This window comes from Thalassophryne amazonica, chromosome 8, assembly GCF_902500255.1.
Source record: "Thalassophryne amazonica chromosome 8, fThaAma1.1, whole genome shotgun sequence".
Taxonomy (NCBI): domain Eukaryota; kingdom Metazoa; phylum Chordata; class Actinopteri; order Batrachoidiformes; family Batrachoididae; genus Thalassophryne; species Thalassophryne amazonica.
The window spans coordinates 59110982-59255160 of record NC_047110.1 but is presented as its reverse complement, the minus strand read 5'-3'; the positions used below and the strand labels follow the sequence as shown (position 1 = coordinate 59255160).

General features: G+C 42.0%; 3 protein-coding genes across 4 annotated transcripts in view; all 3 read left to right on the top strand.

Annotated features, from left to right (window-relative positions):
- Window positions 1–41467: 41467 nt before the first annotated feature.
- Window positions 41468–48933, top strand: skor1b (SKI family transcriptional corepressor 1b). The gene is made up of 7 exons (XM_034176404.1): window positions 41468–43150; window positions 43362–43455; window positions 43582–43680; window positions 43860–43919; window positions 44585–44659; window positions 47875–47949; window positions 48315–48933. Exons 1-7 carry the CDS (start codon window positions 41468–41470, stop codon window positions 48410–48412), a joined length of 2184 nt encoding a protein of 727 aa, XP_034032295.1. The 3' UTR covers window positions 48413–48933.
- Window positions 48934–59658: 10725 nt separating this feature from the next.
- pias1b (protein inhibitor of activated STAT, 1b) lies at window positions 59659–126327 on the top strand. Of its 2 annotated transcripts, XR_004562213.1 has the most exons (15): window positions 59659–59695; window positions 73600–74032; window positions 81346–81430; window positions 90622–90669; window positions 91040–91130; window positions 91217–91351; window positions 91440–91545; window positions 97946–98019; window positions 98741–98901; window positions 122812–122945; window positions 123024–123201; window positions 123309–123448; window positions 124030–124067; window positions 124149–124652; window positions 125129–126327. XR_004562213.1 is itself a non-coding variant. In XM_034176403.1 (14 exons), the coding sequence occupies exons 1-14, from the start codon at window positions 59672–59674 to the stop codon at window positions 124485–124487; spliced, it is 1986 nt and encodes a 661-aa protein (XP_034032294.1). In that variant the 5' UTR covers window positions 59659–59671; the 3' UTR covers window positions 124488–126327. The 2 variants fall into 2 exon arrangements, 1 of the variants encoding a protein (XP_034032294.1); XM_034176403.1 differs by having other exon boundaries at window positions 124149–126327.
- Window positions 126328–139060: 12733 nt separating this feature from the next.
- Window positions 139061–144179, top strand: part of morf4l1 (mortality factor 4 like 1) — a 12935-nt gene continuing 7816 nt past the window's right edge. Inside the window, exons 1-9 of the mRNA XM_034176402.1 lie at window positions 139061–139198; window positions 140695–140741; window positions 140826–140893; window positions 140970–141056; window positions 141803–141880; window positions 142032–142057; window positions 142189–142280; window positions 142914–143015; window positions 143797–143885. Coding sequence (XP_034032293.1) covers window positions 139159–139198; window positions 140695–140741; window positions 140826–140893; window positions 140970–141056; window positions 141803–141880; window positions 142032–142057; window positions 142189–142280; window positions 142914–143015; window positions 143797–143885 — 629 coding nt within the window. The 5' untranslated portion in view covers window positions 139061–139158. The remainder of the gene's footprint in view (window positions 139199–140694; window positions 140742–140825; window positions 140894–140969; window positions 141057–141802; window positions 141881–142031; window positions 142058–142188; window positions 142281–142913; window positions 143016–143796; window positions 143886–144179) is intronic.

Below are 144179 nucleotides of genomic sequence, written 5' to 3'. Positions count from 1 at the left end.
TTTTGTATGGCTAGCATACCGGGATAGTGTGTCACTATGCTTTCTACCCTTTTGAATTAATTTTATTAGGAAACGGAGTGGGCTGCGGCCTCAACTTTATCTAAAGTCTGGGTCTTTTCGTGAAGCTTAGGGCTCGTGGCCGGCGATCACCTTAGTATTTCTTCTGTTTTTCTTGTTGCTTAATGCTGACAAATTATACTGTATTTGTTGTCTTTCTGAAGCCTGATTCTGTGTTTTTTTTTTTCTCGCTCTTTGAGGTACAGCTCCATCCAGAGATGGGAGGGGTGTCTACTTCTGCAACCCTCCCGTCCTGTGCACCTGCAACATTTCCTGTATATTCATTTTGTGAATTGTTTTGTAATTTGTGTCGGTAGCATGGCCCAAGCAGAGGGTCACCCTTTTGAGTCTGGTCTGCTTGAGGTTTTTTCCTCAAATCATCAGAAGGAGTTTTTCCTTACCACTGTCGCCTGTGTGCTTGCTCTGGGGGTTGGTAAAGTTAGACCTTACTTATGTGAAGTGCCTTGAGGCTACTTTGCTGTGATTTTGTGCTATATAATATACAAATAATGAATGTTTATGAGTTCAATGGTATGAATATTTCATGAGGTGAAAGCTGGAACATACCATTCAACTTGGCTTTGCCTCATTTAATGGTTTGTTCCAGCTTTCACTGAATTAAATATTCATTCCATTGAAAGAATGTATAAACATTCATTATTTGTTTTATATAACGGCTAAAATGGATCCTTGTCATTTGATATTTTATTAATTTATAAGCAACAGAAAAGGGACTTACATTTTGGTGTTCCACTGCTGCTAAAGTCGAAATTGTGACGTGTAGTCTGGTGATACAGTGCACTGACTTCAGACTTCCATAAAAAAAAAAAAAAATGTTGTGTAGTTCCTCAGTCCAGCCAAAAATCACATCAGCTTTTCATCTGAACAGCTCCTCATGCATCCAGACAGCTTACGGCGGAGTGGATTTATGTGTGTGTGTGTGTGTGCGTGTGTGTGTGTGTGTGTGTGTGTGTGTGTGTGTGTGTGTGTGTGTGTGTGTGTGTGTGTGTGTGTGTGTGTGTGTGTGTGTGTGTGTGTGCAGAGTGCAATGGTACCAAACGTATGGAACCAAATTTGCACTCCAAATGCAATGCAACACAAACAGGACGAATAATCCATGTCATGTGACATACAAAGCACCAATCAAATGACAAGGATCCACTCAGCCATTATATTAGCACTGTCACTTAGCTCAATCAAATCGTCGTCTCACTTGTCGTGTCCCGATGTGTCGTTGTCCCGCATGTGTGTGTGCGTGCATGCAGAGTGCAATGGTACCAAACGTATGGAACCAAATTTGTACTCTAAATGCAATGCAACACAAACGGGACGAATAATCCATGTCATGTGACATACAAAGCACCAATCAAATGACAAGGATCCACTCAGCCATTATATAAATGAAAATAAATTAAATTAATATTACTTCAAATGGGCAGAGGTTCTGTTCTCAGTCCCTGTCTGTCTGCTTTTTTTACAAGTTAACTCAAAGGTATTAATGAATTTCACATTGTTGTGTGGGGAAACAGTCTCTGGGTCAAGGAAAAGTTTTGGTTGTGATCTGGATCAGCTCATAAAATTTCTTCCTTTTTGGCCTTATGACATCATAAAGCTCTAATCTTCATAAAAGGCCCCACATGATTACAAACAGACGAGAGCAGAGGGCATGCTTTTCTGTGTTCCTGTTATGACTATACATCATCACACTGTTCTATTTGCAGATTGCTGGTTTGTCTCAGTCTTTTTTTTTTTGGTAAATTGAAGTTGATAATTGCTAGAATAGCGCACTCACCCATGTGCCATATCATTACCTTCCAGGGTTGAGACATTTTGGCTGAGGCTTGTGCCACTGCTGTTTTGCCATTCTGGTAGTCTTTGTGGTGAAGACGGGGCCTCGTGTTGCTGGATGGAGTTTAATGGATCTGTTGGCCTTTGCATTTGCTTTGCTCCTGAAACATGCGCTCAGCTGAGACTTGGGTAGAACACCATCCATTTACACCTAATGGCCATTGCCTTTGAACGTGATGAGTTGTGAACAACAGAGTGCATGTGTACGTGTGTGCACACTCATGTGCGTGTGTGTGTGAAAAGCTACAAGGACAAATGCATTCTGCTTTTAATGAGTGTGGGCCAAAGGGAACCTGGGTAGTTAAAACTGAGAGTTGGCAAGACTATTTTGTCCCTTGTTACCTGACTCTTTTGTTGCACCTTTAAACTGCAACATGCCACTAAACTACTCTGATGGTCTCAGAGGACACGTGCACAGGCTGCGTGAATGGGATTGATGGACCACATTAAATTCTGAGCTTCATCCTTCTTAAACGCTTTCGCACTTTAAGTCTTGTCCACTATATCACTGTGTGAAGACCTCAGTCTTTAGAAGGGTTATCCACATCATTGCTGTCAGCTGAACTGTATGTTCATTTGATATGTAGGCAAACAATCTTTTCCAACTTTGCTTCTGTTTTATGGAAAGTGCAGATAGAAACAAAGATTTCTTTGTTTACTTTGGCGTAAGTCCCAGACGTCTGGTTAAACGTCTGCCGATCTCCTTTAAACCGCCTTAATGCTGACTAAGATGTCATTGTTTTAATGCACAAAAATGTGGATGTTGTAATTAACATTTGCACAAACAAGACAGCAGCTTCATTGATATGCTGCTGCTGATAAGGCGAGAGCTTGGCAGAGAGACAATGGCTAAGACCACCAGGGGGTTTTGCCAGCACCGGGGACACGGGGCCGTCGTGCCTCCTCTGTCAATACAGAGGTTCAACAAAAGCGGCACGTCATTCAGCGCACACTAGCGTTTTTAATTAATTTTCACTCAGCTCTCCTCAGAGTGCCTGTGTGGCGATGCTGACCCCCAGATCTACTCACGGATGTAGCTTTCTCCTCAGCCGTGGCTGTCAGAAGGTCAGCGGTGCAGGGCTCCCTGGGTAGGAGCCCCTATTTCTGTTGTACTGGACTCAGGAGGCCGTGACTATTGTTCTCACCAACAGAGTGTGAGAGAATATATATATGTGTCACAGGCCAGTGAGGAGAAAAAATGTCTTGTAATAAAAGATGCTAAATGGTACTGATTCTGAATATTTTATTTTATATCATATCAAAGCATCTAATACTTTATGGCTCTTACTTTGGCGCAAAATTGAAACTAGTTCAGGACATTCTTTTCTTTTGAAAAAGGGAGTGGATGTTGAATTCCAAATATAGCTGTTGAAAAAGGAACAGCGAGGACAGAACTTCAGTTATGATAAAAATCCTTTGAGGAATGTTCACTAGGATTGGTGTGCTGTCCTTGTTATTCATTTCTTACACTGGCACACAAATAACTGACCAAATCAAACTTTAAACGGGCGTCATTGCATTGCTAACAAGAGAGATTTCTGACATCCACCAATCTGGACCCGGATCACCTCTAAAATTCAGCGGAGTCTTCCATGCCCTAATATCTGTCTGTGGTGCAAATGTGGTGAGAATCCGTGAATAAGTTTTGATGTAATCCTTCAAAGCCTATATAAAGTGAACTCTTGATCCAGAATCCGGATTCAGATCACCTCAAAAATTTAATGGAGTCTTCCATGGCCTAATATGTATCTGTGGTGCATATTTGGTGAGAATCTGTGAAGCAGTTTTCATGTAATCCTTCAAAGGCTATATAATGTGAAGCTTGATCCAGAATCTGCATCCAGATCACCTCCAAAGTTTAATGGAGTCTTCCATGGACTAATACGTACCTGTGGTGAAACTTTAGTGACAATCCATGCATTAGTTTTGACGTAATCCTGCTAACAGCAATTCTTCAAAGCCTATATAAAATGAAACTTGATCCAGAATCCAGATCCGGATCACCTCCAAAATTTAATGGTGTCTTCCTTGGCCAAATATCTATCTGTGGTGAAAATTTTGGTAAAATCCATACCGTAGTTTTGACATAATCTTGCAAACAGACAGACAATAAGTAAATAAACTCAGATGATTTTATTACGTACTTGGTGGACGTAATTATGGTTGCACCGAGATTGCGCTGTGAAGAGTTCTGAGTGCCTGTTTATTTGCTACAAGGCTGAAAGAACAAATGTGGGGAGGGGAGGGCCTGTACATAAGCCAGATCAGCATTGATCAAATTGGTATTGTCTTAAACCCATTATGATTGGGATTAATCCATGGGAGTGGTTACACCCTCTTGCTCTGTAAATCCGTATGTCCTTATGTTTCCACTTTGTTCCCCCTGCTGGGCTTTGTGATCCACTGGGGCTTTAGAGGATGAAAGCAAGTGGGACTTGTTATTTTTGTTGAAATTTCCAACTGTGTTCAAGAGGTTTTTTTAAATAAGTACCCTTGACCTATGCTTACGTTTACGTTGGTGCCCCTCTGTCTCCATAGGGGTCTAGTCTGATTAACTAATGGCTATAGTGCTGTTAGGAATAAGGGTTTTTGGGTGACTGCAGCACTCTGTTCAAAGTGCTGGATTTCTTGTAAGAGATTAGATCAACAGTGCACCTGATCAACTCACGTACATCCTACCAATGGCTATGAAACACATGTATTGTGTCATCTTCACTTTTATTTTTGTTGAAAACAACGCTGGCCCTTGACAAGTATAGTATATAAGTATAGGGGTTTAAGATGCCAAAAAGATATTTTTCTCTGGTATCAATCAATCAATCAATCAATTTTTTTATATAGCGCCAAATCACAACAAACAGTTGCCCCAAGGCGCTTTATATTGTAAGGCAAGGCCATATCAATAAAGACTACATTTCTAAACAAAATAAAAATGAAACAAAAAAATCCAGTGTGAGTGAATCTGTCTAACCACTTAAGCCTATCTGGTGCTATGCTGTATCATCATGGTGGGGGTATAAAGCAGCAATTCCAGTCTAAATGTGTTTTTGTGCCCCCCACTGCCACCAACTCAACCCCCAAATTCTCAAACTTCAGAATTCAAAATTAAACTGCCTTAATGCTGACTAAGATGTCATTGTTTTAATGCACAAAAATGTGGATGTTGTAATTAACATTTGCACAAACAAGACAGCAGCTTCATTGACATGCTGCTGCTGATAAGGCGAGAGCTTGGCACGGTTGCCTCACAGCAAGAATGTCATGAGATCTATTCCCACCTGTGGCCTTTCTGTGTGGAGTTTTGTATGTTCCCTCATGTTTGTTTGGGTTCCCTTTGTGTGCTCCGGCTTCCTCCCACATCCAAAAACATGCATGTTAGGTGAAGTGGAACATTAAATTGACTGTAGGTGTTGAATGTGTTTGTTTGTCTATTTATGGCCCTGTGATAGACTGGCATCCTGTCAAGGGTATATCCCACTTCAAGCCCTGTGACTGCTAGGATGGGCTCCATTTATGATCAGGCAGCATCATGGTCACCTTGAGTGACAGTTGTGTGGCCATGAGTTGGTTGTAGTGGCTAGTATTTGTTGTGGGTTGACGGTGTCTGACATGTCTGAGCATGTTATTAGAGCATGTTATTATAAATATCTGTAATAATATGGCTTGTTGTGTGATTAATTGTCCTAATAGACCATTTATGAAGTCTGTGCTCCAGTATTGCCGTTGGGGAGGCAAGTCCTTGGGTCCACTGGTCCTAACCCATTTATATTATTTGATGGTGTATATTACAACTCAAAACTGATTTTAAAGTTCACAGATAAATGTAATACTTTCAAATAGTTAACAAACCAGATCCAGTTTTGTTCAATTTACAAAAAACAGCAAATGAATCTATTGACATAAACCATTAATCACTTTTAATTCTTATCTATAAATCTGTGTGATTGCAAATCAACAAATAATGGTAATTCACCATAATTTAATTTTTTTTTCTTAACTGTCACACTTTTGTAACGTTACTTAACCTACTTTATAGCAATGTAAAAACAACTTCAACATCAGAATCAGAATCAAATTTATTACCCAGTAATAAGGAATCAAGGAATTTGATCTGGTGTCACTGATGCATAAACAACAATAAAAAGAAAAGGGAAAAAAAAAATACACTTCTGTAAGATGTAATTGGTGCATAAACAACAATAAAAATAAACAGGAAAAATACTTCTGTAAGAAGTGAAGGAGTCAAATAGACAAATAGGTAAAGCTAAGTTTAATGTCAAATAAATATAACATAGTGGAATGGGGCTGTGCAAAGGCATACAGATGTACAGTACATTTCGGTGCAGGGATGATCAGTCTGTACTTTGAGGGAGTAGGGGAAGGGCAGTGTAAATGGGGGTCTCTGGCATTATTTATAAATCTAGCTGTGGATGGAAAGAAGCTGTTTTTGAGTCTTCAGGTTTTAGTCCTGACGGACCGCAACATGCTCTCCTTAATACTAGGATTAGGACTAGTGGAAAGTTCCCATTGCCGTTGAGTGAATTTTTTTGTTGTTTCATTTGTATATTAGCGCTGTTAGCAGCTATTGGTAGCTTGGTGACGTTAGCTCACTGTTACTTCATGGTAAATGAGGCACCACTTGTTATTAGCACCGGTACCACAGTCTCTTATACAAAGAGACTGGTAGTGTGTTTTTGAAAACATGGCTGTGATTGGTCCATCTGATACGTCGGCCGCTATTGGCTGTCACACCACACTCTGTGATTGGCTGTGGCGTAACCGCCGAAAATGTAAGTTGGTTCTACTCCTCCAGAGACTGTGGTACCAGTGCTACGTTGTAAACAAAGGCTGCAGCCAATCAGAGAGCGGCGTGTCTCAGCCAATCAGCAAAATGTGAGAATCCTGACTAAAAGTCACGTGACCAAATAACCCGATACCGACTCCTTTGCATTGGCTGGAGGAGTGGAACCAACCTACATGTGTTATGAAAACCACCACCCATTCAAGCCTAACTCAAAAATGCCCAAACCAAGGTTCGCTTGTTAGCTTTTAGCTTGTTCCGGCTTCATTCGTCCCACCCATTTTACAAAATCTAAACTAGGTGAATCAGTTGTGGCATGACACTGTACCAGGATTAAAAATTAACTGAGGACTAAGATATTTGACTAATATGCCTGAAGTGAAGTGAAAAATACACTTGACTTCTGCTGAAGCAGAGTGGCAAAACTGCATTACATTTGATAACACCACTTTATGGTTAATTTGTTCTTATAAAGTTTGTTATATCTGGTACCTTTTTTGTGTGTGTGGGGGGGGGGGGCGGTTAATATTAAACAGGGCATAAACATTTCTCTTATTTGTGGGCAGAGCATGTGAGCTCACACAGCCAGTATAGACTGTCTGGTCGCTCCCCATTCTGGTCAGCATTCCCTCTGCTCCAAAAAAGAAAGTAATCCACATTGTGTTTAGCTTAAAAGCACCGGTATGTGAAAGGAGGGCGAGATGGGAACGAGCGATGTCGCTTCAGTTTTATTTTTCCTCAGACCCGTGCAGTGCCCGTAGGAAGTTTGTATTCCTATAGAAAATTGGGAACTTAAGTAGATTTGCAATGAATGGTCATATGAGGCTGTGTTTGAAGGTGGGATGTACAAGGAGGTTATAATATATTACTATTTGAAAATAGCATTTCATAGTGTTTTGAAAAGTCAGTTTTATTAACAATTATATGAAAATAAAAGAATTCCCATTAAACAGGTTATTGGAAGAGACTCAGACAAGATCAAACAGAACATTTAGAATATTTGAAACAGCAAATCCTCAGTACCCCACCTCCTGAACCCATTTTATTTAAATTTGAACTCACAGCAAATATAAGATTTTATTCAGCTTATGTACTTACTGAAACATTATACAAATTGTGGGAAACTATAAGATTTTATTCAGCTTATGTACTGACTGAAACGTTGTACAAATAGTGGGAAATTTGTTGGTGTTAGCAAAAAACGGATTTTAGCTAACGTGTCCTCAGTGTTATCAAGTTAAACTCAGTCACAAGGAATACTGACAGCATGCCTTTCACAGTAAACGTATTTGCTGGGAAGCTGACATTAAACATTTTATTGTGAAATGGTGCAAGCAACATGAACTATCTGATGTTGTTGAACTTTGCTACCAGTAACAGCGAGCCACGCCATCTTGGAAGTACGAATGTTACAATGTGAATCAGAATAAAGGTTTCAAAATAAAGGTTTTGAAAATAAATTCCCAAAATTTTCATAATAAAGGATGCACATCATCGTGCCATGTGCAAGCCATATCCGAAAGCTGAGTCCAATCTGACAAACAGAGAGATATGCGAGCCACATACTTGCACTCACACAGACGCTTCTTGCTTATAGATATTCAGCTCCACCCTCCAGCCCATACCATATCAGGCAGAAGTGTCCACCTGTGGACACTGATAGTTGCCTTGTGCCGGTGTTCTGTTCTGAGCTTATCCCTTCAGGTGTTGTTGTGGTGATGATGCCTGCCCTAACAAACAATGGGCAGAGGAATGACACATGCTGGACAGGTCACCAGTCCATCACACAGCTAACACACAGACACACAATCTTAACATCATTTACACTCACCAGTGAGTCTAATCTCCACATATTTTGACAGCAAGAAGAACTCAAGTACCTGGAGAAAACCCAGTCACACACACAGAGATCATGCAAACTACAGACATTACTATATCTCAAATAAATGACCCCTCGCCCATCAAAAACCAGCTTGATTCACCAATGGACGCCCGATAGCGCGCAACAACGCACAACAGCGCGGAACATTATTCTTGACCGTGCGTAATGGTTCCTGATAATTCTCCAGCAACACGTGCCATTAATCGTAACACGTGGTAACAGGTTGCAGCAGTTCCTGAGGACACCCGATGCCTCTGCCCCGAATCATCACATTCATGATGAGCGGCCAAGAATGTATACTCTGTGGCATTCATGACGTGCCATCATTATGTGTAAATGCAGCTTAAGAATATTACAGACATGATCAAAGAAACAGCCAGCACACAATGAAAAAGAGATAAAAGGAAAATGTAAACAGAGAGTAGACCTTTGAGGTGGTATGCTCTTTCTGACTACCTTACATGGTTTAATGTTTGCTTCGGGGGTCTTGTGTACCTGGCCATTTCTAACTCCTTTACTATTTCCACAGAAAACTTCAAATCTCTCTTGAAACTCAAAGTCCACAGACAGCATCTATTTGTCCAGTAAACAACTGAACACTGAAACAACTGAAACAAACAACTGAAGACTTCTCAAGTGTTTTTTGTGTTGATTCCAATGGGCTGTATCCTGTGAGAGTGCTGTTATTTATGCAGTAGTACAAAAATAAATGCCAGTTGCTGTATATTTCTGTGAATTTGGTTCCTGCTTTTTTTGGTTCCACCCCAGTGGAGAGGTCATAGTCTTATATTAATGCCATGGATTTGAGACCAAAGGATCTTCAGTTCAGTTCCCTATCAGACAAGAAAATAACTAGGTAAGGTCCTTCATCCCTAAATTACTCCGAGTATGCAGTGCTATTGAGCACTTTGCATGAGCAAGGTGTAAATGTCACCCTTTTACCATTTTATTTTGGTCAAACTGCACACAACAGGTTAAAATGAAGTTCAGTCTCATGCCGCCTTGGTGGAAATGCCTTAGGCCCAGTTGGAATTGCACCCAGTACTCCAATGTAAATATTTCCTGTAAAAATTTCTTAGTTTAAAGCCCTCATATGTAAAAATAATAAAAATTATATTGCAGGTACAACTTTGGCTAATCTGGGTTTGATTTGAGATGGCTTTATGTCTGACCATCACGCCTCGGTAGAACATCCTTTGGTATCTAAAAGCATTTGGTCTAATGTTGGACCATTTTGCTCACAATTAATAGAACTCCCCGAGAGAACAGGAGCTATAGACTTGTGGAAACAGTGTGGCAGCCTTCGGGCAGCTGGGTAGAAGCGGCTTTCTTCCCCGTCACTCACATGTGCCGTAATGGCACGAGAGCCTCACTGGCTATTCCCAAACACTGCGTATGCATGAGTGTGTGTGTGTGTGTGTGTGTGTGTGTGTGTGTGTGTGTGTGTGTGTGTGTGTGTGTGTGTGTGTGTGTGTGTGTGTGTGTGTGTGTGTGTGTGTGTGTGTGTGTGTGTGTGTGTGTGTATGTGCGCACTCAATGCCCCGAGCATGTCTCGTTTGAAAGCGCTGTCACTCCCTGCTTCCTGGCATCTATTAACACCCACTATTATCATGCTAATCTACAATGTATGATTACATAAAGTAATTTATGCACTCTTCTACTCCGCGGTCGCACATGGACGCGCGCTTCTGCTGCCTGAACACTTTTACGAGACCGTTTTAACAATCACCAAATTCTTTTAATTTCCTCTCGAACATTTGGATCTGGAATCAGTTTTGCTTCTTGCTGCACTGCTCTTTTCACGCTCCTCTTCTTCTTTTATCAACAAATTCCTTAACAGCTCTCACAAGCATTCGAAGGCCTCTACCTACTGAGAAAATAATTGGGGAAATAGCTAGGCAAGCCGCACCACTTTGTTCACGAGGAGGCGATGATTCGGGATCACATTGCGCAGTTGCCTCGGAATCCTCTTTAGCTCCATATCGAAAATGTTTTGTGTCAAAAGCGGAGGGCAAAGAGATGAGCTTGCTTCCTCATTTATTCACAGCTAGTGGAGTAATTAGGAATGCAGAGGGCTGTTAAATTAAAACTGAATTGCACTTATTAACATTTTAACTACCAACCCCACCCTCTTTAGACACTAAACAAGGACAGTTTCAGCTCTAATATGCCTGAAGAATCCAGCTGAGGAAACTCTTTATGTATCTCACAACAAAGACGTTCTTTAAAATAAGATCTCCCTTTTGTTTAAACAACCACGCATTTAACATTCACTTTAATATGCCGAGGTTCCTTCCATGCTGTCAGGAGACACACCACCAGAGCTTCTCAAACTCTTTCCTTAATGGAACACTATTTGTGGTCAGATTGGATAGCTAATGTTGGTCCCTTTGAGGGTAACTCTCCAAATTAAATAGCATGGATTCACATCTGTCAGACAAAACCAGGAGGCTCTTTGTAATCAATGACCCAAACCAAGAGAGGCTCCACGGGGGGGCGTCTCTGCTATGATGGCGGGAAGCGTAAAGGAGCCACCAGAGATGGAGGCAGCTCACCTACACTAACAGCCGTGGCAGAGCAGCAGTTTTTTGGACCAACCTCCAACCTGGGAGGAGAGCGCCATCAGGGTTAATATACATTTATAGAACAGGTCAAACTACTTAAGCCAGGCACCGATTTTTAATGCAGGAGTGCAATGTGACTAAACTGTAAAGGGAATTCTAGTTTTTTTTTTTTTTTCCTTTGCAAACATTGCCGTCAGTGTTGTGTTAAAATGTTGAACCCCATTAATTTTATCACTCCCCCTCTCTCGTTTCTCTACGTCTTTAAATTTTGTTTGGAGGAGAGACTAGCAAGACCTCCCGCTGTTGTGGAGAATTTCCTCTCGTTGTTAATTTTCCCCGCTCCATATGGCGCCACAGACACTTCACCTGCAGGCTGTAGCGGGCCGCACGGCAGCCAGCAGACATCCTCGGGCTCAGGCTGTCATTTACACAGGCCCGTGCATCTGTCTGAGCAGAACACAACAGAACGCAGACAGCTCTTCTCTTCACCTCACAGCCTGAGTCCAGCACCAGCCACCTGACAAAATCAGTCGCTGTTCCCAAAATGCAGGGAAATACGAAGGCAGTGAAGTTTAGACGAGACGCCCTTCACGCAATATGTTCGTTTTTATTTCTGCCTTCACTCCCAGTGTGGAAAAACACATCAGGATGGAAAACAACCGAAGAATCTGTGCCAAATGTGTGCAGATGCCTGCATCTGTCGGTGTGTCTTTGTTCGTGCTGCTGAACGTGTGTTCGTATGTACGTACGTGGTTTCAGGGGGGCTTGACGGTTGCCTATGGCAGAGCCACGGAAGAGAGGGTTTCATCCTCACTTGTCATTGATTAGAGAAGGGTCTTTAATTTCGTCCCACCCCATGTTGTGAGTCATTTGCATTTTGTGTCAGGAGGTAATGGAGTTTTGCTCTACGGTTTGCTCTGAAAATCTTGAAGATGTGGTCTAATGTGTATGCAGCCGCTAGCAAAGAACTTTCTGATTTATTATATTGCTTTTTCTTTCTGTTCTTAGGACAGAGATTGCAACTGAAAGCAATGTGTGTGCTATAATTATGATTATCTTACATATGAAACTGGGGATAAGTTATGATCTGATTTTGTTTTCGCAAAATTGTGTTATTAATATTGTTCTTAATTCATTTAGAAGGTTCACATATATGAGCATTAAATGTGATATGAATGGCAGTTTAAATTTAATATAGCAGTCAACAACTATTTTGTATGGAACTTTTTAATGGCTTCATGTCATACTGAACAGATTAGAGAATAAAACAGCACTCCCTCTGTGCACTTAGCTTTTCTGTCCCACATTTATCTTCTCTGTATGGCCTTCTGTGCACATTTAGTGTATGAAATTTTGACATGTGTGCACCATGAGTCTATGTGAATCACAGCCCATGAAACTCCTGAGCCTTCCCATATATATACGTATATATATATATTAAAAAAGACATCAGAACTCATTGCTTATCTGTTTTTTTTTTTTTCTTCAAGATAGTGGAGAGCAGAGACTTTCCACGATGTCCAGAAATCACACTCAGAAGCTAAAATGCCTCTGACTAAAACCACAGTTGGACTTGAAACCACATAAGTCTGGATTCTTCTATATAAAAAACATCTACTTCCGTTTAAAAGATCCAACTGCAGGGAGGGTAGAGGAGGAGTGGCTGAGGATGGAAGCTTTGTTTACATGCTGACATATGGTGCATGTATGACATCTAGAAGCAGAAAACATATGAAGTTGGTCAAACTTTGTGCAAGGAAGTGAGGAAAACATAAAACAAAATCATATAGTGACATTAAGGCATACCGACAAAAACCACACAAACCTCCTCATAATTAAACTAGCTAATCATCTTGTGGAAATGGTTAATTTAGTGACAGCGATGATGCTTGAACCTTCTCTGAGCAGGCTCTGAATGTTGGCATTATGACTTATACCTTAAGTGTATTGGTCTGTTTAGAAATACTAGCATATGACCAAGCGACACATGCAACAATGTAATCCTGCAGTCTTTCTTCTGCTTCTTCTTTTGGCTGCTCCCTTCTGGGGTCAACACAGCAGATCATCCACCTCCATCTTTGTCCGTTGCATCTTTTTCTATCACACCAACTGCCTGCATGTCCTCCTTCACCACATCCATAAACATACTCTTTGGCCTCCTTCGTTGCCTCCTTCTTGGTGGCTCCAGCCTCAACATCTTTCTTCCTGCATACCCCCACATCCTTCCACTGTATATGTCCAGACTATCTCACCTCCGTCACTTTGTCTTCAAACCATATGACCTGTGCACTTCCTCTGATAGGCTGATTCCTAATCCTACCCATCGTCATCACTCTCAAACAAAATCACAGCACACATCACAATCACTTCTGCCATCTTTCTCCACCCTGCCTGTAGTTTCTTTTGCGCCTCCCTATCACCCCGTCTATTATTTTGGATAGTTGACCCCAAGCATTTAAACTCGTCTACCTTTACCACCTCTACTCCTTGCAACCACAAAATTTTACAATACTCCTTCTTATTCACATACGTATGTACCTGCTTTTGTTCCATCTGACCTTCATTCTCCTTCTCTCCAGAGCATATCTCCACCTCTCCAGGCTAGTCTCAACCTGCTCTTTAATCTGAATACATATCGCAATGTCATCTGCAAACATCATAGACCATGGAGATTTGTCTGATCTTGTCCATCACTTGTAGAAACAAGAAAGGGCTAAGAGGGCATCCTTGATTAATCCTACTTCCACATTGAATGTATCTATTATTCTTACCACACATCTCACTGCAGTCAACACTGTACTTGCACATATCCTGCACCACCCTCATGTACTTCTCTGCCACTTCTGACCTCCTCATTGGCACCCTATCATAAGCATTCTCTGAATCTGGCCTTCTGGCCTTCTCGATACTTCTCCATCAGCACTCTCAGCGCAAACATCACATCTGTTGTCCTCTTTCTCAGCATGAAACCATATTGCTGCTCACAGATCTTCACCTCTAAGCCTAGCTTCCACTCCTCTTTCCCATAACTTCAGTCTGTGGTTCATCAACTTTATATCTCTGTAGTTTCTACAGCTCTGCATATCAACCTTATTCTTAAAAATCAGTACCAGTGCACTTCTCCTCCACTCCTCAGGCATCCTTTCACAGGCATTTTTTTCACTCCAAACAAAATAAAGGAACTTTAGGTCTTTAAACACTCTACTCATCCGATATCACCAGATGTGAGAGTTGAATGAGATCCAGGTGTACTTATGTTAAGAGTGCCAGTCTGAAAGGAAAAATATCAGATTTGATGTTTGCACCATGTTGAAAGATCAGGAGCTTCATTTATAACCATTGTGCCTTCACAAAATGGAAACTAATATGACGGGCGTAACAATTTTAACACATACATTGTAATTTATAAAAACAAGCTAGATGTAAAAATGTTTGCATATCTACACAAACTGTGACCCATGTGTAGGAACATTTTGGAGAAGGATTGGATGTTTCAAATAAAGAACTCAGACATTTGTGAAGGGTCACTGTAAGTTCTGGTGGACTTTAACTGATGAATATAGACAATCACATACACACATAAAAATATGTTGAGGATGAAAAAGTCATCATTTAAAAAGTGTGTGTTACGGAGAGGGCAGTGGGTCTCCTCCTCCATCACCCCACTTCCTTCGCCCATGGATACAATAAACTATCGAGAGGGTTTTTGAAAAGGGTTAGTTTTCTGAATTAAGTTATTAAAATGGGGCGATAAAATCTGTCACCCACTCTGGGAGACCGTGTTCATGGTGCCGACTATATCTGTACGCCGTGGGCTTAAAGCTAACCCATAATTCCTGCACAGACGAGCAGAGAACTGACCTCTGTCAACCTGCAGAACTGTCAGGGGTTAACAATGAAGAAGACGTAGGACACAGTGGCTCTCTCTGTCTCTCTCTCCTCTCTCCTTTCTTCTTGGTATTTCTGTGGAGGCATGTGAACGTCCTTGTGCGGTGACCATCTTTCTTATGTTTCTTTATTTCTCTTCAAAAGAAAGTAGCTGTTCACATAACTGTGTTTGGTGCTTTTTTTCTGCTGCAGGAAATTGAATTTTCAAGGCAAATACTCAGGCTATCAAAGAAGAAAATGAATTGCAATCTCAGTGCCACTCTCCATTTTCAGTCACATATTGATTTCCTATTATATTAAAAGTGTTGCATCAACATGCAATCATCTTAACACATCTTACCTATTGTGTGTCATGGCTCATTCAGCTGATAAATATGTAAATTAAAATGCTTTATAGTTGATAGCCAAAATTAATCTCATTTGGAAGTCTTAACGCAAATTAAATGAGAAAATGCAGTTTGGAAACTGTGCTTCGGAATCATGTAAAGAAATGAGCAGGGGACAGAACTTGCTTTTTTTTTATTACAAATGTTAATGAAAAATGTTATTGACTTGAACAAATGGAAAATACACCTGGAAATGTATATTAAATCCCCTTTCTAATTTCTCTCTGTGTAGTTTGCAATTATAGTTATTTCAGCAATAGTGAGGGAATTAATTTTGCGTGCAGACTGATAATGTTAGCGGTGTAAGAAGAATGGGTATTATGCTGGATAGGGGGTCTCTAGGTGTTTACAAAGAGGGGAGAGAGCAAAGCTTTATTTAATTGAAAGAGCAAATCAATAACAGCTGTATGATTTGTCAGAGAAGGCCGTCCAAAATGAGCAATCACTTTACCGCAGACGATACAAGGTCCAGTGCCTAGCTGAATGACAGAGTGCATTCTGGGAGCAACTCTGTCAAATATATCCAAATGCAGGTGGATATCTTAAAAGCTTAACAAAGCTTTTGCTGTTTTTCCATTTTCAATGAAAACTCATGAGTGCAAACACATTTTATATATCGGTTTGTACTATTTACATCTTGCAATGCACTTTTTTCATCCGTTACAAGACTTCCTGCTTAAATGTTCTCTCACATCGAATGCATGCATCATTGCTCCCACACCATCTTTGACATTCTTTGACAGTATCAATCTTTAAGGTAAATTAGTCTCCTGCACACTGGCAGGCATCCTGGTATGTAAATTCATGTGCTAATTCACAACATGATTTCATTTCAGCTTCCCAGCAAATGAGATTTTAATTGAAAATGAGATTTTCCGTGGAGTCCCTTGCTGGAGATGTGCGACAGGGGAATGATACTTTTCACAGATTGTTTCAAGAGAGAAGAAGACTTTTGGTTTTTCAGTGCTCTTTTTTTATTATTTTTTTTCCAGGCCAGCATTTCTGCACAACCTGCAGGTTAGTGAGAATGCTCTGTGAAATTAACATTGCGCTTCATGTTTTTTGTCCGCATGAAGAGGCGGGCTATTAACGTTTGTGTGTTTTCATTATGTTAATGGTGTCAACAAATGCCCACAGATATTGCCACCAGTGGTGCAGTAATTTTGCCTTGCTGATCATAAAGTGTCCGAGTGGGTCATTTTGATTATGATACGCTAATTACATATTGCCTCTCATCTCTGTGTTCTGCCGCTCAAACTTGGAGCAACCTACAGTCTTTAATGATAAGCTTTTATGAGTTGAAGGAAAGGAAATGGCAGGAAAAAAATCTCTGCCTATGTTCCTGACGGCTATGTCGCACCCATGCTTCACTGCTTCCCTTTAAACTTCCTAAATTGTGTTTCACAATAAATAGATGCTCAAGCTTTTAACTGCCAGCATTAGATTAGATACCATTAGATGTAATAGAAAATTCCCTCCCTGTAATATTTTCATAAGAGTTTGAGGCATTTGATTAATCTGACCACATTTTATTGCATTAATGATTTTTCCCCCTTTTCTGCTCTGCTGTAAAGACATTGTATGCAGGCTAATGCTGTTTTCCCTCTCCCCACTCTCCTCACTCTCATTCATCCTCAGCCGTTATTGCAATGCATTGTTGATGAGGTGAGTCGGCGTCTTATGTGCTTTCACTCCTAAAGTCATTCCTAATGGAGTGGAAACCTTATATTTTGTTTCCTAATGAAGCACAGGAGTGGCAGACAGCTCCGCTTGGGCTGTCCTATGGCTGCCTGCAGGTTGGAGCCACCGGCCCGAGCCAAGCTGCTCTGAGGGAGCCAGCAGGGGATGCTGGGCTGGGCCAGCAGACAGCTTTCACATGAACTTATAATACACCAGCCTGGGTAAATTTGTTGACAATAGTCTAAAAAAAGAAAAGAAAAAACAGCCAGCAGTGATTTTTTTTTTCTTTGAGTTAAAGGAATTACTTCCAGGCATTCATGTTCAGCACCTTCAGAAGAATTTTAACGTGCATTGTAGGTCATTGTGATATCATGTATTAGGGCCCCATCACACTTAGTATGAATGAGCACGAATGAAACCAAATCAGGCTGAATGGGGAAAAAAAGCCAAACTTCGAGGTGCACTCAGGAGGGACAGTCAATCGGACAGCCATATACGAATGCTGTATGACCACTTAGAATGTGGGTGGATCCTGCCTTGATTGATTCGTGCATAACCGCATGTATGCATATGACTACAGTCCAAATGTGGTTGGAACACAGTAGGAATATCTAGAATGCTGTCAGATTGCAGTAAGAATAAGAAGGATGCACGTCGAATGCTATACGGGTGCAGTTCGATTGCCACCCGAAGTCTGGATAGTTGTAAGGCAAGCAAGGGGAGGGGGACCGAGCGCTGTCTTCGACTGTGTTTATCAAGACGTGTCATTCCTGTCATGTAAACCAGATACTTTGGATCCTGGCAGTACTGTTGTGCATGTAAGGTGGCAATCAGATGATACAGCCTCACGCACGCGCAGCGGTGTGATCAAATGATACAGTCTCACACATGGACCGCTGACTGATCAGATGCTAGAGCCTTACGAATGCACAGCCGGGCGATCAGATGATACAGCCTCATGCACGTGCAGTGGCCCGATCAGATGATACAGCCTCATGCACGTGCAGTGGCCCAATCAGATGATACAGCCTCAAACACATCCAGCGTGGCGATCAGATGATACAGCCTCATGCACGGGCAGTGGATGGGTCAGATGATATATTCTCATGCATGCACAGTGGGGAGATCAGATGATATATTCTCACGCATGGGCAGTGGACTGATCAAATGATATATCTTCACGCACGTTGAGTGGAGTGATCAGAGGCTACAGCCTCATGCATGGGCAGTGGACTGATCAGATGATACATCCACACACAAGCGTGGTGGGGCAATAACATGATACAGACTCATGTATGGGCAGGGGACCGATAAGATGATACAGCCTCCTGCTCGTGCAGCAGGTCACCCCGCTGTCCAGCTGGATGGCACGCGTTGTGCCACTGGACAGTGCGTAATATGAGATATATATCGTGGTGGATGAGGCATGTGCCACTGGCACTTGGCTGATGTAACCTTCTCATGGTGCTCCCAGGATGGCAGGGATCTTATCACAGGCTACAGCCTGGCTGTTGTTCACCCTGCACTGTGGGACACATCTGGAGAGCCTTTGACTCCCCATGGGGCAGCAGAGAAGCATGGCCTATCTGCTGGTGGTGTTACAGCTATGATGATCACAATATTTCACATACATTATCTAACCCATGGGAGGGAATAACAATGTATCTGTAATATAAGGTTTATTATGGATGTAATACCCTGTTCACATGTGCCCGCTGCTCTGCGGCTCTAAGATGCATTGACTTGCAGTGACACATGGTGCTTTCAGTTTTATTGCACAATGATCATCACTTCTAGTTCACAAGATGAATGCGTGCCACAGACATTGTACATAACAATATTTCCTTTGCGCACCCCTAACGGGATGCACTGGGGGTGCAGTCCGGGACATGCCGGCAGGAGTTGACTTGCCTGACCATGGCGAGTGTGTCTTGAGTACAATCAGACTGTTCTGAATGCTGTTTTAATGCCATGATAATATTTAGAATGCAGTCAGAATGCAGATAGAGTTCACACTGACTGCCATTCGATTTCCACTTTGACTGCGGCTCGAATGTTTTGAATGTGGGTAAAACATTCGGGGTGGACAGCACGACTGTGCCCGACTGTTTAGACTGCACTCAAAATGCTGTCCAATGGTTGCGAATGAATCTTGACACTTCCCAAATGTGGGCTGAATTTTCATTCGGACAGGATTTTGGCTCATTCGGCCTCTAGTGAGTGTGATTGGAGCGATGGTTCATCTTTCAGCAGGACAATGACCCTAATCAGCCAAGATATCAAAGGAGTGGCTTCATAACAACTCTGTGAATGTCCTTGAGTGGCCCAGCCAGAGCCCAAACCTTAATCTGACTGAACATCTCTGGGAGATCTGAAAATGGCTGTGCACAACACTCCCCAATCCAACCTGAGAGGTGATGCCAAGAGGAATCTGCAAAACTGTCCATAGATAGGTGCATCAGGCATATGGCATCATATTCAAGAAGACTTGAGTCTGTAATTGCTGCCAAAGGTGCATCAACAAAGTATTGAGCAAAGGGTGTGACTATGTATGTACATGTGATTTCTTAGTTTTTTTATTTTTAAGAAATTTGCAAAATTTAAAAAAAAACTTTTTTATGTTGTCATTATGGGGTGTTGTGAGTATAATGTGGAGGGGTAAAATGAATTTGCTACATTTTAGAATAAGGCTGTAACAAAAAAAAAATGTGGAAAAAGTGTCAGCACTTTGAATACTTTCTGGATGCACTGTGTATATATATATATATATATGTGTGTGTGTGTGTGTGTGTGTGTGTGTGTGTGTCTCTCAATCATTTGCATTCTGACAAAGCAACATTTTTGAAGAATGAGTGAAGTTTTGACTCTCTGGGTGCAATGTTTTCCATCCATTTGTTGGAGATTGTTATCAATGTATTTGTATGTATGTTAGCAACATTTCTCAAAATCTCCTTCTCCCATTTTGATCAAACTTTGCAGGTACCTTGGACTAATGGATGGGAAGAACTAATTTGATTTTGTTAGGATTGGTTAACAATCAAGGTCAAATCAAATCAAATCAATTTTATTTATATAACGCCAAATCACAACAACAGTTGCCCCAAGGCGCTTTATATTGCAAGGTAAAAGCCATACAATAATTACAGAAAAACCCCAATGGTCAAAACGACCCCCTATGAGCAAGCACTTGGCCAAAGTTGGCACTTGGCAAAAGGTCAAAGGCCAATGTCAAATTTCCAGCCTCATGCTAATATGTAGGAAAACTGATAGGTTTATATAAATTAGTGCAAATACTTCATTAATAGTGAGCATGACTGTGACATTTTCTCAACATGCATTACCCTTTTGAGCTACATTTTCATGTGTATAATTGTACATTTTCAAAGCATACCGCTTCAGGTTTCTCGACTGTAATCGTGTCCATCGATTCAACTGACAACTCTCTTATTGGGGCCATGTTTCCTTTCAATTAACCAAGTCCAACAGCTCGTTAAGGTCTGTAAGCACTCTCTGTTAACTGCAGACTAATTGCATTTTTAGACTTGTGCTGGTATTTGTTTTAGAAATGCAAATTACAAGGCAATTCAACTAATGTTTCCTCGATATTAAGTGATTCCACAAATTTGTTGTTCTACTTGATGTGGAAAAAATTGCCACTACTTCACTAAATTAAGTTAAATTTGAGGTTTGTTTTGTGGTGTTAGATTGTTCAGCTGTTGAATAAAAATTATGTGTTACATTTGTGTTTTGTTTACAACAAAATAAAAAAAAAAAAACCCTGAGTGAACGTGGTCTTTCTGTACTTATTACATGGGGCGGGTTTGTATTTACTCTGTAATTATGAGTATGTTATCTGCAAACAGTGAGAGTATTATTTTTGATGGCCCTGTTCACTGCTAGAAGCTGCTGAACTGATAGGTCTGAGCACTGAGAGCCAGCGGAAAACTATCTGTGCTATTCTGAGCTGAGGTTTCACAGCAAGGTCACTTTTAAAACAAAATGTCTCTTCCTCTATCTAGGTCACAGCACATTCTCTTACTTTCTCCGAAACTTCCTTCCCACCACAGCTTATAATTAAACACACAATTATCCCAAATTAAATGGGATTTCAGAACCAGGCTTTTATTTAAGAGGTAATGAATAATATTTGAATTGCATATGTAACTGTGAGCTCAAAACGTGCTTCTCGCATCACGTGTAATTATTATACCACATTTTTATACACCATGTGGCTTTTTAGCTGCAGATTGTCATTTACTTCTGTTGTTTTGAACAATTTCTCATTATGAAACAATCCATGAGGGGGAAACCTGGCATGACCACATCCAGCACAGCCGACAACTGGACTGATTAGTCCAGATGACAGGATCTCTTGAATGAAGTACTGATTTCATGTGATGTCACACTGCCGCATTTGCTACTTCTTAAACATTAACAAATTGCTAGAGCTTCCCTCAGAATGTTAGACACACACACATACCCTTTATCCCCTGCATTGCCGTACCCTCCCCAGAGGTACAGCACCATCATACTCTAAATTTGTGGGGAGAGCCCTTGGATAAACACTGGCCCATAGAAATTAAGTCATAACATGGCATAGAATCGTGACATTTTTACAGACTTCTAGAAGCTCAAAGGGTATATATCCATGACAATGTTCCAGCTTGTCCATATCATTTCAAAAATGACCACTTTATGTTTTAAAGACCAATCTAAGCCCAATGCATATACTTTTTTCCATCCTTGTGTGCATATAACATTAAACACAATACATGTATTATTCATACTGATTCAATATATAAATTCAATGTATAAATCATCGGTTTGGCAATAGGATTTCAACTTAGTTTGTTGAGAGTTAGATTCTAGTGTATTTGCAGATCTTCCTACACCACGTTTATGCTGGTTTTTGTCTTAGTTATGGCGCTACACAGGCACTCACCTCAGAGCTGTGTAACTTATACAATACTGTACCAACAAAATGTCCCAAGGATCAAGCTCATCAACAGTCCGAGTTACTGGGGATAACACAGTATCACTTATTCATGTCCAATACATCACCGGAGACTTCCTCACTATATAGCTGCCGATGCCAATGTTACCAATGTTAGCATTTTCACTGTCTCAAAATCACTTATCTCTTAACAGTCTTTCCCAAAATTTAGAATGTCAGCGACTGCCTTGTGTGTGTGTGTGTGTGTGTGTGTATATATATCTATATATAGATATATCTATATATCTAAAACACCTAATGGGGTGTTAAATGCCGTCTTCCACTCGTCTCCCTCCCGGATCTGAACCAGGTGATAAGCATTCCTAAGATCCAATTTTGTAAAAATTTGGGCTCCATGCAAGGGCATAAACACTGAATCCAACAGAGGTAACGGGTATCGGTTGCGAACCGTGATCTCGTTCAGCCCTCTGTAATCAATGCATGGACGGAGTCCGCCGTCCTTCTTGCCCACAAAAAAGAAACCAGCACCCATCGGGGAGGAGGAGTTCCGGATCAACCCGGCAGCTAACGAGTCCCGGATGTAGGTCTCCATTGATTCGCGTTCCGGACGTGAGAGGTTGTACAGCCTGCTGGACGGGTACTCAGCACCCGGTATCAAATCAATGGCACAATCATACGGACGGTGTGGGGGCAGCGTGAGTGCCAGATCCTTGCTGAAGACGTCAGCAAGGTCATGGTACTCGGCTGGCACCGCCGCCAGATTGGGGGGGACTAAAACCTCCTCCTTAGCTGTCACACCGGGTGGAACCGAGGATCCTAAACACTCCCGGTGGCAGGTTTCGCTCCACTGAACCACAACCCCAGACGGCCAATCAATCCGGGGATTGTGTTTCAACACCCATGGAAAACCCAAAATCACTCGGGAGGTAGAAGGTGTTACATAAAACACAGTCTCCTCCCTGTGATTCCCAGAAACAACCAAAGTCACGGGCTGTGTCTGGTGTGTGATTAATGGAAGAAGGGTGTCATCTAGTGCCCGCACCGACAATGGTGATGGTAAGGCCACTAGAGGGAGCCCAACCTCCTTTGCCCATCTGCTGTCCAGCAAATTCCCCTCCGACCCCGTGTCCACCAGTGCTGGGGCGTGAAGGGTTAGATCCCCACTCAGGATCGTGACTGGGATACGTGCAGATTTTCGGGGTTTCCCCGCGTGGGTATTGTGACCCACCCTTAGCCCAGTCTCTAAGGACGAGTGCTGCTGTTTTGACCGTTTGGGGCACTCTCTCTGTATGTGCTCGGTTGAGCTGCAGAGAAAAGACTCTCCATGGATCAGCCTCCTTTGTCTCTGATCTGATCGTTTTTTGGCCCTGCTCGTTTCCATAGCAACGTCAGCAGGGGTAGCTGTCGTCACGTGGAGAGCCCTGGCTGTGGAGCGTGGGGAAGTCGGCTCCCTTTCAGACCCGGGAGGAAGAGGGACGGCTTGTGCCTGACCACACCCTTCGTCTCGCTCCCGTCAGTGTTCTGTTAATCGGTTGTCTAACCGTATAACCAGGTCGATAAGCCCGTCTAAATCCCGTGGCTCGTCTTTCGCCACCAGGTGCTCCTTAAGGACCAGAGACAGTCCGTTTACAAAGGCGGCGCGGAGCGCAACAGCATTCCAGCTGGCTCGCGCTGCCACAATGCGGAAGTCGACTGCATACTTCGCTGCGCTCCGACACCCCTGTCGTATCGACAGCAGCACGCTTGAAGCGGTCTCGCCTCTATGAGGGTGGTCGAACACCTGTCGGAACTCCCTCACAAACTCAGTGTAAATCGTTAGGAGCCGTGAATTCTGCTCCCAGAGCGCCATAGCCCAGGCGCGTGCCTCTCCTCGAAGCAGATTTATAACGTAAGCCACCCAGCTAGCGTCTGACTCGTACATGACGGGACGCTGTGAAAAGACGAGCGAGCACTGCATCAAGAAGTCCGCGCATGTCTCCACACAGCCTCCATACGGCTCCGGAGGGCTTATGTATGCTTCAGGGGAAGGTGGGGGGTTCGTTGAACGACCAGTGGAATGTCTGTCTCTGGCATTCGGTCAGCAGGAGGAGGTGCTGCAGCAGCGCCCTGAGCATGCGCTTCCACCTGGACGGTGAGAGCCTCCATCCTTCGATTGAGAATAATGCTCTGCTCGGTAACTAAGTCCAACTAAGCAGTAAAGGCGGTTAAGATGTGCTGCAGCTCACCTAACACGCCTCCTGCTGGCGCCTGTGCACCTCGCTCTTCCATTGGCTGTTCAAGTGCTGGTTGACGCCCCTCGGGATCCATGACGCTGGCCGAGAAATCCTGTTGGGAAGGTGTCGTGACACAGACCCACAACAGGGTGCGTTAATGAATGGACAATGGATAAGCCAAAAAGTAACAATTTAATGTTGTGCAGTGCACAACAAAGTACAGACAATAACAATAGTGCGGAATGTCAATCATACACAAGGTGGCGTGTGGCAGGCTCGAAGATAGAAGACGTCTGGTGATAGAAGAGCCGGAACCCACACAGCTTCCACCACCAACGGATCTGAAGAACACCGGAGCCGCCAAGCCCTGCGCCCCAGGTGGCCACTGTCTTCAGCAGTCAGACCCGGTACTGCTGGCAGAGAACAGAAACAGTTTGATGAGTGTGAGTACACACACTCAGTAAACCCACAGTCTGTGTTCAGTTAGGAGGGAGCACCTCCACCTCCAATCACACACTCATGCAGCTCCTGTTTAACCACTTATCTGGTTTGGGGTGTGAGGCGAAGCCGTCGCAGTCCACACCAAATGCCAATACCGCAGAATAAGGACACCGTCACAGGAAAACGGCTGCAAATGAGATCAGACTATTACACAAGGTTTTTAGATTCAGCAGAGAAGTTACCTGTATGGTAGATGATTTCTCGGCGGGGAGGTGGAATTGCAGTTCGGCTTTTATGGTGGTTGACGTAGATGAGTGACAGCTGGTGGTGATGATGTGACAGCTGTCACTCCAATGGTTCAGGCGCCCTCTCGTGCTTGAAGCCCGCACTCCAAGCAGGGCGCCATCTGGTGGTGGTGGGCCAGCAGTACCTCCTCTTCAGCGGCCCACACAACAATGACCATTGGGTATTGCAAAGGCTTTGCGTCCATCCATCCGTCTCTGTGTTCAGCATAAGCCCAGTCCCATTACTCCCAGAGTCTTCAAATTTACAGGAAACATTCTTGGGACACAGACCTTGGACAATTTCAAACATGGCTAACCTTGAAATATTTTAAGAGGTATTTTAAGAGGTTACAATGTCACATTCTGTTTCAATCTGTTCAGTTTTGTTTTTGAGTGGCAGGCGTGACAACCAATCACAGTAGAGCTGCACTGTGACATCAGTGGCATGGCTCTCCAAAATCGCTTCATTTTGTCTTTTTATATACATGTTTCTCATATATCATGTAAAAGCTAGCGACAAATAAACACTTCTAAAACTGAAAATGCTGTTTTTGGAACCTAATCCCTCTGAACTTATTTACAAGCCATATATCTTCTTTGTCATGTATTTTGTAAAAGCTAGCCAGAAATAAACACTGAAATTGCTGTTTATGTAACCTGATAACACATCTGAAGTCATTCACAAGACATTTTGCAGATGTTAGCATATACACTAACTTCTGCTAACTCAAAGCTAATTTCCTATGGAGTTCAATTTGTCTCATTAATACCTGCAAATGCAGAGGGTGATCTACAAATATTCCTTGATTTGCACAACTTCTGCTCTTAACATGTAAATATTGTTTCTTATTGATTGATTGATTGATGTGTTCTGTTGATCGTGTACTAATTGTACGTAAGACAGTAGAATCTTAATAATTAAAATTATAAAGATCACAATGCTCATATGGCCGAGGGTATTTTAGCATTGTGTTATATTTTAATTTTATTGTTGTTATGTTTTGCTGTATTAGCAGTCATTTTAAATTTAATTACAACATTGAAAATCAAAGACTTTTTTACTGCCAATCTCACAACCAGATAAATGAGTAAGATTGCATCAGGAAGGGTATCCAGCATAAACCAAACATTCAGATAATAATGACCACTGCTGATGTCCAACGGGGTGCCAGCAGAAAATGGGCTACTGTTGGCCAAAGAAGAGGCAGAGACATTATCCAGTGGCAGTGGGAGAAGAGGAAAGTTACATGTGTGGAAATGAACGTCAGGATTTTGAATACTGGCAATATGACTGGTAAAGGGCTCATTCGAAAGGAAGAGTATATAAAGAGTGTGTTGGAAGTTAATCGTGTGACTGACTATGATGTTGGAAATTGAAGGAGTGATGATGTTTGTTTATTTATTTGTGAAGGCAAAGTGCTAGTTCATGTACATCACCACACAGTGAAGTAGACAAGCCATATTATAGCCATCGGTTAATTATTACATCCACCAAGGATGTAATAAAATCATCTGCATTTATATATTTGTCTATCTGTCTGTCTGTTAGCAGGATTACGTAAAAACTACTGCACAGATTTTGATTAAATTTTCACCAAACATACATATTAGGCCATGAAAGATTCCATTAAATTTTGGAGGTGATCCGGATCCGGTGTGGCGGACCGAACAGTCCCCACTAAAAATTGGTCTGCCCTGCCTTCACTGCGCATGTGTCATTTGGGACCCCAGCAGCACATCTGAGTCTGACTCTCAACACCGAAAGCAATCAAAGGGAATGATGTGATTATTAACCATCAGATGACAAAGTAAAATCTCTGAAATCATTCTAAAGTCAGTTTTAAGCAGAAATGAGGCCATTTTAAGGAGAAACAAGACGATTTTTGTGAGTCGCTACTAGCACTCTGAAATGACGTAGGCACAGCAGCACATCAGATTCAGATATACTGCTGCGCTCTGATTGCTTCTCCCGTCTTTTATTATGAAATAATGCTGAATTTATGTGGAAATGATTGTTGTACAAAAGCTTCAGATATGTGTTGCTGAGACAGATGATGACTGGAGTGCAGTTTAAAGCAGAATCGAGGTGATAATCAGTGAATCAATGCTGACGCTCAAAATGGCGCCGTTGACGCTCCGAAATGATGTATGCGCAGTGAAGGCAAGGTAGACCGATTTTTAGGGGGGATTGTTCGTTCGGTGACACCGGATTCTGGATAAAGATTTCACTTTAAATAGGCTTTGAAGGATTACGTCAAAACTACTTCACAGATTCTCACCAAATTTGCACATAGATAGATATTATGGCATGGAAGACTCCGCTGAATTTTGGAGGTGATCCAGATCTGGATTCTGGCTCAGGATTTCACTTTGTACAGGCTTTGTGTCATGCTCGGCCCCGGCTCGGAGTGTAGGCCTTAGCTCCTGGGGTATTTTCTCTGATTTTCTGGTTTTGCTTTTCTTAAGTTTTTATTTGTCATGTAAATCCCAGTTTGGTTCTGTTTATTGCTTTTCTTTGTTTTGCACATTTGTCACGGTTCACTCATTGGTTATCATTTATTCTGTAGTTGGCTACTGTTTCTTTCACTCATGGTCCTTTAAGTTACTTTAGTCTTCGTTTAGTTCCATTCGTATTATGCTTTAGTCACAGGTTTTTGTTATTATTTATCTTCATTGTTGTTTATCTGATTATGTTCCATTTTTTATTCATTGAATTTTCTGTTTATCAGTTATCTTGATTTATTTATTTCATTATTCTGTATTCACTGGGTTTTGTTTATTTGCGGTTCAACCAATAGTTTGTTTTGCCTTCATCATTTATTGTATTCTCTTTTGTCTCAGCCAGTATCTGTTTCGTCCTAGTTTGGTTTAATATTAGGTTCCTTGTTTTTTTTTACCTCTTTAGACTAGTCACAGTATTTCTTAGTTCTGCCACTTTTTGTTTTGCTCACGCATTATTGTTTGTCAAGAACACATTGTTGTGAAAGTGTAGGAACACGGACCCACAACAGGGGGCGCAAATGAACGGACAATGGAGTAAGTCAAATAACAAAGCTTTACTGTTGTGAAACTCGCACAACAAACACAACAGATAACAATTTCGTGAATAAGCCGAATTCCAATGGTGTCGTGTGGGCAGGCTCGAAGGTAGGAGACGTCTGTCCAAGTCGAACCGGAACCACTCGATTTCCACCGCCACCGAACCCCGGGAATACTGGAGCCGCCAAGTCCCGAACTCCCAGGTGACCACTGCCTCCGCTTGTCGGATCTGGTACTGCTGGCGAGGAACAAAAACAGTCAGAGGTGGGTGCGCTGCACCCAGCAACACGGACGGTGGTAACACCACCTCCCCCTCTCGTCAAGTAAACACTGAAGTGCAGGAGTGTGAGTACTTATCCAATACTGTCTCCTGCTGCTCTTCTCTCTCTCTGTATAAAGGCAAAAAGTATTCAAAGGTGATATAGTCGGCTGGATACGTTACCTCCTCGGTAGAAACGATATCTCGGCAATGAGGTGGAGATGCCGTCCTGCTGATATACCCCTCTGATGATTGCTGTCAGCTGTCTCAGGTGATGGGTGACAGCTGTCACCCTGGCTGCTCCTGTGAGGCGGCAGCGCCCTCTGGTGCCTGGAGCCCGCACTCCAGGCAGGGCGCCCTCTGGTGGTGGTGGGCCAGCAGTACCTCCTCTTCAGCGGCCCACACAACACACATCATGTTATTCAATTAGTTTTTCCTGTCACTTACTTATCTTGCTTTGCACTGCTTTGTTTTGCCCTCCCGCACTCTTTTACCTTTCTTTCCTCATCTTTGATTCACAAAACCACACCCCTTTCCAGAACCTTCCACACTCCTGCTTCACATCATCCTGATTAGTCTGCCCCTTATTTAAGCCCTCACAGTTACACGGCTCACTGCCCAATTCTTAACTTTGTTCACTTTCTCGCCTTTCGTTCACATCCTGTTTGGTCTGTAGTTACTGACCTTGCTTGTGTGCTCCGACCGCCGCCTTGCCGTATCCTGAACTCTGCCTGTTTTTTGACTCTGCCTTTGTTTTGCCTGCTTTATTCCTTGATGCTGTGTGAACGAACCCTGCCTGGTTTATGGACCACGTCCCAGCCTGTACCATGTCTGATACCTCTGCCTCCATATCTGACTACCTGTGTACCAAATCCAATGCCTGGTTTCTAGATTAAGCCTTTTATTCATCTAAGCCATCTATGCCTGTGAGTCTGCATGTGTCTCCTACTGCTTCTGGTTTCAGCGCACCATGCCTCCTGACACTTTGAAGGATTACATCAAAGCTACTTCACTGATTCTTACCAAATTTGCACCACAGATATATATTAGGGCATGGAAGACTCCACTGAATTTGGAGGTAAGCCAGATCTGGATTGGCGGACGTCAGAAATCTCTGATTGCTCTTGTTTCCATCTGTTGTCCCTGGTACATGTTCCACAGCATGTTTTTAGATTATGGGAGGAAAATGGAGTGCCCAGAGGAAACCCACGCAGGGAACATGCAACCTTCACACAAAAAGGGTAGGAAGCAATCCCACAACATTCTTATTGTGAGGTGTCACTTGCCACTAAGCCACTGTGCCGCAACAGATTATGAAAGTCATCAGTACATATGCTTTACAGGTAGGTTGTCAAACAAAAGAGAAAAAAAGATTTCTGTAGTGAGTCAGATGAGGTCATAGAGAGTGTAACCAAGGATGAATGAGTAATGATTTGAGTGGACTTCAGTGGGCATGTTGGTGAAGAGAACAGAGGCGCAGAGGGTGCAACTTCTGTTCCCTTCATGCAGAAGGCCAGATAGTGGTAGATTTTGCAAAAAGGATGGAAATGGCTGTTGTGAATACTTATTTTAAGAAGAAAGAAGAGCAAAGGGTGATGTATAAGTGGAGGAAGGTGCAGACAGGTGGACTGCATTCTGTGTAGAAGATGCAACCTAAAAGCAATTGGAAAACATAGCTAGACAGCATGAGATGGTCATTTGTAGGAATACTTTAGAGGTTAAAAAAAAAGAGGAAAAACATGAGAGCTGAACCAAGGATCAGATGGTGGAAGCTGAAGGAGGAGGACTGTCATGTGAAATTAAGGGTGGAGGTGAGACATGAAGTCATTTTAGACAACTTAAAAAGTACTGTAGATGTGATAAGGGTGACAATTGTGAAGGTACTGGGTGTGTAATCTGGACAGAGGAAGGATCACAGGGAGACTTACAGAAAGGAGATGTACAGGTAAGTAGGAGAAAGAGGATAGTGGAAAAAAAACTGGGAAAATCTGAACTATGATGAAAGTAGACAGGTGTACAGGGAGATAAGATGTGACATAAGGTAAAAAGAGATGTGGCAAAAGCTAAGGAAAGGATACAGCGCATCCAGAATGTATTCACAGTGCTTCACTTTTTCCAGATTTTATGTTACAGCTTTATTCCAAAATGGACTAAATTCATTTTTTTTCCCCTCAAGATTCTACTCACAACACCCCATAATGACAACATGAAAAAAGTTTTTTGAAATTTTTGCAAATTTATTAAAAACAAAAAACTAAGAATTCACGTGTACATAAGTATTCACACCCTTTGCTCGGTACTTTGTTGATGCATTTTTGGCAGCAATTACAGCCTCAAGACTTCTTGAATATGATGCACCAAGCCTGGTGCACCTATCTTTGGGTGGTTTTGTCCATTCCTGTTTGCAGCACCTCTCAAGCTCCATTAGCTTGGATGGGGAGCGTCGGTGCACAGCCATTTTCAGATCTCTCCAGACTTGTTCAATCAGATTCAGGTGTGGGCTCTGGCTGGGCCAGTCAAGGACATTTACATTGTCCAGAAGCCAGTCCTTTGACATCTTGGCTGTGTGCTTCGGGTCACTGTCCTGCTGAAAGATGAGCCATTGCCCCAGTCTGAGGTCAAGAGCACTCTGGAGCAGGTTTTCATCCAGGATGTCTCTGTACATTGTTGTATTCATCTTTCCCTCAATCTTGACTAGTCTCCCACTTCCTGCTGCTGAAAAACATCCCCACAGCATGATGCTGCCACCACCATGCTTCACTGTAGAGATGGTGCCTGGTTTACTCCAAACATGACGCCTGGCATTCACGCCAAAAAATTCAATCGTTGTTTCATCAGACTAGAGAATTTTTCTTCTCCTGGTCTGCGAGTCCTTCAGGTGCCTTTTGGCAAACTCCAGGTGGGCTGCCATGAGCCTTTTACTCAGGAGTGGCTTTCATCTGGCCATTCTACCATACAGGCCTGATTTGTGAATTGCTGCAGAGATGGTTGTCCTGGAAGATTCTCCTGTCTCGACAGAGGAATGCTGAAGCTCTAACAGAGTGACCATTGGTTCTTGGTCACCTCTGTGACTAAGGTTCTTCTCCCCTGATCGCTGTGTTTAGACCAGCTGTAGGTAGAGTCTTGGTGGATCCGAACTTCTTCCATTTACACATGATGGAGGCCACTATGCTCATTGGGACCTTCAAAGTAGCAGAAATGTTTCTGTACCTTTCCCCAGATTTGTGCCTCGAGGCAATCCTGTCTTGGAGGTCCACAGACAATTCCTTTGACTTCATGTTTCCTTTGTGTTCTGACATGCACCGTCAACTGTGGGACCTTATATGTAGACGGGTATGTACCTTTCCAAATCATGTCCAATCAACTGAATTGACCCCAGGTGAACTCCAATTAAACTGTAGAAACATCTTGATTAAGCTCAATTTTGAGTTTCATGGCAAAGGCTGTGAATACTTATGTACAAGTGATTTCTTAGTTTTTTTGTTTTTTGTTTTTTTAAGAAATTTGGAAAAATCTAAAAAAAACAACTTTTTCATATGGCCATTATGGTGTATTGTGTGTAGACTTTTGAGTAAAAATGTATTTAATCCATTTAGAAATAAGATTGTAACATAACAAAATGTGGAAAAAGTGAATCACTGTGAATACCTTCTGGATGCACTGTATATTATAGAGACTTGTACAAGTTGGACAATCAGGCTGGGCAGGCAGGGGGACTGAACAGAAATGAATGTGCAGCAGGTTAGAGTAATAAAGAATCCAGATTGAAATGCACTGACAAGCAAGGTGAGTGTATTGAGAAGGTGGAGAGAGTATTTTGAGGAGCTAAGGAATGAAGATATTCGAGAAAGCAAGAAGGCTGAATGTTTGTTTATTCGTTTGCCAAAATCAGACCAATAGTGATACACAATACCACAGTAAACAGAAAAATTGGGGATTGTAGTTGAAAAATGGAGGGAGAAGATGAAAGAAGACATGAGCCATCACTAGATGGATAAATGGATTGATGGATGGATAGATAGGTAGATGAAGGGATGCACGGACAGCATCCATATTGTTTATCGATGTCTGTAATTAATGACATAACCCCTCCCACTAAAGTAGGCTGTCCTCTGGACCATGTTGTGTGGGCCGCCGAAGAGGAGGTACTGCTGGCCCACCACCACAAGATGGCGCCCTGCTTGAAGTGCGGGCTTCAAGCACGAGAGGGCGTCGGAGCGACCAGGAGTGACAGCTGTCACACATCATCCGTACCAGCTGTCACTCATCCACTACTCATCACCACCACCATAAAGGCCGGACTGCAACTCCACCTCCCCGCCGAGAAATCAGCTACCATTCAGGTCATTTTCTCTGCTGACTCAAAACATTGAGTAATAATCTGAACTTCTTTGCAGCCGTTTTGCTGTGGTGTGTCCTTATCTGTGGGATTGGCGTTTGGTGTGATCAGCGACGGCTTCTCCTCACACCCCAAACCAGATAAGTGGTTAAACAGGAGCTGCACGAGTGTGTGATTGGAGGTGGAGGTGCTCCCTCCTAACTAAACACTGACTGTGGGATTACTGAGTGTGCGAACTCACACTCATCAGGACTGTCTCTGTTCTCTGCCAGCAGTACCGGGTCTGACTGCTGAAGACAGTGGCCACCTGGGGCGCAGGGCTTGGCGGCTCCGGTGTTCTTCAGCTCCGTTGGTGGTGGAAGCTGTGTGTGGATCCGGCTCTTCTCTCGCCAGGCGTCTTCTATCGTCGAGCCTGCCCACACGTCACCTGGTGTATGATTGACAGTCACCATATTGTTATTGTCTGTACGTCGTTGTGCGATTCACAACATTAAATTGTTACTTTTGGCTTATCCATTGTCCGTTCATTAACGCCCCCTGTTGTGGGTCCGTGTCACGACACTTTCACAACAGACCAATCATTATTCAGCAAGCATCAATCAAACTATGCTTTTCTCAGATGTGTTTCTAACCTTCAGTGACAGACAACACTATGCCCTTGGCTGTATTCAGTTGACCAGGCCTCAGTTTGAATGATTTAGATGGGAAAGCGTTATATAAGATTTACACTTCAGCGCCTAACATACCACCATAAACTCATCCTCCAAACTCATCTTCTTTATCTGGCTTTGGTGTATTTACTTTTTTTTTTTTTTTGGCATTTCATTGAGACAAAACATATTTACCCATTACGGGATGCGTTGTGTGTTACAGTGTCCATACATAGATAAACTCGGTAGTGTCATTCACCCTCTTTTCCTGCCATAATCGCTCATAATGACCACACCATCGTCTGCTATTGGAGGAGCTCTGGCCAGATTGTTTGGGCTATCTAGCAGGATGACACGCAACACTACCCAGCCTGAGGTTTAGTGGCAGCGCGCATGTATGCGATTCTGTGATGTTCCACTCCTGCAAGCATTTCAGGTAGTCCTCCTCAGGAGCAGCATATTAGAATAAGTCATTCCATTGTTAATTTAAATGGCTTAATACATCACTCTAAGGTAACAGAGTGATGTGAGCAGAGAGAGAGAGAGAGAGAGGGAGAGATGCCAAGGGGTGTTTCTTTAATATCAAATGAAATTGAATCCTGTGTTACCTCACTTCTGCCGTTTCTCAAGCAGCTCCAAGGCTATTAATGGAAAGCTGTAACAGGATTGGTTCAGTCTTTCAGTTCTTTAATTTCACTGCAGCTCCCAGATGTTAGGTCTTTGTCTCATTGCTGATCGGGGGCTGATCTATGGTGTTGTCTTTATCCTCCCTCCAGTCCATTGCGGCCGTGTGTTGTGGTATTGGGTCAGGCGAATCTATCAAGGACGGAGAGTTGGGCAGTTCACACACCAGGGGGATAATTACAGGGTGATTGGTGTCCTCACGCTCTGTGCTCTCACTATCTTTGTCTCCTCTCTGTTAGTCTTGCCCTTACATAAAAGCACACAGCATGCCTGTCGTTGGAATCTGACCAAATTTTTTAACGGAAAGCTCTTTAGGATCCTCTTACCTGTGCAGTCTCCGGGGGGCACGTTTTAAACACCTATGTTTGTTTGCTAACAAACATCTGCAGCATTGTTTACAGATGTTTACGGACATATTTACATCAGCAGTGCGAGTCAAAGAGGAGATAAGAGATTTCTGCTATTATTAACTTGACCCTCTCTTAGACAATCCATCAGTTAGTGTCTAATCTCACTTTGGATCTTGTCCTTTTTTGTGGGTCATGATGACACACTCTCGCTGAGAAGGAGCGCCACTTGAATGAATTACTTTGTAAGCAGGGCATCTTAGCTTTGTGTTGTTGATTTACAATGTGACATCTAGGCTTTTGAAAGTGCTTAACCTTGAAAAGTACATGTGGGTGATTGTGTGTGTGTGTGGGGGGGGGGGGGGGGGTATTTGTTTGTTAGGCAAGCCTCCCTGGTGTTGACAAGTATGTTGCACACTCGTTCATGTGCATGTGGCCTTGATGGAAATCTCTGGTTCTCTGTTAACATACACTCTATTTGCACTTTCTGACTTTGTAAGCCGTCAGCAGAGCAACAGCCAGCAGTTTCAGCACTCTGGACAGTTCCTCCATGGGGACCTGGTTCAAACTGGAGATACTCTTGCCAGAGACAGCGGGACCGAGAGCAATGCTGTGATTTGCCCCTTGTGCACCACAGTTGTGTACGTGCGTGCACATAGACTAGTCCACCAAGGCACCCGGCCCTTCCCCCACATACGCATATCATCCACCCAGAGCCATTCTATCTGTATGGAAATTTGGGCTCCACAGCTGGAATCCCACAAAGCACTGTCATCTACTAATAGTTATTATCTCTTTGGCCTGCTCGGTCGCAAAGCCCCGCAATACAAGCATGTCGCATCTTTATGGTAATGCCCTACATTACAGCCCCAAGCTATGGTGCATAGACCTTTGTTATCATTACGATAATTCCTATTCTCACTTGACTCCTCATTACACCATTGAAAATGCTTGAGGTTGGATGCAGACAAATTCTTCTCACTTTCTTTATTACACTGTAGCGTACAGTGTTAAAATACAAAATTTAACCTCTCTAAATACTCCCAAAACATAGTGAGAGCATCACTATAAGGACAATTAAAAATGAGTTTTCATTATGCATTCGCACTTATTGAGCAACATTTTATAGTTTGCCTATGACGCAGTCTAATAGACCAGCACATATCAGCAAGTTGAGTAGTTTTAGCTATAAAAAAAAGCACCTTTTTTTAATGGAAGTTTTTCTAATCGCAAACACTCATGTGGTACTCCGCGGGGTAGCTGTTTGGGTCCACTCTTATTTTCAGTTTTAGTAAATGATCTGACTAATAATGTTATGACTGCAGATGTAGTATTATATGCGGATGATGTAATTTTGTTTGGTGCATCTCATTCAATCACTAATCTTGGCCAAAACTTACAAACTCAACTCAATGTTATTATTAATTGGGTTAAGGAGAATAAATTGGTTCTGAATATTTATAAAACCAAATGTATTGTTTTTGGTACTAAACATATTTTAAATAGACCTTGTGATTTAAACTTGACTATTGATGCAATTAGAATAGAGCATATGTCTAAGACTACACTTTTGGGAGTTAAATTAGACAATCAACTCTTATGGTCTGATCAGATCAATCATATAGTGTCCAGGAGTACTGCTTGGTCATTTGGTCTAGTGCTAGACAGGGGCACCTGAGAAAATTGCAACTCGTGCAAAATAGAGCTGCCAGGGTAGCCCTTGGTTGTTCCTACAGAACGTGTGTGAATGAGATGCACACCACCTTAGGGTGGTTAAAGGTACTGGATAAGTTAAATATAAACATACTATGTCATATGCACACTGCTATATTTAAAAGGTATCCAACTTTCTTTGTAGATGAATTAGTGTATAGTGGCTACTGTCATCAGCATGTCACTCGGCAGGTTAGCCTTGGTCATTTGATCGTACCTTTTCCAAAGTCCAACTGTATGAGGAGAACAGCGTTATTTAGATCCTCAGAAGCACGGAACCATTTTCTGGGGGTACGAGGCAAATAAACTGTAGATATTATTTTAAAAGATTTTAATACAAAATTCTATGAATGAATTGAAAAAAAGCATAGACTTTGGATTGAGTTTAATGTGAAGGATCATGAATTTAATTTGTTAATTGTATGGACTATTTATTGAAATGTAGTTGTGACTTTAATTGTATGTATTATTTATCATTGGAATGTAATTGTATTGTGATTTTAAGTTGTTGGACCCCAGGAAGACTAGCAACCACCTTGTGGAAGCTAATGGGGTTCCAAATAAATAAACACCTCAAGTGTAAAACTGTAGTAAGACTTTGATCCCACTTACATTGGTGTGTTTAGCCATCTCAAACTCAAAATAGCTTTAGGGGCCACTAACCAGGTTGTGCTCTGTAATGTTTTTGTAATACAAATTGAGCCTTTATTACTTGTTATAAGCAACATTCCTCCTAGTTTGTCAAGCAGAGCAAACGTGAGCCCTGATCAGGACTTCTGTGCCCATTTTCGTGCCCCCATCACAAACCAATAGATTAATGTACTTTTCGTAATGCCATCACGAACCCGCCATGAGACTGGGTTGGACAAGTCATTTCAGGACAAAAGAGAAACAACGGGATAATTTCTGTAGATACAATCATAAACCTGTGCAACTTGGAGGATGTTCACCATGAAGTTGGAAAAGGTTTATTTTTTTCACCCTTTAAAACCAAATAATAATAATAATAATTATATATATATATATATATATATATATATATATATATATATATATATATATGAAAGAGAGAGCAAGAGAGCATGTTTTCCCATCTTTCTATTAAATGTCAGTCTCACTATAAAATAAAACAAATGTGTAAACTGAACATGGGAAAACACAAAAACCCAAAGTGGGTTCAATTGAATAACTTTGAAATCATAATGAAATTCATAATGTGAATTTTTCTTGTATTTTACTTGTAAGAATTGTATGTTTTCGCTTTCATTATTATTATTTTATTTTTTTAGTAATTAAATTATTTATTTATTTTTTGGTATCCCACAACAAAATTCTACAAATGTACTTTTCAAATTGCTGTACAGACCAGATTCTCCGGCCACTCTGATGATAACACAGAACACCTGATACCCAGATGGAAAAAAGGAGGTGATGGACTTGCTGACAGGTTTCTAGTAACACTTCTAAGGTAAGTTTTTCAGACGTAGAAGAGCAGGTGACTCACTGCACCCTGATGACAAGGTGACTTTCGGGTCAGCTGTACGCAATAAGCAAGTGCAGAAAAATACAGATTTCACCACAACTGCTTGTGTCCTTGTGTCTAGCCATGAATGCCTGCACAAGGCCCTTGGATTGCACAAAAAAAAGTAATTGCAGAGTGATTGGCACAGCTTGTCCCGTGCAGCCTGTGTCCCACACTTGAAGGCTCTCCTCAGAGCACCCTCATTGTCGTGCAGCCTTTTAGCACCTTTGTTCCTCTCTTCCCCTAGGACCTCACAGCTCACCATTGGCAGATGAGTCCCTGTCTGTGACAAAAGGGTCCCTATGCTCAGCCTCATTTGATGCAGTGATGAACCCCCCACCACCACCACCCTCTCACACACACACACACACACACACACACCACCTCCTGTGAGAAGAAATGTTCCGTTTAGCAGTGGAGGATGTGCAGGTCAGGACCCAGGGGTGGGCTTTTAGGAGACAAATAAACATCAGAGCAGGAGAGGAGTCATGTCTTGTTTACACATTAGCATCCATTTAGCAACTCTCAGTGTTTTCACCACGTCTCTCCGGTGGCCTCTCAAACAGCTCATCTTTGCCTTTTGTTGTCCTCACAGATCTGAATCCATTCCGGATCAGCTCTGTGGTCAGCAGTGAATGATCTCAGCAAGCCTTGCTTTGGTCTTGATTATAGGATCTGTGCTGCCGCAACTGACAACACAGTCACAACAAATTACCTCTCTTTTTCAGGTGTCTCACAGATGACTCTAACCTTGACAGCAGAAGAGAACAAAATTCAGAATAATTATCCAGCATCACTTCTCAAACATTTGGATGTGTCTCACTGCTTCACACTCTCTCATTTTTTGTGATTCCCAAATCAGGCAAACACACACACAGACTCACATTTAGAAACTGCATCTTTCTAATACCCTCTAATGAGGTGATGACCAACCACTTGTTATAATTGCTTTCCTTTTAATTTTCAAGCTTATTAATCATATGTAGAGTTATTTAAGAATGCATAAATTAATCTTAGATTAAAAAGCCTATCAAAGCCTCAAAACAATTAAAGAGTAAGGTAAGATTTCCCCTGGGCTGGCACTTTTATTTTAATAGAGTGTTCAGGTGATTATCATACTTTGATGCAGCACTGTGATTAATGCAGACACACTTTTAAATGAGCTGCTTCTTTCTTGCATAAAAAGGTAGAAGCAAAGCATGTCCAGATAGCAACCTCCCTGACTTTTCTGCCGCTTTTCTAATTAGTTGGCTTAAGGTTATGGATTTCAAACAAATCCAAACATTGGATCTTGTTAAGAAATTTCAGTCAATTTATGCTAGATTGGATTTGTTTAGTAATGGCAGCTCTATGAATTTATCTGATGCCAGTGGTGACTTTTAATTAAATGGTTTGGGCTAATGAGGACACTGAGATTGTGTGTGTGTGTGTGTGTGTGTGTGTGTGTGTGTGTGTGTGTGTGTGTGTGTGTGTGTGTGTGTGTGTGTGTGTGTGTGTGTGTGTGTGTGTGTGTGTGTGTGTGTGTGTGTGTGTGTGTTTAATAAATTTGCAAAAATTAAAAAATTAATGTCGTCATTATGGGGTGTTGTGAGTAGAATTTTGAGGAGGGCAAATGAATTTACTCCATTTTGGAATAAAGCTCTAACATAAAATGTGTGTGTGTATATATATATATATATATATATATATATATATATATATATATATATATATATATATATATATATATATATATATATATATATATATATATATATATATATAAACAAGTATTTTCATTATCAGTTAATTTATTGATAATGTTTTTGATTGATTGATTAGCTGTTTCGGATATAACATATTTAGAGATGGTGAAACACATCCTCAAAGACATCCTCAAATGCCTTGTTTTTCCCACATCCCAAAGATATTCTGTTTATTACCAGAGACAAGAAAATGAAACAAAGAAACCAGAAGGTATTCACATTTAAAAAGCTCAAAGTAGAAGATTTGGTCTTTTTTAAATACTCAAGACAGCTAATTGATTATCAAAAATATTTGGCAATGAATTTATATATATATATATATATATATATAGTCATGCAGGTAAAAAACTAAATTTGAATGAAAAAAGTGCTGATTTTCATTTTAAAATTACATATAGTATTGTTGCAGAGAATTTTGCCTATTTTACCAAATAAAATATTATGTTAAAGAAACCAAGTGACCTTTTCAGACTGCAAAAAAAAAAAACCTGAGTATTGTGTTGGTTCACAGCCCAATGCAGGATTCCGCAAAGAAAACAAACGGGTGTAATAATCAGTGATTAATGAATTAATGTAAAAAAAAAAGTGGCCAACTTCCCCCCCCACCCCCCCAAAAATAAAACGCTTTAAAGGCAAATATATTATTTTATAATATTTTATCAAAGCTTTTTGCTGTTATTGCAGGATATTTGTGCTGCTTTATTTTATCATGTCTAAAAGAGTTGTACAAATGCCTCCCCCGCGATAGATCTTATTATTATTATTATTATTAATAATAATAATAATAATAATAATAATAATAATAATAATAATAATAATAATAATAATAATTCTTGCGTCTTGTTGTTGACCAATTCTCATTATTGCTGTAAAGCAGTGAATTCAATCGGTCCAGTGGGAGCGTGTTCGGTTACCTTCATCAATGTTGCATAGGTGGCGCGGGCGCCGCGTGCGCGCCTGGTGAAACCGATTAAGCCGCCGCTTTATTGTGAGTACAGAGTTAAATGCCTGCCGCTTATATCGCGCGGCTGTTCGCTTTGTTTCTCACAGAGAATGACTTTTGGAGCAGCTGCTGATTGTCAGAACGCATGTCGGCGAGTTGTAGCTTGTAAACTGTGAATCGTGGGAACGCAGCACATGACGGAGGCCTGCACGGTTTATTCAGCAATTGACCCCGAATCCACGCTCACAACAATGTGGAGTGGATCCCTGCTGGGTGATTTTTTTTTTTTTTTTTTTTTTTTTTTTTTTAAGAAAGCGGATTGTCAAACCTCAACGCAGCCTTGGTGCGTCAGGACTGCAAATTAAAACAAATGGAAGGTGCAAATAAATTAAAGAATTATGGTCGATATGATGAAAGTCCTGTTTTTAATTTAAACATTTAATAAAGATTCATGAAGCATTTATTCATTCTTTTTATTTTTATAGTGTTTTTGTTTTTTGTCTTTTGTTTTTTTAATTCTGTAATATCACTAAGCTTTTTTTGGAAAATGCGCATCGACTCCTTGCGGGCTTCTCCAAAAATCAAATACACCCTTTCATTGGGCATGGAGTCATACTTAATGCAGAGTGCCTGTGTGAGTGGGCGTGTCTCAGTGCCACAAGTTTAGCCGTCAGTGTCGCGCGCGGTGGGTGGGTGAGCGAGTGTACTACGGCGCGTGTGCGCCATGTGGACGCAAACTGCTGCAGGCGCAACGCAACCCAGGTGCAGAGAGAGAGAGAGAGACAGAGAGAGAGAGAGAGAGAGAGAGAGAGAGAGAGAGAGAGAGAGAGAGAGAGAGCGAGAGAGAAAAGGAGCAGGAGGGAGGCGGTGCCGTGAGGACAAACCGCGTCCGACACCTTCACATCCTCTTCATCCACGCGCTTCATCATCACTCCATCACAGCACGATCGTTCGCCGCGGAGGGGAGCTTCACCAAAAACGGTGAGCTTTACTGACAGCAGGAAATCTGAAGTCGTTTTATGAAATGTCTGACTGGTTGAAGTTTTTAAAGCAGTTAGTGCGCGCACAGTGAAGGTCGGCGTGTATCATTTATTTGTTGTAACTTTATTACGCTGCTGGCTGCGCTCTTGTTCTCCACTTTGGAACGTTGACCTGATTATTTAAAACTCCGCTCAGCATCACATTTAATGTCACACACTCTCTCCGCAGAACCCCTGGGCCACCCACGATGGACTCCATACCTGCGGGCAGAGACTCCAGCTCCTCACCAAGCTCCAAACAAGAACTTTCCTTTCCAGGCACCAACGCGCTGAAGCCCAATCAGGTCGGAGAGACGGTGCTGTACGGAATACCCATCGTGTCTTTGGTAATCGACGGCCAGGAGAGACTTTGCCTGGCGCAGATCTCTAACACTTTGCTGAAGAATTACAGCTATAACGAAATACACAATCGACGCGTGGCGCTTGGGATCACGTGCGTCCAGTGCACCCCGGTCCAGCTGGAGATCCTGCGCAGAGCAGGAGCCATGCCGATTTCCTCCCGGCGCTGTGGGATGATAACTAAACGCGAGGCCGAGAGACTCTGCAAATCGTTCCTCGGAGCTCATTCTCCTCCCAAACTCCCAGAAAATTTTGCTTTTGACGTGTCGCACGAGTGCGCATGGGGGAGTCGAGGAAGCTTCATCCCGGCCAGATATAACAGCTCCAGGGCCAAGTGCATCAAGTGCTCCTACTGCAACATGTATTTTTCCCCCAATAAATTCATATTTCACTCGCATCGCACGCCGGAGTCCAAATACACACAGCCGGATGCGGCTAATTTCAATTCGTGGAGGCGCCACCTGAAATTAACAGATAAAAGCAGCGCCACTGAAATATTACACGCGTGGGAAGATGTGAAGGCCATGTTCAACGGGGGCAGCCGCAAGAGGACGCTGCCAGGGAGCGGGTCCCCTCCAGTAAAATCGCACGGGTCAAACGTGCGTCGAGACTCCCCCGAGATACCCCCAAAAATTCTGAACTGCGAGGACAGCCGGGGTGGCATGGCGAGTACGCGCAGCTACCCGGTCATCCCGGTGCCAAGTAAAAGCTTTGGGATGCTGCAAAAGATCCCGCCGCCGCTCTTCCCGCATCCCTACGGTTTCCCAGCCTTCGGTTTGTGCCAGAAAAAAGAAGACGGGCTGATGGGAGAGCAAAGCAAAGGGCTGCCGGGCGTCCTGTGGCCGGCCGCCAAGGACACCACCTACCACTCCTTCCCCATGTTCTGGCCCGCCGCCGGCGCGCTGCCCATGCCTCCCTACCCGCCGGCCCAGCATAAACCCCCGCCGGACTTGCTGTGTCCCCCAAGACAGACGGACAAGGACATTTCCGAGAACAGTGACCGGAGCACGAACACGTCCAAAGACAGCCTGGTCGATAACGACCGCTGCTCCAGCACGCAGTCCACGCGCAACGAAGACGACAAGTCCGGAGACGAGGCGAGGCCGCAGGACGCGGTGACCCTCACGACCCGCAAGGTCAGCTACGTGTCTGCGTTCAGACCCGTCATCAAAGACGCGGACTGCATCGCCAAACTGTACGGCAACAGGAGCGCGTACACCGGCTACTTATCGCCAGATTTTTTAAGCGAGAGCTCCAGTTACCGATCCGTGTCCCCCTGCGTGGACAGCGAAGGCGAACCAGACGTGGACGTGGAGACGAACAAAACGGCAGAGGACGAGGACAGCCGGCCTCTGTCCTCTGTGTGTCCTCGGACTCCTCCGGGTTTGGCCCACAGTGTTTCACAAAACGAGTCGGACTCAAAGTGCGCGCTTGGGAGCGGCGTGCAGGTCGAATCCCTGAAAGCGAGTTCACACGTGGCCCAGTCCTCTGAGAGACTCACCGACACACAAATACCAGCCACTTTCACCGAAGTGAGTGACGTGTGGGAAAAAAAAAAAGTTCTCTGCAAGAGCTTTATGTGCGTTTTTTAAATTTTGTTTCACTGCCACACAAAACATGCAACATTTTAAATAAAATATGCAAAAATGTAGATTTTATGTTGAATTTAATATTTCAAAGTTTTAAAACCTTCATAATTCCATGAATTTAACTATTTAAAATAAGTATGTATTTCTTTTGCAGGTGTACACATCGGAGAGAGCGGAGCTGCAACAAAGGAACAGTCCGTATCAGTTCAGACCTGCCAACTATCACACGGGATTACTTCCAACACACGGTTAGACTTTTTCATTCTTATTAAACAATTTCAGTATTAAATATAATAATAATAATAATAATAATAATAATAATAATAATAATAATAATAATCGAGAAATATTTAGGTGTTTTATCTTCTCTACAGATGAAGGTGCAAGTAAAGAAGAGCCGTCTTCCACAGTGGAAGAGATCGAAACGAAATGTTTTACAGAACAAAGCAGCGAGGACAACCAACGAGAACCTGGTGAGTGGGAATACACACACACACACACATATTTTATATATATATATATATATATATATATATATATATATATATATATATATATATATATATATATATAAACTGGGTTTTTGTTGTTTTCTTTTTACATTTCCCAAAATTTATTCTAGGGAATATAAATTATTTTGATGTGCATGCAGGCAAGGACAAGGCAGCCAGCGCTCTGCCATCACAAAGAGACCTAGAAAATCTGGCGAAAGGTAAGCCATCACCTAAAACCAAATTATTATTATTAGTAGTAGTAGTAGTAGTAGTAGCAGTATTAATAGTAGTAGTAGTAATATTACCATTATTATTATTAGTGGTGGTGGTGATACAATTTTTTTAAATTATATATATATTGCAGTTTGCCTACAAAATAATATTTCAAATAAATTTGTTGATTTTATTAAAATTTTGAAGGCTACAGTAACTGTATATATTTGAAATAATTTAAAATTACACTTGTGATAACAATGCTGTAGGATAACTTCATGAAATGTTCCACTTGTAAATTATTATTATTATTATTATTATTGAATCCACGTGCACTCGCTCTTCTCCATCGATTTCTAAGGCCTCTGGGTTTATAACAGCAGAGTTTTTCCTGAAATTGGCCAGTATTTGATTTTTCCATTTATTATATTTGCTTGATACTTTGCGTGTCACTTGCCAGTTTTATTAACTTTGCACTGACAATAAATAACATGGCAGTTTGAAGCCAATTCACTGGGATTTGGCTGAAAAAATAAAATGAAATAAAATTATCTGTTATATATTAGATTTTTGGAAGAGGAGATGAAGATGGTGGTGAAGGTGCACTCATTTCAATGCTTAGGAAAGGCTAATATCAAATATTTTGTATATTTATTTCTCTTTTTTGCAGAAGAACTGCAGAAGCAGCTCTTAGAGCAAGTTGAACTGAGGAAAAAACTGGAACGTGAATTTCAACATTTGAAAGGTAATACACTTGTATTATTATTTGACTCTATCATAAGCAGTGATGTCACTGAATTCAATTTTTTAAACGCTGAAGACTTAAGTGCTTTTTTTTTTTCATGAGGTGTTTCAGGCCCAGAGATGAACTTTGCTCTGCCATGACCCTGTCCCGCCTCAGCACACTGACACACATGGACTGTCTGCCAGAGCCACAGACATGTCTAAAAAAAAAAAAAAAGAGCACCATTCTTCCAAAAATGCTAAGTGGTTCAGGGACATGCTCCCCTCAAAAGAGATGTTTTCAAAAAGCCTTTTAACACTTGTTTGAGTGGACTGGTTTAACCTTCCGTCTAATAACATTCATGCAGTCACAGAGTATAGGTTTTATGAGAGATTTAAAAAAAAACTTGGAATTTCTGATTTAACACCCCCAACCCCCAATCTGCATTTTTTTCACACCAAGACTGTTGTGGAAAAAGTAATTTATATATATATATATATATATATATATATATATATATATATATATATATATATATATATATATAAAGTGAAGATATTGAATTATTACATTTTTGCATGGTAATGATTTGTCATTCATATAAATCCTGTTCATAAATCTGAGAATCATCTGCAGACATTCAGCAAGAGACACAGCTGGAATATTCCAGGTTGAATAATGGAATTTGTCCCTGTGAATAGTGAACAAAAATAGACCACTGACAGTCATTTTGCAGTACTATTCTTATTCAGTAACCTGGTAACTGTCTACTTAAAGCACAAATTTCTTACTGAGATTTCAGTAACAGTCTTTTTCACATTCTGCTGTGCTGGAAATGTATTTACAATGTAGACAAAAGAGGAAAGCTGTTTAGCTTTATAGCAATCCAGAAACACACTTGTGTAAGTTTGTTGTTTTATTATTATTATTATTATTATTATTATTATTATTATTATTATTATTATTATTATTATTATTATTATTATTTTAAATATTGTCAGATTTAGAGCTTTCAGCCCCTTTGCAGCTGGTAGAACAGGTTTTGCTTTTTGTTTTTTATTTAAGCTAAAATGATGACAAAACCAGGTGTTGTGCAAAAATAGACATTATTGTGATTTAATCATCACAGTTGTCTTCATAAAGATCCACATGTTTTAAAATTTATTTTACACCTTTGATTATAATTTTGCTGAGAAACAAATTTAGATCTTCTGTTTTTTTGTGATGTATTTCAATATTATTTCCCAACTAATCACAGTGAACCAGATACCACCCAAATTCATTCCAAACTAAATAAATAAAAACATAGTACATATGTGGTGTTTTGAAATGGTCACTTTTTAAAATTGATCAATTTTTACAGTAATTTTTTTGTACAGTTATGTAACTTTGAATTTGCTATCACTTTTTTTCATGGAATTATTGATATACACCTTTTAGAAAAGAGATTTATTGTAAGTAAATGCGCATGCTCACGTTTATTCCTTTTTAACCAAGGCCAAAATATGGCCATCAGGTATTGCAAAGACTTTGCGTCCATCCGTCCATCCATCCGCCTGTCTGTCCATCCGTCTGTCTGTCTGCTCAGCATAAGTCCATTCCTATTACTGCCAGGGTCTTTAAATTCACAAGGGAGCATCTTTGGGGACAGACCTTGGACAAGATCACAGATGGCTAACCTTGACCTATTTTAAAAGGTCAAAAGGTCACATTCTGTTTCCTATTTTTATGCTCATATGACTGAGGGTATTTTAGCATTGCATTATAATTTAAAAATTATAAATGCACGAATGCTTTGTTCAGTCAAATGTGTCAAAATCATATCTTCTCTTAACGCATGTTAAAATATCACAGGCCCTACCAAGACACTTTCTTATATTTCTGCAAAAATATTTTAGTTTGAAGATATAAGGGAACTGAACACCTTTACAAACTATTTAGGGTTTTTGTTTGGGGGAGCATTTTGTATTCCAAATAATGTGATATGGTTCGTGATTCAAGTTTTCATTAAATTAAAATAGTACATATATTAATTAAGGTTGAAATATTTAGTATATTTTCATTGACACCCCCCCCCCCCCCCACCCAACACACACACACTCAAAAGACCCACCAGTTTCTTCTTCAAATAACAAATAATGAAACAAAGCCCAAAAATGAATATTAATATGTTTAGTTAAAATTTTCTAATTCCATATCAGATGCTTTGGAATTAGAGCGTGAAGCTTTGTCCTGATTTGTCTCTTAAGCTTGAAAACAGCGCCCTCTACAGGGATAAATGGGGTGAAGAGCTATGATGTTTGGGGTGTCTTCAGTGTTACCTATTTACTAAGAACTGGAGTGCCTTGATTACTAAGAACGAATGACAGACAGACAGACAGATAGATAGATAGATAGATAGATAGATAGATAGATAGATAGATAGATAGATAGATAGATAGATAGATAGATAGATAGATAGATAGATAGATAGATAGATAGATAGATAGATAGATAGATAGATAGATAGATAGATAGATAGATAGATAGATAGATAGATAGATAGATAGATAGATAGATAGATAGATAGATAGATAGATAGATAGATAGATAGATAGATAGATAAAGATGGGTGGGTAAATTCAACTACATTTTTAACACAGCATCTTTCAAGTGCAGACATCATAAAGTGCTTCACATTAAAATAATAAAAATCTGAACAATAGATAAGACCCCAGCCCCCCCACCCCATCTCTCCCCACCTGAACAAATGAAACAAAAGAAATTTTATATAATATATACATTTTTCTTTCTTACCTTGTGCTATATTTTTCTTTTCTTTTTTTTTTTTTTTTTGCACAAAATATTTTGCTCTAGCGTAGCCTCAATAAGAATAAGAATAAGAATGGGGGCAGTATGGTGGCTTAGTGGTTAGCACTTTTACTTCCCAGCAAAAGGTCATGGGATCGGTTCTCAGCTTTGGCCTTTCTGTTTGGAGTTTGCATGTTCTTTCCGTGTATGTGGCCCTGCAACAGACTCGACTCCTGTCCAGGGTGCACCCTGTCTCATGACCTTTAACCGCTGGGATAGGCTCCAGCCCAGATATAGAAAATGGATGGATGGATAATAATTATAATTGCATCATTATTTAAAATTTCATTGTATTTTTGTAAAGAAAAAATAGGATAAATTTGTGGTTTTATTTTTTTCATAGTGTATTTTACTCATCACATACATGTCTCCTGTTTGCTCCACAGACAATTTTCAAGATCAAATGAAACGGGAACTTTCCTACAGGGAGGAGATGGTTCAGCAGCTTCATATTGTCAGAGGTGAGACAAATAACACAGAGGGCCGGGCGGATTTATAGTGACATATATTCACACACATGATTGATGACAGCCTACACGTTCAAAAATGATCTGTGAAGTCATACGTAAGGGATGTGTCAGGTTTATATGGAGGTTTTCATTTACTGTTTAGCTATGCAAAGAATAATTCGCTCAAATCATTTGAAAGAACCACTTCAAATGGAACACAGTTTATGCACATTTATTCATACAGTATCGTATGAGTGTGAAATGAAAAATAAAGCTCAAAGGAAATTGGAGCCCTTTTTTCTGAGGCTGAATGGCACTTTATGTGTGTAGTTTATCAGCCTGTTGTACATTATTAACTATTATCTCCTTCTTCATAGAAGCTCACGACGCATTACACCATTTTTCATGTAAGATGTTGACTCCTCGCCACTGCACTGGATCCTGCTCTTTCAAATCGCCTCTACTGCCCCCCTGAAGCACACCACTGCACATTTCCACAACCCACAGACTCACCTGCAGCTTCTCATCAGCAGCCTCTGGGAAAAAGATGAAAGGAGATCAACTGTAATATACTGAAACATGTATCTTCACTCTGTCATTTGTAACCACTTATATTTGTTTTGCTGAAATGATATTTATTTGTGGCAAAGTGCAATGATAATGTATGCTTCTTGTAGTCAGTCTGTCAGTATTCTGTTGTCAGCCAACTCATTTCTCCTGTCATTATTGTGAATTAGCCTACTACTTTGGCTGTGTTTTACACTTATAACTTTTGATATATGCACTTTAAACCATAAAGCCTTCACATACAGGCTTACAATATTATAAAGCTCACACTATGGCTGTTAGTTTTTACAATTTTACACAAACACACAAGTCAGTGGGCTAAATTACATTTGAAATCTTGTAAATATAGCAACATGTTCTATAAGAGTAGCCTATTTCATGTAATATTTGTTTTAATCACTAATGAATAAATCATTTTATTGATGCAAATGTGGATTCTTACCCTCATAACTTTTATCTGCAGCTTTTTTTAAATTATATATTGTGAGTCTGTCTTTTAAACAGTTTCAGTGCAAGTTAATTGTTATAATCAAATGCAAAGTTGCATTCAAATGAAACGTAATTTTCACCTGTTTAGCTCACCTATAGTGCAAATCTATAGTGCGTAATGTGATTCTCACTTTTACGTTTTGCAGATCCAGATCAAAATGTTTAGAATTGTTACCTCAGACTGCACCATGTGACGTTGGCATTCATAAAATCCAAATACTAACAACGGTTCCACTCACTTCTGCCAACATCCAACAAGCAGAAAATATCTGACCCACTGAGGTGACTAAAAAAGTTGTGCAACACGTTTCATCTGAAAAAGCTGTACATTATAGTTTTTTGGAGTTGTATGACCCCAAAATCAAAATACAGTTCATCCAAAAAGTATTCACAGCGCTGGACATTTCCATATTTTTAAATGTTACAGCCTTATTCCAAAATGGATGAAATTAATGTATTTCCTGAAAATTCTACATGCAATACCCCATAATGACAATGTGAAAAAAGTTAATTTTGCAAAATTATTATTATAAAAACCCCTAAGAAATCACATGTACGTAAGTATTCACAGCCTTTGTCATGAAGCTCAAAATTGACCTCAGGTGCATCCTGTTTCCACTGATCATCCTTGAGATGTTTCTACAGCTTAATTGGAGTCCACCTGAGGTAAATTCAGTTGATTGGACATGATTTGGAAAGTCACACACACCTGTCTACATATAAGGTCCCACATTTGACAGTGCATGTCAGAGCACAAACTAAGCATGAAATCAAAGGAATTGTCTGTAGGCCTCCGAGACAGGATTGTCTCAAGGTGCAAATCTGAGGAAGGGTACAGAAACATTTCTTCTGCTTTGAAGGTCCCAATGAGCACAGTGGCCTCCATCATCTGTAAAGGGAAGAAGTTTGGAAACACCAGGACTCTTCCTCGAGCTGGCTGCCCATCTAAACAGAGTGATCAAGGGAGAAAGGCTTTAGTCACAGGGGTGACCAAGAACCCGATGGTCACTCTGTCAGAGCTCTAGCATTCCTATGTGGAGAGAGGAGACCCTTCCAGAAGGACAACCACCTCTGCAGCAATCCATCAATCAGGCCTGTATGGTAGAGTGACCAGACAGAAGCCACTCCTTAGTAAAAGGCACATCACAGCCCACCTGGAGTTTGCCAAAAGGCACCTGGCAGCACCTTGATATCAGGGTGAATGTGAGGCATTATTGTAAAGTGCTTTGACCATCTGATGCAGATGGGAAAATCACTATATAAATGCAGTCCAAATGCAGGCCATTCACCTGAAGTACTCTCAGACCACAAGAAACAAAATTCTGTGGTCTGATGAGACAAAGATTGAACTCTTTGGTGTGAATGCCAGGGGTCATATTTGGAGGAAACCAGGCACCATCCCTACAGTGAAGCATGGTGGTGGCAGCATCAGGTTGTGGGGATATTTTTCAGTGGTGGGAACTGAGAGACTAGTCAGAATTGAGGGAAAGATGAATGCAGCAATGTACAGAGACATCCTGGATGAAAATCTGCTCCAGAGTGCTCTTGACGTCAGACTGAGGCGATGGTTCATCTTTCAGCAGTACCGTGACCTGAAGCACACAGCCAGGATACCAAGGGAGTAGCTAAGGGGACTGTATGGAAAGGGTCAGCTCCATCAGGTTCCTGGGAGTGCAGCTCTCTGACAGCCTCTCCTGGACTGCCAACACCACAGTGGTGGTGAAGAAAGTCCAGCAGCGACTCCACTTCCTGAGGGTGCTCAGGAGAAACAATCTGGAGGAGAAGCTGCTGGTGTTGTTCTATAGAGCCACCATCGAAAGCATCCTGACATACTCCATCACAGCGTGGTATGGGGGGTGCTCAGCAGCATACAGGAGAGCGCTGCAGAGAGTGATCAAAACGGCCCAGGGAATCACTGGTTGCTCTCTGCCCAGCCTGGAAGACATTGCCAGCTCTCGCTACCTCAGCAGAGGTGCCAGCATCAGCAAAGACACATCCCACAGGCATTGCAGCGCTTTACTGGCCTCTACTGGTGGTTGGCTCTCACTGCGGTATTGTATCACTTCCTGTTCCGGAGCACAGCTGTGTTTTGCTGTACCTGTTAGCTGTTTAATCTGCATAGTTAGATTGATCTAGATAACTAGATAACGATTTGTTTCAGTGTGTAATCGTCCTGTGCCTTAACTAAAGCACTCCCTCTGCTGAATCACCTCTAAATTATTTACACATCATTCACTTTGTGTGTTTTTAGGAATCCGCTAGCTTAGCGCAGCTACTAGCTCTTAGCCGGTTTAGCATGGCAGCTTCTCCTGTCTCTCCCGCACTTCTCTGCTCTGGGTGTGAAATGTTTAGTTATTCCTCGGCCTCCTTTAGCAGTAATGGTACTTGTAATAAGTGTAGCTTATTCGTAGCTTTGGAGGCCAGGCTGGGCGAATTGGAGACTCGGCTCCGCACCTTGGAAAATCCTACAGCTAGCCAGGCCCCTGTAGTCGGTGCGGACCAAGGTAGCTTAGCCGCCGTTAGCTGTCCCCCAGCAGATCCTGAGCAGCCGGGAAAGCAGGCCGGCTGGGTGACTGTGAGGAGGAAGCGTAGTCCTAAACACAAGCCCCCTGTACACCACCAAGCCGTTCACATCTCTAACCGTTTTTCCCCACTCGGCGACACACCCGCCGAGGAACAAACTCTGGTTATTGGCAACTCTGTTTTGAGAAATGTGAAGTTAGCGACACCAGCAACCATAGTCAATTGTCTTCCGGGGGCCAAAGCAGGCAACATTGAAGGAAATTTGAAACTGCTGGCTAAGGCTAAGTGTAAATTCGGTAAGATTGTAATTCACGTCGGCAGTAATGACACCCGGTTACGCCAATCGGAGGTCACTAAAATTAACATTGAATCGGTGTGTAACTTTGCAAAAACAATGTCGGACTCTGTAGTTTTCTCTGGGCCCCTCCCCAATCGGACTGGGAGTGACATGTTTAGCCGCATGTTCTCCTTGAATTGCTGACTACCTGAGTGGTGTCCAAAAAATGAGGTGGGCTTCATAGATAATTGGCAAAGCTTCTGGGGAAAACCTGGTCTTGTTAGGAGAGACGGCATCCATCCCACTTTGGATGGAGCAGCTCTCATTTCTAGAAATCTGGCCAATTTTATTAAACCCTCCAAACCGTGTCTACTCAGGGTTGGGACCAGGAAGCAGAGTTGTAGTCTTACACACCTCTCTGCAGCTTCTCTCCCCCTGCCATCCCCCCAATACCCCATCCCCGTAGAGATGGTGCCTGCTCCCAGACCACCAACAACCAGTAAAAATCTATTTAAGCATAAAAATTCAAAAGAAAAAAATAATATAGCACCTTCAATTGCACCACAGACTAAAACAGTTAAATGTGGTCTATTAAACATTAGGTCTCTCTCTTCTAAGTCCCTGTTAGTAAATTATATAATAATTGATCAACATATTGATTTATTCTGCCTTACAGAAACCTGGTTACAGCAGGATGAATATGTTAGTTTAAATGAGTCAACACCCCCGAGTCACACTAACTGTCAGAATGCTCGTAGCATGGGCCGAGGGGGAGGAATAGCAGCAATCTTCCACTCCAGCTTATTAATTAATCAAAAACCCAGACAGAGCTTTAATTCATTTGAAAGCTTGACTCTTAGTCTTGTCCATCCAAGTTGGAAGTCCCAAAAACCAGTTTGATTTGTTGTTATCTATCGTCCACCTGGTCGTTACTGTGAGTTTGTCTGTGAATTTTCAGACCTTTTGTCTGACTTAGTGCTTAGCTCAGATAAGATAATTACAGTGGGTGATTTTAACATCCACATAGATGCTGAGAATGACAGCCTCAGCACTCCATTTAATCTATTATTAGACTCAATTGGCTTTGCTCAAAATGTAAATGAGTCCACCCACCACTTTAATCATACTTTAGATCTTGTTTTGACTTATGGTATGGAAATTGAAGACTTAACAGTATTCCCTGAAAACCCCCTTCTGTCTGATCATTTCTTAATAACATTTACATTTACTTTAATGGACTACCCAGCAGTGGGGAATAAGTTTCATTACACTAGAAGTCTTTCAGAAAGCGCTGTAACTAGGTTTAAGGATATGATTCCTTCTTTGTTATGTTCTCCAATGCCATATACCAACACAGTGCAGAGTAGCTACCTAAACTCTGTGAGTGAGATAGATTATCTCGTCAATAGTTTTACATCCTCATTGAGCACAACTTTGGATGCTGTAGCTCCTCTGAAAAAGAGAGCCTTAAATCAGAAGTGCCTGACTCTGTGGTATAACTCACAAACTCGCAGCTTAAAGCAGAAGATCTTTAATTTAGAAGATCTTCACTTAGCCTGGAAAAAGAGTCTGTTGCTCTATAAAAAGCCCTCTGTAAAGCTAGGACATCTTACTATTCATCACTAATTGAAGAAAATAAGAACAACCCCAGGTTTCTTTTCAGCACTGTAGCCAGGCTGACAAAGAGTCAGAGCTCTATTGAGCCGAGTATTCCTTTAACTTTAACTAGTAATGACTTCATGACTTTCTTTGCTAATAAAATTTTAACTATTAGAGAAACAATTACTCATAACCATCCCAAAGACATATCATTATCTTTGGCTGCTTTCAGTAATGCTGGTATTTGGTTAGACTCTTTCTCTCCGATTGTTCTGTGTGAGTTATTTTCATTAGTCACTTCCTCCAAACCATCAACATGTCTATTAGACCCCATTCCTACCAGGCTGCTCAAGGAAGCCCTACCATTAATTAATGCTTCGATCTTAAATATGATCAATCTATCTTTATTAGTTGGCTATGTACCACAGGCTTTTAAGGTGGCAGTAATTAAACCATTACTTAAAAAGCCATCACTTGACCCAGCTATCTTAGCTAATTATAGGCCAATCTCCAACCTTCCTTTCTCTCAAAAATTCTTGAAAGGGTAGTTGTAAAACAGCTAACTGATCATCTGCAGAGGAATGGTCTATTTGAAGAGTTTCAGTCAGGTTTCAGAATTCATCATAGTACAGAAACAGCATTAGTGAAGGTTACAAATTATCTTCTTATGGCCTCAGACAGTGGACTCATCTCTGTGCTTGTCCTGTTAGACCTCAGTGTTGCTTTTGATACTGTTGACCATAAAATTTTATTACAGAGATTAGAGCATGCCATAGGTATTAAAGGCACTGCGCTGCGGTGGTTTGAATCATATTTATCTAATAGATTACAATTTGTTCATGTAAATGGGGAGTTTTCTTCACAGACTAAGGTTAATTATGGAGTTCCACAAGGTTCTGTGCTAGGAGCAATTTTATTCACTTTATACACGCTTCCCTTAGGCAGTATTATTAGAAAGCATTGCTTAAATTTTCATTGTTACGCAGATGATACCCAGCTTTATCTATCCATGAAGCCAGAGGACACACACCAATTAGTTAAACTGCAGGAATGTCTTACAGACATAAAGACATGGATGACCTCTAATTTCCTGCTTTTAAATTCAGATAAAACTGAAGTTATTGTACTTGGCCCCACAAATCTTAGAAACATGGTGTCTAACCAGATCCTTACTCTGGATGGCATTACCCTGACCTCTAGTAATACTGTGAGAAATCTTGGAGTCATTTTTGATCAGGATATGTCCTTCAATGCGCATATTAAGCAAATATGTAGGACTGCTTTTTTACATTTGCGCAATATCTCTAAAATTAGAAAGGTCTTGTCTCAGAGTGATGCTGAAAAGCTAATTCATGCATTTATTTCCTCTAGGCTGGACTATTGTAATTCATTATTATCAGGTTGTCCTAAAAGTTCCCTGAAAAGCCTTCAGTTAATTCAAAATGCTGCAGCTAGAGTACTGACGGGGACTAGAAGGAGAGAGCATATTTCACCCATATTGGCCTCTCTTCATTGGCTCCCTGTTAATTCTAGAATAGAATTTAAAATTCTTCTTCTTACTTATAAGGTTTTGAATAATCAGGTCCCATCTTATCTTGGGACCTCATAGTACCATATCACCCCAATAGAGCGCTTCGCTCTCAGACTGCAGGCTTACTTGTAGTTCCTAGGGTTTTTAAGAGTAGAATGGGAGGCAGAGCCTTCAGCTTTCAGGCTCCTCTCCTGTGGAACCAGCTCCCAATTCGGATCAGGGAGACAGACACCCTCTCTACTTTTAAGATTAGGCTTAAAACTTTCCTTTTTGCTAAAGCTTATAGTTAGGGTAACAGCCTGAAATTTTCCAAGGACTTGCAGCTGGCTTTACAGCTTGGGATGGTGGTTGCCAAAAAGCTTATATTGTTATCGTGAAATCCACCACTCCTCCGAGTTTTGAGCATTGGCTCAGGGAGATGGTATCTGTGATACAACTGGAATGCATCTGCTTGGACTGGCCAGACAAACGTCACAGACATGAGAAGATGTGGGGACCCTTCTTGGCTCACTGTCAAATTACCACACTATCTCAGACATTGTGGAAGCATACAATTGTGTTACTCTGTATTATAAATGTAAGTCAGTTGCACATATGGTATTTTATTTCCTTTCTGGCAGTTGTTTTGATTTGTTCTGTCTTGTTTTGTTTGTTCATGTTCTTGTAATATTACTAAAATCTTGACAAATATAATAATAATAATAAAAAAAGCTTATAGTTAGGGCTGGATCAGGTGACCCTGAACCATCCCTTAGTTATGCTGCTATAGACTTAGACTGCTGGGGGGTTCCCATGATGCACTGAGTGTTTCTTTCTCTTTTTGCTCTGTATGCACCACTCTGCATTTAATCATTAGTGATTGATCTCTGCTCCCCTCCACAGCATGTCTTTTTCCTGATTCTCTCCCCTCAGCCCCAACCAGTCCCAGCAGAAGACTGCCCCTCCCTGAGCCTGGTTCTGCTGGAGGTTTCTTCCTGTTAAATTGTAGTTTTTCTTTCCCACTGTCGCCAAGTGCTTGCTCATAGGGGGTCGTTTTGACCGTTGGGGTTTTTCTGTAATTATTGTATGGCTTTTGCCTTGCAATATAAAGAGCCTTGGGGCAATTGTTGTTGTGATTTGCCGCTATTATAAATAAAACTGCTTTGATTTGGTTTGATTTGATCCCACCCCAGCAACCACTTGTTTGACCAACTACCCTCCGGCCGACGGTATAGGTCAATCAAAACTAGGACAAACAGACTCAGGGACAGCTTTCTCCCCAGAGCGATCACTGCACTGAACAATAACAAATCACTCTAACCCACACCTTTCAAGTTTCTTGTGCAATATCTGTAAACCATGTGCAATTTTCCCGTGCAATATGATTCCACAGTTGTATATAATTCTCGTTTTACATTTTACTTGGTCCACATTTTATTTTATTTTATTTTACCTCATGTTTATATTAGGTGTACATATACTCTGAATAATTTACTGTTAAATTTCACTATCTTTTATATTGGCTAAAAATTACTTGTACCACGGAATGCACCTTTTTGGAGTTGCACTCAAATCTCGTTGTAATGCAAATTACAATGACAATAAAGGTATTGTCATTGTAATTTGCATTACAACGAGATTCTGATTCCGATTCTGATTCTGATTCTGGACAATGTAAATGTCCTTGTGTGGCCCAACCAGAGCCCAGACCTGAATCCGATTGAACATGGAGAGAACTGAAAATGGTTGTGCACCGACGCTCCCCATCCAGCCTGATGGAGCTTGAGAGGTGCTGCAAAGAGGAATGGGCAAAACTGCCCAGTGTAGCTTGTGGCATCATATTCAAGAAGACTTGAGGGTGTGATTGCTGCCAAAGGTGCATCAACAAAGTATTGATCAAAGGCTGTGAATACTTATGTATATGTGATTTTCTAGTTTTGTATTTGTAATAAATTTGCAAAAATTAAAAACAAACTTCTTTCATGTTGTCAGTATGGGGTGTTGTGAGTAGATTTTTGAGGGCGAAAAAAATGAACTTACTCCATTTTGGAATAAGGCTGCAACATAAAACGTGGAAAAAGTGAAGCACTATGAATACCTTCTGGATGCACTGTAAACAAAATAAATGATCACAATTCATACTAGCCATAAAAAGTGTCCATACATTCTAAAGTTAGGGCAGGTCATCTATTAGCAGCCAACACAAACTCCACCTGTCAATGCCAGAAGAAAAGGCCGGTGTAATGCATTCAGTACCTGGAAGAGTCTGGAAGCATAGCCAGTATATGATACATCTAGGTGTGGCCCCCATAACAGCGTCATTGTACATGAGCAGTTTGACCAAATTTAGTCTTGACCATAAACTAAACTAGAAAACATTATTTCCCTAAGTTAAAGGTGAAAGGCATGCTATATATGGATGTATTTTCTATGTTTAGTCTTCGAAGCCTGTAGGAAGATTTAGTGCTTTTATATAGGTCCCTTCGGCTTTGAAATGGTCATGCAAAGACTAGTGGTGACTGAAGTGATATTTGACCCAATGCTTGTCCAGACTTCTTGATTTGAAGGCATTCAGACTTGGTGCAGATACGACCTTCTCCTGGACTGCATTCCAGGTAGCACTGTGTCTGAAAATTCTGCCTCACAAATTTTTGTGCATTGCTTGACTAGCTTCTTCTTGTGCCCTCTGGTGTTGCTGTTGTCCAATTTAATGTAAGCTGCGTCAACTTGAAAGACACCCTTGGTGTGTTTGTATAGCTTGATCATGTTGCCACAAACCCTTCTGTAACAGAGGCTGGATAACTTCAGCTTCATGACACGCATCCACCGGAGTCATCTTTTGGGACCAGCTTGGTAGCCCTCCTTTGTGTGTATTCCATCAAGTTGGCATCTTCCTTGTAGAGTGGGTTCCAGGCACAGTTCACATGTGTGGTATAAATAATGAATTAAAGAATTTTACTACCACCTCTCCATCCAGATACATGTTTATATTTAACCTTCTTTTAACTAGGTTAGTCCCATTGAGATCAAGGTCTCTTTTACAAGGGAGACCTGGACAATTATAAAGTTTCCAATTCACCTAACCTGCACGTCATCAGATGTAGGAGGAAGACAGAGCACCTGGAGGCAACCCACTCAAACACGGGGAGAACATGCAAACTCTACACGGAAAGGCCACAGGTAGGAATCGATCCCATGACCTTCTTGTTGTGAGGCAACAGTGCTAACCACTAAGCCACCATGCTGTCGTTGCCACTGTGCTAACACTAATCCACATTTCACCAGTCTAAGCAGTTTGTTCACCTAGTGTTTGCAGTTAAAACAAAATGTTATGCCTGGGTCTACATAAACATCTAGGTCTTTTGCCAAGATTGTTTTTTTTTTCCAAACTTGATATCTTGGTTGGTTTTCTTCATGGTACTTAAAGGGTTCTTGTTGTTGTCTGCACCACTCCGCATTTAATCATTAGTGATCGATCTCTGCTCCCCTCCACAGCATGTCTTTTTCCTGGTTCTCTCCCTCAGCCCCAACCAGTCCCAGCAGAAGACTGCCCCTCCCTGAGCCTGGTTCTGCTGGAGGTTTCTTCCTGTTAAAAGGGAGTTTTTCCTTCCCACTGTAGCCAAGTGCTTGCTCACAGGGGGTCGTTTTGACCGTTGGGGTTTTACATAATTATTGTATGGCCTTGCCTTACAATATAAAGTGCCTTGGGGCAACTGTTTGTTGTGATTTGGCGCTATATAAAAAAATTGATTGCTTGATTGATTGATTGATTGTTCCTGATCGGCATGTAAATCTTCGTATCATCTGCAAACTTCTGTATCATAGCATCAACAGTTTATGCCATGTCATTCATGAAAATTATGAAGCGGACATTGCCAAACACACGACTTTGTGGTATGCCACTAATCAACCTCAGCTTGGAAGCTAGTGAAGCAGCAGGACCTTCGTGGCCGGGACGACGGTGGGGGATCAAACCCACGCGGCTCGCACCAAAAGACCGTTCCTCTACCAGGTCAGCCAAAGGGGAACTCCCCGTTAGCCAAGCTAGCGGGAACGTCTTTTCAACTGGGACCCGGGACTTTCATCCCGCTACACATCTCCCCACCATTTTTGACTTCGTCCCGAAGTCACAGGTGCATGTTAGCATACTCTGTGACCCACATCCTGTTTGTGATGCCAGATTGAAGCAGCAGAACCTTCGTGGCCGGGACAGCGGTGGGGGATCGAACCCACGCGGCTCGCACCAAAAGACCGTTCCTCTACTAGGTCAGCCAAAGGGGAACTCCCCGTTAGCCAAGCTAGCGGGAACGTCTTTTCAATTGGGACCCGGGACTTTCATCCCGCTACACTAGGATGTTGTTAACTGGAGCCCGCTGTACTCTGCCATTCAAGAAATTCTCTCTAGCCATCTTATCACTTTACCATGGATGTCATACGCCTTCAGATTGTGGACCAATCTTCTATGAGGAAGTGTATCAAATATGTGTGTGCCTGTGTACGTGTATATATAATTATATATTTGAATAATAATAATTATAATAATTGAAACACTTTCGCCAGTCTGTTTTATTTTTGTGCATTTAACTAAGAAAAGTTTTTATTATTATTATTATTATTATTATTATTATTAACAACACTGACATGACAAAACAGGTCCACATCTTTTCCATGTTGAGGCAGCGCCACCTGCTGTCCAACTCTAAAAAGCGGCGGGAGAATTTTCGGTCCCTGGAGAATGGCTATTGCGCACGCGCACCCAATGTAACAAGATGGCGGAGAGTGCGGAACTGAAGGTAGAGCGAGTTTCTGCATTAGTTTGACAAATAGCGGCTTCTCACAGCGTAGCGTGCGTCTCATTTCACGGCAGCGTTTTTATTTGGGGCATAAGTGGGGCAGAAAGAAGGCACTATCACGGCGTACAGTGACAAAACAGCAGCACAGCGGAGAGCACACAAACTGTTAGCTGGCTGGCTAGTACATTAGCATTAGCTATGTTATTGTTGCCGACGTTACGTCGTGTTTTTGGTTGTGTAGCTCTTCTATACGAAAGTCCAAGCGCCCTTTTCATAAAAGACGGAAAACATCTTTTTTATTACCACCAGTATAAATGTTGAGCGATTGACGTGAATTTGACCTGGCGGGCAGCAGTGTATTTTTTTAACGGGCTCTGTCTATTCCCTGGAAATGAACCAACGTTTGTTTATAATTTACGGTATTTCTGGGTAATTCAAATAAGTTAATAATAATGTTATTTTATACAGTCTATTATGGTGAGCAGTATTAACGTAGATGAGATAATGTATATGCGTAGGGTTAAATTGTGTTGGTTATTGTATTAGGGCTTAATAAGGTAATTGATATTCGGTAGAATAAATCCAAAATTAGTATTTTATGTTCGTATATTGGTAGTTTACTGAATGACCGAACATCGCACCGCATTAGTTGCTTTTATCTTTTTTCACCCCCTCCCCTTTTTTTTAAAGCAAATCCAGAATACTCCAATTCCACACTGTTGACTCGCTTTTACTCCCGTCGACCGTCCATTATTTGCCCATGTCACACAGTGTCAAAGAGAATAAACATTAAATATTATAGTTTATCTTTTAGCGTCATCTTATTTGTCTTTTGTATCTGTCACCATCCCCAGTCAGTGTGGGACAGGTTTTAGTAATTCCCTTCGGGATGTTTGTAATAACTGAGATTTACCTGTTGCACTTCCAAAGACAGGATTATAGTTTAGTTTATATGTGGCATATTTGTGATGTTACAATGGTTCTGACATTGACACTCAATTCCAGAGAAATATTTGGTTTTCCATCTATAATAAGAGTAATGCATTTTTAAAAGTTTGTTTTCTGAGAACAAATTCAATATTCAGAAGGACTGAGTTTATTAATACCATTCTTAAAAACAGTACATTGACAGTGTGTTGGAATTATGTGGTTGTGATTACTGCAGCAAGTGATTATTTTTTTTGTTATTTTTTTTATTATTATATATTTTTTTTTTAATCGATTAATGTGACATGCTTGATTTTATTCTTATTTATTTTGTCCATAAAATGTCGGAAAATTGTGAAAAAAAGTTCATTGTTTCTCAAAGCAAAAGACGATGTCCTCAGTAGAGATGTAACTGTATAAAAAGATTTAATCACGATTAGAGTGACCAAAATGATCATGGTTATCTTCAAAAACTGTCTGAAGCTTTTATAACACTGTTGACTCTGGGGAAAGATCTGGTCACTGTAGAGAAATTACTGCTGACAGCTGGAAAAGACTGTAAGCCGCAGTCCTTATTTGGGGTAAATGTTCTTAAACCAAAACCAATTTTCCCATAAGAAACAATGTAAAATGGATTAATCTCTTCCTGGCCCCAAAAAGAACACCATGTTTTTACTTTTTTAACAGCATTTCATGCATAAAAGGCAGACAAAATACAAAGAATATGCATAGGATCTTATACAAAATACTGTACTGTAATTCTAATAAAATAGACGATTTAATTTCATTTTACCTGTACAGAAGAGACTTGATGGCATACATGGATGGCGAAAGGGATGGGTGTTACTATCCTTTAGGACATTTCACCGCATCACAAGCCAGATTATTCCAGGTGTTTGGCATAAAATACTGCAAACTAGAGCACCATGCTCATAGAGCACAAACATTGTAACCAGTCAGGCGTCTCTGTTGCAGTGAAACTCTGGTCGTATTTTAATGTTGTATACTAACAGCATTAGCACTTTTAGCAGCTGTCAGTAGCTTCACCCGTTAGCTCCACTTAATGTATGATTACTGGAAAAAATAACGTTGCTCATAACTTTTAATGTCCACAACAAAGTAAACCGTTAGGAGAATTACCACACAGTCCCCAAAAATATGATTTCATAAACACCCAAACACAAAACAAAAATAACCCTTCTTTTTTTTCGAGGTTATTGGCAGATTGCAACCCAATAAAGTGCATTACCGCCACCTACTGCGGCAGATGTGTTCGTGCACCAATACTATGTTCGAAAAGTGATGCATTTTTTGTTCAAAAAATATGTTTGTAAACCGATTTGTTTGTAAAGAGAGCTGTTGCAAGGGGTTCCACTGTATATATACGGGATGGGGCCGATACCAATGTAATTCACGGATTGGAAATTTCTGATACAACCTGCAGAATTCCAATCCAGGAGCCGTCTCTGTGTGTGTGTTTCTGCTGAAACATCTTGCTGGCTGCTCCGTTCATGAAATCCATTCCACAGTTTGCAGCCAGCTAGCAGGCGAGCATTAAGTAGCACTGAGTATAGCTGACCAAAATTCATTATGTCTGCTGTATTTTACAGTCGAAACACCACAAGCAAGTACACAACAAAAATATAAACGCAACACTTTTGGTTTTGCTCCCATTTTGTATGAGATGAACTCAAAGATCTAAAACTTTTTCCACATATACAATATTACCATTTCTCTCAAATATTGTTCACAAACCAGTCTGAATCTGTGATAGTGAGCACTTCTCCTTTGTTGAGATAATCCATCCCACCTCACAGGTGTGCCATATCAAGATGCTGATTAGACACCATGATTAGTGCACAGGTGTGCCTTAGACTGCCCACAATAAAAGGCCACTCTGAAAGGTGCAGTTTTATCACACAGCACAATGCCACAGATGTCGCAAGATTCGAGGGAGCGTGCAATTGTCATGCTGACAGCAGGAATGTCAACCAGAACTGTTGCTCGTGTATTGAATGTTCATTTCTCTACCATAAGCCGTCTCCAAAGGCGTTTCAGAGAATTTGGCAGTACATCCAACCAGCCTCACAACCGCAGACCACGTGTAACTACACCAGCCCAGGACCTCCACATCCAGCATGTTCACCTCCAAGATCATCTGAGACCATCCACTCGGACAGCTACTGGAACAATCGGTTTGCATAACCAAAGAATTTCTGCACAAACTGTCAGAAACTGTCTCAGGGAAGCTCATCTGCATGCTCGTCGTCCTCATCGGGGTCTCGACCTGACTCCAGTTCGTCGTCGTAACCGATTTGAGTGGGCAAATGCTCACATTTGCTGCCGTTTGGCACGTTGGAGAGGTGTTCTCTTCACAGATGATGCGAAGGAGATGTGTTGCACTGCATGAGGCAAATGTTGGTCACACCAGATACTGACTGGTATCCCCCCCAATAAAACAAAACTGCACCTTTCAGAGTGGCCTTTTATTGTGGGCAGTCTAAGGCACACTTGTGCACTAATCATGGTGTCTAATCAGCATCTTGATATGGCACACCTGTGAGGTGGGATGGATTATCTCAGCAAAGGAGAAGTGCTCAATATCACAGATTTAGACTGGTTTGTGAACAATATTTGAGGGAAATGGTGATATTGTGTATGTGGAAAAAGTTTTAGATCGTTGAGTTAATCTCATACAAAATGGGAGCAAAACCAAAAGTGTTGCGTTTATATTTTTGTTGAGTATATAACTTGCAATGTTTGCAAAGCTGTTGTACTGGAAAGCGGAAGCTCCATCGCAAACTACAATACAGCAAATTTAACCATTTGAAAAAGCACCACATTAAAGAGCATCAAGATTTTTTAGCCAGGACCAGAAAGACAAAAGCAGCTGAGGGGAAGGGTGCAACAGTCTACCCAGACTGACTACAAATATGAGCAAATTAAGTACTTTTATTGATTTTTTTTTTTTTTTTTTTTTTTTTTGGTGGTGGTTTCTTGTAGCATTTTGAAAATGCGGAAATGTGCTCTTACCTCAAAACAGTACATGTACTCCGCGGGTGTGCCATCTGGTGTTCAAGAGATGAAACTTCAGCCATTGGCCCAACAGTGGCCCCGTTTATATAATTGTATACCATTAGTCAGATTTATTTCATTCTTTTACATTTGCACGTATTTCAGCATTCTGAAGAGCTAATTTCCTGGAGAAAGATAGAGGGAGAGACAGACAGAGAGAGAGTCTGTGCTTTTTTTTTTCAAGATCTGCCATTTCTCTTTTCTACAAAAGAAATCCAATTTATGAACTGAAATTATGTGAACCAGGTTTTTCTGATTATCGGATTACTGAAGTGCATGTAAACGCGAGAGATCAGGTCATGTAAACGTGCTCCACTACGTGCAGCTCATCTCCCATGATCTGGCTATGGGGAAAAATAATTTTGACAGCCAGATCATGGATTTATTTTCACAGGGGCACCCCAACAATTGCATACAAGTTAATGTACCATTTTGAGGATGAAGCACATTTCCAAAATACCACAAGAAGCCACCAAATAAAAAAATACAAGTACTTAATTGCTTTACCAAGACATGAAATCTAGGCTTGCATCATAGATGTACCTTCTGGTAAATTGTAGCTGAACTTTCAGAACTTCTTTGTAAGAAAATCGTCCTCTATACCACTTCCTGATGAAGCTGTATAACTGGGGATAGAAAATATCCTCATATAAAATCAACAATAATGATAATAATAATATTAAAGTCAGGGCTCTCCCCAGAAATTTGTAGTATCGCGGTGCTGTTGGGAAGTATCGCCGCACGCAATGCTTCCACTCGCGGTCCTATCCGACCTTGTGTTCTGAAGACAAAAATGAAAAGACAAAAATGAAAATCTTTTAGTGCTGTTTCTGGTCTGATTCTGTGCTGAATTGTTGATTAGTTAAATTAATCTAAAATGTGTGTGTTTCATTAACACACACATATTCCGAATGTGCAGTAAACTTATTTGAAAGAAAAAATGTATAGAAAGACAGTTTAAAATGTGGGAGATTCTAGACTTTTTTTTTTATCTACCCTTTGAGTCTGGTCTGCTTGAAGTTTCTTCCTCAGAGGGAGTTTTTCCTTACCACTGTTGCTCTGGGGGTTAGTAAGGTTAGACCTTACTTGTGTGAAGCGCCTTGAGGCAACTCTGTTGTGATTTGGCGCTATATAAATGAAAATAAATTGAAATTGAATTTTTTTTTTACACATTTCCCCTGCATAATTTTCAATTTGAAAAGTTTGAATTCCCAAGTCACAATATCACCAGGCTGGGAGCATTCAATTCAAAGTGTGAAAATCTCACTTTGTCCTTGTGATTTAGATTGTGACACCCCTCTATATTGTCAAAAAATAAAATAAAAATAGAAAAGCAAAAGGTCCAGTTTTCCTCCCCGAGTCAGCAGGTGGAAAACGTCTTACTACTCTGCATTTGTCGGCATTTCTCAGCGTGTGATGTACATTTTAGGAAAAGCAGAATCCTCCCTATCTCTGACAGACAGTGAAACGAACACTGCTTCATCTGATAACAAATCTTCTGAGCTTTCATTCGAAAGTGAAGGTTCGGCTTTACAGAGGCTGTACAGAGAGACAGGAGATGACACACTTCACCCCACAACTCAGATTTTGGATTCTAACGTGTGGTAAAACCGCTGTTTGTGTCACTGGACATTATGTTAGCCCCGGAGTGAGCGTGCAGGCAGAATGGCTCCATGATGCTGTGGGGTTTTTTTTTTTTTTTTGGTGGAGTGGACTTTGGAAATCACAAATGGATGACTGTTCAGGCTTTTTATTCTTCTTCTTCTTCTCAGTGAAGCTGGTAGGGTTTATTTTTATTTTACTTTGAGTGCCTGTCTTGACGTGAGACTGTTCTGTAATGCAGCACCACACACCGCATTCGCGCAGTGTGTACACACACTGTTTTTGCACAGTGGAAAACGGATCCTTTTACCATGACTGCGTCAAAATTAACAGTTATCACTTAAAAACAAGTTATCATAACACAACATCACACTTATGGAAACTTTGTAATTAATCTGTGGTTCCGTTTTTAACGTTAGTAGCATTCATGTGCGCAATGAGATGTTTACCTATAAGAAACTCTTTCGGGAACACTCAGAAATATTATGATTTCAGTGTGACATGTCCTTTAAAACAAAGAAGAATGGAATTAATACACGCCGCTATCCAGCCCCAAAATCTCAAAGTGTGTCTCTGTACCTGAATAATTTCAAATTCCGTTCTGCTGTTTTCTTCATAAAAGCCTCCCTGTTCACTGTCACAGAGGCTGCTGCATCGTTTTTAGCCTCTGATCTGATCGATCCCACAGCAGACAGCGTTGATTGAGTTGGCTGTGCATCTGCCTTCTTACACTCTGAACCGGCGTGCCTCCTCCCCAGATTGCGCGGCGATTGCTGCGCCCTGCACAGGCTGTGGTTCCACCAAGACAAAACAAAAAATGCAAAGATCGTCCTCTGATCATCTGGCTTCGTGTAATGCTTACATTTTGTCAAGGTTTGTGTCATCTGGCTGTAAACAGGATAAAAATAAAGAGCTGAAGTTGTTTATGTGAAATTTCCTGCAAAAGCGGGTTTGCGCAAAATTAGATTCCCACCAAGTCTCCCACTAAAACATCATGAGATGACACTACACTATAGCGGTGCTAGATGGCAGTATAACAGCGTGGCGCCATTGTTCCATTGTTTAGGGAGAAAGTAAACAAAGCTCTGGTATCGGAATAGTATCTATCGGCATATATCCAAATTCAGGTGTCAGGATCGGAAGTGAAAAATTGTGGATCGGTGCATCCCTAATATATTGCATATATATATATATATATGCAGGGTTCTCCCCAGACAGTGGAATAATGGTGCCATTATACTCTGGCGTCATCTCTTTTTTTTTTTTTTTGACAGTGCTCAGCATTGCCATTTGCCTGCTGGCCCAGCGGCGATTTGGCCCACTGTCAGGCCCCTACAGCCCAGTACAGTTTAGAAACTGATTGTCTAGAAACTGATCTCCGTGTAATCGAACTTCAGCAGTTTATGCACAGGGGAGAGATAGCTCCACCCACTCGCCATGACGAAAACACGTTTGTCTTTGTCTCGCGCATGCGCCACTGAGGAAATAAGATTAGTTGCACAATCAGTGGGTGGGAATCTGGCAATTTACCCAGACTCACAACAAACATGAGTAAATTGGGTACTTTTATTTATTGGTGGTTTCTTGAGGCATTTTGTAAATGTGGAAATGCACTCTGACATCAAAACATGCCCTTGTGAAATAAATCAAGCGCACCGTCTCTTCTTCTACAGCGTGTAGCGGCAACCAGCATCCTTATTATTATATTGCTGCTACCTTATGCATCAGTCCATTATAGCTAGGGTTGTGTATTGAATACCAGTTCCTTTTAAGAATCATTAAGAAGTGATTCGATCAACTGACAACAATAGCCTTTTTGCTTAATGATTCCCTTATCGGTCCTTCAATTAACATTACGCTGGAGTGACTTGTTTTTGAGGGTGTTTATCTGGAAAATTATAATTTTTCTATGTTGACTGAGTTAAGTTAATTGTCAACTATTTTGAGAAACAGTCTTTTTTAATGTCTAAATGAAAAGATTTCAGCTTCACAAATGTGAAGAAGAATTGAACTGAATTGAAGTGATGGCTCAGTCGCTAATGAAAGTGATTACTATTTATAGCTCTATGTTTGTATAGGTCCAAAATAATATCAGACTAACAAGAGGTATTACTTTTGGGAAATTTAGAATATTAAAATGTTATTACAGGATTCTCAGCAGTGCAGTTGAGCATTGGAGGACCCTGTGGTGTGATTTGGGTCCCCCATGCTGTGATTTGGGCTCCTACACTGTGATTTAATCAGCATAGGTGAGCTTTTCTGTTTTTTTTTTGTTTTTTTTTAAAGGACATGTCACACGTTATTTAACGTCCCAGTTAGTAACACAAAGTAGCACTCAAAATGCGGGAATTATGTGTTTCAAAGGGTTAAATTTCAAAATTTTCTGGGGGGAGGTGCCCCCGGACCCTCCTATAATACTTGCGCATACAACATTCGTCACTCGGCTAAGCCCCGCTAAGTTCCCCCCTATCCTGTGAAAAAATCCTGCTGAGAACTCTGTTGCCTCTGCTAGTCATTAGAGTAGTAGACATGATGTGATCAGTCCTTCTTGTCTCTTTGCAGACATCTAGACACTACAAATCAAATGGTTTACATATTACAGTGTAATTTTGTATCGAGATGGTCTTTGGGTCACAGAAGACCTGTATACATTTTTGGTAACATTTGAAATTTAACTCCAAATATGTCATTTTATTGCTTTCTTTCTTCCTTTCTCACACACAAAGCTTTGATAAAATTCAGAAAACTGATTGTCCTACATAGGCCCTGAGGCCTATTTGTGCCGGTGCTTGTCTCTAGATTCTGCCGTGTAACACGGATGAGAGTTTATGACTTCTGCTGGAATAGGACACCAGAACAACACAAGTTACTTCCCCAGGCCTTTATAGCCAGGTGAACTGAGAAAATGTAGATTGTGTCGTTTCCAAGGACATAGACAGGTAGCATGAACAGGATTTGAACCCAGGTCCACATATTGGCAGATGGCGTAACGGATTGATTGATTTGTGATCCACAGGGGCCGCTCTCCGCAATTTGGTATCTATGATCCATGGATTCCAATAAGAAAAAAATAATAAAGGCACTCTGTTCAGGAATATATATATACACTCAACAAAAATATAAATGCAACACTTTTGGTTTTGCTCCCATTTTGTATGAGATGAACTCAAAGATCTAAAACTTTTTCCACATACACAATATCACCATTTCCCTCAAATATTGTTCACAAACCAGTCTAAATCTGTGATAGTGAGCACTTCTCCTTTGCTGAGATAATCCATCCCACCTCACAGGTGTGCCATATCAAGATGCTGATTAGACACCATGATTAGTGCACAGGTGTGCCTTAGACTGCCCACAATAAAAGGCCACTCTGAAAGGTGCAGTTTTGTTTATTGGGGGGGGATACCAGTCAGTATCTGGTGTGACCACCATTTGCCTCATGCAGTGCAGCACATCTCCTTCGCATAGAGTTGATCAGGTTGTCAATTGTGGCCTGTGGAATGTTGGTCCACTCCTCTTCAATGGCTGTGCGAAGTTGCTGGATATTGGCAGGAACTGGTACACGCTGTCGTATACGCCGGTCCAGAGCATCCCAAACATGCTCAATGGGTGACATGTCCGGTGAGTATGCCGACCATGCAAGAACTGGGACATTTTCAGCTTCCAAGAATTGTGTACAGATCCTTGCAACATGGGGCCGTGCATTATCCTGCTGCAACATGAGGTGATGTTCTTGGATGGCACAACAATGGGCCTCAGGATCTTGTCACGGTATCTCTGTGCATTCAAAATGCAATCAATAAAATGCACCTGTGTTCTTCATCCATAACAGACGCCTGCCCATACCATAACCCCACCGCCACCATGGGCCACTCGATCCACAACATTGACATCAGAAAACCGCTCACCCACATGACGCCACACACGCTGTCTGCCATCGGCCCTGGACAGTGAACCAGGATGTTGTGATTTGGCGCTATATAAGAAAAAAGTTGATTGATTGATTGATTGATTGATCCGTGAAGAGAACACCTCTCCAATGTGCCAAACACCAGCGAATGTGAGCATTTGCCCACTCAAGTCGGTTACGACGACGAACTGGAGTCAGGTCGAGACACCGATGAGGACGACGAGCATGCAGATGAGCTTCCCTGAGACGGTTTCTGACAGTTTGTGCAGAAATTCTTTGGTTATGCAAACCGATTGTTTGAGCAGCTGTCCGAGTGGCTGGTCTCAGATGATCTTGGAGGTGAACATGCTGGATTTGGAGGTCCTGGGCTGGTGTGGTTACACGTGGTCTGCGGTTGTGAGGCTGGTTGGATGTACTGCCAAATTCTCTGAAATGCCTTTGGAGACGGGTTATGGTAGAGAAATTAACATTCAATACACGAGCAACAGCTCTGGTTGACATTCCTGCTGTCAGCATGCCAATTGCACGCTCCCTCAAATCTTGCGACATCTGTGGCATTGTGCTGTGTATTAAAACTGCACCTTTCAAATCAATTCAAATCAATTTTATTTATATAGCGCCAAATCACAACAAACAGTTGCCCCAAGGCACTTTATATTGCAAGGCAAAGCCATACAATAATTACGGAAAAACCCCAACGGTCAAAACGACCCCCTGTGAGCAAGCACTTGGCAGCAGTGGGAAGGAAAAACTCCCTTTTAACAGGAAGAAACCTCCAGCAGAACCAGGCTCAGGGAGGGGCAGTCTTCTGCTGGGACTGGTTGGGGCTGAGGGAGAGAACCGGGAAAAAGACATGCTGTGGAGGGGAGCAGAGATCAATCACTAATGATTAAATGCAGAGTGGTGCATACAGAGCAAAAAGAGAAAGAAACACTCAATGCATTATGGGAACCCCCCAGCAGTCAAAGTCTATAGCAGCATAACTAAGGGATGGTTCAGGGTCACCCGATCCAGCCCTAACTATAAGCTTTAGCAAAAAGGAAAGTTTTAAGCCTAATCTTAAAAGTAGAGAGGGTGTCTGTCTCCCTGATCCGAATTGGGAGCTTGTTCCACAGGAGAGGAGCCTGAAAGCTGAAGGCTCTGCCTCCCATTGTACTCTTACAAACCCTAGGAACTACAAGTAAGCCTGCAGTCTGAGAGCGAAGCGCTCTATTGGGGTGATATGGTACTATGAGGTCCCTAAGATAAGAAGGGACCTGACTATTCAAAACCTTATAAGTAAGAAGAAGAATTTTAAATTCTATTCTAGAATTAACAGGAAGCCAATGAAGAGAGGCCAATATGGGTGAGATATGCTCTCTCCTTCTAGTCCCCGTCAGTACTCTAGCTGCAGCATTTTGAATTAACTGAAGGCTTTTCAGGGAACTTTTAGGACAACCTGATAATAATGAATTACAATAGTCCAGCCTAGAGGAAATAAATGCATGAATTAGTTTTCAGCATCACTCTGAGGACAAGACCTTTCTAATTTTAGAGATATTGCGTAAATGCAAAAAGCAGTCTTACATATTTGTTTAATATGCGCTTTGAATGACATATCCTGATCAAAAATGACTCCATGATTTCTCACAGTATTACTAGAGGTCAGGGTAATGCCATCCAGAGTAAGGATCTGGTTAGACACCATGTTTCTAAGATTTGTGGGGCCAAGTACAATAACTTCAGTTTTATCTGAGTTTAAAAGCAGGAAATTAGAGGTCATCCATGTCCTTATGTCTGTAAGACAATCCTGCAGTTTAGCTAATTGGTGCGTGTCCTCTGGCTTCATGGATAGATAAAGCTGGGTATCATCTGCGTAACAATGAAAATTTAAGCAGTGCCGTCTAATAATACTGCCTAAGGGAAGCATGTATAAAGTGAATAAAATTGGTCCTAGCACAGAACCTTGTGGAACTCCATAATTAAGCTTAGTCTGTGAAGAAGATTCCCCATTTACATGAACAAATTGTAATCTATTAGATAAATATGATTCAAACCACCGCAGCGCAGTGCCTTTAATACCTATGACATTAAAGGCATAGGTATTAAAGTATTAAAGGCATTTCAGAGTGGCCTTTTATTGTGGGCAGTCTAAGGTACACACTAATCATGGTGTCTAATCAGCATCTTGATATGGCACACCTGTGAGGTGGGATGGATTATCTCAGCAAAGGAGAAGTGCTCACTATCACAGATTTAGACTGGTTTGTGAACAATATTTGAGGGAAATGGTGATATTGTGTATGTGGAAAAAGTTTTAGATCTTTGAGTTCATCCCATACAAAATGGGAGCAAAACCAAAAGTGTTTGCGTTTATATTTTGTTGAGTGTATATATACATATATATATATATGCCTTTAGATTTTTTTGTTGTCTTATTTACACCCACAACAAAGAGTACCTGTTGGAAGGCAACTAGGACTAATGTCACCTAATAGCGCTTTTAGCCCCTTTTTTGTTGTTGTATCATGATCTGTGGATTATTTGCAAAGATTACATTTGGTGAAGTACAGATTTATTGTCATGGTACCTTGTTTTCAAAATAATAATGTTGGACACATTGTTTTCATTGTTCTTTAAGTTCTTTTTAAAAATGGGATGCAGTTATATTTACACTGCCCTTCAAAAGTATTGGAATATTGGTATTTTACAAATTTTAATTTATTTATGCTGTTTCAAATAGAAAAGATAATTTCTAAAATTATCCACCTTAAATCCAAACTGAAAGCAAGTCTCTTCAACTTGATATAAATTAATAAAAAATATAAAAGTCAAGATGATGGGATGAAAAGTAATGGAACACTTTGGTATAATACATGTACATAATCAGTTTCAATGCCAATTTCTTCAGACAAGTCGGGATGGATTCATGAACATTTCCAAGTCCATGAATATGTTTTTAGATTTTATTTACATCAATTGTGAAGAACTGCAAAAAATATGGCACTCTATGGTAAATCAATGTGGAGTAGACAGTTCTCAAAATCTGAGTGACTGTGCAAGAAGGAGAAGAGTGAAGAAAGCCACCAAGACACCCAGACAACTCAGAAGAAGTTACAGGTTTCTCTGGCTGATTGGAGAAATTGTGCATTGTGTATGTTTTGCATTTTGTGTCCCCAGTTGTATAGCTTCATGAGGAAGTGGTATAGAGGAAGATTTTCTGAAAGGAAGACCTAAAAGTTCAGCTACAATTTGCCAGAAGGTACATCTGAGATGCAAGCCTAGAGTTGATGTTTTGGTGAAAGAATTTGCTTTCATTTTGAGTTTGAGGAAGATAATTTTAGATTTTTTTGTATTTGAAATGGCATAAACAAATTAAAATGTGTGAAATACCAAGTGTTCCCATAGTTTTGGAGGGCACTGTATCTCCACCACCCCTCTTTTTTTTTTACTTTGATCCATACCTTAAAAGTTGATCTGATAACACTATGTAACACAATTTTTGTTCCTGGCTTCTAAGTGTTAATTTCAACTGCTTATGTCTAAAGACTATGGAAAAATGACTACATTCAGTACAAACTTTGATTTTATTTTTTTAACGTTCTAGAAAGTTCTAAAAGTTTCTTGAAATTTCTAGATAATTCTGGAAACTTCTAGAAAATTCTGGACAGTTCTAGAAGTTATAGAATATTCTAGAATACTCAATAGTAGTGAAGGCGAATCGAGAATATTCTTGAAAACAGACAAATTTCAAAATATTGTCCTGATCACAGAAGCAAAGTTTCTATGGAATAACAGCTATTTTCTACTTATTTAAGGCATAACAGGTTAGGAAAACACTGTGTACCCAGGAACAAAACAAAAATAAAAATTTGTTACATAGTGTAATTATTGGGTCTTATTTTTGAGAATATTGGATGGCAAGGGTAGTGGCCCAGCAGCTAAGTGCACTTGTTTCCGGTGCAGAACATTCCTGGTTCAAGGCCATCCCTATTCTGCATGTAATGTAGTGGTGCATCAGCAAGGGAATCTGACATAAAACTTGTGCCAAATCAACATGCAGATCCACCTCAGATCTGCTGTGGCAACCCAGAGTGAAACAAGGGAGAACCTGACTGGACTTACTATTTTTGAGAATATGGGATATATCTGTATGTAGTAGGCTGTTGAACCTGGGGGCTGGGGGGAACCCTGTAAGTTAGTAACCCCTGCTCCAGAACAAAACTGTTCTATTAAGTTTCATGAGGGTGGACAGTTTCAATACCATTGAAGATTTTCTGCATAAAATCATGATATTTATATTTAAAACTAGTATAACACCTCAAGTCAGAATACTTGGAAAGCTATATCTCAGGATGCTGTGTAGCTATGTAATAGGCCATTTTTCCCGCTCTTCATTTTTCACCAGCAAATGGTAATGAGCCTTCGAGTTTCGGAGCTCCAAGTGTTGTTGGGCTATGCAGGCCGGAATAAGCACGGGCGCAAACATGAACTTTTGACCAAAGCTCTCCACCTACTCAAGGCTGGTTGCAGTCCTGCTGTGCAGATGAAGATAAAAGAGCTCTACCGACGACGCTTCCCCACCAAAATGGTATCGCCAGTGGACCTAGCTCTGCCTGGGGTCCATTCTGCCTCCAACCTTCCTGCTGGCCTTGCACAGCTGGGATTTGACAGCCACGGTTCTCCGTCACCACTGCTGCCTGTTTCTTTACTGGGGCCTAAACACGAATTGAGTCTGCCTCACCTCCCCTCTGTCCTGCACCCTGTACACCCTGACGTCAAGCTCCAGAGACTCCCATTCTATGATGTGTTGGATGAACTGATCAAGCCAACCAGCTTAGGTGAGTTCGCCTCTTCTTACTCAGTTCACTGTATGTCTGTCTCATGTAGCCCAAGATGACCAGGGTTTTAACCAGCATAAATGCGAGGCAGTGGTCTCAGTCAAATTTCATGCTGCCTTGGTCTCGGCTGGCCTCAACACTGGGCTTTGCCAGAATTAAAGCCTCAGGCAAAAATATTGTAATGTGTGCCTGGTTGGGCATGAATAATTAATAGTTTTCTTTGTTGTTCAGTGATATTTTTGTTGTTTCGTGGCTTTAATATTATTGCAGGCGCTCACACTCATCTATCAGATCCTGTTGCCAGCTGATGGGGGTAGGAATTTATCAGAGCAGCACAAAAATTCAGAACACCAGGAACAAAAATTTTGCAGAAATACATTTGTCAGTTCACCCAGTGAGTTTTTCTCTATATGACATAGTACATGTTCTTGTGTATCTGACCGCGCATCACAGTATTCAATTTAACATCGTATCTCCATAGGAAAAAACAAAAATATTAAAAGGACACAGATTTTACATACCCATATCATCCTGCGGATGGGCATCTCTTACATCTATTGAGACCAACTGTGTCATGAAGTAGCACTTAATATCACCTTGCTAGTACACGTAGTGGAGTGAGGGACAGCTAGCCGCAAATGCAACATTTTCTTCTATGAAAAAAAAAGTTGGCCAAAGAAATATGTCACAGAGTGGTGTTAGATACAAAAACGGTATTGTTTTGGTGTCAAAGTGAAGCTGTTCATTGAAAGCTTCAGTACTTCTCATATAAAGGGTATGCAGGGCAGTCACAATTATTACAATATTCGCCATTCATGGTTATTTTTCATAATCGCGATTACCGTGAATTATTTATTTTATCAACAAAGTTGCATAAATGACTAGGGATGGGTATCGCGCACCGGTTCCTTTCGTTAAGAAATGATTCGATCCACCGACATCAATAACTTTTTTACTTAACGATTCCCTTATCGGTCCTTCAGAGTGGCCGTTGTTTTCGGGGGTGTTTGTCAGGAAAATTATAATTTCTCTACATTGATTACAGACCCTGAAGTGGGTCTGTAATCAACTTTTCTGCAGCGTGGCTTTGCTTTGAACCTTGAACCAATTGAAGCAGTGCTTCGATCATTGCTTAGTTGATTAATTTCTTTCTTTCGCTTTCCCCCGCTAAAACCCTAAAGAGCATATGGCTGTGAGTATTATTTACCTTTTTATGTTAAACCGACCTGTTATGGTCTTCTGAAACAGTTGATAGATGTATTTTATAACAAAAATGGGACCGAAGCTAACATGTTAGCGTGTCTATGGCATTTTCATTGTAAAAATTAGCATTAAGCAGTTGCAGCTGTCAAGTGTTGTGTTGTCGTAAAAGAGTCAAATGTATTACAAATTGTAATATTTTTTAAATGTATTTTTGTTTATAATAATAATAATAATAATAAAGGATCAGTGAACATAAAAGTTCTATTAGACGTGCTGATCTGAATTACCCTGTCACTTTGTAGAGTGTACTCACCCTGTTTCTTCCCTACGGTTTCAGGGAATTGAGCAAGTTAAATTGTCAAGAGGTGGGAACATTGATAAAGTGCTATGCCAAAGGGAATTGTTTTGGATCCATACCTTGGATGCCCTACACCCTAAAGGCTTAAATGTAGACTTTGACATGAGTGTCATGTTATGATTGGAGGTTTCCCTTTTCGTTTAGTCTTGAAACTGCAGTTTATGAAGTTTTTGCTGATGTCTATGCAGTTTTCTTAAACTTATACTGCTTTTATGTATGTGTGCTGACATGTAAATATATAGTTTTTTTTTGTGGAAGGTAATTCTTTATTGGTGTAGATTTAATGCCTAGCTACCTTGGGTAGAGGAATTATGAAAACAGGAAGAATGGGAAGAACTACAAATCCCACTACACTTGAACTACAACTCATCGGTGCAGGTGTTACTGAACACCTAATGAGTCTTAATTGATATGTGTGTTGTATGTTCCATTTGTGACTGAGCCCTGAGGAAGGTCTGTTGACCGAAAGCTTGGCTATTAAATGTACAAAAGGATTTAAGTGTGCAGACATTTTTTTTCACAGTTTTCCTTTATGTTTGGCACCTTTTAATCGTGAGTGCGGTGTATCCGTTTATATGCCCAAAACCCCATTGAAAATACCATCCTTTGTACCCCGGAAGTAGAGAAATTACATTATATGCACCATATTTTACCCCTTTAGCGTCCGCCCCCAGACAAGACTATGCTGCCTTATTCTACTACTGAATATTAATTCAAATAAGTTTAATTGAATATTGTTCAGTCAGTTTACATGCATTGCTGTGCAGTTTCCAATTTTGCATAATTGTGTTCCTGTTGTGGCTTGATTTATATATGTTATGAATGGAAAGTTGTTGTAGTTGAAATAAGTACAATTTCTTTCCTGTTACCATGACTTTCACTCTATCTAAATATGTAAAATACAAACATTTTTGTGAGCAAATGTGGACTTTTTGTTCTATTCATAATATTTAAGATTTTTCTCAAAATGCACCCTTTGGTACCTCATTTTCAGAAAACTAGAGGAGGCCCCCCTGACTCCCACCTGTGGGAGGGTGTAGAGTCCCTTTATACAGAGAGCAAGGACAACTGAGAACACTGCGCCATTTTGGTGCCAATCGTGCAGAACTACTGAAGCCACACTTGCACAGTGCACTGTAACTATCTATGTATAATGTCACTGAACGAACACGGGACAGTTAAGGGAGTACTTTGAATGTTTGCTTGTCTGTTTGTTTTTTCCTTGTTGGGGGGATTGTTTGTTTGTTTTTTGTTTTTGTTTGTTTATTGAAATTGTATGGAGAGGTAGGTCTGTGAGTATATGCTCCAATATCAGATTACTTGCAAAAAATTTTAAAATATTAGACCTCCAAAATAATCTTGATAGTCTGCACAAAATGTTAGAAACTTTAGTGGAGGAAGAGGCCCATAATAAGATCACAAAGTTCATAGTTAAAATTCAAATGGCTGAGCATTTAAAAAGTAAGGAGCGGCAAATCAGGAAGTTTCACAACCTTTTAGTGCAGAAAAGGCATACTTTCAGTGGGAGTATTTTTAAAGATACACCCAGACAAATTAGTGACAACAGGGAAAACTGGGTAAAGAATCTCTCCAACAGGGTTCTTACACAGACAGAAAAGGATGTGCTCGCTAAAGGACTAAATTTCTCAGTGACCCCTAAACATATACCGACAGTAGATTACATCACTGCAGTAGAGTCAGCCATTAAACATAACAGTTTGTCAGAGTCAGAAGCTGGGGACCTCCGACTAAGAGTCACAGCAGTGCTGAACAATGCTATGCCTCCTCCGTCCAACATCACAGGAGAAGAACGGAAAGCTTTGTCAGCACTGCAAAAGGACCAAAGCATCCTTATCCTGCCAGCGGATAAAGGCAGATGCACGGTGGTCCTGAACACATCTGACTACGAGGCCAAGATCAACAACTTGCTCAGTGACTCCAATACATACGAACGTCTGAAGAGAGACCCCACGAGCGGCTATAAGAAGAAAATCATTAGCTACCTCCAAAACCTGGAGAAAGAGGGACTCATCGACAGGCAGACATACTACAGACTGTACCCTGGGGGCGCCACTCCGTGCATCTATGGACTGCCCAAAATCCACAAACAGGACGTGCCACTCAGGCCTATTGTATGTAGCACAGATTCCATCACGTACAATGTGGCCAATCACCTCAAGTGGATTTTGGCTCCTCTAGTGGGTAACTCAGAACACCATGTGGAGAACACACAAGATTTTGTGAACAAGATCAAGGACCTGCAGCTGGAGGCAGATGAAACAATTGTGTCTTTTGATGTGACTTCGTTGTTCACCTGCATCCCCACCGCTGAGGCTGTCTCAGCTGTGAGGCAGAGACTGCTGGAGGATGTGTCTCTACTTGAAAGGACCAAACTCACACCAGACCACATCTGCCAGCTCTTGGAGATCTGTCTTAACACCACGTATTTCCTGTTTAGGGGGAATTACTACAGGCAGATTCATGGCTGTGCAATGGGGTCTCCGGTATCCCCCATTGTGGCCAATCTGTACATGGAGCGAGTGGAGAAGACAGCCTTGACGTCTTTCACGGGCATCTCTCCCAGTCACTGGTTCAGATATGTTGATGACACATGGGTTAAAATCAAGCAACAGGAAGTTGAGGACTTTACAGAACACATCAACTCAGTGGACGCCAATATCAAGTTCACACGTGAGGATGCCAGAAACAACCAGCCTTCTTGGACTGTGATGTTACGATTGGAGAGAACAGGCAGCTCCAGACAGGGGTTTACAGAAAATCAACTCACACTGACCAATATCTGCTCTTTGGCTCAAACCACCCCCTTGAACACAAGCTCGGGGTGATCAGGACGCTTCAACACAGAGCCCTACAGGTGCCCACAACTGCAGAGGGAAGGGCTAAAGAACAACAACTTGTCCGGAAAGTCCTCACAGTATGTGGGTACCCACGATGGTCCCTGGACAAATTGCAGGAGTCCCAGAGAACAAAGAGACCAGATAGACAGGAGACGGAGACAAGAAGAAGAGGAGTGTCTCTCCCTTATTTAGCAGGAGTAGGGGAAAAACTACAGAGGATCTTCAGACAGCACAAAATCCCAGTTTACTTTAAACCTGTTAACACCTTGAGACAGAAATTAGTTCACCCTAAGGACAGGATCCCTAGTTACAAACAGAGCAATGTAGTGTATTCTATCAGATGTCAGGAAAACTGTAACGAACACTACATAGGTGAGACTAAGCAACCTTTACACAAAAGGCTATACCAGCACCGCAGAGAGGGCGCCAGTGGACCTCAGTCTGCAGTTCATCTCCACCTTAAAGACACTAACCACACGTTTGAAGACAAGGAAGTTAAAATATTAGCCAGAGAGAAGAAATGGTTTGAGAGAGGGGTCAAGGAGGCATTCTTTGTGAAACGTTTGAAACCTAGCCTTAACCTGGGAGGGGGTCTGAGACACGCTTTATCCCCTGTTTACAATGGGGTACTCAGGTCAAAGCAGTTTCAGTCTTTTGTTCATGGTAATGAGTCATTCACGTCATCAGCAGAGTCGTCAAGGGAGCCATCAGGAGAGGGACAGCTGCCCTGTCATTACGAGGGTGCTAACTAGAGCACAATAGGTGCTAATTAGAGCTATTGTTTAGTCACCAGCCTATAGCAGTCTGCCTCTCGGTAGGAGGGGTCTGGTTAGGTTTAAAACTCCAGCTTTTGTGACTTCTTGATTATTCTTCTCTACAAGAGTCAAGACAGAAGTCAGACCACCAGAGCAAGAATTTTAGCTGAGGAAGCTTCTGCGATTTGAAGTGAAACGTCCTCGCGTCAAGCAACCCAGTCCAGTCGAAGATTCAAGCTTCTCTACTATTGCTTGCATAGAGATATTGGTTTGTTTGGAAAACTAAGCACCAAATAAAAAGTGAGACCATTGATGATTGTGAATACATGTAATTAGCATGTAGTAGCAATAATAATATCTTATGATACCTGGAGAGAATTTGAACATACTATATGTAACTTAAAATGATTTAACTGCTTTAATTAACATGGATTCCAGTCAATATCAGAAGATTCTTGAGAACAAGGTATATATATATATATATATGTGTGTGTGTGTGTGTGTGTGTGTGTGTGTGTATAGAGAGAGAGAGAGAGAGAGGTGATGGTCTAGTGGTTAAGGCGTTGGGCTTGAGACCAGAAGATCCTCGGTTCAAAACCCAGCCTGACTGGAAAATCACTAAGGGCCCTTGGGCATGGTCGTTAATCCCCTATTGCTCCCAGTGTGTAGTGAGTGCCTTGTATGGCAGCACCCTCACATTGGAGTGAATGTGAGGCATTATCTGTAAAGTGCTTTGAGCGTCTGATGCAGATGGAAAAGTGCTATATATATGCAGTCCATTTACCATTTAAGAATCAGTGACAAAGTTGAAGTTGGATCTTTAAACAAGACAATGACCCTAAACACTGCTCAGAATCGATTGAGGCGTTCGTGCAATGATCTGGAATGGCCATCTCAGTCCCCAGACCTGAATATTATTGAAAATCTGTGGTGCGATTTTAAGCGGGCTGTCCATGTCTTTAAACAAGACAGTGACCCTAAACACTGCTCAGAATCGACTGAGGCGTTCGTGCAGTGTTCTGGAATGGCCAGCTCAGTCCCCAGACCTGAATATTATTGAAAATCTGTGGTGTGATTTTAAGCGGGCTGTCCATGCTTGGAAACCAACAAACCTGAGATGTTTTGTAAAGAAGAATTGTCCAAAATACCTTCAACCAGAATCCAGACTCTCATTGTAAGCTATAGGAAGTGTTTAGAGGCTGTTATTTCTGCAAATGGAGGATCTACTAAATATTGATGTATTTTTTTCTGTTGGGGTGCCCAAATTTATGCACATGCCTAATTTTGTTTAAAGAATTATTACACATTTTCTGTAAATCCTATAAACGTCATTTCACTTCTCAAATATCACTGTTTGTCTGCTACATGATATATTTAACTAAAATTGCTGATCCAAACAACCAATGATTTAAGAAAAATCATGGAAATCATCAGGGGTACCTAAACCTTTACATATATATATGTATGTATGTATGTATGTATGTATGTACACACACACACACGACACATTCCGTCACAGACTCAGAATTGGCTTAAAAATGTATGTATAATGAACACTTGCAAAGTTTTAGGTGGAAAATCTTCAGGGTTTCTGAACTATGGGCCTTAAAACTATGGGCCCATAGTTTAGTACACTTATTTTTGACACTCGCAAATTGTGTATGCTCCTGAGTAGCCACTTTTTGATGCCAATATCTCTGAAACAAGCAAAGATAGCTGGCTAAAATTTGCTTTTGTGGGTAATTTGGGCCCAGGCTTTCAGATTCTCATCAGAAAAGGCCCATCTCTTCTACTTTCTGGTCTCTAAAGTGGTGATGTTTTTATGTGCAAAAATGGAAAAATCAATTTTCAGGGAACCAATGTCAGCCTACAATTATGTACAACTGGCTATTGATGCTGGATTCCTTCAATTTGAAGACAGGACTGTCTGCAGGAGGGAACCTGACTGCAATCGAATATATGGGACTCAAAAAATGCTTCAGCCTTAAAAAATACACTTTTTGACCAATTTCTGACTGGCAAATTCACCATGTCTTTTGTCAAAATCATATGCCAGTATATACATCTTTTGGTTTGATGGTATCTATAGGTTTACCTTACAGTCATGCGCTCCTTCTGCTTTCTTTTTCTCTCATATAGCTTCAGACAACAGCCAACGGTTCCAGGAAGCATGTTACGCATTTGCATTAACGCCGCAACAAGTTCAGCAGATCAGCAGCTCTATGTAAGTCAGAAAGCTGAGTGGTGGTTGTCTTGACCCATCAGCAAATTATGTAGGATGGAGAGAAGTATCTCAGAAGTATTTTTAGTAGAGAACAAGTTCCAGCTTGATTGTTATGAAAGAGAAATGTTGCGTTGTATTTGATACAGCAAATTATCTGTCTTCAATGAAACTTCTTTAGCCTTGTTCACATTACCACTGAAAATCAGATTTTTACCATATCCAGATGATATCTAGCTTGATTTTATTTTTTTAATTTATTTATTTATTTATTGACAGTCTAGATGACAAAAAAAACACAAGATCAGATTTTTTCCAAACTGGATTCAAAGTACATATGGAGGTGGTTTGAAATGCGATTCAAATTGCACTTTTGTCTTAGTCGCTCAGATAGGATTTTAAAGTGTCCTCTGTGTTACTCACAGTGCGACATGAACAACAACGTAGTTCCAGAGAGACGGAAGTTGATTCAAGGTGCCTTTCCTCTGGAGTTGGAATGAATGGAAAAAAGTCTAAGAAAATTGTCAAAAACAACGGAGAATGTCATTACAACTTGGCAGTCTTGTCCGTTTCTGTTGCTTCCTTGCAATTACAAGAGAGATTGCACCTCAGCTCCACACAACCATTTTGGACAGAAACGGGCACAGTTCACTGTCATCCATGTTTTTCCTGGATGTAGCTTGTTACCATAGCAATCAATATGGATCAGATTGTCAGTGTGGACACAGATTAGATCTTGTTGCTTGCTATATATAATGTGGACAGTCAGTCAGTGAGATCTGATTTGAATCAGATTTGCAATAAATCTGATTTGAACTGGCAGTGTAAAGGCCTTTCAGATAGGAAATGTATAACAAGTCATTTCCTTTGGGCTTTCAGACGTAGTTGTTCTTATTGAAATGTTTCGCAAACAGTGTACATGGTTGTCCACGAACAGACCCTGTGCTGACTGTAGTCTTTAAATGTGAAATTCGAAAAGGGTGCTATCCTAGTTCATTTAAGCCCCTTTCGCACCGGGCCCACTTCAGTTTGCATCATGCGGCGTCATGATGACACCACGTGGATACAACTTAGTGCCAAGACAATGTAGCTCCACGCCAGAACACTGTGACAGATGCAAAGGACGAAGTGAATCGAAGAGCAAAAATGAAACATGTTTAATTTTTTTCTGCGTTGAGCACAGGACGCAGAAAGTAAGTGGTTTCAATGCAAATCAGGGCATAACAACGGTACTCAATGTGACTGGAAGCCACACCCTCACAATACGACGTTACCCAATGCCAATTTATGATTCCTGCTGTGTTCTATTGTTCCCAAAGTATAAATCATGCAGGATTGTTTTTATACCATGTACACAATGCAGTAAAACTACACGCTCAAAAAGAGCACAGAAAAAAAAATGCTGATTGCAGCCTGGCTGCTGCTGCAGCTACTCACTCTTAAATTCTCTCACAACTGTGTTTAAATAAAGTCCATAAAAGTTCTGCTCACAGACTGATTGCCAGAGACAGGAAATGTCCACATCCAGTAAAAATTCCGGACATCTCCGGATGATTCGTTCGCGTGCGCACATGTGAACAATTAAAAGAAAAAAAAGTGGCTGGCTGCAGGCCGTTCCTCACTCTCACCTCAAACTCACTGTGTTAAATAAAGGACAAAAAAGGACATAAGTCCTGCTCACAGACTGATTGCCAGAGACAGGACATGTCCACATCAAGTACCGTATTTTCCGGACTATAAGTCGCATTTTTTTACATGTTTTGGCCGGGGGTGCGACCTATACTCCGGTGCGACTTATAAATGAAAAATATACCGGTAGGATCTCAATTAATTTACTGTAACAAAACAATTTTATGTGACAGAGTCGATCTATGTTTTAAAATGGCCACCAGAAAAGGAAATGCAATGCATCATGGACACTGTAGTATGGCGGCCGTCCTATAAGTCACGCTGGTCGCGATAACCAATCAGAGAACAGAACGTTGGACGCGTATTCCTCACCTCACCCACAGCGTGTGAAGCTGACAAATACGGTGCTTGCTGTTATTCCGGCATGGCGAACAAAACAGCTTCAACCCTTGGATATCAGTGTGAGCAGAGTGTTTAAGTTGACGCTGAGAGCTGCGTGGGAGAACCGGGTGAGCGACGGCGGAGGATTAGTGTGTGCACTTGGAAGGAGCTGGCGTCGAAGATTGTGAATAGCGTTTGAAGCAGACGAACATGGTGTTTATTCCGGGACGGCTAACAAAACAGCTTCAACCCTTGGATATCAGTGTGAGCAGAGTGTTTAAGTTGACGCTGAGAGCTGCGTGGGAGCACCGGGTGAGCGACGGCGGAGGATTAGTGTGTGCACTTGGAAGGAGCTGGCGTCGAAGATTGTGAATAGCGTTTGAAGCAGACGAACATGGTGTTTATTCTGGGACGGCTAACAAAACAGCTTCAACCCTTGGATATCAGTGTGAGCAGAGTTGACGCTGAGAGCTGCATGGGAGCACTGAGCGACGGCGGAGGATTACCGTCTGCACTTGGAAGGAGCTGGATCGACAACGCTGGGTGGTCATGAGCTGCGCAGGTAGGTGCTGCATGGTTCGGCTCGCAATGTGGTCCGCAAAATACAAACATATCTGTAGGTAAATGCAGCTCACGAGAGGGCACTCAAGGATTGTGTGACTGTTCCTGCGACTTCTGACTACCATAGAAAAATAAAAATTTCAACGTTACTGATAACTTAACAAGACAACGGAGAAGGCCCGAAAAAATGCCACCAAAAAGAAAATCATACTCTGCAGATTGTAAGTTACGACTGGTGAAATATGCATCTGAAAACGGTAGCCGTCACAATATTATCATCTGAACTGTTCATGTTAAGTTAACATACCTGTATGTCCATGGGACTTATAGTCCAGTGCAACTTATTTATGGTTTATTTTTCTTTATAATGATAAAGTGGCTGGTGCGACTTATACTCCGGTGCGACTTATTTATGGTTTATTTTTCTTTATAATGGATAAAGTGGCTGGTGCGACTTATACTCCGGTGCGACTTATAGTCCGGAAAATACGGTATAACTCCAGACATCGCCACATTTACTCACGGACGGTTTATTTGCGCACGCAGCTTGCGGTCAAAGGAAGAAAGATAAGCTATAACAGAAATCAGAGCACAGACCTGCAGCCCTGCACAAGAACAAATATAAACTAGAAGAGAAATCAGAGTGCACAGTCTGGCTGCAGCCAAACTGCCTGCAGATCCTTCTCTGCATTCTCACCTCCTCTCTGCCCCCTTGCTGTGCGCACCTGATGCAGACATTGCTGCGTCACCATGACACCACATGAAGCAACTTGAAGCAGCCAGTGAAAGGGACTGTAGTTACATGTTAACACCAGCAGGGGAAAATCAAATGGAATGCTTGGAAACATTTGCAAACTGTTTCATTGGTTTGCATATTTATGCCCCTTTGAGCACAGCTCTTGATGTCTTCCCATTAATACGGATTATAGAGCAATGCTTCAAAACATAGATTTTGCAAAGGTTTTGAAATTTTCCGGAGCAGTGATTTGAGTTAGTACCAGTAATTGCAGAACCGAACAAAAGTTGTAGCAGATCTTCAGCCACACATTCAGTCCATTCTTTAATTCTTGTTTTACTTTCCTGCTGTGCTGTATTTGTATATTTTGTCCATTATTTATTAATGTAGTGGGAATCATGTTTCTACATGCAGCTGCAAGCTTATTAGCTAGAAGATGTGCACTGTGTTTCTCTCTGCAATTGCTAACATGCCAGCTCTGCTGAGCGCACTTTCTCATTCATCTGAATGGGAAATGGGGGTGTTATATTCTCATCATCATGGCAAGCCAAAGGTGGCGAGGAAGATTCCTGGACAAGGATATGGACCTGGAGATGACTGAACAGGCCCATTCTTGATGTGCATTGTTTCTGACAGATGCTGCATGTGGTTGCTGCAGGAAGCTTGTGCCAGTCAGGATCTTGCTCTCTCTCTTTCCTGTTTCTTCTCTTCTCCTCTGTGTTCATATTTCGCTTTCTTTTTTTCTTTTTTCTTTTTTTTTTTTTGAAAACTTCCACTCCCATGTGGATCATTGTTTGATCATTGTTTTTCCCAGGTCTAGTCGATGGAGCAGCTCTTGAGGTTGTGCTTCAGGAGGTCCTTGTAGTGTTTCATCTATCCTCTGGACAGTTTTCCTTTGCTCAACTGGGAGAAGATGATCTGCTTGGGAAGTCACCTTTCGTCTATTCTAACAACGTAACCTACCTACCAAATCTGGTTGTTGATGATGACTCACTCCTCTGGAGCATGGCTTCAGCCAAGATGCTGATGTTGATGCAGTAGTCTTCCCACCTGATGGCGGAGGATACTCCTTAGACAGCATTGGTGGAATCACTCAAGGGTCTTCAAGTGAGGGTGGTAGGTGGTACAGGTCTCAGCTCTGTACAGCAGGGTTGGTATGATGACAGCTTTGTTGACAAGGCTTTTTGTCATTTTGAAAGTCTCTGTTGTTGAAAACATAGCCAACCGAAGGCAATTCCCACGCACTTGAGTCTGTGTTGGTCCTTGTCAACGATGTCCGCATTTGATGACACATGGCCTCGCAGGTATGGAAAGTGGGTCACATTCTCCAGGACCTGTCTGTGCAGTCTCACAGCAGGAGGCTTTGTGTTGACCATGTTGGGTGAGGCTGATAGAGGACCTGTGTCTTCTTCAGGTTGATGTGAAGACCAAGCTTGGTGTAAGCTTCATCGAATGTTTCAAGGATTTTCTGAAGACCTTCTTCAGTAAAGGATTGCATGCTGTTGCCGTATGCGTACTGGAAGCCTGGGAGCGAAGTGGTGGTGATTTTCTTCTTTGCTGTCAGTCAGCTCAAGTTGAAGAGCTTTCTATCTGCTTTGTACATAATGTCAATTAATGGTAGCACCTTGTCTTTGATCAGAAAGGGCCAAGAGGGTGCAGGTTTTCTTTGTAACCACCCATTGAACCAGGTGATTTCACTGATTAACATCACTTTGAGCAGATGGAATCAGTTAATCAGTGAAATCACCTGGTGCAGTGGGTGGTTACAAAGAAAACCTGCACCCTCTTGGCCCTTTCTGGAATCAGTTTGACACCTATGAGATAGAGGATCATGGCCATGAAGATGACAAATATGTTGGGAAAGTGTAGGAACACGGACCCACAACAGGGGGCGCAAATGAACGGACAATGGAGGTAGCCAAATAACAACACTTTACTGTTGTGACAAAAAGCACAACAAACACAACAGATTACAACAATAGACAAGACATCAATTCACACAATGTGTCGCGTGGGCAGGCTCGAAGATAAGAGACGTCTGTCCAAAGCAGAACCGGAACCACACGATTTCCTCCGCCACCAAACCCCAGGAATACTGGAGCCGCCAAGTCCCGAACGCGTGTCGGATCTGGTACTGCTGGCGAGGAACAAAAACAGTTAAAGGTGGGTGCGTGTGCACCCAGCAACCCGTATGGCGGGAAAACCACCTCCTCCTCTCGTCGGAAGAATGTCTGCTATTTCACGCACAAAAATAACAAGGTGTAAATGTTGACAAAAGACAACACAGTCAGCTGAGAACAGTACCTTCAAGGTAGAGCGATATCTCGGCAAAGAGGTGGAGATGTCGTCCTGCTGATATACCACTGCTGATCAGATGATTGGTGACAGCTGTCATAGGCGATAAGTGACAGCTGTCACCCCGGCTGCTCCTGTGAGGTGGCAGCGCCCTCTGGTGCCTGGAGCCCGCACTCCAGACAGGGCGCCCTCTGGTGGTGATGGGCCAGCAGTACCTCCTCTTCAGCGGCCCACACAACAAAATATGGAGCAATGATACAACTTTGCTTTAGTTCCAATTGAACACTGAAGGCTTCAGTTTTTGTGCCATTTACCAGAACTGTGGCAGACATGTCATCGTGCAGAAGCCTCAGAGTGTTGATGAATTTCTCCGGACAGCCAGTTTTGGTCAGAATCTTCCACAGAAGTGGGCGCAACATGCTGTCAAACTCCATTTTCAGGTCAATGATGGCGAGATACAGTAGTTCGTGTTGCTCTCTACACTTCTCTTGTAATTGGTGGAGAGTGAAGATCATGTCTGTTATCCCTCTTGATGGTCAGAAGCCACTCTGGGTTTCAGGATGGATGTTTTCTGCTAGTGGTCTCAAATGGTTGTTGCCAATCGGTGCTAGAACCTTTCCTGTGGTAGACAGCAAGGAGATTCCGCAATGGTTTTCCCAGTCAGGCTTCTGTCCTTTCTGCTTGTAGATGGTGACAATCATTAAGTCTTTCTGGTCTGCTGGTATTTCTTCTTGAGTCCAGATTTTGATGGTGAAGATGGTGTTGGAGGGATGAACCTCCTCATTTCAAAACCTCAATGGGAATGCTGTCTTCCCTGAGTGCTTTATTTATTTTTTTAGCCTCTAAGAGCAAGGAGAGTTTCTTTTAGAATTGGGGGTTTAGCTGAGTTTTTCAATGCTGTCTTGTCTTGGTAGCTGGCTGATCACTTCCTCCTCCTCAGCTACTGGGTTGGTGTAAAAGAGGTTTTGAAGTGTTCTTTTAATCGAGCACTGATGGTGGTGGTTGTCCGTGAGTGGACGAGCCATAGATTGCTTTGGTGCATTGAAAAAGCCTCTCCTGTTATTTCTGTCAGTGAGGGATTGGATTTCAGCAGCCTTGTTAATCCACCGCTGACTTTTCAGCTTGCAAGTTTTGCTTTGCAGAGTAACTTTGGTTTGCTGGAGTCAAGGACTTTCTCATGTAAGGTCAGATCTTTCTGGAGCTTGAGGATGGAGTCATTGGAGGACCTGGTCATTCTCATCAAACCAGTCCTGGTGCTTACTCTCTTGGTGTCTAAATGTTTCTTGGCAGGCTGTTGTTATGGCTGTCTTCAACTCCTCCCAGTGTTTAGGATGCAGGACGGAGTACTTTGTGGGGAGTTTTTTCATCATGCACAGTTTAAACTTTTTTGTTTCTGAGTCTTTGACCTTGGTGAACCTTTTGAGAGTTTTCCAATGTCCAGTCCTCCTCTTGGCTCAGATGTTCAGATGAATCCTGGAGCAGATCATACAGTGATCTGTCCAACATTCATATGCTCTAGTCCTTGTCTTGGTGGATAGTGCATCTACCTGGTCTTGCTTTTGAGCAGTGATGTAGTCAAGCAGATGCCAGTGCTTTGAGCATGGGTGTTGCCAGGAGACTTTGAACTTTTACTTTTGCCTGAAGATGGTGTTGGTGATGACATGATCATGTTTAGTACACTTTGTGAGAAGCAGGATGCCATTGAAGTTGCACTTGTCCACTCCATTTTTCATGATGTTTCTGTACCAGAGCTGGTGGTCCTTTCCAACCCGTAGATAGAATGTTATCCAGCTTGGTGTACAAGGTTTCATTCTCTTCATGGTTGGTGTTGAGTGTTGGGGCATAAGCGCTGATGATGGTGGCATGGTGTTCAGTCGCAAGTTGGAGTGTCACCACTGACACCCACCGCAAATTTATACATTGCGCGCGTGTGTGTGTGTGTGTAATTTGAATTTTGTTGCCTTTTTCATAAAGCTAGACAAAGAACAAATGTATGATAAAATTAAACTGAGCTTTTAAGATGACAGATTATTTTTATTTATCATGCTTGATATTTCATCTGCAAATCATTTGCATACATTAGGTACAGGTCTGAGAATTTCTAGTTTATAAAATCATTTAAAGTATTTGAACATAAAAGTAATGATAATGATTATCATGCTATCTTTTCTAAACATTAAGGCCCTGTCACACCATGACAGTTTAGCCATCGTATGCCAACCGTATTAAAAAACGCTGGCATACGTTTTTTTATAAGTTAAGAGCACGTTGAAGTGCGTTGATATACGTCCTAAGATGCTGAGCTCCTTGAAAAGTTTTGGGCATGCTGAAAATTTTCAACGAATGCCAGCATGTGACTCATACATCCCGCACATGCAGGACATAAGTTGTAGGTAAGTTATGTGATTGTTGGTACACGTTTCTTGTAATTTACTCATAGGTCTAAATACGTCCATTAATGCTGGCCATTGATTGGCTGAAAGCTGCAGTCCTCATGTGATCAGACTGTTTCATTCACACACGGAGTAAATGTAAAGTCTGACCTGTTCGCTTCAGTCTGATTCCCCATCACAGTCTGACAAACACATATATCCACATAAAACTCCTGATTTTCAAAAACAACGTCTGAAAATACTTTCATTCCTTGTCGTGGCTGGAAACGTAGCATTTTAAAGCAAGTTCCTCTGGTTTTTCTGCTCCAGGTGCATTTCTCAGAGGATGCCCGTGTCTCAGTCTGATCACACAGAGGCACTGGGATGATTTAAACTTTAAAAGCGACAGTCTGCCGCAGTCAGGCGGGATCAGATAAAGTGCTGTAACTCTTTAAACTTTTAAAGCGCCATCGTTGAAGATCACACAATACTTCATTCAGGTCTGATCACACCTTATTGCTGTCAACTGCTGCTTTTAAAGTTTAAATCATCACAGCGTTTCATTATTCAGGTCTGTGATGACCTGATCAGTGGACCTGATGAGAAAGCAGCCGATACTTTAAAAGTGTCAAGAGTCACAGCACTCCATTTATTCATGGCAACCAGCGTTTACCACACAGCCAGTCGACTCATCAGCATTCTGTACACAATAAAAATGGTCCACCAAGATAAAAAATAAAATAATAAAATGATGTTAACTTACTCTGTTTCTGATCCGCACCACACTGTGTAGTACCGACCCGAACCACTCGTTTGAAACGGGGCTGTCTGCATACGCTGGCTAATCGTCAAGGTGTGACAGTTGCATTATTTAGACGTATGCCATCGTTTTTATTACTGTTGGCATACGCAGGCTAAATCGTCAAGGTGTGACAGGGCCTTTAATATTAACATTGTATATATTGTATTAATATGGTAGGGTGTCTGTCACATCCACTTCAGTCATGAGCCCTCTTGTGTGACAGAAACATTACCAAGCCATTCTGAGTCAGATTACAATTGTGACTTATGCAGAAATCAAATTAGATTACATTAAAGTTGTAACATGCATGTAACACCCTCAACGCCTTTACAGTATATTGTGATGTTCTGATAGGAGCTGATTTTGCTTCTTTTACATAGTTCTGACCAGCTTGACCTGACTTGTTTTAACTCTACAGGGATATTTCTGGGACCAAGTGTGACTTTGCAGTTCAAGTTCAGTTAAGGTATAGTCAGCATTATTTTACACATTACAATTGTTTTAATTTAGCTCTCAATTTGCCTTGGAGCAAAATGATTTTGACATGCATAACCATAGTTTGGAGGCTGAGGATGACATGCAAGCCCGACTATATGTAATTATAAAAGATAAACAGATTTTGCACAATATGACATTTTTATGTTTTGATTGAGGAGTAAACATGTTTGGAATGGTGCAGCCTGTGATGAGTCATGACTGTTTTGACAAAGCCACCACCATGATAGCAAAAAATGTTAGAAGAAGACCACATTGTTAATGCAACGTTGTCTAGTTGTTAATAATTGATTTTAAAAAATTATATAATTTTTGATTTATTTATTTATTGTAATTTACAGATTTTGTTTATCTGAGACGAGCTGTCCCCAAGAAGATCATTTCCCCCCCAATCTGTGTGTAAAGGTGAATGCTAAGCCTTGTAATCTCCCGGTGAGTCTAGACTCCCCCATCTGTTTCAGTTTGTCATACAGTTTGGTAAAGTCAACAGTCACTGAAGTATGATATGTTGCCTGCAGGGGTACCTTCCTCCAACCAAAAATGGAGTTGAACCGAAAAGGCCCAGTCGTCCAATTAACATAACCTCTCTTGTGCGGCTTTCAACCACAGTCCCCAACACTATTGTGGTATCTTGGACTTCAGAAATTGGGAGGGTAATGAAATGCACTTCAGAATGTTTGCAGACTGTTTTGTAGGTGTAATAGTATGGCTTTACTCATCACTTTCCCCCCCTTTGGCCAGAGTTTTTCCATGGCTGTGTATTTGGTGAGACAGCAGTCCTCTTTGGTTTTGTTACAAAGACTACGGGCGAAGGGAATTCGGAATCCTGACCATTCGAGAGCTCTGAGTAAGTCATCACTTGATTATTACAGTAACAGTGTGACAAGCCGTTTATTATTATTATTTCATGGGTTAAAGTTCTCCGTCACCACAACGGATTTCCGTCATTTGGAAAATTTAACCACACATGCGCGCGCACGTGGTGTCCTGCGTGTTTTGGAGCCGAAATATGATACTCTCACTGTCAAAGCAACATCCCATTCTGCACTAATCAAATCAGCAGCAATGTCAGCATGGATGGTGCTACACCGTGGAAGAAGGAACTGTGTAAATTTTCACTCCTCTCCGCTCTGTTTGCTGCTTGCCATGAGCCACGGTCCAGCTCCTCCCTGTCTTCATGGGAACATTGGCAGACGTTCTCCAAGTAGAGCAGGGTGTGGCTTTGTTTTGAACCAATGAAGCATTGCTTCGATTTTCTGCCTCGTTGGTTCTTTGTTTTATTTTGCTTTATCTTAATTTTTCCCTGCTAAAACCCTAAAGAGCATATGTCTGTGAGTAGTATTTACCTTTTTTTAAGTTAAACCGACCTGTTATGGTCTTCTGAAACAGTTGTTAGATGTATTTTATAACTTAAAAACGGGACCGATGCTAACACGTTAGCATGTCTATGGGGTTTTCAATGTTAAAGTTAGCATTAAGCTGTTTGCATCTCAGCAAGTTTGTGGGCATTTGTTTTCTGTATAATAATTAAAGGCTCAGCGCTTGTTGTCGTAAAAGAGTTAAATGTATTACAAATTGTAATATTTTTTATTTATTTTTATTTATATATTAATAATAATAATAATAATACCAACAATAACAGTAATAGCAATAATAACTAGTAATGCTACAATACAATTTTAGAGAAACAGACAAAAAGAGCCTGATAAAACAAAATAACAGAAAAGATAAAACAAACTAACAATGAACCTAAATAAATATAGAAATAAATAACTGTTTCCTGTGATCACCTAGTAACTGTTACACCTCCACTTCATCCCTGTTTTATTTAAGTTTAATGACAATTTGTTTCGGTCAAACCACATCTAAGCTGTGTTTTTACACGAGAAAAAAATAAAATGCAGTAAACTGCACATTTGTGTCTTTTTTTCATGAAAATATCTTATTAAAGATCACATTTTACACTTTATTCAGGCCTTTAAAGTACTTTTGTGGACTTTTGTGCTGTAATATGTTGTCAGTGGTTGAGATAGTAAGCATCTAAAAATGCTCGTAATCTGGTTAAACCTGATGGAAATCTTATTGTGGTGTGTCGGTGATGTATGTATGTGCAAAATAAAACAAAACACTACTCCAAGTATGTTTTTGACGAGAATATAACATAACTTTGTTACAAGGTCAAACATTGATGTTGCGTGATAAAGGCCTTTTAATAATAACTCAAAGAAATAATGGCAAAACTCACATGTAAGTAAAAAAAACAAAAAAATGATTAATCGAAAAAATAATCGACCAATTAATCGATTACTAAAATAATCTTTAGCTGTAGCCCTAGTTTGTTTTATGAGTGAGAGCATTTTACCGATTAAATGTGAATAAGCCAATTTTGAGTTTCTCAGTGCACATGCATTTTCAAAACAGGTGACAGTGTTACTTTGTGCACAGCAGAACAACGTTGTCAGTTGCTTTAGGCCCTAATTTTGTAATTTATTGACTGTACAGCCAGCAACACAGCACCCTTTTGGCGCCTTTACCGGAAGAGAACTGATCAAAATACTACAGAAGAAAAATCATTTTTACTTAACAGTTTGAAGTGAGTTTTCTTTGTTTCAGAGGGCTTCATACCCATTAAAATTCACTAGAATATACAAAATTTGACTTACGCTTTTAAAAAAATTTCTGGGGACCACCCCCAGACCCCCCATGATCAATAATGTGTTTTTACTTCATGGTTTGAAGTGACTTTTCTTTGTTTCAGAGGGCTTCATACCCATTAAAATTCACCAGAATATACAAAATTTGACTTGCTCTTTTCAAAGTTTTTTGAGGGAGATTCCCTAGATTCCCCATAATCATTACTAGGGATGGGTATCGAGAACTGGTTCCTTTCGGGTATCGTTAAGAAATTATTCAATCCACTGACATCAATAAGCTTTTTGCTTAACAATTCCCTTATCGGTCCTTAAGAGTGGCTGTTGTTTTGGGGGGGTGTTTGTCAGGAAAATGATAATTTCTCTACATTGATTACAGACCTACAGCGGGTCTGTAATCAACTTTGTTGCAGCACAGCTTTGCTTTGAACCTTGAACCAATCCGTGAAAATTTGATAGGGGTGTCAAATTTTGTATATTCTGGTGAATTTGAATGGGTATGAAGCCTTCTGAAACAAAGAAAACTCACTTGTCATGCCTTGTCATGGACCATTTTCTTCAACTTCCACCAAAGATTTTCAATTGGATTAAGATCCGGACTATTTGCAGGCCATGAAACAGCCCTCTGAACCAAAGAAAACTCACTTCAAACTGTTAAGTAAAAACACAGTACTGATTATGGGGGGTCCAGGGGATCTCCCTCAGAAATGTTTTAAAAGAGCAAGTCAAATTTTATATATTCTGGTGAATTTTAATGGGTATGAAGCCCTCTGAAACAAAGAAAAGTCACTTCAAACTGTTATGTAAAAACAGTATTGATTAGGGATGGGTATTGATAAGATTTTATCGATATCAATGCCCTTATCGAGCCGATCCCTTATCGACACTTGTGAATTTTCTGTGTACTAAAAGTAGGCTTTACAGGTTTTCTATGTCAACAACATTTTAAATTGGTCGCTGGATCCTTGATCTCTGGACATAAATAAAAATAAATAAAATCTGTAGTTTGTGTCAAAAGCATTTCCTTTCAGACATTTTGGCATGAATGTCTCTCCATACCTCTGAAGCCAGCTGCTGCACAACAGCACAGGATGTCTCGTTTTGGGAGGAAAAAACATTTTGATTGATTGCAGTTTGTTTGTACAACCCCTGGCAAAATTATGGAATCACCGGCCTCGAAGGATGTTCATTCAGTTGTTTAATTTTGTAGAAAAAAAGCAGATCACAGACATGACACAAAACTAAAGTCATTTCAAATGGCAACTTTCTGGCTTTAAGAAACACTATAAGAAATCAGGGGAAAAAAAATTGTGGCAGTCAGTAATGGTTACTTTTTTAGACCAAGCAGAGGGAAAAAATATGGAATCACTCAATTCTGAGGAAAAAATTATGGAATCATGAAAAACAAAAGAACGCTCCAACACATCACTAGTATTTTGTTGCACCACCTCTGGCTTTTATAACAGCTTGCAGTCTCTGAGGCATGGACTTAATGAGTGACAAACAGTACTCTTCATCAATCTGGCTCCAACTTTCTCTGATTGCTGTTGCCAGATCAGCTTTGCAGGTTGGAGCCTTGTCATGGACCATTTTCTTCAACTTCCACCAAAGATTTTCAGTTGGATTAAGATCCGGACTATTTGCAGGCCATAACATTGACCCTATGTGTCTTTTTACAAGGAATGTTTTCACAGTTTTTGCTCTATGGCAAGATGCATTATCATCTTGAAAAATGATTTCATCATCCCCAAACATTCTTTCAATTGATGGGATAAGAAAAGTGTCCAAAATATCAATGTAAACTTGTGCATTTATTGATGATGTAATGACAGCCATCTCCCCAGTGCCTTTACCTGACATGCAGCCCCATATCATCAATGACTGTGGAAATTTACATGTTCTCTTCAGGCAGTCATCTTTATAAATCTCACTGGAACGGCACCAAACAAAAGTTCCAGCATCATCACCTTGCCCAATGCAGATTCGAGATTCATCACTGAATATGACTTTCATCCAGTCATCCACAGTCCATGATTGCTTTTCCTTAGCCCATTGTAACCTTGTTTTTTTTTCTGTTTAGGTGTTAATGATGGCTTTCATTTAGCTTTTCTGTATGTAAATCCCATTTCCTTTAGGCGGTTTCTTACAGTTCGGTCACAGACGTTGACTCCAGTTTCCTCCCATTCGTTCCTTATTTGTTTTGTTGTGCATTTTCGATTTTTGAGACATATTGCTTTAAGTTTTCTGTATTGACGCTTTGATGTCTTCCTTGATCTACCAGTATGTTTGCCTTTAACAACCTTCCCATGTTGTTTGTATTTGGTCCAGAGTTTAGACACAACTGACTGTGAACAACCAACATCTTTTGCAACATTGCGTGATGATTTACCCTCTTTTAAGAGTTTGATAATCCTCTCCTTTGTTTCAATTGACATCTCTCGTGTTGGACCCATGATTCATGTCAGTCCACTTGGTGCAACAGCTCTCCAAGGTGTGATCACTCCTTTTTAGATGCAGCCTAAAGAGCAGATCTGGTTTGATGCAGGTGTTAGTTTTGGGGATGAAAATTTACAGGGTGATTCCATAATTTTTTCCTCAGAATTGAGTGAGTCCATATTTTTTCCCCTCTGCTTGGTCTAGGTGTTCACAAGAAACAGTTATTTATTTCTATATGTATTTATTTATTTTCATTGTTGGTTTTACCTTTTCTGTTGTGTTTTGTTTCATCAGGTTCTTTTTGTCTCTTTAAAATTGTATTGTAGCATTATTAGTTATGAGTTATTATTACTATTATTGTTGTTGTTGTTGCTGTTATTATTAATATATGAAAAAAAAAAATTTAAAAATTACAATTTGAATCTTTTACGACAACGAACACTGAGCCATTAATTATTATACAGAAAACAAATGCACACAAACCTGCTGAGATGCGAACAACTTAATGCTAACTTTAACATTGAAAATGCCATAGATATGCTACCGCGTTAGCATTGGTCCCATTTTTAAGTTATAAAATACATCTATCAACTGTTTCAGAAGACCATAAGAGGTTGCTTTAACATAAAAAAGGTAAATATTACTCACAGATATATGTTCTTTAGGGTTTTAGCAGGGAAAAATGAAGATAAAGCGAAATAAAACAATGAATCAACGAAGCAGCAGATCGAAGCACTGCTTCGATCTGCGCATCACTGCTTCGATCTGCGAATCACTGCTTCGATCTGCGAATCACTGCTTCGATTGTTTCAAGGTTTAAAGCAAAGTCGTGCTGCAGAAATGGTTGATTAGACCCACTGCAGGGTCTGTAATCAATGTAAAGAAATTTGCATTTTCCTGACAAACACCCCCAAAAACAACGGCCACTCTGAAGGACCAATAAGGAAATTTCTTAACGATACCCGAAATTAACTGGTTCCCAATACCCATCCCTACTGGCAACGTTGTGCGCATCCTTTGGCTGTGTTAGCACAGCTAAAACACTGTGGGCCTTGCAGGGTCATGAACAAAATTTTCTGTCAGTGCCCCCCCCCCCCCTTTTTTTTTTCTCAAGGGCCGGAGGAACTAAAAGTACATTTCAGTGCATTATTTCCTTTTACTGTTTTTGAAATAGTTGCATAGATAATTATGGGGCTATGTATTGAAAACATTTACCGAAATTTCAGTCTCTGTTGCTAATGCAGACATTCAAGATTAGCAGTTTTTGCTTAGAATCTGAATGAATGTGTTAACTTCACGGGCAGCAGTCTTGTGTTGCATTTTGGCTTTTCATAAATGTGCTAAACCTTGCAAATTTTATTTGTTTTGTTTTTGTTTTGTTTTTTTGCTGCTCAAAATAAGCAGGGCTGTGAAAACTGCAGATTTCATTATCTGCTGATCTCTATAACAGATACAGATCACTGTACGCGGAACTCCGCAGAGAACAATACCTCACTTAAGACGTGGCTGTTAAGATAGCTGTCGTAAAGCGGAACAGGTTGGTTGGTACGCCGATGACACTGTTCTTAAGCTAAACGTAGCATGTGGACATCGCATACTTTTAGAGCTGTCAAGTTTTTAAAAGAAGAGTTTTGCGGCTCTGTTATTTCATTTTAGACTGCACATACAGTTAACCTGGATAAATAATTGGTTTAATAAAACTTTGTAGGCCTATGTATCTTTGTGTATTGAAAATGTACAGAGTGTATGGTTTAGTTTTGTATAGTTTGTAAGTTAAAAAAAAACAGTGCTGTTAACAATAAAATGCCAGGTGAAATGTTCGTCCACAGCCTTTTAACTGGCGATTTGCGCAGTTTATAGCTGCACATGAAGACATTTTTCGCAAAATCACAAGGAATAGAATTGTGTGTGCCTGGTTAAAGAAAAGGCTGTTCAGGAGCGGTACATGTGAGTGGTAATATGGCGGCCAATTTGCTTCAAAAATATTGCCCAATCTGTATATGCAGAGTGGAGTGGCCTGTTTTTGTCTGACTTACTATCTTATATTTTGAAATCTTAGTGAAAATTTGTACACAAAAAACAAGATTTCTGTTTTGTGACCCTTTAAAAAGTTAAAAGTTCAATAATTATTTTTTTTTTGTCTCCCCCCCACACACACAGTCAAAGAGAAGCTAACAGCTGATCCAGAGAGTGAAATTGCCACAACCAGTCTACGAGTTTCTCTGCTTTGTCCTGTAAATACTCTTCACTTACTTTATTTACAAAAATATGTTAAGTATAGAAGACTATGTAAGGGTTTTCATCAACAACCTTTAAAAAAATGCAGCTCATTAGTGTGTATATTTATGTATAGACCCAAGTAAATTGTGACCACTTCTATTAACTTTAAAAATTATCCTTAATTGGAGTAAGCGGCTATAGAAAATGGATGGGTGGAAAAATGCATAGTTTTGTTGAGGCTGGCATCTGCAATGTACAGAAATATCAGGCTGTATTTAATCAGGTTTTACAGTCATTGTTGAACGATCATTGACAACTGTCTTTGTGTTGTCATAGTGGAGAGTGCACATCCAAGAAGTCTTTGTTTAGGTTTGAAAATGAGGTGGATGTCTTGTCTGTTGTTTTTTTGTTTAATAATTTTAGTTTAACTAAATTGCACTCAGCCACCTATCTCATTTTTTTTTTTGCTTTCCAATTCTAGAGCTGTTAAAGCACAGAGAATACTGCACATTAAATTTAACTGCATGTCAGTGCTACATCAAGACCACAACAGTGAATAGAGGGAAGACATACTCAAATAGATGTTGATATTTCTGTTTCTGTTGAGCTTTCATCTGAACACTAAACTAGTAGTCTTAATGGCAATGTTATATATTCTACTTCAGGACTTTAATGCCCATGATATTGTGAAGCAGTTATTGGACCATAACTTTGTGTTTCCTTCTTTCATGAAAGCTCGGGAAGATGAGGCTGACAATCCCTTGTCGATCAATGACATGTTCACACCTTCAGTGTTTTGATGCTACACTTTACATCCAAATGAATGAGAAGAAGCCAACCTGGGTGTGCCCCGTGTGTGACAAGAAGGCACCGTATGAGCACCTCATTATTGATGGGTGAGCACAGCGCCACTTTAATTACTGCTTGGTAATAAAATATGTGTTCTGCTGTGATGATTGTACAAAATAATACATTTACTTTGATGTTGTTGCATGAGCATGTTGCCATACCCAAAGCAGCTGAGACAGTTTGGCAACACATCACAATATGCACCAGCATGTTTGCTCCAGTTTGAACCTGCGTCATAGTTTGAGAATGCATATTTAGAGAAGTGGCAGAAGTCTTTTTCCTCAGAAATGCCTAAAAGCATGTTGCATATTGGGTTACTTCGCTATGCTGGACTGGCTGCTCACCTGTTTTTGTTACATGACAAGTGCACATTGTCAGGGCTTGTTAATCCTGCCTGAGTAGGAAAACAAACTCACTGTGGGCCGGCTCACTGGACAAACCTAGGGCAAGACAGTTCGACAGCCTGCAGATCGTCTGGGCCATGGTTTTTAGAGGTCTGCTCTCTAGTGGAGCACAGCATGAGGGGCATTGCCCACTACCCATATCATTTCCCATCACTGCCTGAGCATTCCCTAGTTCTTGTGAGTCATGTCACCAGTTTTACAGCACATTTTATCTTAATGGTGTGTGAGCAGTTGCCACTGAAATTAAAATACATATTTTTCTGAATATTTTCATAATGGCAGCAATCTTGCATATATTACTAGATGGGTAATACTTTCCACCTCAAATTAGGGGTAGATGCATTGGACCCCTCTGGGACTAGGGCTGAAATAATTAGATTCTGTGCCTCGAAGCTTCGTTTAGCATTGTAGTACATGTGCCAGGCCTGTGTGTGTTGCTGTAACATCCCCAGAAAAAAAAAAACAGAAGAAGACTAGAGCATGCACACAGGCCGTGTAACAGCTAATCATTTAGCACTAAAAGCTAACGCTTTACAGTTCGACACACAGCAAAATAAAGCCTTTTAAGAGAAAGAGGGTCCACACTGCTCATCTGAAATAGACTTACTGCACATTTAAAGTGAAGCAGTGTGTTTGTCTGTTTTTAAAAAACACAAGGCCCGCTCGACATGGTGACTGACTATTGACCCGGCGGCCGGGTACCCACAGTCGAAACCGGCTGCTGTCTCTCTCTGCCCGGTGTGAGGGGCTCTCAGCAATTACAGAGGTCAAACGTTTCCTGTAGTTTTTCACCAGGTTTGCACACACTGCAGCAGGGATTTTGGTCCACTCCTCCATACAGATCTTCTCTCAATCTTTCAGGTTTGGAATTTCAGCTCCCTCCAAAGATTTTCTATTGAGTTCAGGTCTGGAGACTGGCCAGGCCACTCCAGGACCTTGAAATGCTTCTTATGGAGCCCCTCCTTAGTTGCCCTGGCTGTGTGTTTGGGGTCATTGTCATGCTGGAAGACCCAGCCATGACCCATCTTCAATGCTCTTACTGAGGGAAGGAGGCTGTTTGCCAAAATCTCGCAATACATGACCCCATCCATCCTCCCTTCAATACAGTGCAGTCGTCCTGTCCCCTTTGCAGAAGAGCACCCCCAGAGTATGATGTTTCCACCCCCATGCGTCACGGTTGGGATGGTTTTCTTGGGGTTGTTCTCATCCTCTAAACATGGTAAGTGGAGTTGATTCCAAAAAGCTCTATTCTGGTCTCATCTGACCACATGATCTTCTCCCATGCCTCCTCTGGATCATCCAGATGGTCACTGGTGAACTTCAAACGGGCCTGGACATGTGCTGGCTTGAGCAAGGGATCTTGCTGCCCTGCAGGATTTTAACCACGACAGCATCATGTGTTACTAATGTAATCTTTGTGACTGTGGTCCCAGCTCTCTTCAGGTCATTGACCAGGGCCTCCTGTGTAGTTCTGAGCTTTTTCAGAATCATCCTTACAACACAAAGTGAGATCTTACATGGAATCCCAGACCGAGGGAGATTGACAGTCATCTTGTGTTTCTTCCACTTTCTAATAAATAATCATAACAGTTGTCTTCTACCAAGCTGCTTACCTGTTGTCCTGTCGTCCATCCCAGCCTTGTGCAGGTGTACAGTTTTGTCCCTGGTGTCCTTAGACAGCTCTTTGGTCTTGGCTATGGTGGACAGGTTGGGGTGTGATTGATTGAGTGTGTGAACAGGTGTCTTTTATACGGGTAACAAGTTCAAACAGGTGCAATTAATACAGGTAAAGAGTGCAGAATAAGAGGGCTTCTTAAAGAAAAATTAATAGGTCTATGTGAGACAGAATTCTTACTGGTTGGCAGGTGTTCAAATACTTATTTGCTGCAGTAACATACAAATAAATTAAAAAAAAATCATACAGTGTGATGTCCGGATTTTTTTTTTTTTTAGATTATGTCTCTCACAGTGGACATGCACCTAAGATGAAAATTTCAGACCCCTCCATGATTTCTAAGTGGGAGAACTTGCAAAACCGCTGGGTGTTCGAATAGTTATTTTCCTCACTGTACCTGTCATAAGGAGAGTGAAGAAAGTTTTTAATAACATCAAGCAGTGGACTAGTGACAGCATCCTTACATTGCAGCGTTGCTTGGAATCCACAGATTGGAACAGCCTCCTGATTCCTTCTAAGGACTTGGAGGAGCAAGTGGATGCTGTTTCATCATGTATCAACTTTTGTGGGGACAATATCATCCCCTCTAAAACAGTCACCATCTTCCATAACAATAAACCTTGGATCAGTAAGGAACTGAAGGAAATCCTTAATAAGAAAAAGAGGATTTTCTTCACCGGTTCAGAGCTTGAAAAGAAGGAGGTCAATAAGGAAGTTAAGCGTGCCATAAAAACTGCCAAGCTGAAATATAAAAAATAAGTGGGAGAAAAATTTCAGTCAGGGGAACCTCCGCTCAGCCTGGCAGGGCCTTAAAATCATGGTTGTTGTGAATGTCGCTGCCACCAATTTTTAAACCATATAGGTGGCGGGCAACAGCTCTATGTCTCTTCCTGATGACTTTAACTCCTTTTACACCAGGTTTGAGTCTGATAACTCCACCCAATTGGCAGAGGTAATGTCATCATTGAAACCTGGTGACTCCGCACTCATTTTTTAAAACAGAGGAGGTGGTGAAAGTACTCAGGAAGACCAGGGAGAACAGTTCTCCTGGTCCAGACAACATCAGTGGCTACAACTTAAAGTTCTGTGCTGTGCAGCTGGGGGGAGTTTTTTAAATCCTGTTCCAGAAATCCATAGACATCAGTACAGTCCCTCAGCTGTAGAAGCATTCCACAGTTATTCCCATTCCAAAGAAAAGTATCATTAATACTCTGAACGACCTCAGGCCTGTGGCCCTCACTTCCTTGTTGGTGAAGGCCATGGAAAGGGTCCTAAAACAACACATCTTCACAGTGACTGATAACCTGATGGATTCATTACAGTTTGCTTACCGTGCAGGACGAGGGGTGGACGATGCAAAAGCATTCATCATGGACACTGTACATAAAGATCTGGAGAACCCGAATACATCAACCAGACTTTTGTTTGCAGACTTTTCATCTGCATTCAACACAATGCAGCCTCATATCCTGGCTAATAAACTTACCTTTTTTCATCTGGATGATCAGCTCGTCCTGTGGATATTAGATTTTCTAACCAAGAGGTCACAGAGTCCGGTTTAATAACTCCTTCTCCGACCTCCAGTACACCTCAACGGACTCCCCTCAGGGCTGTGTGCTCTCACCTCTGCTCTTCATCCTTTACACTGCTGTCAGCGGCAGTATCTCCTAAGGAAACTCGATTCCTTTGGAGTCAGTAAAAACATCTTGTTAACTTTTTACGTTTCTTTTGTAGAAAGTATAGTTACATTCTCTGTGACCTTCTAGTTTCATTCCATTAGCCTTCACAACAGGAATCATTGAGAGAGTATAGCCAGAATCTGCTCCAAAATTATTGGACTTCCTATTAGATCTCTTTTGAGCATCTGTGAGCAGCAAGCACTTAGGTTGGCTAAAAAGATTATCCACCACATGCTCCGCGCACTGCATTTGAGTGGCTCCTCTCAGGGCGCCAACTTCGGTGCCCTGGGTAGAGGTGCACCGATCAGGATTTTTTAGGCCGATCACCGATCACTGAAATTTTGATCGGCCGATACCGATCAAGGCCGATACCGATCAAGTACATATTTGGATCATGCCCAAAATCAATCAATCAATCAATCAATTTTTTATATAGCGCCAAATCACAACAAACAGTTGCCCCAAGGCGCTTTATATTGTAAGGCAAGGCCATACAATAATTCTGTAAAACCCCACCGTCAAAACGACCCCCTGTGAGCAAGCACTTGGCTACAGTGGGAAGGAAAAACTCCCTTTAACAGGAAGAAACCTCCAGCAGAACCAGGCTCAGGGAGGGGCAGTCTTCTGCTGGGACTGGTTGGGGCTGAGGGAGAGAACCAGGAAAAAGACATGCTGTGGAGGGGAGCAGAGCTCGATCACTAATGATTAAATGCAGAGTGGTGCATACAGAGCAAAAAGAGAAAGAAACAGTGCATCATGGGAACCCCCCAGCAGTCTACGTCTATAGCAGCATAACTAAGGGATGGTTCAGGGTCACCTGATCCAGCCCTAACTATAAGCTTTAGCAAAAAGGAAAGTTTTAAGCCTAATCTTAAAAGTAGAGAGGGTGTCTGTCTCCCTGATCTGAATTGGGAGCTGGTTCCACAGGAGAGGAGCCTGAAAGCTGAAGGCTCTGCCTCCCATTCTACTCTTACAAACCCTAGGAACTACAAGTAAGCCTGCAGTCTGAGAGCGAAGCGCTCTATTGGGGTGATATGGTACTATGAGGTCCCTAAGATAAGATGGGACCTGATTATTCAAAACCTTATAAGTAAGAAGAAGAATTTTGAATTCTATTCTAGAATTAACAGGAAGCCAATGAAGAGAGGCCAATATGGGTGAGATATGCTCTCTCCTTCTAGTCCCCGTCAGTACTCTAGCTGCAGCATTTTGAATTAACTGAAGGCTTTTTAGGGAACTTTTAGGACAACCTGATAATAATGAATTACAATAGTCCAGCCTAGAGGAATAATGCATGAATTAGTTTTTCAGCATCACTCTGAGACAAGACCTTTCTGATTTTAGAGATATTGCGTAAAATGCAAAAAAGCAGTCCTACATATTTGTTTAATATGCGCTTTGAATGACATATCCTGATCAAAAATGACTCCAAGATTTCTCACAGTATTACTAGAGGTCAGGGTAATGCCATCCAGAGTAAGGATCTGGTTAGACACCATGTTTCTAAGATTTGTGGGGCCAAGTACAATAACTTCAGTTTTATCTGAGTTTAAAAGCAGGAAATTAGAGGTCATCCATGTCTTTATGTCTGTAAGACAATCCTGCAGTTTAGCTAATTGGTGTGTGTCCTCTGGCTTCATGGATAGATAAAGCTGGGTATCATCTGCGTAACAATGAAATTTAAGCAATACCGTCTAATAATACTGCCTAAGGGAAGCATGTATAAAGTGAATAAAATTGGTCCTAGCACAGAACCTTGTGGAACTCCATAATTAACTTTAGTCTGTGAAGAAGATTCCCCATTTACATGAACAAATTGTAATCTATTAGACAAATATGATTCAAACCAGCGCAGTGCCTTTAATACCTATGGCATGCTCTAATCTCTGTAATAAAATTTTATGGTCAACAGTATCAAAAGCAGCACTGAGGTCTAACAGAACAAGCACAGAGATGAGTCCACTGTCCGAGGCCATAAGGAGATCATTTGTAACCTTCACTAATGCTGTTTCTGTACTATGATGAATTCTAAAACCTGACTGAAACTCTTCAAATAGACCATTCCTCTGCAGATGATCAGTTAGCTGTTTTACAACTACCCTTTCAAGAATTTTGAGAGAAAAGGAAGGTTGGAGATTGGCCTATAATTAGCTAAGATAGCTGGGTCAAGTGATGGCTTTTCAAGTATGGTTTAATTACTGCCACCTTAAAAGCCTGTGGTACATAGCCAACTAACACAGATAGATTGATCATATTTAAGATCGAAGCATTAAATATGTAGGGCTTCCTTTGAGCAGCCTGGTAGGAATGGGGTCTAATAAACATGTTGATGGTTTGGATGAAGTAACTAATGAAAATAACTCAGACAGAACAATCGGAGAGAAAGAGTCTAACCAAATACCGGCATCACTGAAAGCAGCCAAAGCTAACGATACGTCTTTGGGATGGTTATGAGTAATTTTTTCTCTAATAGTTAAAATTTTGTTAGCAAAGAAAAGTCATGAAGTCATTACTAGTTAAAGTTAATGGAATACTCAGCTCAACAGAAGCTCTGACTCTTGTCAGCCTGGCTACAGTGCTGAAAAGAAACCTGGGGTTGTTCTTATTTTCTTCAATTAGTGATGAGTAGAAAGATGTCCTAGCTTTACGGAGGGCTTTTTTATAGAGCACCAGACTCTTTTTCCAGGCTAAGTGAAGATCTTCTAAATTAGTGAGACGCCATTTCCTCTCCAACTTACGGGTATCTGCTTTCAGCTCCGAGTTTGCGAGTTATACCACGGAGTCAGACACTTCTGATTTAAAGCTCTCTTTTTCAGAGGAGGCTACAGCATCCAAAGTTGTCTTCAATGAGGATGTAAAACTATTGACGAGATACTCTATCTCCCTTACAGAGTTTAGGTAGCTACTCTGCACTGTGTTGGTATATGGCATTAGAGAACATAAAGAAGGAATCATATCCTTAAACCTAGTTACAGCGCTTTCTGAAAGACTTCTAGTGTAATGAAACTTATTCCCTACTGCTGGGTAGTCCATCAGAGTAAATGTAACTGTTATTAAGAAATGATCAGCCAGAAGGGCGTTTTCAGGGAATACTGTTAAGTCTTCAATTTCCATACCATAAGTCAGAACAAGATCTAAGAATGATTAAAGTGGTGGATGGACTCATTTCCTTTTTCAGGCAAAGCCAATAGAGTCTAATATAGATTAAATGCAGTGTTGAGGCTGTCATTCTCAGCATCTGTGTGGATGTTAAAATCGCCCACTATAATTATCTTATCTGAGCTAAGCACACACAGACAAAAGGTCTGAAAATTCACAGAGAAACTCACATGTAACGACCAGGTGGACGATAGATAATAACAAATTAAAACTGGTTTTTGGGACTTCCAATTTGGATGGACAAGACTAAGAGACAAGCTTCAAATGAATTCAAGCTCTGTCTGGGTTTTTGATTAATTAATAAGCTGTAATGGAAGATTGCTGCTAATCCTCGACCCCGGCCCAGTGCTACGAAGCATTCTGACAGTTAGTGTGACTCGGGGGTGTTGACTCATTTAAACTAACATATTCATCCTGCTGTAACCAGGTTTCTGTTAGGCAGAATAAATCAATATGTTGATCAATTATTATATCATTACCAACAGGGACTTAGAAGAGAGAGACCTAATGTTTAATAGACCACATTTAACTGTTTTAGTCTGTGGTGCAGTTGAAGGTGCTATATTATTTTTTCTTTTTGAATTTTATGCTTAATAGATTTTTGCTGGTTATTGGAATATAGGTCTAATGTATAGGACTATTTTTGCATTAAAACTTAATGATGAAAACAAAAAACATGCATTCAAATAAAGACACTAGAATAAACTGCCAACTTTTGTTTTATTACACTGACTTTGTTCTACCAGCAAGCTTTTCTTTTCCATGTTTCATGTTGCTGTGGTTACAGCCTACAGAACGTTGAGAATGTAAAATACAGCCCTCATTCTATGGGGTTAAAATTGTCTCATTAATATTTGTAAATGCACAAAGGGTGAGCTACAAATAATCATTGATTTGCAAATGTGTTCAGATATCCACAAATACAAATTTCATATTTGTAACTTGTAAATTGGTCTTTGCAAATAATGTTGTATTTGCAAATATAAAACTTAATTTGTTAAAAAAAAATAATACATTTGTAAAACTGGAAATTGTATTTGTGAATTGAGTTTCAGCATTTGTGGATCACCAATTACATGCATTCATCGCTTTCCTCTGTGACGTAATTTTGAGTTTCTTTTCGCAAAATCCACCGATCCACAAACAAATGCCTACTAATTCACAAATACACACTCACGCACACTGGATATCCACTAGATGGCAGTGTGGTTCCCATTTCATTACCAGCAGTCCTATTTAGATCTCTCAGAGCCATTTGACTCATTTTGACTTGTGATATGACGGACATGGACTACATTAGATGATGGCGACTGCTCTCCTTGTCCGTCCAGCTCATATCAGAAGTCAAAATGAGTTATGTCAACAGAGGAAAGCAAAAACAAAAATAAACAAAATGGTGTTTCACTTTGAAGTTATTAATTCAGACTGGACTCTATCATTCTAACTTGACTCATCAGAGAGCCGCGCAGCGTTTGGAGCTGTGTGAACAGAACGGAGGACGATTCTCATTTCTTTCTCGCAACAAGACAGGAGTCCCAGTTAGTAACTTTAAGCCACACAAACATGACTCACGATTGACATATTCAGGGATGAAAGGGGTGAAAAACAAAAAAGCTGAAACCCAAAATTACCCCCCAACACCACCCGCACGAAAATGTTTCAATTCTAGAAGCTCTGAAATGCAATCTGGGACTATTCCAGACAATAAACTGGAGTGAGTGCAGCATCCATTTAGGTGAGAAAAAAAAAACCAACATTCCTTATTAAAATTCATTCCATAGTATTCTGCTCTTACTAGGATGCAGCAGTTTTCTAGTTTGGCAGATAGTTCTGGAGAAAATCACTGAAGAAAATTAACATATTGAAAATATGGTCTTTGGGAGTCGAGCCACTGCTCCTCCACGTCGAAAGGAGTCAGTTGAGGTGGCTCGTGGCATCTTTCCCGGATGCCCCCTGGACGCCTCGCTGAGAGGTGTTCCGGGCACGTCCCACTGGGAGGAGGCCCAGGAAGACCCAGGACACGCTGGAGGGACTACATCTCTCGGCTGGCTTGGGAACGCCTTGGGGTTCCCCCGGAGGAGCTGGAGGAGTGTGTGTGTGGATCGGGAGGTCTTGGGCGGCTTTGCTTGAGCTGCTGCCACCCGCGACCCGACTCTGGATAAAGCGGAAGAAAATGGATGGATGGATGGGTCTTGGGATGTGACAAGAATGGACAAGATTAGGAATGAACATATCAGAAGGGACAGCTCAGGTGGGACGGTTTGGAGACAAAGTCAGAGAGGCGAGATTGAGATGGTTTGGACATGTGCAGAGGAGGGACCCAGGGTATATAGGAGAAGGATGCTGAGATGGAGCCACCAGGCAGGAGGAGAAGAGGGAGATCAAAGAGGAGGTTCATGGATGTGCTGAGAGAGGACATGCAGGTGGTTGGTGTGACAGAGGAAGATACAGAGGACAGGGTGAGATGGAAACGATTGATCTGCTGTGGCGACCCCTAACGGGAACAGCCGAAAGACGAAGAAAGAAGAAAATATGTTTGACCGAAACAAACTGCATTAAACTTAAATAAGACAGGGATGAATGGAGAGTAAGAGATACTAGAGTGTTCACAGGAAACATTTATTTCTGTATGTATTTATTTATGATGTTCATTGTTAGTTGCTATTATATATTTTCGTTGTGTTTCTATTCAGGTTCTTTTGTCTCTTTCTCTAAAATTGTATATAATAAGCATCTAGATTATTAATATATAAACAAAAATAAATTAAGAAATATTACAATTTGAACACAAATGGCACCCGAACGTGATGACAGCTGCAAATGCGTATGCTACTTTTACATTGAAAATGCCATAGACATGCTAAACCGCGAACAGGTCGGTTTAACATAGAAAAGGTAAATAATACTCACAGACGTATGCTCTTTAGGGTTTTAGCGGGGAAAACTAAGCGAAAGAAAGTATAAACGAAGCAAACAGATCGAAGCATTGCTTCAATCTGCGAACCACTGCTTCGATTGGTTCAAGGTTCAGAGCAAAGCCGCGCTGCAGAAAAGTTGATCACGGACCTGCTGCAGGGTCTGTAATCAATGTAGAGAAATTATCATTTTCCTGACAAACACCCCTCAAAACAACTGTGCACTGTTGTGATCGGTCCTTTTGATCGGCGCATTTTACCGATCACCGATCAAACCGATCAAGGCGTGATCGGCCGATAATGATCGGTGGCCGATCGATCGGTGCACCTCTAGCCCTGGGTTCAAGACACAGAGGAGAAGAGTGACATTTGCTCCCAGGGCTGTTCACCTCTTTACCTCTTAATCCCTCTCCTTTTTTTCCTGGCAGGAGTGACTTTTGTTTGCAATCCCCTAATAATTTATGATATAATTGTTTTACTTTCTGAAGTACTTATAATTGTATTGATATTTATTTATTGTGGTATTATTTTATTTTTATTCATTTATTCTTTTTTTGTTGTTGTTTGTCTGAAATATTGCAGCTGTTGGTATTTGAATTGCCCCTTGGGGACAAATAAAGTTTTTTGAATTTGAATTTAAAGCACATTTGGACAAGCCAGCTTCATTTTGGAATAAGGTGCTGTGAACTGATGAAATTAAAATTGAGTTATTTGGACATAATGGACATGCCCGGTATGCATGGCTGAAAAAGAACACAGCATTTCAAGAAAAACACTTGATACCGACAGTAAAATTTGGAGGTGGTTCCATCATGCTGTGTGGCCAATGCAGGTACTGGGAATCTTGTTAAAGTTGAGGGTCACATGGATTCCAGTCAATATCAGCAGATTCTTGAGAACAACGTTCATGAATCAGTGACAAAGTTGAAGTTGTGTCGGGGCTAGAGCTTTCAACAAGACAGTGACCCTAAACACTGCTCAAAATCTACTAAGGCATTCACGCAGAGGAACAAGTACAACCCCTGGCAAAAATTATGGAATCACCAGCCTCGGAGGATGTTCATTCAGTTGTTTAATTTTGTAGAAAAAAAGCAGATCACAGACATGACACAAAACTAAAGTAATTTCAAATGGCAACTTTCTGGCTTTAAGAAACTCTTATAAGAAATCAGGAAAAAAAATTGTGGCAGTCAGTAACGGTTACTTTTTTAGACCAAGCAGAGAGAAAAAAAATATGGAATCACTCAATTCTGAAGAAAAAATTATGGAATCATGAAAAACAAATGAACGCTCCAACACATCGCTAGTATTTTGTTGCACCACCTCTGGCTTTTATAACAGCTTGCAGTCTCTGAGGCATGGACTTAATGAGTGACAAACAGTACTCTTCATCAATCTGGCTCCAACTTTCTCTGATTGCTGTTGCCAGATCAGCTTTGCAGGTTGGAGCCTTGTCATGGACCATTTTCTTCAACTTCCACCAAAGATTTTCAGTTGGATTAAGATCCGGACTATTTGCAGGCCATAACATTGACCCTATGTGTCTTTTTACAAGGAATGTTTTCACAGTTTTTGCTCTATGGCAAGATGCATTATCATCTTGAAAAATGATTTCATCATCCCCAAACATCCTTTCAATTAATGGGATAAGAAAAGTGTCCAAAATATCAACGTAAACTTGTGCATTTATTGATGATGTAATGACAGCCATCTCCCCAGTGCCTTTACCTGACATGCAGCCCCATATCATCAATGACTGTGGAAATTTACATGATCTCTTCAGGCAGTCATCTTTATAAATCTCATTGGAACGGCACCAAACAAAAGTTCCAGCATCATCACCTTGCCCAATGCAGATTCGAGATTCATCACTAAATATGACTTTCATCCAGTCATCCACAGTCTACGATTGCTTTTCCTTTTGGAGACATATTGCTTTAAGTTTTCTGTCTTGACGCTTTGATGTCTTCCTTGGTCTACCAGTATGTTTGCCTTTAACAACCTTCCCATGTTTGTATTTGTTCCAGAGTTTAGACACAGCTGACTGTGAACAACCAACATCTTTTGCTACATTGCGTGATGATTTACCCTCTTTTAAGAGTTTGATAATCCTCTCCTTTGTTTCAATTGACATCTCTCGTGTTGGAGCCATGATTCATGTCAGTCCACCTGGTGCAAGGTGTGATCACTCCTTTTTAAGCCAATTTTGAGTTTCTCAGTGCACATGCATTTTCAAAACGGGTGACAGTGTTACTTTGTACATAGCAGAACAATGTTGTCAGTTGCTTTAGGCCCTAATTTTGTAATTTATTGACTGTACAGCCAGCAACACAGCACCCTTTTGGCGCCTTTACTGGAAGAGAACTGATCAAAATACTACAGAAGAAAAAGAATTTTTACTTAACAGTTTGAAGTGAGTTTTCTTTGTTTCAGAGGGCTTCATACCCATTAAAATTCACTAGAATATACCAAATTTGACTTGCTCTTTTAAAAAATTCCTGGGGGACCACCCCCAGACCCCCCATGATCAATAATGTGTTTTTACTTCATGGTTTGAAGTGACTTTTCTTTGTTTCAGAGGGCTTCATACCCATTAAAATTCACCAGAATATACAAAATTTGACTTGCTCTTTTCAAAGTTTTTTGAGGGAGATTCCCCATAATCATTACTAGGGATGGGTATCGAGAACTGGTTCCTTTCGGGTATCGTTAAGAAATTATTCAATCCACTGACATCAATAAGCTTTTTGCTTAACAATTCCCTTATCGGTCCTTCAGAGTGGCTGTTGTTTTGGGGGGGTGTTTGTCAGGAAAATGATAATTTCTCTACATTGATTACAGACCTACAGCGGGTCTGTAATCAACTTTGTTGCAGCACAGCTTTGCTTTGAACCTTGAACCAATCCGTGAAAATTTGATAGGGGTGTCAAATTTTGTATATTCTGGTGAATTTGAATGGGTATGAAGCCTTCTGAAACAAAGAAAACTCACTTGTCATGCCTTGTCATGGACCATTTTCTTCAACTTCCACCAAAGATTTTCAATTGGATTAAGATCCGGACTATTTGCAGGCCATGACATTGACCCTATGTGTCTTTTTACAAGGAATGTTTTCACAGTTTTTGCTCTATGGCAAGATGCATTATCATCTTGAAAAATGATTTCATCATCCCCAAACATTCTTTCAATTGATGGGATAAGAAAAGTGTCCAAAATATCAATGTAAACTTGTGCATTTATTGATGATGTAATGACAGCCATCTCCCCAGTGCCTTTACCTGACATGCAGCCCCATATCATCAATGACTGTGGAAATTTACATGTTCTCTTCAGGCAGTCATCTTTATAAATCTCACTGGAACGGCACCAAACAAAAGTTCCAGCATCATCACCTTGCCCAATGCAGATTCGAGATTCATCACTGAATATGACTTTCATCCAGTCATCCACAGTCCACGATTGCTTTTCCTTAGCCCATTGTAACCTTGTTTTTTTCTGTTTAGGTGTTAATGATGGCTTTCATTTAGCTTTTCTGTATGTAAATCCCATTTCCTTTAGGCGGTTTCTTACAGTTCGGTCACAGACGTTGACTCCAGTTTCCTCCCATTCGTTCCTCATTTGTTTTGTTGTGCATTTTCGATTTTTGAGACATATTGCTTTAAGTTTTCTGTATTGACGCTTTGATGTCTTCCTTGATCTACCAGTATGTTTGCCTTTAACAACCTTCCCATGTTGTTTGTATTTGGTCCAGAGTTTAGACACAACTGACTGTGAACAACCAACATCTTTTGCAACATTGTGTGATGATTTACCCTCTTTTAAGAGTTTGATAATCCTCTCCTTTGTTTCAACTGACATCTCTCGTGTTGGAGCCATGATTCATGTCAGTCCACTTGGTGCAACAGCTCTCCAAGGTGTGATCACTCCTTTTTAGATGCAGACTAACGAGCAGATCTGATTTGATGCAGGTGTTATTTTTGGGGATGAAAATTTACAGGGTGATTCCATAATTTAATCCTCAGAATTGAGTGAGTCCATATTTTTTTCCCTCTGCTTGGTCTAAAAAAGTAACCATTACTGACTGCCACAATTTTTTTTTCCTGATTTCTTATAGTGTTTCTTAAAGCCAGAAAGTTGCCATTTGAAATGACTTTATTTTTGTGTCATGTCTGTGATCTGCTTTTTTCCTACAAAATTAAACAACTGAATGAACATCCTCCGAGGCAGGTGAGTCCATAATTATTGCCAGAGGTTGTACAATGTTCTGGAATGGCCATCCCAGTCCCCAGACCTGAATATTATTGAAAATCTGTGGTGTGATTTTAAGCGGGCTATCAATGCTCGGAAACCAACAAACCTGAGATGTTTTGTAAAGAAGAATGGTCCAAAATACCTTCAACCAGAATCCAGACATTGGAAGTGTTTAGAGGCTGTTATTTCTGCAAAAGGAGAATCTACTAAATGTTGATGTATTTTTTCTGTTGGGGTGCCCAAATTTATGCACCTGCCTAATTTTGTTTAAAGAATTATTGCACACTTTCTGTAAATCCTATAAACTTCATTTCATTTCTCAAATATCAGTGTGTTTGTCTGCTATATGAAATATTTAACTGAAATTTCTGATCCAGACAACCAATGATTTATAAAGGAAAATCGTGAAAGATATCAGGGGTGCCCAAACTTTTGCATACAACTAGTTTAATTCTGAGTTGATGCATAATTTGGTTTACAATTAAAAGGAAAGTCATATTCTGTTTTGTTTTCTTCTTTTGAGATTTTTTTCCAGGAGATGCTGAAAATGTATAGATACAAAATTAATTTGGGTTCTGGGGCCACGCGGACCCCCGACCCCGGCTCACATCAGGACCAATGTAGAATTGCGTATTGCGGCGTACCGTCTACGCCGAGTTATGCTGCTCTACGCTGGGTTTAAGCAGCTCTACGCTGAGTTTTTGATCTCTACGCAGCAGTATGCTGAGGGCTACGCAAGGAGGATGCAAGAAATTAAAATGAACCCCGACTATAACATCAAATTTGTCAAAAAATTGAAACACTGACGTCTGCTATTATAATATATAGTTAGAGGTGCTTAAACAAGTCTTGAATTATATAAAATAGCGTTTATTTATCACGTATTTAAATACAACGCGGCCGCCATGTTTTTGCCTGCGCAATGCATTCTGGGGGTGATGATGTGGAAAGGTTTCTGAAATCTTTCATGCAAGCGAAAACAGTGTTAAAGCTAGTTCTTCTACCGAGATAAAATGCCACATTGCGCGGCTTTTGGATGCAATTTTCAGTCTAAGGGCAACAAAGAAAGCGAGCTAAGCCTTCATTGCTTTCCAAAAGAAAGAAAGTTAAGGAAAAAGTGGGAGGATGCTTGTGGAAGAGTGCAGTTGCCGAAAGACCGGCGGCTGTGCTCACGTCACTTCAACGCGGATGCATTTGAGGCTTTTCATCGACCTCAGCTAATGAGGGTGTTGTGTGTTGGGGGGTTAGGCTGGACATTTTGGTGTTGTTTTCTTTTCTTTGCTCTCCAGGTGGTATGCAAACTGGTTTTTGTCTGTGGAGAAGGTGCTGGCAGAAGAGTCCTTCACTCTCATCAGCATTATTGGCTGCACTTGTGGAGGATGTTCACATGCAGGCCTAATGACTTGCAGCACCTGTGGATGATGCTCACGTGCAAACTTAAAGACTTTCAGCTGAAGCAGATAATGAGATGGCGTTCTGCATTTAAGCCATGAGTGATTCGAGCAGAATTGCCGGGAACTCGACCTTGTGACGTTCGTTTTTGAGACGCTGAGGACCGCGCCCGGGTTTGACATATCGTGCCTGTGAAGGAGGACGGGTGAGGGACACATGCTGTCAGCATACATCAGAGGTGATGATTGTCTGAATAAATGTTAACAGTAATTTGGTATTTTGTTACGCAGTATATTTGAACATTGATGAGAATTGTGCAGCTCGCTTCTCACTGCCGTGGCGTACGGAATGATGATCCTCCACCTGTTGTGAGAAGCTGCTCATTTACATAAAGCTTAAATTCAGACCTGAATGTGTTGCTGATAGTGTGTGCCTTTGAAGGATACTTGTTGTAGCTGTTGACTTACCTCACCTTTTCCATCCCTCACAGAGTCAGTTTGTCGTATCCACCTGGGGGGTGTTCGGCGGTGAGTCTGGGTCCAGAAGCGTCGGGCTTCGATCCATTTGGGCACTGGAGAGCGCGCCGTCCTTCACCTCGCCAGACAACCGCACATTTATGTTGTACACAAATTATTGCACAGAAGGGAAATAAATTTGTTTTGTTTTTGGAACCGCTTTCTGGTTATTTAGCGCTGGGTTCAGTCAGACGCTGGTCCACTCCTAAACTCGCGTCTGCACATAACAGTAGTTCCCGGCCATTCCAAAATGGACCCAGCGGCAGAAGCGGTTCTTTTTGCTGAAAAAGTTCAAGAACATTTGGAGAAGCTATGGGAGCAATTACAGCATCTCGCAAACCAAATTAAACAAACAGATGCCCGCGTTACGGAGCGTGCAGCGCAAGCCGTTCCGCTTCCTGCTGCTCCAGCTGCGGCACCGATACCGGTGCAGATAACTCCGTCACCCAGAGATTCGGCTTCCGAACCAATTATTTGTCATCCGGAGCCATATGCGGGAAACGTTGAAGCTTGTGCTCCGTTTTTGATGCAGTGTTCTCTGGTTTTTGCTCAGCGACCGGCTTCCTTCTCTTCTGATGGTAGCCGTGTCTCATATGTGACAAATTTGCTCCGAGGTGACACCTTAGCTTGGGTCACTGCGTTGCGGAGTAATAACTCTCCATTGTTAGGATCCTTTAAGGATTTCTCCCGGGAGTTCCGATTGGTTTTTGACCATCCGGTGAAAACGAATACCGTTGCCCAACGGTTGCTGAATCTCAGGCAGGGGAGGTGGAGTGCGGCAGATTATTCCATGGATTTACAAATTTTTTCTGCTCAGTCCGGTTGGAATGCCGCAGCTTTGAGAGGAGTGTTTGTGGATGGTTTGAACGATTCATTAAAAGACGAGCTAGCAGTCCGTGACGAACCAAAAGATTTAGATGAGCTGATATCTTTGGCTATTCGTATAGATGATCGGATAAAGGAGCGTGGACGCGAGAGAGGGCGGACATCAGAGCGGGTCTTTTCGTCTCGGGGCTTTCCCCGACACAGATCAGGGCTGCCTCTTCTTCGCCCCACTGAGACTCCTCCGACGGGACCTCTGGCTCCTCTTGCAGATGAGCCCATGCAGCTCGGACGAGCTGAAGCCGCCATATTGCCCCGGTCACATAAGCGTCAAGAAAGATAACAATGACGTATCTCCAGGTGTTCTTAGACAGGCATAATAACGGACACACACAAAAAAAAAAGGGGGGGGGGGGCAGACCTTTGGTTGTTTAGTTATTTTGGCTGTTTTTGTTTTCATGTAAGGGGTTATAAATTGTTTGGGGATTTAGAGGCGGTTCTGGTGGAGTGAATGACTGGCAGTTCGGAGCTCGGCTGGACTCAGGTAATCATTATTTGAATTTAGGTAATTTTTGTTTGAGGATTGGGTCGTTTTGTTTTGTTGTTTTTTTATTTCCCTGCTTCCCTAACCCCAACCTCACATGCTCTAAGACCGTTTGTCTTGTGGGTTGTGGGGTGGTGCAGGTTGGTTACGCTGAGCGTATCTCAGAAAACCTCTGCACCTGGGGGGGGTTGTCAGGGGCGTTTTTTGGGGTTTGGTTAATGCCCGGTTCCACTCCAGCCCCGGTGGGCCTTTGACCGTTCGTCATTGGTGTTACCGGGGTGTGGTGCAGCGGGAACGTACCTCAGTCGGAGTGGTGGGCCGATCTGTGCCGTACGCCATTTCGGTAGTTCCACCCCTCCCGATGGGCTGGTGGTATGGTCGGTTTGGGGCACCGGATGTATTTCCGTTTTTTCTGCTGCGCTTAGGGGATGGGACTGGGTTAGTTTTTCCTGTTTCCTTCCCCAGCTTGGTAGTTTTGTGCCGTTCGCCAAAATTGAGCTGACGATAGGCTCTGGGAGTGATCTGGGGTCTTTCGGTGTGCTGGGGGGGGGTAACAGGGTTTGCCGGTTGTTTTATTTGCCATATTTTATTTTATTTATTTGGTTTAATGAAGTCCGTCAGGGGTTGGCTTTTTGTGTTTTTTTGTTTCCTTCCAGGTTCCACCTCCAGGGTTGATGGGACGGTCCTCTGGGGGGGAATTGGCTTGTGGGGCCGACTAGCCAAGTGTGGCCGGGTCTGGGGTTCCTGAGTTGTGGGGAGGGTGCCTCCTGGGGTTGATGGTACAGTCCTCTGGGGGGCGCTGTTGCTCCATGAATACCTGGGGACCTCTGTGGGATTCCGGCTTTGGCTGTTACTCCTGGAACTGGCGGTAAAGGTCTTCTGGCGGGTGTTGGGCTCTGCACGTCATTCTGGAGGGGTTGTTTGTTATTTTTCTTTGTGAATTTATGTTGGTATTGTGTTGTGGAGCTATGTTGGGTTTTTGGATTTGGGAGTTTTTCTTTTCTTCCCGGGGTTGGATGGGACGGTCCCCTGGGGAGGGTTTGGGTGGGTTTTGTGTTTTTCTTGTATGTTGGGTTGTATATGGGACTCTTTTGGGGTTTTTGTTGATGCCAGCCGGCCTTCCAGCCGCGACGCCCTGTCCTGCTGTCTGCGGTGGACCTTGGGAGCGTTACGCCGTCTGATTCCTGACGTGGACCCCGGAGGGAGGTGCTGTTCTCGGGCCTGGTCTGTTCGGTCGCCGGGAGGCTTCCCGTTGATGGGGGGGGTACTGTTGTGTGTTGGGGGGTTTGGCTGGACATTTTGGTGTTGTTTTCTTTTCTTTGCTCTCCAGGTGGTATGCAAACTGGTTTTTGTCTGTGGAGAAGGTGCTGGCAGAAGAGTCCTTCACCCTCATCAGCATTATTGGCTGCACTTGTGGAGGATGTTCACGTGCAGGCCTAATGACTTGCAGCACCTGTGGATGATGCTTACGTGCAAGCTTAAAGACTTTCAGCTGAAGCAGATAATTAGATGGCATTCTGCATTTAAGCCATGAGTGATTCGAGCAGAATTGCCTGGAACTCGACCTTGTGACGTTCGTTTGTGAGACGCTGAGGACCGCGCTTGGGTTTGACACATCGTGCCTGTGAAGGAGGACGGGTGAGGGACACATGCTGTCAGCACACATCAGAGGTGATGATTGTCTGAATAAGTGTTAACAGTAATTTGGTATTTTGTTACGCAGTATATTTGAACATTGATGAGAATTGTGCAGCTCGCTTCTCACTGCCGTGGCGTACGGAATGATGATCCTCCACCTGTTGTGAGAAGCTGCTCATTTACATAAAGCTTAAATTCAGACCTGAATGTGTTGCTGATAATGTGTGCCTTTGAAGGATATTTGTTGTAGCTGTTGACTTACCTCACCTTTTCCATCCTTCACAGAGTCAGTTTGTCGTATCCACCTGGGGGGTGTTCGGCGGTGAGTCTGGGTCCAGAAGCGTCGGGCTTCGATCCATTTGGGCGCTGGAGAGCGCACCGTCCTTCACCTCGCCAGACAACCGCACATTTATGTTGTACACAAATTATTGCACAGAAGGGAAATAAATTTGTTTTGTTTTTGGAACCGCTTTCTGGTTATTTAGCGCTGGGTTCAGTCAGACGCTGGTCCGCTCCTCAACTCGTGTCTGCACATAACAGAGGGAGCTTGTTGGTGTTTCTGGATACAAACGACGTCTTAAACCAGATGCAGTGCCTGTCATATTTCCCCACAAGAAGAAAACTCGTCCACGAGTAACTAGTGAAAATAGGACTAAAACATGCGAAAGAGCAGCAGACGCTCTCTTTCTCTGTTTGCATCGGCAAGCAGCCCCCACACAGACACCACCTACAATGGTCAACTCTTGCTTGATCAGAGCGCTGATCTTCATTTCTGACAGTATTTTCAAAGTTCTCTTCCTCACACTGCAGATCACGCTCTGGTTCGAACTGAAAAGGGTGAACAGAGGAGCTCATCGTTGCTAATCGCCGCTAGTTGTAATGTAAACACGGGAAGCTCTGCCCCCATTTGACGTCACTACCCAGAATGCATTGCGTTACAAACAACAATGGCGACCTACGTAGAAATCAAGTTTCTTAAAATATCATAAAACTTGACATTATTTTTGCAAATTCTGTCCCATAGTTATGTTACTAATATCACAACAAGTCATATAGAATAAACATGTATTTATAGTCGGGGTTCCTTTTAAACATGTTTCATTTTTTCGGCGTAGAGCACTGGATGCAGAGAGTATGCAGCTGTTAAGCAAGCCTACATAACACATCGCAACTGTATGTGAATCTTCACAACACTGCACTACTGTACAACAAAGCCTCCGCAATTCTGCACGCCAGAGCGAAAAATCCTTTTATCAGTACATACCTGGATTGATAGATTTTATTCATCCTGCTGGACTTTGCTAGCACTGAAGCTTCAAAACAATGGAAGAAGAAGAGGCGAGCCAAGCTTCCACGTTCAGAGGACATGTCCACGTACACTCCTCATGGACAGATCGCACGCGACCACCAGATGCAGCTCTGCTTTGCTTTCACCTCCTCCAGTTCTCTCAACATTGTGGAGAATTAAATAAAGTCCATTAACTCCTGCTTGTGGACAGATCGCCAGCGGGAGGACATTTCCACATCCAGGTTAACTCCTAATCGAACTGGCGCACATGCGTGTGACTGCACGATCCACACAGCCCACATCTTCTGTGCCTGCTTACAACCCCAGTTCCAATGAAGTTGGGATTTTGTGTAAAATGTAAATAAAAACAGAATACATTGATTTGCAAATCCTCTTCAACCTATATTCAATTGAATACACCACAAAGACAAGATATTTAATGTTCAAACTGATAAACTTTATTCTTTTGTGCAAATATTTGCTCATTTTGAAATGGATTTTACACAACGTCCCAACTTCATTGGAACTGGGGTTGTACAACAGCTGATCGAACTGGTGGACGTGTTGGTGCTCAGAACAGGTAATCTAACCTGTGCGCTAGTGTGCAGTTAAATGATCTGCACCCGCAGCGCCTGTGCCTGCTTAAAATAGATGATCAAATGGGCGCATGAATGTGCGGTGAAACTCAGCCCGTAACACCTGTGCATGCTTAAAACAGGTGATCAAACTGGCTGAACGAGCCATTGCATGTGCATGAGCCGGTCTATGGCAGGGATGCATCAGTTTATGCACTTCAGTAATCCGATAATCAGAAAACATGATTACATTCTTTCAATTCATAAATTGGATTTCTTTCAAAATCCAGAGAAAAGAAGCAGCAGGTCCTGAAAAAAAGAACATTGACGTGCTCTCTGCTCTTTTTTTCAGTAGCGTGCTCTCTCTCTCTCTCTCTCATGCTGAAACAAGAAGCATGATGTGAGGGAACACAACAGTCTCTGAAGTTTGTGATCTGATGTTACGAGCCCTGATGAGACAGCAGTGTGTCCCACTGTATGTCTGGAAATGTGACTATCATTTGCTTTTCATGAACCGTTTTGAGAATGGAGTGCACTTCCACAAAAGCAGAAAATAGTGGCGAGGACTACATACATGGCAGTGAGCAGCCATATGCAACCAGCCTACACAGGGACTACGTCAAATGTGCGCATTTTTCCAGCGTACTCCATACGCATCATAACGCAACTGTATGCAAGCCCGGTGTGAAAGGGGCTTTAAGGATTTACTTGGGTGTTCTCCCAACACCAGTTGATTATGGTCACCTTGGGGTCAATTTCAAGATTACAGCAAGATATTGTCATTGCCACCCTTGTTAGCGCAATTTGTCAAGAACCAGTTGACCAGTTTCATTCATATTTGGCGTCAGAATATACTTTGGTGATCCCAGACACTTTCTATTACTGATTTGTGGGGAACAGGAGGACATGTCATCGACTGATGACTCTTGTCTATACCTGCTTACTCTAGTCAAGGGTCAGGGGGCTGGTGCCTATCCCAGCAGTCATTGGGCAAGAGCCGGGGTACACCCTGGATAGGATCTATTGCAACGTCACATATAGATAGACAAACTCAGCCACACTCACACACACCTACGGCCAATTTAGAGTCATCAATTCAACTAACTTGGATGTCTTTGGAAGTGGGAGAAAGCCGGAGCAAACCTCCATGAACACAGGGAGAACATGCAGACTCCACACAGAAAGGACCAAGTAGGAAGTGGTCCCAAGACCTTCTTGCTGTAAGGCAACAGTGCTAACTACTAAGACACCATGCCTCCCCGATTAGCTCATATCATGGTAAAATGTCTTTTCATCCTTTGTCTACAATTCATGTGCTTCTTCTCTTTCAGTTCTTGAAGGCTTTTCATTCTGATGGTTTTGTTATCTTCATCTAAGTACTGCGCACAAGTTGTCCTTGAAACGTTTTGAAGAAAATACAGACTTTTGGTGGTGAAAATGGTAAATTTCACCCAAAATAGGGCATGTTCCCAAATTGCATGGTTGCTGAGAAAAAAGTTCCCAAAAATAAGATGCCATTCAAGAAAATTCACACATTGTCAAAAAGAGTTCTTGTTTTTGGGGATTTTTTTTCTGTGGAAAAGAACCTTAACTACCAGCAAAAAATATTTACAGCAGTGTGTAAATTACTGTCCCCCCACGACAGTTTACACACATTTTAGTCAGTCATTTTTAAGCTGTCATACCAGGTTAAATTATTACATCAGTGTTGTTGTATGGCTGGGGGGCCTGGCTGCCTTTTTGTTTCTGTCTTTTGTTTTTCCTTCCAGGTGGCTTGCATTTGGGACTGAGTGGCTGTGTTGCTGAGGTTATCAGGACCTCACCCTGATCACCTGCGGCTCGTCAGGACTCACAGCTGTGGTGCATCTATATGGATTGGAACATGGTGGCATTTAAGACTGGAGTATACAGTGTGTATTTGCCAGAGACTCGACTTTGTGACCAGACGGGTGAGATCGTCGTCTCGGGAGCCATCTCATCATCAGTGGATGCAGAGAACGTCCAGGGTTTGATGCACGGTCTGTGAAAGAGGAGGGGGTGAGGTCTCACGCTCGTCAGCACACTTCCTGAGACTCGGTTTGTTGTGGCCACCTGGGGGGTGTCGGCGGGGTCCTTGGGTCCGAACGGCTTCTGGCTCCGGACCGTTAGCGCTGCTGGGAGCGCACCGTATCACCACCACGCCAGACCGCACACTCTTTTGTTGTTTTGTATCACATCACTGTTATGTATTAAATTCAGTTAGCCTTTGTACTGTGCTCTGCTTATTTCATACTGGGTCCTTCAAACGCTGGTCGGTTCTCCGAGCTGCGTCCGACACATAACAAGTGTGTCATGATTAAACGATTAATTGACAAGTATTTTGACAATTAATTGTTTTAAGTCGTCTTTTTTAATCCAAGTTTTTTGACTTCATCTTTTTAAATGTGAATGTTTTATGGCTTATTTTACTGTCTGCTTTAATCCTGTCTGGCAGAAAACATTATCTTTGCACTGTGTCCAAAATAAGACATTTCAATGCATCATCTTGGGCTCTGGATAAACATTTTGCACCATTTTATGATTATTATTCTTAATATTATTTGTTTTAGTGGAACTAACGAATAATCAAAAAAAATAATAGATCGCTTAATTGATTATGAAAATATTCTTTAGTTACAGCTCTACGTGGTACTGAAGGTTTCATTCAAAACTGTATTTACACAATAGTGTACAGTGCACCGAGAAAGTATTCGCAACGCTTCAGTTGTTGTGTGGCCCATGAGCCAGAGCAGACTGTAGGCTTGTAATAAAAATTAAAACTGAAAATATTTTTTATCAAGTTCATAAATGACTAATTTGAAATTATATTTTTTTTCAGGACTGTTTAATACAAAGAGTCATGTGTAACATGGATCATCGTTATTAGTTACTTTCGACAAATCTTAACCTTTCTGAGACTTGCATGCTTGATTTGGCAATGTTCATGTTTTATTGTTTTCTCAGTGTTATAAATATTGTGCACACAACTTTAAAGTAAAAAGGCTAGCTTTCTTAATAGGTCTGAGGTGCAAAAAGCCTGTAAATTTGATGCAATTTTGAATTGAAATATTCTGTTTTGCAGGTTATTCATGGAAATCTTAAACAGCTGTTCTGACTGTGATGAAATTCAGTTCAAAGAAGATGGAAGTTGGTCCCCGATGAGGTCAAAGAAAGAGGTGCAGGAGGTGTCGGCGTCTTACAATGGTGTAGACAGCGGTATGCAGCCAGCATATTTCAAGTTTTGTTTTCTTTGTACATCTGCGAACATGCTGTGAGTTTGGAGTTTCTTTCTAGGTTTGTCTCGGACAGAAACGCATGAGCAGAAACGCGGCTCATCACACGACGGCAGTGGGAAAGTCGACGTGATTGACTTGACACTGGAAAGCTCGTCGGATGAAGAGGGTGATGATGAGCCGCCTCCAAAACGGGCCTGTCCCTCGTTGTCACCAGTCTCTCCACCTGCAAACAAGGGGTATGTCTGCAAACCACGAGTCCCAGAACATTTTTTCAGATTCATGCTCAACATCATGCCTCCTTCCTTTGGTCACTTAAGTGATTCAGCATTGTTTCTCTTCTCAGAGTATTGAATTTACACAGCCAGGCCTCACCTGTAACCAGAGCTCCCAGCATGCCCCCTCTAGAGAGCAGCTACATTCACCCACCTCCACCTCTCATCCAGGACTATCGCCACTATTACCACACACCTACTGACCTGCCAGGTAGGGCTGCCACAGTCCCACGATAGATAAGCCAGTTGAATCTGACACGGCTGTTTGTGTGTGAAAGTGAAGCAGATCTACTCTGGAGTTTTTTCTACAGGGAAAAAGAAAAATTTGGGTGCTGGAATGACAAACAGTAAAGCAGATGAATCTCTTATTCATCCCCTATTGCTCAGCTCATTCCTGACCCGCAGACCATCTTGTCACAGATAGTCACTGTAAAGCATTAAACCCCTTTGAGTTTTAGTGTCTGCATTCAGACAGGCAAACAGTCCTGTAACCTCTGTCCTCCCCTGTTGGTTGCTGGCGGTAATAAAGTCCTCTCTCTAATATAAGTCTGCTTCAGATACAGGCCTGGTTGTCTTTGCAGTTGAGGTAAATATATCAAATAACAAACTTAATAACGAATTGACTTGTCAGACATCTGTTTAACAAGCTGTTTTCTTTGTGAAAAATGAGCCATTGCTTTGTTAGATGTACCCATCTCGGCATATGCTCACAGGTTTTTGTTGTGTTTACACTTGTACGTATGTTGAACTACAATTAACTAAATTTGCCTTCTTTTTTTATATTATATATAGATTTGAATTTCTTCTCCTTCCTGCCCGGTGACAATCAGGTACATTTAATTAGCTGATCACAGCACAATATGTTTAACGTAATGGTGTTGTCTAATCATGGCTCTTATCCATCCGATTAGCATTACAACATGGTGATGGCTGCAGCAGCGGCTGCGTCAGCTTCAGCCACCGATGACCACGATCTGCTCCTTAATCGTTTCTTACCCTATGGTTCCTCACAAATGCTGCGGGAGCAGCCAGGAACCCCCGGGAGCAGCACGCTGGCAGCCACCAATGGCGGCAGTAACAGTGGCAGCACAAGTAGCTTGGTGTCTTCCACCAGTCTGCGGGAACGAGAAAAGGACAGGGACCGGGAAAGGGACAACCACCCCATCTCAGGATTGTCTAGGTCTTCAGTGGAAGCTGCAGCGGCAGCAGCCATTTATGGTTCCATATCTGACGTTATCTCTCTTGACTAGATCCTCACAGAACTTACAAGAAATGGCTCAAGACCTCAATAAAAGGAGTTCATTGTAAATAAAGAAGAGGAAGATGAAAGAAGATAGTGCTATGTACAGAGAGGAAAATCTATTTTCAATTTTACATGTATCACATGTATATAAACTTAGGACGCTTCTTGTCCGGTGAGTTACTTCAGTTGATATTTTTCTGTGAATACTGAAGACTTTTTCACACCTCTTCATGTGGTCCTATGATTATTGTACCTTTTGTACTTGGTTTTTACAGTTTTGTTTCGATATTCCATGTCGATGGCATTATTTCAGTTTAAAGTTAACGTGCACAGACCCTATGAGGTGACACCTTATAGAAGAGGATGAGTGGATGTATACAAAAATGGGCATTGTTATAGTTGTACATGTGGCACGCAAAGGTAAAACAGGAAAAAGTGTAACACTTTTTTATTGTTTTCTGAATGGCATAATTTCAGTCAAATGTTTTGACAGTAGAAAGATCTGGCCGTTGTTTTACCATCACTGTAGGTTTTTCAGACATTCATGCTGTGGTCATATTTTTAAGAAAATTATTTATAATGTAAGTTATGTTGGTTGTATGCTGTTATTTTCTTTTTCTTTTAAAGAATCATTCCCTACGCCTTTAGGAAGTGTTGCCACTAGAATTGCAAAAGGAGATGCTAGATCATAGTTGACCAACACTGTTCCACGAAGAGCCAAGAGAGTGCAGGTCTTTGCTGAAGCTACATCAGCACAAGGTGATCATTCTGATGGACTCTTGCCCTCTACTTGACGTGGCGCTCATCAGTGGAATTACCTGCTGAGGTGATTGCGCCCTCGTGCACTTCATGGCTCACGGTTGACCAGCCATGCAGTTCCTTACTTCTGTTGTCACAATGCTGCACTCTGTTCCAGCTGAGTTTATCCGCGCTTGGTTCAGTCAAATGTAAATGCTATTTAATGGTTTAAAGTGTAGTTAAAATGCATATAAATTGGAAATGTCAGTATTTTAGGACCATGCTTTGATTTCCCAGGATGTGAATGAATGACATTGGCCCACCTAACAGTCTGTGTTGACAATGACATGTAAACACTTGTACTGTGCTAACATACGCAGTACAGATTTCCTGGAAACAGATGATCTGTATTGCGTATTTCACTTGAGAAGGCTTGTGAAGGGATGGACTGACTAGAAGTTCCCCAACATCTGCTCCACAATGCTTGTTTCTGCACCACTTGAATCAATTCTGCAATCGTGACATTTCTTTGTGATTTTTTTTTTTAAGCACTTGTTTTTATATAAATTTGTTTGGAGCAGTGAAGATGAGAATAGTTTTCAGCTTTGCATGGCTGCTAATGCAGTTTTTGCGAATTACCTGAAAGCACACCAGTTTGAATGCTATGCTATTCCTTTGTGATAATGCATTGTGTGCTTTGTTTAGTGTAATTGCAACTGCCTATATTTGTGGTAGCTTATTTTTTGAGTTTATCACAAAACATTTTGGCCCAGAAATTAAAATGTTGAAGTTACAATTCATGCCTCTTTTTTTTTTCCTTTGACTTGTTCATATGATTAGGATTATTTATTATCATATATATTTTCATCATGTGTTTGATTTGTGGATATGCATTGCTGTCATTATATGTGATATTTCTTTTGTAATTATATAATTAATGCTATTTAAAGGTGTCACTGTTGCTTTACATACATTGTAACATTTTGTTTTCAGTCATTTTACTTATCAGATGATGTCAATAACTCAGTAGAGGCTTTGATCATTTTGAACTGCTACAAAGTCTACTGTGCTGTTTGAATTTGTAAGAATTAAACTGATACAAGAATGTTGTTGTAGTTGACTTAAGAACATTTCTCATTCAGCTGTCTAATTTTATCTCAGACGGTGCGTCACTTCTTCCACAGTATATGTTACAGCCTTATTCCAAAATGGATGAAATTCATTTTTCCTCAAAATTCCCCATAATAACATGATTTTTTTTTTTTAGTTTTTGCAAATTTATTTAAAAAAAAAAAGAAGTCACATGTACTCACAGCCTTTGACATCAAGCTCAAAATTGAGCTCAGGTTCATCCTGTTTCCACGGATCATCCTTGAGATGTTTTACAGCTTAATTGGAGTCCACCTGGGGCAAATTAAGTTGCTTGGACATATGGAAAGGCACATTCCAGTCTGCATATAATGTCCTACAGTTGACAGTGCATGTCAGAGCACAAAGCTAGCATGAAGTCAAAGGAATTATCTGTAGACCTCCGAGACAGGATTGTCTCGAGGCACAAATCTGGAACATTTCTGCTGCTTTGAAGGTCCCAATGAGCACAGTGACCTCCATCCAGAAAAGTTTAGTGCACATAAACAATGAAATGTAGGGGAGGTGATGGTCTCGTGGTTAAGGTGTTGGGCTTGAGACCAGAAGATCCTCGGTTCAAATCCCCACCTGACTGGAAAATCACTAAGGGCCCTTGGGCAAGGTCTTTAATCCCCTATTGCTCACGATGTGTAGTGAGCGCCTTGTATGTACATCGGGGTGAATGTGAGGTATAATTATAAAGCGCTTTGAGTGTCTGATGCAGATGGAAAAGTGCTATATAAATGCAGTCCATTTGCCATTTAAATGTATATGTATGGGTGTTCTAATTCTGATGTGTGACATTATTACGTTCAACTTGTAATAATTGTGGATTAATTGTGTTTTTGTTTGAGGTGATTGGGTGGGAGAAATTTCATTGCAGTTGTAATGACAATAAAATTATCTAAACATCTAAATGGAAGAAGTTCGGATCCACCAGGACTTGTCCTTGAGCTGGTCGCCTGTCTAAACTGAGCGATCTGGGGCGAAGGGTTTTATTCAAGGATGTGACCAAGAACCTGATGGTCATTCTGTCAGAGCTCCAACATTTCCTCTGTGAACAGAGGAGAACCTTCCAGGAGGGCAACCATCTCTGCAGTAATCCACCAATCAGGCCTGTATGGTAGAGTGGCCAGACGGAAACCACTCCTTAAAAGGAACATGGCCACCCATCTGGAGTTTGCCAAAAGGGACCTGAAGGACTCTCAGACCATGAAAACCAAAATGCCCTGTTCTGATGAGACAAATACAACTCTGGCGTGAATGCCAGGCGTCATGTTTGGAGGAAACCAAGCACCATCCCCACAATGAAGCATGGTGATGGCAGCATCATGCTGTGGGGATATTTTTCAGTGGTGGGAACTGGGAGACTAGTCAGGCTTGAGGGAAAGATGAATGCAGCAATGTATAGAGACATCCTGGATGAAAACCTGCTCCAGAACTCTTGACCTCAGATTGGGGCAACGGCTCATCTTTCAGCAGGACAATGACCCTAAGCACTCAGCCAAGATATCAAAGGAGTGGGTTCAGGACAACTGTGAATGTCCTTGAGTGGCCCAGCCAGAGCCCAGACCTGAATACGATTAAACATCTCTGGAGACATCTGAAAATGACCAAGTGCACCAATGCTATCCAACCTGATGGAGCTTGAGAGGTGTTGCACAGAGGAATGGGCAAAACTGTACAAACATAGGTTCTCCAAGCTTGTCACATCATAATCAAGAAGACTTGAGGCTGTAATTGCTGCCAAAGGTGCATCAACAAAGTATTGAGCAAAGGGTGTGAATTGGTTAAGTTCCTTCATGTCTATTTAGACATATAACTGCTCTGTTATAACTCTTAGAACTCTGTTATAACATAACTGCTCTCATAACTGCTGTTTTTAATAGTTTTGAGCCGGTTACTCTGACACTTCTCACTGAGGTTGTCCAGAGCATTAAACCTAGTTACTGCTCATTGGACACTATTCCAGGAAAGGTTTTTAAAGAGGTTTTTAACACTGTGGGTCCGAGCTTGCTCTCTTTTATCAATAGCTGCCTCAGCTCCGGGACAGTTCCAGCCCATTTTAAACATGCTGTAGTTAGGCCTCTTCTTAAAAAGCCCAACCTGGATCCCTTAGTTTTATCTAATTTTAGACCAGTATCAAACATCGTTTTTATCTAAGGTTTTAGAAAAAGTTTTTAATCAGTTGCAATCATTTTTAGAACACAACTCTGTTTTAGATAAATTTCAGTCGGGTTTTAGATCTCGACATAGCACTGAGTCAGCTCTTTTAAAAGTACAAAATGACATTCTTTTATCATTGGACTCTAAGAACCCTGTGCTGCTGGTGATGTTGGATCTAACAGCTGTGTTTGATACTGTGGACCACTCAATCCTCCTCACACGTCTGTCCCAGCAGGTTGGCCTCCAGGGGACTGTCCTGGAGTGGTTTCAGTCTTATTTGACCAACAGGACTTTCAGGGTGATGGTTAATGACCTCTCCTCCTCCACAGTTCCTCTGACCACTGGTGTGCCCCAGGGCAGTATCCTTGGACTGCTTTTCTCTTTGTACATGCTTCCACTGAGTTCAGTCATCACTAAATACAATCTTCAGTTTAATTTTTATGCTGATGACCTTCAGATTTATATGCCAGTTGTGCCTAATAATACAAGTGCTTTGGAGTCCATACATAACTCTTTTAAGGATATTAAGGACTGGCTGGCTCAGAATTTTCTGCACCTTAATGAAGCCAAAACAGAGTGTATTCTTTTTGGAGCTAAAACTAACTGTGACCCAGATCTTGGCTCCCTGGCTCCTTATTGTAGGGCTGTGGTAAGGAACCTTAGTGTGCTGTTTGATGACTGTTTAAAATTTGAGAAACAAATTGACAGTGTGGTAAGAGCCAGTTTTTTTTTCCAGCTGAGACTCTTGGCAAAAGTCAAACCCTTTCTAAGCCAAAAGGACCTTGAAAAGGCTATGCATGCTTTTATCAGCTCCCGGATTGACTATTGCAATGCACTCTATGTTGGTATCACTCTAGGCTCCCTATACCAACTCCAACTGGTCCAGAATGCTGCTGCTTGCCTGTTGACCAACACCAGGAAGCACAGCCACATCACTCCTGTACTTTACTCCCTGCACTGGCTTCCAGTCCGTTTTAGAGTTGATTTTAAACTGTTAATGTTTGTTTTTAAAGCTGTAAATGGCATTGCACCTTCTTATTTATGTGACTTGTTAAAAACACACAACCCTGTCAGAGCACTTCGGTCTGCTGACCAAAACTTTCTGGAGGTTCCCAGGTCCAGGTTCAAACAATGGGGTGACCGTTCTTTTGCAGTAGCAGGTCCTAAGTTGTGGAATGCATTACCTCCTGAACTGAGGTCCATTAATAGTTTGCCTCTGTTTAAAGCTAAGTTAAAAACGTACTTGTTCAGGGCAGCTTTTTGCACATAATTGCTTTGACACTTTTTTTTGTCTATTTTTATTCTATTTGGATGCTCTTATTATGCTTTTATGTGTGTTTTTCATACTGTTCTTTTTATTTTATCTTTAGTTGGTGTTGTGTGGGCCGCTGAAGAGGAGGTACTGCTGGCCCACCACCACCAGAGGGCACCCTGCCTGGAGTGCGGGCTCCAGGCACCAGAGGGCGCTGCCATCTCACAGGAGCAGCCGGGGTGACAGCTGTCACCTACGACAGCTGTTATCAATCATCTGATCCGCAGCGGTATATCTGCAGGACGTCATCTCCACTTCTCTGCCGAGATATCTCTCTACCAAGGAGGTAATTTCTCAGCTGACTGTGAATATCTGTTGATTGTGTGAGTTGGATATTCCGTTTCTTTTTTCGACGAGAGGTGGAGGTGGTTTCCCACCATACGTGTTGCTGGGTGCACACGCACCCACTTCTAACTGTTTTTGCTCCTCGCCAGCAGTACCAGATCCGACACGCGGAGGCAGTGGCCACCTGGGAGTTCGGGACTTGGCGGCTCCAGTATTCCCGGGGTTCGGTGGCGGAGGAAATCGTGTGGTTCCGGTTCTGCTTTGGACAAACGTCTCTTATCTTCGAGCCTGCCCACGTGACACATTCTTGTGAATTGACTTCTTTGTCTATTGTTGTGATCCGTTGTGTTTGTTGTGCTTATTCACAACAGTAAAGTGTTGTTATTTGACTTCCTCCATTGTCCGTTCATTTGCGCCCCCTGTTGTGGGTCCGTGTACTTACACTTTCCCAACAGGATATCTCGGCCAACGTCATGGATCCCGAGGGGCGTCAACCAGCTGTTGAACGGCCAATGGAAGAACAGGGCGCACAGGCGTCCGCAGGAGGAATGATCGGTGAGTTGCAGCGAATCCTCACCGCTTTCACGGCTCGGTTGGATCTTATGACCAAGCAGAACGTCCTCCTTAACCGCAGGGTGGAGGGTCTCACCGCGCAGGTGGAAGCGCGCCCTCAGGGCGCTGCTGCGGCTCTCCCTCCTGTCGACCCTGTGCGTAACAGTGACGTTCCACAGGTCGTTCAACGACCCTTCCCACCTTCCCCGGAAGCATACATAAGCCCTCCAGAGCCGTACGGAGGTTGTGTAGAGACGTGCGCGGACTTCCTTATGCAGTGTTCACTCGTCTTCGCACAACGTCCTGTCATGTACGCGACTGATGCCAGCAAGATAGCTTATGTGATAAATCTGCTTCGCGGTGAGGCACGCGCTTGGGCTACAGTGCTCTGGGAGCAGAATTCACGGCTCCTTCAGACATATGATGGGTTTGTGAGGGAGTTCAGAACAGTGTTCGATCACCCAAAATAGAGGAGAGACCGCTTCAGCCGTGCTGCTGTCAATGAGACAGGGGCGCCGGAGCGCAGCTGCTTATGCAGTCGACTTCCGCATCGTGGCTGCGAGGTCCGGCTGGAATAGCACTGCCCTCCGCGCCGCCTTCGTAAACGGACTGTCATTGGTTCTAAAGGAGCACCTGGTGGCTAAGGACGAACCGCGGGATTTAGATGGGCTTATTGATCTCGTTATACGATTAGACAATTGGTTAGAAGAACGCCGTCAGGAACGAGACGAAGGGCGTGGCCGGGCACGCGCCGTCCCTCTCCCTTCCAGCTCCGACCGAGCTCCGCCCTCCCCACGCTCCACGGCCCCTACGCTCCGTGTGGTAACAGCTCCCCCTGCTGATGAAGCTATGGACACGAGCAGGGCCACATTTAGACCCCCGGATAGACAGAGGAGGCTGGTCCGCGGAGCGTGCTTTGTTTGTGGCTCGATAGAGCATCAGGTGAGGGACTGCCCCGAGCGGTTAAACACCAACGCCCGCCCCTAGAAACTGGGCTAGGGGTAGGCCGAGACATTCACGTGGGACACACCCATATTGCCACACGACTCCCAGTTACAATCCTTTATGAGGATTTAACCCTTCAGGCCCCAGCACTGGTGGACACAGGCTCTGTGTTGTGTGGGCCGCTGAAGAGGAGGTACTGCTGGCCCACCACCACCAGAGGGCGCCCTGCCTGGAGTGCGGGCTCCAGGCACCAGAGGGCGCTACCGCATCATGGGAGTAATCTGGGTGACAGCTGTCACCCATCACCAAACACAGCTGTTTCTACTCAGCACCGAGGTATATCAGGAGGACGGCGTCTCCACCTCAGTGCCGAGATATCGCCTAAGACCAAGGTAACATTCTCTGCAGCATATTCTGTGATTGATAAACTTGTTAAACCTTTCAGGACTGGTGACTACTGAGACCCCTCCTTCTTTGGATAAGTACTCACCTTCCTGCTGATCTTTGCCAAGAGGTGGAGGCGGCTTCTCCCCTCTCTGTACTGGGTGCGGTCATCCACTCCTGTGTGTTCTTGCTCTCTCCTGCCAGCAGTACCGGATCCGACGAGCGGAGGCAGTGGCCACCTGGGAATTCGGGACTTGGCGGTTCCAGTATTTCCGGGGTTCGGTGGCAGTGGAGATCTGGGTGGTTCCGGTTCGACTGAGACGGACGTCTCCTATCTTCGAGCCTGCCCACACGACACCAGCGGATTCGACCCTAAACATTGTGTTTGTTATACTACTCGTGCTTGTTTCAGTAGTAAATCTTGTTTTTTACTTCCTCCATTGTCCATTCATTGCGCCCCCTGTTGTGGGTCCGTGTTCCTACACTTTCACAACACTCTGAGGGGAATTTGCTAGACAGCAAATGGGCCAGGGAGGCAGGGCTCCCTCTGGTGGCACTTACTTCACCTGTGCAAGTACGGGCACTAGATGGCTCCCTACTCCCTTTAATCACACATAAGACACCTCCAGTAACTCTGGTGGTGTCAGGGAACCACTGGGAGGAGATCGAGTTTTTTGTGACTCCTGCCACCTCCCGCGTGATTCTCGGGTTCCCCTGGATGTTAAAACACAATCCCCGGATCGATTGGCCATCCGGGGTAGTGGTTCAGTGGAGCGAGACCTGCCATCGGGTATGCTTAGGTTCCTCGGTTCCTCCCGGTTCCCAGGCTAAGGAGGAGGTCAGAGTCCCGCCCAATCTCGGGACGGTGCCGGTGGAGTACCATGACCTTGTGGACGTGTTCAGCAAGGATCTGGCGCTCACCCTTCCCCCGCACCGCCCGTACAATTGTGCCATTGATTTGGTTCCAGGCGTTGAGTTTCCATCCAGCAGGCTGTACAACCTCTCACGACCTGAGCGCGAATCAATGGAGACCTACATCCGGGACTCTTTAGCTGCCGGGTTGATCCGGAATTCCACTTCCCCGATGGGTGCATGTTTCTTTTTTGTGGGAAAAAAGGATGGCGGACTACGTCCATGCATTGATTACAGGGGGCTGAACGAAATCACGGTTCGTAACCGATTCCCATTGCCCTTGTTGGATTCAGTGTTCACGCCCCTGCATGGAGCCCAAATGTTCACTAAGCTAGATCTTAGAAATGCGTATCACCTGGTTCGGATCCGGAAGGGAGACGAGTGGAAGACGGCATTTAACACCCCCTTAGGTTACTTTGAGTACCTGGTCATGCCGTTCGGTCTTACAAATGCCCCCGCGACGTTCCAAGCATTGGTTAACGATGTCTTGCGGGATTTCCTGCACCGATTCGTCTTCGTATATCTGGACGACATACTCATCTTTTCTCCGGATCCTGAGACCCATGTCCGACATGTACGTCAGGTCCTGCAGCGGTTGTTGGAGAACCGGCTGTTTGTGAAGGGCGAGAAGTGCGAGTTCCACCGCACTTCTTTGTCCTTCCTGGGGTTTATCATCTCCCCTAACTCCGTCGCTCCTGATCCGGCCAAGGTCGCGGCGGTGAGAGACTGGCCCCAAACCACCAGCCGTAGGAAGCTGCAACAGTTCCTCGGCTTTGCTAATTTCTACAGGAGGTTCATTAAGGGCTACAGTCAGGTAGTTAGCCCCCCTGACAGCCCTGACCCACCAAAGTCCCCTTCACCTGGTCGGATCATTGCGATGCCGCGTTCAAGGAGTTGAAAACGGCGCTTCTCGTCTGCACCCGTTCTGTGCGCAGCCCGATCCTAGTACGCCAGGTTAGTGGTTGAAGTGGACGCCTCGGACTCAGGGATAGGAGCTGTGCTTTCCCAGAGCTGGGAAGACCGATAAGGTCCTTCACCCGTGTGCCTATTTTCCCGCAGGTTGACCCCGGCCGAACGGAACTATGACGTCGGCAATCGAGAACTCCTTGCGGTGAAAGAGGCTCTTGAAGAGTGGAGACATCTGTTGGAGGGAACGCCATGCCATTCACGGTTTTCCACTGACCACCGGAACCTGGAGTATATCAGGACCGCCAAGCGGCTGAACCCCAGGCAAGCCCGCTGGTCACTGTTCTTCGGGCCGTTTTGACTTCCGGATCACCTACCGTCCCGGGACCAAAAACCAGAGATCGGATGCCTTGTCCCGGGTACATGAAGATGAAGTCAAAGCGGAGTTGTCGGATCCACCGGAACCCATCATCCCGGAGTCCACTATCGTGGCCACCCTCACCTGGGACGTAGAGAGAACCGTCCGGGAGGCCCTGGCACGAAGCCCGGACCCCGGAACTGGGTCGAAGAACAGACTCTACATCCCACCAGAGGCTAGGGCTGCAGTCCTGGACTTCTGTCACGGCTCCAAGCTCTCCTGTCATCCAGGGGTGCGAAGAACCGTAGCAGTTGTCCGGCAGCGCTTCTGGTGGGCGTCCCTAGAGGCCGACGTCCGGGATTATATCCAGGCCTGCACCACCTGCGCCAGGGGCAAGGCTGATCATCGCAGGGCTTCGGGACTGCTCCAGCCGCTGCCTGTGCCTCATCGCCCCTGGTCCCACATCGGCCTGGATTTTGTCACGGGCCTCCCGCCGTCCCAGGGCAACACCACCATCCTCACGATAGTGGACCGATTCTCCAAGGCGGCCCACTTCGTGGCCCTCCCGAAGCTCCCGACGGCCCAGGAGACAGCGGACCTCCTGGTCCACCACGTCGTCCGGCTGCATGGGATTCCCACAGACATTGTCTCTGATCGTGGTCCCCAGTTCTCCTCGCAAGTCTGGAGGAGCTTCTGCCGGGAACTGGGGGCCACGGTGAGTCTCTCATCCGGGTATCATCCCCAGACCAACGGGCAAGCAGAACGGGTCCAATCGGAGGTGGAACAGGCCCTGCGTTGCGTGACGGCCGCAGGCACTTCCGGCGGCCTGGAGTACCCATTTGGGCCTGATTGAGGTATGCCCATAACAGCCAGGTGTCGTCAGCCACCGGCCTCTCCCCTTTCGAGGTGTGTCTGGGTACCAGCCCCTTTTTTCCGGTGGTTGAGGGAGAGGTCGGTGTGCCCTCGGTCCAGGCCCCACCTGCGGAAGTGCCGTCGGGTGTGGCGTGCCGCCCGTTCTGCTTTGCTGAGGGCCCGGATGAGGACGAAGGCCCATGCAGACCGTCGGCGGACCCCGGCCCCTACGTATCGGCCAGGGCAGGAAATGTGGTTGTCAACTAAGGACATTCCCCTCCAAGTGGTCTCCCCTAAATTGCAGGAACGGTATATCGGTCCGTTTAAGATCCTCAAGGTCATCAGTCCAGCCGCAGTGAGGCTTCAGCTTCCGGCCTCACTGCGGATCCATCCCGTTTTCCATGTGTCCCGGATTAAGCCTCATCACACCTCACCCCTCTGTACTCCGGGTCCGGCACCACCTCCTGCCCGGATCATCGATGGCGAGCCGGCTTGGACTGTGCGCCGGCTTTTGGATGTCCGAAGGATGGGCCGGGGCTTCCAGTATTTGGTGGACTGGGAGGGGTACTGCCCCGAAGAACGCTCCTGGGTGAAGAGGAGTTTCATCCTGGACCCGGCCCTCCTGGCTGATTTCTACTGCCGCCACCCGGACAAGCCTGGTCAGGCGCCTCCTGGCGCCCGTTGAGGGGGGGGGTCCTGTTGTGTGGGCCGCTGAAGAGGAGGGACTGCTGGCCCACCACCACCAGAGGGCACCCTGCCTGGAGTGCGGGCTCCAGGCACCAGAGGGCGCTGCCATCTCACAGGAGCAGCCGGGGTGACAGCTGTCACCTACGACAGCTGTTACCAATCATCTGATCCGCAGCGGTATATCTGCAGGACGTCATCTCCACTTCTCTGCCGAGATATCGCTCTACCAAGGAGGTAATTTCTCAGCTGACTGTGAATATCTGTTGATTGTGTGAGTTGGATATTCCGTTTCTTTTTTCGACGAGAGGTGGAGGTGGTTTCCCACCATACGTGTTGCTGGGTGCACACGCACCCATTTCTAACTGTTTTTGCTCCTCGCCAGCAGTACCAGATCCGACACGCGGAGGCAGTGGCCACCTGGGAGTTCGGGACTTGGCGGCTCCAGTATTCCCGGGGTTCGGTGGCGGAGGAAATCATGTGGTTCCGGTTCTGCTTTGGACAAACGTCTCTTATCTTCGAGCCTGCCCACGTGACACATTCTTGTGAATTGACTTCTTTGTCTATTGTTGTGATCCGTTGTGTTTGTTGTGCTTATTCACAACAGTAAAGTGTTGTTATTTGACTTCCTCCATTGTCCGTTCATTTGCGCCCCCTGTTGTGGGTCCGTGTACCTACACTTTCCCAACAGTTGGTGCTATTGGAAAGCACTTTGGTTCAGTGAAAACTGTTGTAAAGTGCTATAGAAATAAAACTTGATTGATTGACATAACTGACAAAAGTTATAAGGCAGTTCTCAGTTACAACAGTGCCGTTGTATTGTCAGACGAAGATGAAGAGTTAGTCCCAATGTGATGAGATGGATCTACACTTCAGAGTTGCGAGGGTTATGCTGACTCAAAGAGTGGCATGCCTTTGTATCACAAGTGCCCTCAGGACAACACTGACAGCAGCTTTAGAAGTAATTCTGAACTTAGCCCTTTAGACCTCTACATTGTTGAAGAGGCAATCTCTACGTCAGTAAGTGGTCAAGACGAGCAGATGCCAAAGACTTGTGTGAATTTCCTACTGAAACATGGAGTACGCTAAAACCCAGAAACTTTCGTATGCACAAAAAAGTCAGACGTATCAAAGTCTGGGTACACATGGATCCAAGCACGTTCCTTTTGTACATCCAAATCAACATGGAATTGACTGCACATGCAGAAGAGACATGCAGGGATATTTTATTTGGTACCTTATCAACCAGGATAAATATGAAACTAAAGACTCAGAACAGCATGTACACACACTGAAGTTAAAAAACAAAACAAAACAAAAGGTCAGACATAAAGGTGGAAGTTAAGTGGGGGATCATCCCAAAGGTAAATATGCTGAACTCATAAATGTTGTCATTATACTGGTCACACAATAGGCTGCTCACAATACACATAGCTTGTGTGGAATGATGCCAGGAAATTAAATACTCTGACTCATGTTTAATTGCTTCTTCTTTTTTTGTTTCTGAATAGATCATGAGCCCGGAGAGAGCACAGACTCCTCCACCGGCTCCACTGGCCCCAGCGTCTCCACGCCAGCTGCTGACATCCGCACAACTGGCTGTGCCCTCACCCGAGCTGTGCTGGAATCGCAAGAAGAAATTGTGAGAGCAATCGGTGGCATCAACGATCATCTGGATCAAATGATCCATGTCCTCGGTAATATCAGTCCAGTCTGTCCTTGCCTCTTTATATGGTTGAAATCACATGTGGCCGGGCCTGTGTGGTTTCCAGGGGTGGTTTGATGTTGACGGGTCCGACATTCCTGCAGATGTTAAACAACCACAGCCTCCTCAGGAAGTGCACCCTGCTCTGTCCCTTCCTGTACAGGTGGTTGGTGTGGGTTGTCCAGTCCAGTTTGCTGTCCAGCCACAGCCCAACTTGTAAGAATTCCTATTTTATTAGTCCATGACTGGCTCATGGACTAATAATCCACTATGTACATGAGGATCCTGTTTGTGGACTTCAGCTTGGCGTTCAACACCATCATCCCTACCATTCTCCACAAAAAAACTCTCCAACCTCTCTGTGCCAGCTCCCATGTGTCAGTGGATCTCCAACTTCCTGACGGACAAGACACAGCAGGTGAGGCTGGGGAGCATCCCATCCAGCACACGTACAATCAGCACTGGTGTCCCTCAGGGGTGTGTGCTCTCCCCACTGCTCTTCTCCCTCTACACAAATGACTGCACCTCATGGAGCCCAGGATGGTGATGAGGCTGCATACAGACAGGAGGTGGAACAGTTGGTCTTCTGGTGTGGTCAGAACAATGTGGAGCTGAACCCGCTCAAGACTGGGGAGATGATAGTAGACTTCCGGAGAAATTTACCAAACCATCCCCATCCTCAACAACATTGTGTCTACTGTGGACACTTCCCGTTCCTGGGATCCACCATCTCCCAGGATCTGAAGTGGACTTCCCACATAGACTCCATCAGGAAAAGGCACAGCAGAGGATGTACTTCCTCAGACAGCTCAGGAAGTTGAACCTGCCCCAGAACTGCTCATCATCTTCTACATGACCATCATCCAGTCTATCCTGTGCATCTTCATCTCTTTGGTTTCTCTCTGCCTCCAAACATAACAGACTTCAACGAACTGTCAGGTCTGCAGAAAAAAATTCATTGGAGCCAGTCTTCCCTCCACCCAGGACTTATACCAGTCCAGGACCAGGAAGTGAGCTGGTAACATCTCTGCAGACCTCTCACACCCGGACACACACTGTTTAAACGCCTCCCCTCTGATCGATGTTACAGAGCTCTGTACGTCAAAACAACCAGACACAGTTTCTTTCCGCAGGCCATCACACTGATGAACAATTTAACCTGCCAACTCACTAATTCATTTACCTCATGTATAATTTAACTTCAATATGTTGTCTGTTTCACACTTCCTTTTCTATTTCTTTTCTCTTATTGCACATTTTATTTTCTTGCACATTTCATTTGCACATTTTATTACTGCGAATTATTCAGTGTTGAGTGTATATTTATACATGGCGTACAGAGAGAGCGCAGCTCAAACCGAAGTCAAATTCATTGTATTCTGTGGATACTTGATTCTGATGCTCTGTGACAGCATGAGCCTCCTGACGCTACCAGCTCCCCTGGCGGCCGAAGCGGGAACTACCAAGATTCACAGATGTGTCAGTATTTTAATTATTTTCATTTATGAGTTCTAGCCAGATTCTTAGCCCAAGATACTCATTATATTAATTCTAGCATTGTAAATACGCATCCTTGTGACATGCATTGATGTTTAAATATCACCGAAATAAAATATCAAACATAAATCACTGCGTCTTTGGTCGCTGCATTTATACGTCATCACGATGGACATGACGTAAGCGTGCGGCGCCGTTTCAGATTGGAATGGGAGCTGGCGATTTTTGCCATTATTTGTTAGTTTAATCCGTGAATGGCGCCGAAACAGGACCCGAAACCTAAATTTCAAGAAGGTAAATGTCGATTTCTGTGGTTTCTTATAGTTTTGCGTTAAAAATCGCCATCTACACGGTCAGAACGGGCCAAATTATAGCAAACTGAATGATGGAAACAGTTGCCGCCGTTAGCTTTCAGCGTTGTTGCTGAAAATACAACAGATCTATTGTTTTAGTTTGGTGAAATACAGGATATGATTTCTGTTATTAATTTATCAGAAAGGGTGGTGTTGGTTAACCTAAGGAAATCCGTGTCCTGAATCTTATCGTGTTGTCGATTAACTACGTCCGAAAGCTAGCCGATGTTTGTCCTATTTGTAATTTGCTATCTGATCTGAGATCAGATTTAAGCAGGTAAAGCCCGACTATTAGCTCACAGAGCTGTGCCTGGTCCTCTTTTCGAGTCTTAAACCTCCTCGGGAAACGTGAAATTCGCATTTCCCTCACAATAATGTCTCACTGTATAACTCTGCAAGTTCGTTTCTTTTGAGACAACAGTTTTCTTTCTGTATTATGTCATCCTGAAGCTGAAAGAAATCTTACCTAGTTCCTGAGGCCCATTGGTTCCTGTGCTTATCCCCAGGTTATGTAGTGGACTGATAAAATGCAGATCAAGTGTCTTGTCCAAGGCCAGTGGTTGTGTGATGGGGAACTTGAAAGATGGGCATTAAAGTGAGTGCATTTTTTCAGCACTCTTCCATCTGATGCTCAGCCCTATGTTGAAATCCTGCTATCCAGTGAACCCAACATCACTCTGGGAGCAAATTAGGGCTTAAGGACCTTGTTCAAGGACATTTTAGTGAGTTTCCTCTCTGATTGGTAATTGAACTAATGATTCTCTGGTCAAACACATGCCCCGCCAACTTTCAAGCCACCACCTCCACAACTAGTAAGAGGTCAAAAATGCTCATTCCCAATCATTTTCAGGGGAAAAAAATTAAGTTTAACGCAAGAAAATTGTAACTTGTCATTGCAGAGTGGTACCTGTTAATACTACTTTTTCTGTACAAGTATGCCATTAGAGCTTAAATAAACTTGTGTCTTATAAATAATAGATATGGCCTTCAAAGATTTTGAATGTCAAAATCCTATATTGGCTCTGAAGTCCACTGGTGCCAGTGATTATCACCGAATTCCATAGTGTGAAGTAGATGAAAGTCTATTACTCCCCGTGAATGAGATGCCAGTCTGACGCGGGTTGCTATCTCCACCAAGGCTGATACCCGATTTACAGCTCGGTGGACTGGGACAATGCGGATTGTCTTCTCTTGTCCAAGTACGTATTAATAGAGTGAGTAGGAATCTAACCCAGGTCTGCATATTGGCAGGCCAGCTCCTTGTGCACTGATCATGTAGCTCAGTGGACAAGGAAGTTGAAACTCAAATCAGAAATACTGAAATCCTGTTTTGTGGTTATGTCCTAAATTGTAAATCTTGTCTCTGTTGTTTTTGCTGCACATTCTCATTTGTTCTATTGTCATGCTAACATTTTATTACATCAATGCTCTGTTCAGGAGAACGAGTGCTGTGTTTTCATGGGCCGTTGCTCTATGAAGCTAAGGTAGGCTACAACACTCCAATCACATGATGCCCGTTTTCTCTGTTGTAAATGGGTTGTGGTAATTGTTTATCTCTCTGTTTGCAGTGTGTAAAGATTAGCATCAAGGACAAACAAATCAAATACTTCATTCATTACAGTGGCTGGAATAAGAAGTAAGTTTAAGAAGTTACTTTAGATTTGTACAGTAAATGTTACGGAAGTCCTGAATTGTTGTCTTTTCATTTCCAGCTGGGACGAATGGGTTCCTGAAAGCAGAGTGCTGAAGTATGTGGACAGTAACCTGCAAAAACAGAAAGAGCTTCAGAGGGCCAATCAGTGGGTCCACTCTCATTCTACGTTTTTTTTAATCTTTTTTTTTTTTTTTTGTCCACCAAGGACATAATAAAGTCATCGGCATTTATTTATTTGTCTGTATGTTTGTCAGCAGGATTTCGTCAAAACTACTGCATGGATTTTGACGAAAGTTTCACCACAGATAGATACTAGGCCTCGGAAGAACCCATTAAATTTTGGAGGTGATCCGGATTCACATTCTGGATCAAGATTTGACTTTATAGGCTTTGAAGGATTACATTAAAAAAAATACTTCATGAATTCTCACCACATTTGCACCACAGATAGATATTAGGGCATGGAAGACTCCACTGAATTTTGGAGGTGATCTGGATCTGGATTGGTTGACATCAGAAATCTTGGATTGCTCTTGTTTTTAAAATAACTTAACTGTTGAAGTGAAAATAATGTAACAGTTCTGAAAAGAAGCTTCTGAGTGGCATTATAGAACCCTGTAATATGTTATAATAGTGTCAAATAAATAAATGAAATTCATCTTTCATTAGTGTCTTAGAAAACATTAAATGTCATTATTGGGAAACGGCGTCCAGCTTTGCAGTTGATTAACATACTAGTAAATGTGTTGCAAACCTTGGCCTATTTTTTTATTTATTTATTTATTTTTTGGTCTTACGGTTTCTAAAAGCATGCCTTTGAAATATGTCATGATATATAGCACTTGTATGCTTGACTATTTGACGTTATTTTGTTTCTATGTCTTATTCTAGAGACCATTATGTAGAAGGAAGAATGAGGGGTGCTGCACCGAATAAGAAGATACCCACTGCTTCACAGAAAAATGATGTGTGAGTGGGAAGGCTTTCATTTATTTAAGGTCACTCAGTTCATGTTCCAATTTCTGTTCTGTATCTTATTTGCTTTGTTGTCTTGTGGTAAATTATTTTCACATATTATACATTTATTTTTGTATTACATGTTAACTTTTTTATGTTGTAGGAAAACCAAAAAGAATAAACAGAAGAGTGAGTATATTATTATGGCATGCATTCCAAATGAACTATATTTAAAACATGAACTTATATCTTTTAAGTATCATAGTTTTAATGTTTTTGCTATTCATTGTGATTGTGTGTACGGCTCTGCATCCATGCAGCTCCTGGGCCAGGAGAAGGAACAAGTTCAGGGGGAGACCCAACCCACCCTCCACGAAAGAAGAGAGCACGTGTTGATCCAACTGTCGAAAGTGTAGGTTCATTAGGGCTGCAGCTCACATCTACATTCACAAGCTTCTTGTTGAGTTTATTCTTTGTCCTAAAAGAATCTGGGTAAACGAGCCAGTAATTGAAATTTTGTATGAGGTGTAACCAGTTAGCATGTTTATTAGCTTTACAAGAAAAATGGGGGCAAATGCTAATGTCTTGTCACATGCAAAAGATAGGGTTTTTTTTTTTTTTTTTTTTTTTCTTGTAAAAACCAGAAATATAAACCCAAACAATACTGTCTCTGAAATGATGAAAATCCTAAAAATGGATAAGGGAACATTGAAAGATTGGCACATTACTATCATATGTAAACAATCGAAGATCAAAATTGTTGATCAGGTAAATACAAAGATTGTTTGATCCTTAAAGTTCATGAATCACCATGCCCATTATTATTGTTATTATTATTATTAATTCATAGCTCATATCGTGCTTCATTTGGAAAAAATAGTTGTTTTTTTTTTTTTTTTTATATTTTCCTTTTTTAATTTGGTGGTGTGTTGATGCTTCAGTTGTCTCTTGAACTGTCTTTTACTGGTTTTGACATCATGGTTTAAAAAAAAACACTTGTTCTTTTTTCTTGTTTTGTTGTTTAAATCTGTTCCTGTCTACACAGGAGGAGACGTTTATAAATCGAGTGGAGGTAAAAGTAAAAATCCCAGAGGAATTGAAACCTTGGCTCGTGGATGACTGGGACCTGATAACTCGGCAGAAACAGGTTAGTGACAGAGATTTCCCTTTTATGCCCCGGTCACATGGCATACAACGATTCCTGAACGAAGGAAAAAAGTCACAAATCGAGAAAAGGTGAACAAATTAGCTTTCACTTTTTCCATCACTGAGTAGCCTGCGAATCAAGTGTGCAAAAGGAACGAAAGAGGGACGAAACGAAACCAAAGCTAACGTCGACCTCAACGCTTTAAACGAAATGTTCACGATCATGCGCCGTCATGGGGAACTATCCATGTCAGACGAAGTCCACGGCGACACATGGGCGAGCCATAAACATTTGAAACATTCGACCATAGTTGATAAAACGTTTTAATGCTATTATTACTGTATGAAAACGTTCAGCTGGTCGAGGCTTTAGTTATTGATTCATTCAGATGCGTTCTTTCAATACGTCGGACTTGTGGGGTTGAACGAAGTGTAAATGAAGTTGAACGAAACGCTAACGTTACAAAAACTAAGGAAATGATAAGAAACCATCAAGAACGACAGCAAAATAAAATATGGATAAATTGGTGGTTTTCGGCGGCATTCGTTCAAATTTTTCGACAGTTTAAAAATCCTGACGAAATGTCAGCTACAGGAACAAAGCAGAGCGAAGGTTAAACGAAACATCAGATTTCTTGTTTTGTTTGGGCTTCATTGCCCTTCGTTAGTGCTGTGTGACTGGGTCTTTAGAGCACACCGTGATGTTTATTTTTCTTCTCATTGTTGATAATGGTCAATTCCCAGGTTGATATTGCATATTTCTTGTGGTTTCTTGTCTTCAGCTTTTTCACCTCCCTGCCAAAAAGAATGTTGATGGCATCCTTGAAGATTATGCAAACTACAAGAAATCACGAGGGAACTCTGACAGCAAGTAAAATTACCATTTATTAAATTCTCTCCATATCCTATTGTCAGTATTATAAGATTAAGATAAACTTTATTGATCTTACAGAGGAGAAATTCATTATAGTTAAGGACGAAACCCTCAAGGCCACCACCATGATCCCTTCCCTCCTCCAAAGTAGAAATGGGGGGGGTACTTTATACAAAGATGTGGGTTCACACAGAAAGATTTACCTTTTCTGCACATCGGAGCGACCATTTCCTGAGCATCAGCCCACCCTCCCCCCCTTTTTTTTCAAGAAAGTTGATTAAACACCCACCC

Excerpts from the sequence above, each read along its gene's own strand:
- skor1b (XM_034176404.1), top strand. The coding sequence starts at position 41,468 with ATGGACTCCATACCTGCGGGCAGAGACTCCAGCTCCTCACCAAGCTCC. Across the intron at positions 43,920-44,584 it reads CCTAGAAAATCTGGCGAAAG|AAGAACTGCAGAAGCAGCTC; the intron begins GTAAGCCATCAC and ends TCTTTTTTGCAG. Across the intron at positions 44,660-47,874 it reads TGAATTTCAACATTTGAAAG|ACAATTTTCAAGATCAAATG; the intron begins GTAATACACTTG and ends TTTGCTCCACAG.
- pias1b (XM_034176403.1), top strand. The coding sequence starts at position 59,672 with ATGGCGGAGAGTGCGGAACTGAAG. Across the intron at positions 59,696-73,599 it reads CGGAGAGTGCGGAACTGAAG|CAAATGGTAATGAGCCTTCG; the intron begins GTAGAGCGAGTT and ends ATTTTTCACCAG. Across the intron at positions 123,449-124,029 it reads CACACCTACTGACCTGCCAG|ATTTGAATTTCTTCTCCTTC; the intron begins GTAGGGCTGCCA and ends TATTATATATAG.